The following is a 136,874-nucleotide window of genomic DNA, read 5'->3' on the forward strand; positions in this document are numbered from 1 at the left end:
AGCCTCGCGTTTTATATCGTTCTATCAGGGGTTCCGAGCAGGTTGATAATCCCGTCTTTGCTCAAATTAATTTCTGGGGTTGTAGCTGGTGAGTGAGTGAGTGCCCTGGCTCAGTTTGGCTGGAAGCTATGCCCACCTAACCCTAGATGCCTGTGTTTAGTCAATGGAGAGGGAAATCATACTCTGCATATGGCCAGAGGCACACTTCTGTCACTGCATCAGATCTCCCAGATTTAACCTGATTTTTAGGCAGGACAAACAGGAGGAATGGTGACGTGCAAGCCAAATCAACGTCCTCTTCTGACTCTTTGACCTTTCTTTACTAGCAAGAGGAATTTAAGACAATAAGCGGGGGGGGGGGGGTCATGCTGAATCACTTTTGCTCCGCTGGTGGATGGGACTTTCTTCACCACTTCCGTTGCTAAATATTGCTTCAGTATAGAATTTTCAAGTATGGCAAGTGAGTTCTGATCCTTGCTTGTTCATCTCTTCCCAACAGCCCTACAAGTTAAGTCCTTAATTTTCCCATTTTACAGATGTGTGAACAGAGAGGCTAAGAGAACATATCTTGCCCCAGAACATCCAGTAAGTTCATGAAAGGTCAATACACACATCCCCTCTAACTGCAGGTAGGTTTATTCCCAACAGAGGTGGACCTCCGCTGGCATGCCTCATGGGTCTCACAGAGCATCATGTGTGTCCTTTATTCCAAACACAGTCTTCAAATAAGAACCTAAGAGACGTGCTGGATCAGACCCAAGGCCTATCTAGTTTAGCATTCTGTTCCCGTAGTGGCCAATCAGATGCCTCAATGGGAAGCCCACAAGCATCAATGCCATAGCACCCTTCGGCTCATATTCCCCAGCAACTGGTATACAGTGGCATGCTGGCTCTTATGCTAGAGGTAACATACAGTCATCATGACTACTCCTGTCATCCATGAATTTGCCAAAATATTGTTCCTTGTATTTGGCATCTTTCTCTGGCAGCCCTAATTGGAGCAAAAGGTGTGATCTGCATAATTCAAAATAACTAAGGTTGCAGACAGGGTCATTTTCCTGTCCAAACAAAATTATGACCCTGGAGGTTTTTCTTCCCTTGTCCCTACCTATTTACTATCAGTACTTCCTCTCAACCTTGTCAGTCTAATTCAGAGGAAGTAAAATAATACCTTGGTTAGCGCCAACAAATGTTCACAGAGTCGTGTTGCAAGCTTTCACAGAACTCTTCTTCAGGCAGGCTTTAAAAAGGAATTAACAGATTCTTTTACACATCCTTTCCAAAGAGGGGTGCAGTGTAACTCAAAAGCTTGCACAACTTTTTGCGGTCCCTCACAAAGGTAGCATTTACTCCTCCATTGGAATTTACTTCTTTTTATCGACCTAATGTAGATTTAAATCACTGGGCCGTGGACTTTCTCTACATGGCCCCTAGCATTTAGTTAGTTAAGTAATATTCTGTGTCTTTATACTGAGAATGAGATCATGAGCCTGGTCACCGGGTTTAAATTTTTGTGCCCGCCTACACTGCCCAGATATGAGCGGGAATGGGATGGCGTTTCAGGACTATTTTACAGCGCAGAGAGCAGCACGCACAGTAGAGGCAGCAGCGATACGGCTGATTGCACCAGGGTTGCATCAGCTGTGGGTGTACCAGGACCGAGAAGGTAAACTCTCCGAGCTCAGTTGCCTGTCATTGGCTACAGAGCAGGAGAATGAGTCCCCACGATTGGCTGCAGGAACCACCCATCTAAAGCGAGACGGGCGATTCAGTCTCGCCTCCTACAGTTGCCTGCTTGGTTTCCAAATACATTGTAGTGACTCCTTTTGGCTTCAAAGTAGTCAAGCTTTTGTATTGCACAGGGCTCTTATAAGTAGTTGATACTGTTGGTGCTAGTCAGAATAAGACTGACAGACTAGATAAGAATTCATCCCATGCACTGGAGCCTGTGTGCTTCACCCAGTAAGGAAACTCTTCTGAGTAACAGCTGGGTTTTATATTTTTTAAAATGCGGGAATCCAACATTTCTCCTTTTCTTGTTCCCAGCAATCCTAGGAGCAGCTCCAAGTCCAACCTGTAACCATCACGTGGCCTCTGGACCCTAATTTGAATGTCTGCAGTCCACTCCTCCCCCGCTTCAATTTGGGACTCTGAACATGCAGACACTGTCTTTAATATCAAGTCAAGTTTCTCTCTCTCTGCTATTCTCCCCCACTACCATCTGCTTTTTGTAACTTCTTGACTGATGAAGAGATCTGGAGATCTCAAAAGTTTGCAATTTTGGGGGGTGAACTTTTAGTTGGCCTAATAAAGGTATTACACTGATACGGGTTTTGGAATTTCAAGGGAAAGTATTTATAGCTTACTGGGGGGGGGGGGTTACCCGTTTGTCATGTAGTGACAATGTTAGCACTGGCATTGCAATCCATTTGCAAAAGTCAGACCCACAAACCAGAAAGATAAAAGATCCATCATTGTTGACCTGATGCAACATTATTATTCTTTATTTCATGTCTATACCGTCCCATAGCCAAAGCTCTCTGAGCGGTTTACAACAGCTAGAATGCCGATTCTGTAGGTTGAATCTGCATGCCCTCCCCCACAAAAAACACCTTTGCAATTTGCACAATGAAGCTGGAAATTTAGTTTCTTGTGATTATTTTGTGGTGAGTTTGGATCAAGGTGTGCGTGTATACTTGATTTTTGGTGACAAAATTCAGATGTTGGCAGTGAAGTTGGCGCCTCCATCAAAGGAAAAAAATTCTGCCTTGAATTCTGAAATTTGGGAGATTTATTAACAATTGTGCCTCTTGAACCTTTTCTTCTGCTCCAGCCGATATCATCCACAACAGTTTTTCCCATGTATTATTTTATTAAATTAATCATTTCCTATTATCTCTGACAAGACCACAAGAAGAGTTTACATACGAGTTCTACTTCAAAGACATGGAAGAAGTGTAGAGAACTGTTGCCAAAGAACTTGTAATTATTACTGAGGAAATGAACAATAGACATTCTAGCTTATTCACCAGCCATTCTCATAACAAGTTAACTTACTATGCATTTTGAGATTATCCAGCCATTCTCATAACAAGTTAACTTACTATGCATTTTGAGATTATCCAGCCTTCCTCAAACTAGTGCCCTCCAGATATGCTGGACTAAAGCTCCTATCATTCCCAGCCAGTATAAGGCTGGTGAAGATGGGAGTTGTAGTCCAACACATCTGGCGGGCACCATCTAGTGGAAGGCTTCTTGAAAAGTTTCTCCATATTCTCCTTTTCTCTTTCGCCCTACTCAGACTAACCTTTCATCCCTTACTGACTCTGGTACCAACTGCCTTGCAATGCTCCTGTCCATCACGTTCTGTCATTCCAAAAGGCCAAGATGCTTACACCTCCCCTCCTTACTCTTCCGTCAGTATTTTGATTGTAATCGACTTGGGGCAGGGGCCCATCTTTTTGCTTATATTACTCCATAAAGCTTTATGTACATCAGTGACTGTGTGTATATTTGCCTGTATACACACAAAAGCTTCTGTACTGTTTGCATTTGGGTCATCACTAATTTAACCACTTCTGGAAGAGGTCCTAGGTTGTCCATCCCTAAGAAAAAGATGTCACTTATGCAAGAGAATAAATATCTTGATTCAAGATTCATTTGAGGATGAATCCTCTCACAGAAAAGCAGTTCTAGTGCTCTGGGGAGCCTTGAAAACTCTGCAAACCCTTGTTAGCTTTGTCTTACCCTGCAACAACTTGGATTTTTCAACCTGTGTTTTCACCAGTGACAAGCAGAAATCCATTGGGCTTGGGGCATGTGTTACTTTGTAAACACTCTTAGCACAAGGTAAGAAACACAAGACAGCTGCTTACAAACCATTGTTGGTTCATTTTATCCCATGCCGTTTTTACATTTGAATTAACAGAAATACAAACCCCGATGTAACAGTACCCTTGCAAAAAACAGATTGTGCTTCTCCGGTGTTTCTGAATTGTTTGCTCCATTGGCAACAACAAAGGGTCTGGCTGAGAGGCCTCCCCATGTTGCCTTGACCCCGGATCAGTTCTGTCTCGCTGTAGGGTGACCCTTGCCTCTCCAGCTGCATTCCTGGGGGGTCAATAGCCCAGATAGGGCAGAGGTTGCTGTATGTAGCCAACGCGGCGGGGACATGGCCTCTGCCCCTATATGTCTTTCCTCTGTCTACTTGCCAGCCATGAAGGCAGTGTGTGGAGTTCTCTAACCCTTCATGCTTCTCAGAATTAGTCAAGGTAGGGCTTGATTCCTGCATTGAGCAGGGGTTTGGACTCGATGGCCTTGTAGGCCCCTTCCAACCCTACTATTCTATTCTATGATGCTATATGTTGTGGCCCCCTCTCATCCTGACATTAGTTCTATTATTGTTATTATGTACATAGCACCATCAATGTGTATGGTGTATTACAGCGCAGAAACAAGAAAACAGACCCCTGCCCTGAAGAGCTTCCAATCTAAAAATTTGCCATGCAGGGCAACAGTAATGGGGGAAGAAAAGACAACAGCAAAGGTAAAATGGAGAAGTTTACATAATCAGGGCAGTGACATGAACTTGGGCTTAGTTTAGGTTGGGAGAAGGTAGATCTCCAGATGTTTTGGACTTCAACTTCCCAAAGCCCCTGCCAGCATGGCCAATCGTCAGGAATGCTGGGAGGTAAAGTCCAAAACATCTGGAGATCTGCTTTCTGCCCACCCCTGCCACAGAGAATGAAGACCTAGGAGCCAGTGTCAAAAGCATCTCAGAAAAGGTGGTTCTGCTGATTACCATAGTCAAGAGACTGGTCCCCAGGTGTGGTCCATCTCAGGCAGCAAAAAGTCTTGGACAAGATGCTCCCAACCGCCCCCCATTCTATGAAAAGGACTAGGAGTTGAATCAGTCTTCCTTTAGCACTGGCGATGGGGCAGCATCTGTATTGCATTTGGTTTCGGATGAATGGCGAGTCCAGTGTGAACGTACACAGAGCCATATGCCGTGCCTAGTGGAATATGCATACTAATTTGGTAGAGCAGTTGGCAACTATTACAAAGTTAGAGTTGGTTTTTAGAGCTGCACAGCGAAGGTCAGCACTTTTTGCTACTAACGAAGTTAGATAATGCATAGTACCTGTCTTGCACTGTCCGTGCTTTCTTTCTGATAAGAATGCTCCTTTCTCTGCTGTGAGAAACTGTCCTTCCTGCCAAGAAATTAAGGCCCTCCCTTTCTCCTCCTTGGTGAAGGAAGGGAGGTGTGTGTGTCTTGTGACAGTCCTTCACTGGAGGACTTGTATAGGACACAAACCCTATAAAATCCTGGGCAGATTGGCCTGCTACCTGTTCTCACCTGAGAGGGGAAGGCCACCACCTGCTGAGCACAACAGCCCCTGGGATGATGCTTGTTGTATCCAGGGAACCAATGCAACACCAGTTGCAGGGATTGTGATCTGCCAGTTGAGGCGCATATGTAAGCTCTGCTTTGCTTTTATTCTCTGCATCCATTTACCTTCAATAAGCTATATAATTCTTTCACACTAGCAGACTTGAGTCATATTGGCACCTTCGGATCTGTTTCGTGTGGGTCCTGGCTGGATCAGGCCCCAGGTTTAAGGCAATGTCCCTTGCCACATCTAAGGGCAGCAGGCTTGCTTAAGGGCAGGTCATGTGGCACACACATCTCCGTCCTCCAGCACATTACTGCCGCTCACTCACTGCTTGGCCTAGTGAACACTCCCTGCCTGCTCGAACAAAAGCTGCAATGCAGCAACAGTGATGCCAGTGGGCGTCACGCGAGCAGAGCAATGTTTGTTCATTACATTTATATTCTGACTTTTCCTCCAAGGGGCCCAAGGTGTTATACATGATCTTCCTCCTCTCCATTTTATCTTCACAACAACCCTGTGAGGTTGGTAGGCTGAGAGGTGGTGACTGGCCCGAAGTCACCCAGCGAGCTTCATGGCCAAGTGGGGACTAGAACCTGGGTCTCCCCAGTCCAACGCTCTTCCCGCTACACCACATTACATGTGCATGCGCTATACCTGCTGGAGTTCATGGCCTGGACTGGCGGACTCTACCTGCTGGCTCAGACAGGGGCCTTTCCCAACAGCATGGCATCTGTGACGCATTAGGAGAAGGCAACTAAATGAGAGAGAAAGGCAGCCCAGGCTAGCAACAAGTAAGTATCCCCACCTAGTTAAACTGTGGAATTCCCTGCCCCAAGGCACAGCGATGGCCACCAACTTGAATGCCTTTAAAGGGGGATTAGACAAATGCATGGAGGAGAAGGCTATCAATGGCTACTAGTCACAGTGGTGATATGCTACCTCCAGTATTGGAGGCAGTGTGCCTCTGTATACCAGTTGCTGGGGAGCGGGAGCAGCAGTGAGATGTATCAAAACAAAACATATTACTTCTCCTCTGCAAGCTTTGCAAGACCTCAGTGCATTTGCCACTAAACACAGTTTTGCTAATCCTGAGGTGCTTAGATGGGGCAGATAAAGTTTTTTCAGGCAGAAGAGGATAAAAGAGGCAGTCTCCTGTCAACATACATAGATTTGTATAGGGCTGACCCAAGACATTTTGCTGCCTGAGGCGAAGAACAAAATGACGCCTCCTCCCATTCCATGTACAAACGTCCTTCTTCAAGGCTGAAATCTTTCTTCAACACCAACAATTGGACAGCATCCTCTGCCACACCTGAAGGCAGCAGGCCAGCTTAGGGGGCATCGGGAAAGCCACATGGCACACAATTCTCTCCTGCAATGCCTTGCTGCTGCCTCCCAGCATCTGCCAGCTGAGGGAACCACCTCACTTTGCCTAATGGTAGGGCTGGCCCTGGATTTATATTTAGATGCAATTATGCTTTGTGAGGGATGAGGTTTATGCCCTGGAAACACCTTGCTTCAATGCTGCAACATATGCATGGTTTTAAAAGGGTAGCTTGGGCTGATCTGGGGGGGCAGGGGTGGACAAATATGTGGGTGGTCTTGCCTTTAGCAGGAGGTGGATGGCCTGTTTAATTTCTAAACAGAAACGCGCCTCCTAGGCTGACGGCTGTCTGCATGTCACACAAACATACTGACCTTGTAACATTTCTTAGACATGATTCTGGCTGTAATTGGGAGGGGAAAGCGCTCTGCATATGCACATAGGCAACCTTTTCCTATCACTAAAACAGGTTCTGGGGCCCAGCCTTGGCTGGAAGTAAGCTCTGTTGGCCTCTCTGCTGAGAGCCTTTTAAATCTTTTCCAGGTTACAGAAATTTATTTTCTTTTTTGCATGCTGAGCAAAATTCCCTATGGAGTACTATATAACTAAACATTCACTCCATCTTCATTGGAACCTTAATGTCTCCATGGTGACTGGGACTGACTCTCTTTCTCTCTGTCTCTGTCTCTCTGTCTGTGAGTTGTCATGGAGACTCCTGAAAAAACCTGAGGAACTGAAGTGTTCCAGCCAGGCCTTCCTTAAGGTGTAGGGCAGGACCGATGTAGCCATGACAGCAGCCCACTCAAACCCTGTGGGAAGGCAGTCACTGTCAGCTTTTCCACTGAGACTTTCAAGGAAAACATATTTGGGTTCATGTAAGGCAGCCAATATCACATCTGTGCTTAAACATTACACTCCAGCTGTCCCCATTTACCCAAGATGGTCTGTATCATCTGATACATGACCCCTAATCAATCACTGTCCCTATTTTGGCTTTTGAGGAAGGTACGCATACATGTGCATTAGAGCACGCTAACTTCTATTCCACTGCCAGAAATCACTGTCTAATCAGGCAGTAAATGTGGCTGCAGGTTTGTGGCTGATACCTTTTCTATAATGGAGGGGGTTGTGGTTATTCAGTGGCAAGGTATACACAATTTGCACATGATCAAAGGCACTCTCATATTTTCTCCCTCATGGCTTCATGGGTTTCAGGGAAAGCCCTGGCACCGAAGACAGAGCAAAGCCCTGCTATTCCTTGGCTCAAATGCCAAGTTTTAGGTTGCTTCTCCTTCAGAGCAGCACACAGATCCTTGTGGGGTAGAGGTGTATGGGCTGGAGCCCCCAGTAGTTCTTGCTCTGTGTACAAAGTCCCAAAGCCCCTTCAAAGTTACGTTTGCATGACACTGCAAATGTAAGCATCATGGCTGTCACCCAGTTAAAGAAATCTGACACCTTGGCATGTTTACTCAGAAGCATGGTCTACTCAGTTCAATGGGACTTACTCCCAGGTATGTGAATGCCTCTTCTTAGATGACACTTGCCACTTATCATTTTAATAAGAATGTATATTTAAAACAGTATTTTTTTTAAGTATATCTGCGCTTGATTATTTGGGGGCGCATTTTTAGCCGATCAGATAGTTTTTAATCCAGTCATCTAGCCAACTAATTACTTAAACATTGAAGACCTATTAGTATACTCTGAGTATACCTTCAGCTATTTTGGGGAGAAGACTACACTTTATCTTTGCTTACTGTAGTTTAACAAAAACCACTCAACATCCAATATTAAAACTAGTCAGGAGTAATTATGAAACATTTGGTATACTATCACCAACTACATGCATACAATGAGCTAAGCAATTTCTAGTTTGAAGTTGGGGAGAGACCTGGTTCTCATGTAATGACAACCCAGCATGTGGGTTGAGCATGGATTGTAGTTGAATCATGTGTTATTGTTACGTGCAAACCCTGCTCTATGGTTTAACTATGGGTTGTTAACCATGAACAACCCAGAGTCCACAACCCAACAATAAACCATGCATTCTTTTCCTGTTTTGTTTGTGGTTAACAACCTATAGTTAAACCAGAGTGCAGAGTTCATACGTAATGACAACCCACAGTTCAACAACAACCCACAATTCAGTGACAACTCATACTTAACCCATATGACCATACTGAAGTTTCTCTGTGGGTTGCCGTTATGTGCGAACCAGGCACAAGACATGCAACAGGTTCCTAGGTAGGGGTAGAAAAGAGCCTGGAGAGCCACTGCCAGTCAGTATGGAGGGCCAATACTATGCTAGATGGATAAACAGTCTCGTATAAGGTAGCTTCCTATGAATCTTGTCTCAGCCATGAATTTCCCAGAGGGCCTTAAGCAGCCCTCTGTTCTGTCAGAATCAGCCCCGCCCACTCTGCAACATGGGGATATGAATAGACCTATCTTGCAGAGCTGTAACTGGGATTATTGAGCTAATGTCTGCCAAGTGCTTTGGAACACCCAGCAACATGTAAATACATATTTATTATATTATTTAAGAGAAGTGGGCACAAAACAGATGTTAAAAGAAAACTAAATGCAAGTGATCCTGGTTCTCTCTGAGCACACCTGACTGACTTCAAAGGCGAAGTGCAGGCTGAAGGGGCAGGATTGCAGCTTGAGATCGATAGGCATGTGGTCAAGGAACACCTCATTACTTTGAATGTGTTCACATCTCCAGGGCCAGATGAACTGCATCCTAGAGTCATAAAGGAACTGGCAGAAGAACTCTCAGAACCGCTGTCTATTCTCTTTGAGAAATCATGGAGGACGGGGGAAGTGCCAGATGACTGGAGGAGGGCTAACGTTGTCCCTATCTTCAAAAAGGGTAAAAAGGAGGAACCTGGGAACTACAGACCAGTCAGTCTGACATCAATCCCTGGGAAAATTCTGGAGCAGATCATAAAGCAATCCATCTGGAAGCACCTTGACAACAATGCCGTGATTACTCGAAGCCAACATGGATTTGTCAAGAACAAGTCCTGCCAGACAAATCTGATCTCATTTTTTGATCAAGTAACCTCCCTTGTAGACCGTGGGAATGCTGTAGACATCATATACCTCGACTTCAGCAAAGCTTTCGACAAAGTGCCCCATGATATCCTGATGAGCAAACTAGCTCAAAGTGGGCTAGATGAAACAACGATCCGGTGGATCCACAGTTGGCTACAGAATCGGACTCAAACAGTGCTTATCAATGGGACCTTCTCAAACTGGGGAGAGGTAACGAGTGGGGTACCGCAGGGCTCAGTCATGGGCCCAGTGCTCTTCAACATTTTTATTAATGTCTTGGAGGAGGAGGTGCAGGGAATGCTGATCAAATTTGCAGATGACACAAAATTGGGAGGGATAGCTAATACTTTGGAAGATAGAAACAAAATTCAAAGTGATCTGGATAGACTGGAGTGCTGGGCAGAAAACAACAGAATGACATTTAATAGGGAGAAATGCCAAGTTCTGCACCTAGGAAAAAGAAACCAAATGCACAGTAACAAGATGGGGGATACGTGGCTCAACCACACTACAAGCGAGAAGGATCTTGGAATTGTTGTAGATCACAAGCTGAATAGGAGCCAACAATGTGATGTGGCTGCAAAAAAGGCAAATGCTATTTTGGGCTGCATTCATAGAAGCATCGCTTCCAAATCCTGGGAAGTACTAGTTCCTCTCTACTCAGCACTGGTTAGGCCTCATCTGGAGTACTATGTGCAGTTCTGGGCACCACACTTTAAGAAGGATGCAGACAAACTGGAGAGGGTTCAGAGGAGGGCAACCAAGATGATCAGGGGACTGGAAACAAAGCCCTATGAAGAGAGACTGAAAGAACTGGGCATGTTTAGCCTTGAGAAGAGAAGACTGAGGGGAGATATGATAGCACTCTTCAAGTACTTGAAAGGTTGTCACAGAGAAGAAGGCCAGGATCTCTTCTTGATCATCCCAGAGTGCAGGACACGGAATAATGGGCTCAAGTTACAGGAAGCCAGATTCCGGCTGAACATCAGGAAAAACTTCCTGACTGTAAGAGCAATACGACAATGGAACCAATTACCTGGGGAGGTGGTGGGCTCTCCCACACTGGAGGCCTTCAAGACGAGGCTGGACAGCCATTTGTCAGGGATGCTCTGACTTGGATTCCTGCATTGAGCAGGGGGTTGGACTCGATGGCCTTGTAGGCCCCTTCCAACCCTACTATTCTATGATTCTATGATTTTAAGCCCACACCAAACAGATCAATCATCATTGTGTCTTGCTTTATGACATTTTCCTGTAGTAGAGAGTACCAGAAGTTCTCTGTTCTTTCCCATTAAAAAAAAAGATATTCTAATAAATTTAATAAATAATAATAATAATAATAGCCAGATGTGCTATTTTAAAACTTCAGCTGCCACCCAAGCAATCCCAGCAATGTTGGACTACTTCTAGAGGGGTAGCTGTATTAGTCTATTGCAGCAAAAACAACAAAGACTAAAATCTAAGAAATTTATTCTGGCATACATTTTCATGGACTACACCCCACCCCATCAAATGCATGAAGTGTCATTGGGAGTTTCATTATATAGAGAGTACATAGAGTGGGGAGAGAAATGTAAATAGCAAAGTCAGAAGGAAAGGAAAGGAAGTACTGACCGTGACAATCTCATTATTCACAGTAGTTCTTTCTGTTAGCCTAGGTCCTCTTCTAGGGTTCACAACATCCCTCCCCTTGGATGTTTACTGTGTTATTGACACTGCTGAGGCAATGAACAGAACTCAGGAGCAATGTTTACTGTATCCTTTTGCTTTTCTTGGCATCTGAGCAGCTCCAGAGTTCTTCCAAGTAGTGTAAACAAGTGCAGGTGCATTAACCTCTCCCTGGAGCAACTAACACTGAAAATAGTAAATTTGTGTTTTCAGGTTACACCAGACAATTATTTTTGCCTAGGTTGGGTGGTAGTGATGATAATAATAATAAATAATTTTAAATGTGATGTTATATAGCAAGCAATATTATCCTGAAAGAATTGTGTGTTCTTCAAGCAAACAGCAGGAGGTATGAATATTCTTCCTTAGTTCTAGATACTGTTAGTGTGACCATGCATCCTACATTACACAGGACAGTCCTCTATTTGAAGGTGCCCTTTATTTGAAAGGCTGTCCAGATTAAAGAGAAAGAGCCATAAGCAACAAGAGTAGGGGTAGGTGGGTTTGAAGTTGCCCATCAACAGGACAGCAGGCTTAGCAGGCATACATGTTACCTGGTCACAGTCTTCCCTGCTGTGGGAAGATGTTTTGTATTTCTGTTTAAAGTATAGTCACTCTAAATTTGCATCTATACATATAGATTAACACGTGCACATTTTATGCAAATCACTGCTCTCTTTTTTGGTGATGTGTAAGTGGCCACTCAAGATATCTTGCTCCCTTATGTTCTTTTCCTTGTGGTACAGTAGAATCTGGATGGTGCAGGCAAGTCTGTCCCTATTTTCTGGTGCCTGGGCTTTGGCATGGAATCTCTGATCTGCAGTAAAATACTTTCTGAAGAATATGAGAACAGCTTTGCTAAGCCTGGCAAATTATGGGCCATTGAGCTACTCACCTTATCAGCAAGGCAAAAGAGTTATGGCTTCAAAGGGCCCACAGCAACCACATTTTAGTCACAGATCACATCGTTTGAAATATGTCTCCACATTGATTCGGAAACAGGTCACTAATCTAGTTAGCACTGTTATTCTACTCAGCCATTTCAATTTACATAACTAGAAATATGCATTATATTTCTTCAAAATACTCTTATTCTTTGCTGTCTCAAACAAGAGTTACCAGCTTCTTCTTTTTTAACCAGTTCCTCCTCCTCCTGTGTCCAGACAAGCGAAAAGCCACAATTATTTTGACAGATCAAGCCCTGTTTAAAGGCACACGAGCAGACCAGACTATTTTTCCTCCTGCTCAGTTGGCAATCCTACTTCAAATACATGTTTTTTAAAATGAAGGCAGGGCAGATCTAAATTAGTTCAGATGAAATTGTATCTTCACAGTAATATAGACAATTACCTTCTTTCATGAGTCCATTTTCTGGAGAACTCCACAAATACGAAGTCATTCATAAAACATCCATGTGGCAACCTTAATTTGCCTTTCTTTCCAAATTAACTCCCTAAAAATGTGTTTTAAAAAACCAAGTAGCACATCTTATTCACACATTTTAAGGCTAAAAGGTCTTCCTACTACTTCATCAGCCATGTTTGTAGGTAGCTTATGTGTTCATTCATTATGTGTTTGTTTGTGTTCATTTATTGGTCTTCAGCTGGTGGGTTGGGGACCCAGTTTCGTACAGTTTACGCTACAGATCCTAATGGGCAAAAAGACTTAAAGATAAAAGGTTGGATCTAAACTTAGTCATAAGAGTAAACCCATTGAAATCAATATTTAAGTTAAATATTTGGAGGTGGGGGCGTTATGGCCAACCTAATTCACACTGATTTCAGTGGGTCTACTCTTAAGTATGAATAAGTCTCAATATTTTCTGTTAACTTTATCAAAACAAACACATTCTATACAATGGGAAGTAAGAGTCTTAGGGTGCAATTCTACACTGCTTAGACCAAAGGAAGTCCTACAACTTCTAGCATTCCCTAGCCAGTCATGTAGGAAGGTGTACGACTTTTGATAGCTGGGGAAATCTGGGAGTTGTAAGACTTTTGCTGGCTGGAGAATGCTGGGAGTTGTGGTAGTTTTTCTGTCTAAACATTTGCGCCCTTAAATGAGAGGTTAGGCAAGTCCACCCATATATTGGTTAGAATAGTGGAGAGGGAATGAGACACACGATTGACTAGAGCAGCTGTAGTGCAAAAGCGTCCTTTTGCGTCGCTCCCCATCTCTACCCCCCACCCTTAATGCCGCTATTAATAGGCAGCAGGTAGATGGAGGGAGAAAGACGAGAACTTGCTCGTCACCTGGAGGCAGGCAGTGTGGGGGCGCGCACGAGGTGGGGGGGGGGAGGCTGGACCAAGCCGACCGGGGGAGGGGTGCAAGACGGTGCATGCGCAATTGAAGCGGAATAAGAGGCGCGAGGGTGCTAACAAATGGACCCGTCGGAAGTGCTGCCGGGTCTGCAGAGAGGAAGAGGAGGGGTGCCGGAATATTGGTGCGAGACTGCGCGCGCGAGGGAGGAGGAGCTGCAAAGCGGCGCCGGCGTGAAAGGGGCGGAGGAGGCGGGGGAAGCTTCAGGGTGAGTCACAGTAATGCCCTAAGGCAACGTAGGGGCAGGTTTCACCTCCCCCGCCCGTCCCTTCGCAGGGGTGCGGCACCTGAGGCAGGGCGCTCAGTAGGAAGGGGCTCTTCAGGCACCTGGCAATGACTCCCGCCCTATGGCGATAGCTGGTCCTTCCTTGAAAGGGGCAAGGGCAGGAACAAGCGACCTCTTCCCCCCCGCCCCTTTCCAGTGTTGAAATGCGGGGGGCGGGGCTCACTAGTTCGTGGACTTGCCCCAGGGAGGAAGGGGAAGTGCTCCGAATGTAGACTTGAATGGGTTGTACCTTCCATTTTATTTTAAGACATCATTTAGCAATATTGGCAGGGTCCACTGCTCTCCCTCTGCCCCTTTTTCTTATTCACTGTTGATTCAAACGTGCTATGCTGGCTGGGGGATGCTGGGAGTTATAGTCCAACACATTTGGAGAGCACCTGGTCAGGGGAGGCTGCTGTTAATGCTTTATGGAATATAAAAATACAAAAATCTCCACAGCAACCCATTCCGGCAGCATGCAGGCAGCATTGCCAATTAGTCCTCTGTTCCACCTCTTTATCTAAAGTGAAAAAGAGGGGAGAGTTGGGGAGGGGGAATAAAATATTAAAAATAAACAAACGTTCCAGATTGCCATACGCGGTACAGGAGAGTTTCTGTTCACTAAGAATACTTCTTTGTGTGCCTCAAAGTGACCCTTAATTATTTATTTAAAGCATTTGTACCCCACTCTTCTGCTAAAAAAGGCTCCCAGAGCAGCTTACAAAGATCGATAAAGAACACATTCTCTGCCCTCAGGCTTACAGTGTAAAAGATATGATACAAAAGGAAAAGGGAGGAGGAAAAAAGCAAGCTTAAATGTTATTTCAGCTCCTTCCAAAAGTTATTTAAAGTGTCCAGTTTGTAACATGTTATTCCTTCTGCATATCTTGCTGCCACTCATTTATCTTGGGGTTGGGTGGGGTTGATTTTCCATGCCATTAGGGTAGGATTTTGGCTGTCAGTAATTCTTGAAGGAGAAGCCACTGCATTTTCCCAGATTCCTAGAATTTTTCCTATGATAGCTCTGATGAAAACTGTCTATAGCAACCTTTCCCAACATGGTGCCCTCCAGATGTTTTGGACTACAATTCCCAGCATTCCTGATACTTGGCTGTGTGGACTGGGGTTGTTGGGAGTTGAACTCCAAAACATCTGGAGGGTCCCACATTGGGAAGGGCTGGTCTGAAGTATGGATTACATAGTGTATTTCATGGCAAACTTCCTGCCAGAAAGATGTTATTAAAAGACAGCTACACAGTGCATGTGTTCGTGTAATCTCCTGAGTTTGACTTATCTAGCAGTATTTATGAGTGTTTATTTCTATTCTTACAAAGTGTTGAGATGAGTAAACTTTCAGTATATTTTCTTGTTGGATTAGTTTGAATGGAAAGTCCAGAGTAACTGAAGAGATGGATCATATTTCTGCCTCTAGTTATTTTGAAATGATTATTGTGCCAGAATCCATATTCCATCTCACTCGCAGATAGTCTAAATGGAGAGCTTCATTTAGGTAAATATATAAAAATGTGTCAGAACTTTTTTCCCTGAGACTCGGAACAGAAGAAGAGCCATGCTGGATCAGACCAAGGGTCCATCTAGTCCAGCATTCTGTTCACACAGTGGCCAACCAGCTGCCTGTGGGAAACCTCAAGTAGGACACAAGTGCAGTAGGACATGAATGCAGTAGCACCCTTCCATTCGTCTCCCCCAGCAACTGGTGTACATAGACATACTGCCTCTGATACTGGAGATGGCATATAGCTATCATGACTAGTAGCCATTGATATCTTTATTCTCTATCAATTTTTCGAATCCCTTTTAAAGCCATCCAAATTGGTGGTAATCTTTCTACAGTAATTGACTGCAAAGGATTTTCATCCCGGTATTAGAGGTGATCCTTAAGTTTGAAATGATGTTGGTTCGTTCCATTACTTATGAGCCACCAACGATGGGGGGGGGGGGTGTATGCTACTCGCTGTACTTCCTGAATGGTTAGTGCCCCACTTTTGTTAAACCCCTTGAATTACAGCTGAAAGTCCTGACTTTGCTCCATCTGGGTGTGTTTCCTTTCAACTTCAATGTGGTGGTGTACAGAGGCCAACTGCCAAAACAGTTATCCTTGTTCCAATATTTCTGGCCGTGACTGTATATTGTGATTGCAAATTCCATAGTTTAGCTATACGGTCTGCAAAGAAGTACTTCCTTTTAGCTGCCTTGAATCTCCCACTATTGAGCTTCATGGGGTGACCCCAGGTTCTAGTATTAAGAGAGAGGGAAATGTCTCCCATCATTTTGGATAAGAGTAGTGGCACTACTATGATTATTAGTCCTTCGCAGCTTTGCCACCACCAGGTTATGTGATATTTTTGAGAATGGGGGAAATTTTAATTAGGTTCAGCTTCAAAACCTATTAGAAGTGTCAAAGCCATTGAACATGCAGAGGGAAAGCATGAGCAAAGGGCATTGTTTCCCCAAATCTTGACTTTGAGCACCAGCATATCTGAGATTTAGAACATGGTTTCCAGGCAAGCTTGGTTCCATATCACCTCTCTTGTTTAGATAGATGCTGCTGTGGTGGGAGGAAAAGAGGATCTGGAGAAGCACAAATGCAACCACAAGACATGTGTGATCATTCCCTTTTCCATAACCCAATAGCTAGTAGTTGTTGCTGGCAATAAGATCTCCCCCCACCCCCGATCCCTGCACCTGGTATATTTTTGCAAGCCCGGTGTATATACTTTGCTGGCATTACAGAGTATATTAGGAAATGAAAATGTATGGGGCAAGAGCAAAAAAAGTTATGTAGATCCAAGTTAGAGTATAATCTCTCTCAGCCATTCATTGTGGAGTTAGAACATGAACAAAATCTACATGGAAACCCCTTCTGGATAGGAAATATGTCATCTGTGTGTTGACCATCTCATGTGATGATTGTACAAGCTTGTCTTTTGCACTGCTAAGCCTGGAGGGCCTGCGTTTCTGTGCATGCAACAAAACAGACCTGTGTGTATTTGCCACATTTGGTAAACATGCACGTAGGTTGACTGCTCTTTATGCTGAAGTGCTTTCTGTTGTATTGTCTTCTATCACAATGCAGCACTACCCACATTCATCACTGATTGGCTCACAGCAGCCCCTGTTGGAACACTAATGATGTCACTTGTGGAACCCACTGACATGCAAGCTCATCATCAGCATGGAGGGAGGCAAGAGTTTCAGATCTCCCACAGGACAGGGCTGTGCTTGCCTGCAAATATAGCCAAGCTGGGAGGCATGCTATCTTTTTGAACTGGTGTTTTATAGTGACTTCAAGGGTGAGCTGTGACTTCAGATCTCACTAGAGCCACAAACTCTCTAGTAGTTTTTAGACCAGGCTCTATCTCTGCCTCAGCCTCTTCAGTATGGCCATAAAACATACTGACCTATTGAACAGTGTTGTAAGGATTACTGTAAAGTGCACTAAATAAATGATTTTTTTATTTATTTCTTGTAGATGGCCTTCCTTGCAAAAGTAGCAGTACCCGTTATGATGGACATCCCTTCTGCTAGTGGGCTGGACTTCTCGCCGAATCACATGCCTGAGAATGGCTCTGAGAGATCAGAGCTGCCAGTATCCCTGGAGGACTGGAGTGATGGTGAGAAGGAGCTGAACTGTAGCAGAAGCTGTCCAGGCCGCTCTAGCAAGGCCCCCTTTCTCTGTGTCCCTTCCCAAGGCAAGGATGTTGCTGCCGCCACCCCTGATACCGAGGAGAGGGAGGCAGAATTGCGTCTGTTTTGGCTTTCCCGCCACAAACCCCAGCAGTACAGGAAGTCAGGGCTTGTAGCTGAAGAACTGGAGAAGCCCAGGGACAGCACAGGAGAAGCTGGGCCTTCCTGTGGGAGGCCTCTACAACTGCAGGATGCACACAAGAAGAAGGGATTTATGGAGAATGGGCAGGAGGTGCGGGAAAAGTTGGACACTAAAACTCCCCGCTCGGATGACATTGTGCAGCTGATCGATGAGCACGGGGTGTATTCCTCAGCCAAGCTGGTGCCCACCACAGAAGTGGCACGCTCACCATGCCTGCAGCAGCATTTGGAATGCAGCAGTGGGGAAGGGGAGGAGTTTGAGATCCGGCAAGTGATCGTGGATGAGAAGCCATTCCAGTGTGCTGTCTGCACCAAGGCTTTCAAGCGGGCATGGGAGCTCTTCAGCCACGAGGTGGTGCACAATGAGGAACGCCCCTTCTGCTGCCAGCTGTGCCAGGTGAGGGGGTGAAAGCTGGCAGACAGCATGTGGAGGTTTGAAACCATAATCCTCCCCAAGCTATGAATAGTGGGGGATGGAGGCAGGCGGTGGGAGCTACGCACTTGAATGGAAACAAAACCAAAACCAAATTATTGCTTTCCGTGGTGAGCCTTTGGAATGAGTTTAAATCCAGCTATTTTGAGGCAGAAATTTCCACAGCTGGAAGAAACCAGATATAGTATTTCATGCTTCTGCGTTCATTGAGTCGAAAAAAAGCTTCTAGGGCAGGCAGCCTTTTGCAGAGTCCTTTTCTGTGGAAGGAGAGAGTGCTGTAAAATGTTTCTGTAGAAATATACATTGAGCATGAGGAAGCAGACAGGGCTAGTCTTCAAAGCAGCATCAGTGTTGTTGTTGTCGTTGTCCCTGGCAACTGCCACCCAGCATGCCCTTAGAGCTCCTCTCCTGCTCCACTACACCTTGTCAGCCAGGCAGTGTTGTTTCCATTTTGCAGGCTACATTCAGAACTGCTCAAATGTATCCTTCAGGCTCCACCTGGCAGGTGTGGCATGTCGAGTATCTATTACAGCAGGGATGAGGAACATGTGGCCCTCCAGACATTGTTAGACTGCAATTCCCATCAGCCCTAGCTCGCATAGCTAGTGGTGAGGGATGATGGGAGTTGCAGTCTGACAACATCTGCGCAGGCCACACATTCCACATCCCTGTACTACAGAAAAGGGAAAAATTTGGAGGGCATAAGAGAAAAAAATACATATTTATAAAAGATCCTACTTATAAAATGTACTTTTGAATCCTTCCCCACATGAACGCACACTCACGTGTACTTTCCATGGCTGTTCGTTTTGATTAGTAACTGATAGCCACCAGCCATCAGTGTTCCTTAAGGAAGGAAGGCTGTCCTGTTATTAAGCTCTGTGAAAACCCTGAGAGATGGGTGTGTCCTTTTTGAATGGCCATATCAGTTTGATCAAGAAAAAGAAGCCAGTGTAATTTGTGCAGAGGAGCAGGCACTGGCAATTGTTTTTCTCTGTCCCGCAGGTGATCCCTGCTGCTTGCTCAGTGTGTGTGTGTGTGTTGCTTTCTGTCCTGCTTCCCCCCCCTCCTACTTTAGGCCTCATTCAAACGCCATTCTGACTTCAAGAGCCATGCCCTCGTGCACACGGAAGAGCGGCCCCATCGCTGTGAGCTCTGTGGGAAGCGTTTCAAGCGGGCATCCAACCTAGCTGAGCATCGCCGCATCCACTCGGGGGAGCGGCCGCACCGCTGCGCTGCCTGCACCAAGCGCTTCAAGACGCCCTACGAGCTTCAGCGGCACATGCTGACACACTGTGCGGAGCGGCCCTTTGCCTGCGTGGCCTGCGGGAAGGGCTTTGCTGCTGCAGGGGCCCTCCTCCTGCACCAGCGGCAGCACTGCGACGACAAGCCCCATGTCTGTGGCGTCTGTGGCAAGCGCTTTGCCTACGGACACAGCCTGCGTGTCCATGAGCGGGTGCACACAGGGGACCGGCCGTTTTCCTGTTCCCTCTGTGGCAAGGCATTCAAGCAGTCTAATGCCTTGGCCTCGCATGAGCGGGTGCACACAGGGGAGCGGCCCTTTGCCTGCCCTACGTGCGGCAAGGCCTTCAAGCAGTCATCGTACCTGGCTATCCACGCACGCTCACATACCGGTGAGCGGCCCTATGCCTGCGGAGCATGCAGCAAGGCCTTTGCACGGCCCTCCCTCCTCCTGCAGCACCAGCGTGTCCACAGCACTGAGAGGCCCCATCGGTGCCAACACTGCGGCAAGCTGTTCAAGGACTTGGCCTACCTAGCAGTGCATGAGAAGGTGCACACAGGCGAGACCCCTTACAAATGCCCCCTCTGTCAGAAGGGCTTTGCACATCCCTCCAACCTGCTGCAGCACCAGAGAATCCACCAGGATGGATAGGAAAAGTGATCTGCCATCTGATTTGCATTACACACCCAGACTAACAAACATAATTGCGTGATTCACACATGTGCTCGCACCTGTATTGGCACCAGTGTGTGCACTTGGATGGATGGAGAGTTCCATTTGCATGCCCTTTGCACATTCTCTAAACCATGCATCAGCTTTGCTGGGCATGTATTGTACGCAAATGCACTATAGTTCATTCAACCCTCTCTCCTGCACTAGCCTGTGCCCTATAAAGAGTAGTTGGAACATAGGGGGTCCGAGTATTTCACACATCCTGTTCAGCACAGAATTCAGAAACCTTAAAATCTCTGCTGTTCTTGTTCTTTCTCTTGCAAGCAAGTTTCTAGTCCTTAAGACTACGGAGATAGGAGTCAAAACCATGCATGGTTGAAGTGCACAAATCAGAGCTTTGGGTCGAGCAGGAATTCCATTGGTCAAAGAGCTCTGTGTAGCCCTTTGGTCCTTTTCCTTCCTTAACAGTAACAGAAAAAAATATGTAAAATAAGCGTAAACATTGGCTTAATTTACCAAATACACTTCATTTATTTTCTTTAAAAGTACAGCCCTGATTTACATCCCATAGCATATTTTGCAGGTGCTTATAGATCTTTGAAAAAAGCAGTTTGAGGAAGATTTTTATGAAGGTATGGATAAATAACAAACTTCTTACACTGTTGGGCACGCGCACGTACACACACACGCACACACACACACAAAAACAGATCCTAATGCCTATTTTCTATTATACCATAGGGAGAATGTCATCTGTTTGCACAACAGGGCACTTTTTAGCGCTGCCATTGAAGAAGAGGGTGTTAACAGTGTTAAAGAAATAACCTTGACAAAGTGCCATCTATGTAGGCTGGAGTCCCAGAAGTTCAATTAAAAAGATCCTCTTTTGTTTTATTTTTTAGATTTTGTGGTTTTTCTAAAGTGAACATTTATTTGTAGGATACAAAATGTCTCACACCCTTAGCCACCCAGATTATGTGGGGCAAGATAGCCACTTTAAGAAGGAGGATGGCTTCAAGCCCTATGTTCATCACCCATAACCAGTGTATTCATTCCATTCACACGAATAAGATTCAAATAGTGATACTTTTAGGTAGTGATAATACCTACTTAGAATTTAACTAAGCACCTTTTAGGAGTTCAAAGCAGTTCACATACCAGCTGGCTCAATTCAGGCATAATGACAATCCATGATTTGCTGTTACTGGAACTTGTAACAGCAAGCCCCAAGCATTTGTGCTTTTCCTCCTCTTCCTTCATATGCAAGCATCTGGAAGGTGATTAGAAGTTTCTGCTTTTAGTTTACAGCAGATCATAGTTTAGGATCCTGGCAGGGCTTCCTCCAGGTTTTTTAGGGTCCTTGGGCAAGACAATTAGCCTCCTCCCTCCATGAGTCTACCTACTCACTGCTGTTATCACCAGTTTCTATTGCTCTTCCTTCTCACCATTGTTACCACTTACTCGCTTGATGGGCAGACAGCCCCTGAGCAAGCAGACAGTAGCATCTACTGCCCACCACCACCACTGCTACTGTTGGCTGGGCCAGAGTGAGAGGCAGGTGAACTAGCAGATTGCAGTGTTGAAGAAGAGAAACAAGTTCAAGGTGCTCTTAAGCGAGCCTTTGTTGGGATGTGAGCCCTCGGCAGGTGCCCAACCATGGCTACTTTTGACACCAACCCTGGCTGACTTGAGGACAATCCAGGGCTTACACAAATCATAGTTTGCCACGTTTAAATAACAGCAAATTATAAGTGGGAACTAATCTCCCCACACAAAAGGGAAGGGGAGGAGCAATAGCACAAGACTAAAGCTCACTCTCTGAGGTATGTCAGATATGGGGCCCAAGGTTTAAAGGATAATAGCTTTCCAAAGGCTACCTAGTGAGTTCATAGCAGAAGCCACATTTGGACTGGGGACCTCCCAGGTCATATTCTTAACCATTAGACTACACTTGCTGCATGTAACTACACGTGGAAAATTTCCAGTGGATTATGTGAGATTTTTCAGGGCATCCCCTTGGTGCTGTAGAAACTGCCACCATGCCTGGATTCTGGTGTTCTGGCCTGGTTAGCAGCCTGGGATAGCAATAAGCTTAATCTTATCTGCCACAAAGTTTTCATTTAATGCATGGAACAGCTGCCATCCTTGATCTTTGTTGCTGGTCATCATCTGAACCTGGTTGTTCATTATTTATAGGGTCATGTGGATTCAGCACCTCAAAGGTTCATTACATCTAACTTCAAGATTAGTACTATTCAAGCAGCCTAAAAACAAGAAAAATCAACCTGGCAATTTATATATGTTCCTGAAATGCCTTTTTTTGTTTACGGTAATGTTGGTAAAGTGGGACCTTGACTGAGAGATATCAGCAGGTCTGGTCTCCTTTCTATGGCATTCCTTATGACAAAGTTTATGTGCTCAGGTGTGGGGGGCTTTTCTGTTACAGGAATAGGTTTGACCAATGCCCAAAGGCCTGTTCTTGGATACACTCAAAATTACATGGTAGAAGGTACTCAGAACATTTGTTGTTATTATTTCCTTTTACCCACACACACGGCTTATATGACCTTTAAAGTGTTTGTCGATGTGGGCTAGTCATTCTTGTGGAAACAAAGCGGTCTGTGCCTTTGGCTTGCTTAGCTAGTACTTAACCCAGCCTTCCCCACCCTGATGGACTGCAACTCCCACCATCCCCAGCCAGCATTGTCGTCGATCACATCTGGAGGGGACTAGGTTTGGGAAGGCTGATTTAACCTCTGTAATTCACTGATGCTGTGTGTACAGGGCTTTTCCTCTAGGGGGCATGGGCGAGTAGGCTCCTGAATATCTTCCCTCAGAGGTGGGACTGGCTTTGCCTCTTCATGGCAATCAGATGACCATTGCCTAATACAAAGTTCACCCCAACAAAGGGGGGGGGTGGGGGGAATCCAGAGATAAAAGAGGATGCTTGTGCACAGAAGCAGAGGAAGCTGTATGTGTATATTTATGAATGTGGGGGGAGTAATATCACACCCTGGTATAGGCAGCTCTTATGGTTGAAATTTACCTCAGACTTTACCAAAGAGACAAAGAGGCTTTATTTATTAAATGCATTTTTGCCCTGATCTTGGACTGAAAAAGCTCCCAGAGCAGCTTACAAAAATCAGAAATAAGTCAGTTCCTGCCTGCAGGTGTAAAACACACACATGACAAATGGAAAAGGGACTGGGAGGGCATCCACAAACGGGGGAATTATTAAGTGGATATTTTTAATTACGTTAAATTATAGTTACAACATTATTATTATTGCTCCTATTCTAAAGATCACTCTTTCCTCTCACATTTACTCCTTATCTCTCTCTGAAGGAACATCACTCACTCCCCTCACTCTCCCTCAACTAAAATTAACATTTTTTAAACCGCCTAGATGACTACTGTCTCTCTAAAGAAGGTCCTCCCCCAACTTGGGATTTACAGAAGCACCCACAAAATGACTGGTTGGAACAGCCTTCCCCAACCTGATGCCCTCCAGAAGTGTTGAACCACAAGTCCTATCATCTCTAGCCAGTGTGGCCATTGGCTAGGGAAGGCTGTGTTACAGGGTGTGTCCCATAAAGGGCATCTTTCCCTCCCCATGATTAGGATCACATGTGATTGCTATTCAGGAATATTTTTTATCTTTTCCATTCACGCTATGGTCTGTCCTCATAAACAGCCAAATAGGCCTCTGTTAGTTATGCATTTCAAAGGCACAGATCCCTTTATTTACACACATCTACACACACACACAGCAACTGACCAAAGTTGATAAAATTGCTATAATTCTCACAAGGCATAAAAATAACAAATGATGCCACCTTAACACACATCAAAAGTGTCACAGAATAAATTCCACATCTTGTGGAAACAGACTGGTATTCCTCAATCTGGACTCTGAGCTTCCAACCATAACAGAAGTCCATTCAAATATATTAGGCATATGCAAAATGTAAATGTGAAGCAGTCATGTATAGCACATAGGCCATTACAAAGAGTATATGATGAAGTAACTTCAGAAAAGAGAATATGGTAAAATAGTATCAAAGAAACACATGCCCAAAATCATAAGTGACAAAATGAAAAAGAGGATCACAGAAACATCATAAAAAGATTGCCCATTCATTCCAAATACAATAAGTATAATGGAGTCCATCAAGGCCCTTCCTTAACTGTGTAACAAACAGTCCAATTTTATATAACACACAATATCTTTCCCCAGGGAAGCTGTTTCACTGACATTTCAAACCAGATTTTTCCTCATCAAGATTCTACTGCATACACAGCAGGCAAGCATGTCGCCCTTTAAGAGTTTGTTGGAAAAATGATTACGTCCTCAAGGGAAACCTCTTTATAACATGTAACAGCCTAATCTTGTTTGTCTCCTTAATGCACTTGGTAACTAACTCCCAAAGGGAAAGAGTTTCACAGCCAAGCTCAAAATATCTACTTTCTTAACATACATATTTGTTTGCAGGAGGGGAACCTACTATCAAGGCTGCCACTTGCGTAATGACAGTCAGATCCAGTTTGTGAATTAATTACTAAAGTGGTTATTTCATCGTAGATGAAGAAGGGTGGGATCCATATGATAAATATATTGAGAAAATAAGTAACTTTTTAACACTAACGGTTGTAATGAATTATTGCACTCACCACAGTTCCTCGAGTGGTGAAAAGTGCCACCGATAAGGCTAATGGGTTTAGTGTCCTTTGGATAAGATAGCCCATAGAGCAACCTTTCCCAGCTTGGTGCCCTTCAGATGTATTGGATACAACTACCATGGCCATGCTGGCTAAGGACGATGGGAGTTGTAGACTGACACATCTGGAGGGCAATAGGTTGGGAAGGCTGCCTTAGAGCAGGGGTGCAGAACCTTTTTCAGCCCAAGGGCCAATGCCATTTCAAAGAAGCTTTCGTGGGGCTGCGTTCCAGTGGTGGGTGGGACCAAAGGCAAAAGGGGTAGAGCCAAAACACTGGCACATTTTAGTTTAAAGCTCCTACTGCCAGTAACTAATCCTTAGGAGAGGCATTTCAGCCTTTTAGAATAGGGGAAATACTGCACAAAAGCCAGGCAGCCACCCAGCTAGCAGTGGTTGGAAGGGGCAGAGCCAGGGGAAGGGAGCGTGGCCATCTGGGAACACCAGAGGGTCAGACTGGGGGCCCAGAAGGGCCAGATTTGGCCCACGAGGCAGAGGTTCTGCACCCATTCCTTAGTGTCTTTGCAATATTGGCTTTATTTACAAATATACAAGCACAACATAAGTAGAAGCAAAGAGGCACTCCTACAAGGCTGAGGATTCCCTAAAGTGTAGGCTGGGCAGTCCGCAATGCTGCAGCTCCACTTCCAGCCAGAAACATTCAGCTCTCTTCTGTGTTTCTGTGTCCAGCAACGGCTCCAGTGACTTTGCAAAAATGGATGCAGTAAAACCAGGAGAAAGAAGTTTTGAACCAAAAGGGGTGGCTAAGGAAGGTCTATGGAGGGAATGTGAGGTGCTGGTGTTGCCAATAACAAAAGTTCTAGCCATAGAAGGGTGGGACAAAACAACACTCACAAGAACAAACCCTGCCCACAGATGAGGTTCACAACATCTGATATACATTATTCCCACCCACACACATTTTCTTTTAAAGCCAAGATCAGTAGGGCTGTATGGACTCTGCACAGGGTGTTCTGTTAATTATTTGCCTTTGGACTGCTGCTCTTGGTGAGGCACCTGTGGTGATGGTAAGACCCTCCATTTTGGTTCTCCAGGAGGAGAACCAGGTGTAAGGCTGAGCAGAGTGGGGTAGGGGGGAAGGGTAATCCATTCTCTTCCTGGTTATATGTCAGCACAATTTCCCACCTATCCCTGTGATTTCATTGCAGCCCTCTGTGACTTTCCCTGCTCCCTGCACATCCTGGAAGAGCTGCTTTTTCACAGGTGAGTGAGCAGGTGGTAGGGGGGAGGAATGTATGTGATGTGTACCTATGTGACATCAAGCTTACCTATCCTACAAAGATCACTCTGGTTACTAGCTACTGGTGGGCATAGGGTGGCTCACACATGGTCCCTGCATTGTTTACACTCTCACATGCTTCACTGCTCTCCTGCATTTTTCTCTCACAGCACATAGAATCAGCGGCTGTGTTTCCACCAGCGATTTACTCCAACCTGGCTGTGCAGTGAGGTCTCTGTGTTTCCATGATGTCATGGCCATTCAGCACCAGCCCCGCATTTTATCTCTGAAAAACCACTTCTTCTGAGACTGCTTCTAATCCGACTTTTCCAGCTTACCGCAGCTCCATTACTGACCTGTTTCCACAATTGCACTGGGTCTGGTATCATAGTCCCTCTCAATGACCACAGAAATAACAGAGAAGCCCCTCAACTGACAGGGCACATATCAAAGCCCAATTTCTTACATGCCATCTCAAGGCTTCTGTCCATTGACTTAGGATGTAACTCATTCACAGCTTCCATATAGAGATCCTGTGTATTAAAATGGGGGCTGGTTTCGCTCTCTCACAACAAACCCATTCATGTCTCCTCAAAAGTAACTCCCATTGTAGTGGATGAAGCTGAGATTCCCCATCAATTGAAATAGCACACATTAAAGCCCAATTCCTTAAATGCATTGAATTGCCTTAGGAAGAAAGTATCCTGCGGGTTACAATGGGGCTAGATTCTGACTTTGGGCCAATCTACATTGCACCCGCCATCACAATGAATTCAGCGTCTGGTCAGGTTAAATGCTCTCGCATTAAAACATGATTATTCACACTCACCCATTTTCCCCGTTGCAGTGCTTCATCGAATGCGCAAGCTCGGTTCACACTCGAGCGCTGTGCCGTTTTCCTGCTGTTTTCGTGCACGCGCTTGTCTGATCTCGGATGCTAAGCGGGGTCGGTCCCAGTCAGTAGTTGGATGGGCGACCGCCTGGGAATCAGGCTTCCTGCATTGAGCAGCGGGTTGTTGTATTCCTTCAAATGAGACTAAGTTTTACCCCCTCCTATCCCCCGCTCCGGATTTTTTTTTTTAATTAAGGCGTTGTCCTCGCAGAATCGGGGCTTCTCCGCAATGTTTTTTCCCTAATTGAGGCATGAGCTTCGAAGCTTCATAGATCATGCCTCAATTAGGGGGAAAAAACCATCGCAGAGAAGCCTCTACATACATATCTCTATATAGAGATCCTGTGCATTAAAATGAGGGCTGGTTTCGCTCTCTTTCCCACAACAAACCCATTACTGTCTTGTCAGAAGTAACTCCCACTGTGGTCAGTGAGGTCCTCTGGGTTAAAATGGGGGCTGGTTTCCTTCTTTGTGTTCTCCCCCCTTCCCAGCACAACCATGTGTGTGTCTATTCAGAAGTAACTCCCACTGTGCTCAATAAGGCTTGCTCCTGAAATGCAGGTGCATCTGGACTTTCAGGGGAAAGGAGAAACTGGCGGGGAGAGCCTCTCTTCACAGCAAAGCTGATTCCTTTTTTAAAATCCCATACTCCTCCATTAGCTTCTCCTTCCTTTGTCCTGGAAACACGTCCAAGGAGGAGGGAACACTGATGAGGTAATCAGACCCAACCTAGACTCCACTCAGACTCCACCCAGCCATCAAGAAACAGCACAGAACCCCAGGCTACAGCGATGATAAGCCTGGACTTCGAGCACTGTGGAAACTGGAAAAGGAGAAGATGCGACTGGGGAAACATAGAATCATAGAACAGTAGGGTTGGAAGGGGCCTACAAGGCCATCGAGTCCAACCCCCTGCTGAATGCAGGAATCCAAGTCAGAGCATCCCTGACAGATGGCTGTCCAGCCTCGTCTTGAAGGCCTCCAGTGTGGGAGAGCCCACCACCTCCCCAGGTAATATGTTCCATTGTCGTATTGCTCTAACAGTCAGGAAGTTTTTCCTGATGTTCAGATGGAATCTGCCTTCCTGTAACTTGAGCCCATTATTCCGTGTCCTGCACTCTGGGATGATCAAGAAGAGATCCTGGCCTTCTTCTCTGTGACAACCTTTCAAGTACTTGAAGAGTGCTATCATATCTCCCCTCAGTCTTCTCTTCTCAAGGCTAAACATGCCCAGTTCTTTCAGTCTCTCTTCATAGGGCTTTGTTTCCAGTCCCCTGATCATCTTGGTTGCCCTCCTCTGAACCCTCTCCAGTTTGTCTGCATCCTTCTTAAAATGTGGTGCCCAGAACTGGACACAGTACTCCAGATGAGGCCTTACCAGTGCTGAGTAGAGGGGAACTAGTACCTCCTGGGATTTGGAAGCTATGCTTCTATTAATGCAGCCCAAAATAGCATTTGCCTTTTTTGCAGCCACATCACAACAAAGTTGCAAACAAAGTGAAGCCGATAGTGTGGAAACATGCCCAGCATGATTCAGGGCCTACATGAGTAAACACCCATGATTCAGCCTTGCTTGACAATCTGTGTGCTAGATGCGTATAGGCCCTGGGTCATAGTGCAAGGTTGTACATGTGCAAACTGTTGCAGACTAAGTTTTGTCTGACCACACTTGAGACAGAATTCAACTGGAAGCTTTAAACAGAACCTTTACTTAATATTAACAGGCATCTTCTTAGGGATGTATGAACTCCCTCACTGTCCAGTCTGGGGTGTCTGCTGAGGGGCAATTCAGGCCACTTGAGGCCCCACTGAGTCCTCCAGAGTCCTGCCGCGTCCACCAGAGTTGGCAAGAGCGGCTGTCCAGCTTTCTAAAAAACACAATACACTAATGGCAGCTGCCATTAGCCTATCAGAAAATTACAGCCATAAATGGCGTATCTTATGCCATTTGCAGCCATAAAGCACTTTTACCTAAATTGCAGCTGTTTACGGCTGTATTTAGGTAAAAGTAAGTGCTTTACAGCCGCAAATGGTGTACAGTATGCCATTTACAGCTGCGAGAAGATAATGGCAGCCAGTGTGGTGTAGTGGCAAGAGTGTTGGACTAGGAGCTGGGAGATCCGGGTTCTAGTCCCCACTCAGCCATGGAAGCTCACTGGGTGACTTCGGGCCAATCACACACTCTCAGCCCAACCCACCTCACAGGGTTGTTGTTGTGAGGATAAAATGGAGAGGAGGAGGATAATGTAAGCCGCCTTGGGTTCCTTGCAAGAGGAAAAAAGGCGGGGTATAAGTGCAATCAATCAATCAATCACATTTTTTAGGAAGCTCTGTGTGGGCTTCTAAATGTCATAGAACCTGATGCTAAGCAACAAAGACCACACACAAGGAAAGTGCACAGGTGTGTTGTAGCGGTGCACACTATGTGTGCAAATTACAACCACAAACTGCTGTGCAGCTTTGCTCCCCCTGGAAAAATTCAAGTGGATGCCCATGCCTCCATATAGTGTGGGTTCAACAGCAAATGGCTGTTGCGTATTCTCACACAAACAATCCTAAAGAGGCAGAAAGCCATAGCCATAACAGCCATCTGGCTCACTCAGATATTCTAGGCCTCCTCCCTGACTTTCACCATTCATTTAAACAAAGCAAATAAGTCTCTATCCCTTTTACTTGTGGAGAGAAAAGGAAAGGGTAGGACAGTGTTGTTGTTACTGAAAATACTAAGATCTGCAAAAATATAGAAAGCCATACAATACCTGCCATAAAAATGCACATAGAGGGCGCAATCCCATCGGGATAGGCAGCCGCCTCTGAACTCAGAAGCGACCACCTATCCAATGCAGGGCAGGAGCAGCGTGGAGGGGATCTTCTCCTCTGTGCTTCAGCCGCCCTGCATTCACAGCTAGACAGCCGATTTCAGCTGTCTGGCCATGGGAAGTCAGAGCAGGGGGGCGGAGGCTGGAGGGGGAGGGGGTGGAGGTTGGTTCTCAGGTAACCAACCTCGGAGTGCGGGCTCCAAGGTTGGTTCCTGGGAACTGACCTATCCTGTGGCCGTCCAGCCGCTAACTAGGGGCCATAGGATTGCGCCCTAATAGTATTAATTAAAGTTATCAAGGCTGCAATTCCATACACGCTTACCTGTGAAATTCATTGAAAACAATGGAACTTACCTCTGAGTAGACTTGTATAGGATTGTACTCTTAAGATCACTAAACATTACAAAGAAGAAAAGAAACAAGAAATATTGACTAGTTCACTAAAGAGTAAACTTGCTCCTATCTTCCAGTGTAGTGGCCAATGAGTGCACTGGCATGGCTAACTGACCAGCAGCAGACCCTTATTTGTCAATTTAAAAAACAAAAAATAATTTTAGTAATATCTAATATGATCAAATAATTTTAATACAGCCCTCCTGTATTTATGTTCCATAATTATAGTTACTACCATCCACCATTTCACCATAGAACTCATTGTTCTAAGCTCCCACAGAGCCCTATCTGAACAATCCCTCACCCACAAGGATCAAGGGAGTGGAGCAGCTTCTACAAAAAAGGTGAGGTTTCACACACCTTTCCTGTGTGAAGAAGTATTTATTTCATTTCTATACCACCCAACAGCCAAAGCTCTCTCGGCGGTTCACAAAAATTAAAACCAAAACATGCAGGATAAAACAATATAAAATATAAAAGCATTAAAACCACAATATAACAATACCACCAGAATAAAACCTAGCAGCAATGCAGAGATTTAAAATACAGATTTAAAACACCAAAGCTAAAAGACTAGGAAGCTAAAATGCTAAAATACTGGGAGAATAAAAAGGTCCACCTGGCACTGGAAGGAGTACAACATAGGTGCCAGGCAAACCTCTCTAGGGAGCTCATTCCACAGCCGGGGTGCCACAGCAGAAAAGGCCCTCTTCCTGGTAGCCACCTGCCTCACTTCCTTTGGCAGGGGCTCACAGAGAAGGGCTGCTGAGGATGATCTTAGGGTCTGGGAAATAAGAGTCCTTATTTCCTTTTACCTGTCCGGAAGCTCCGACCAGTCAGCTTCTTGGGATGACTCTGGATTCTAGTATTATGAGAGAGGGAGAAAAATGTCTCCCTCCTCACTTTCTCCACTTCATGCATAATTTTGTACACCTCCATCATGTCCTCCCACCCTTACTTGCCTTTTTCCAGGCTAAACAATCCCAGCTGCTGTAACCTTCCCTCATAGGGGAGTTGCTCCAGCCCCTTGATCATTTTAATTTTAGTTCCTAGGCAGCTGTGGGCAGGATGAGGCAAAGACAGACAAGGAGTGAAGCAAGGACTGCTGCAGCTTAGTTTTGCAGGTCTCTTAGCTGCTCAACCCAGTGTGCAAGCCAGATCCAAAAGCTTTGATATTTGGCCCCAACTTACTGGCGGAAGGTTTGCAGTTCTCACCTTTGGCCAGAGGGCACCCTTCAGGTCACCAGTTCAAAACTGCTGTGGGCCTGAATCCTGACACTTGATCACACCCAGTTCCCTAAACTGGATCTGCCTTGAGTGTGGCTTCAAATATGATAAAAAATTCAGTGGTGCTGTGTCCCCATGCTGAGCCTGATTTTTGCTTTACAGATGGCAGTCCAGTATGTCCACTATAAAGGGATAAAGTTTCCCCCTGGATTTAGTTCCGCAGAAAGCCTTTGCTTCGCCGAGAATGAGTTTCAAGTGCGAGATGATGATATCTTCAACATCACATACCCAAAATCTGGTAGGAGAGGAAACCCTGCTAGGGATAGATAGGGTGGGGAACTGGATTTGCACTTTCCAAAACTGCTGCTTTCCAAACCAACCAGCATTCCACACTTGCATGGGGTGGAATTGTGGACTGAATAGCCCTGCTTATTACTTTCGGACATTCACAGTATTTACAACATTGCTGTTCTAGATAAAGTATTACAGTGCTGTCCTTCCTAGTGCGCTATAGATGTACCCCCACATACTGTTTCTCATGATCTGTGCCAGGGGTGGGGAACCTCAGGACTGGAGGCCAAATCTGGCCCTCCTGGGGTCCCAATTCGGCCCTCGAGGGGTTCTCTAAATGGTCATTTCCCTTTCCCCCCAACCGCTGATCGTTTGGTGGTTTCCTGACTTTTGTGTAGTTTTTCCCTACGTTCTAAAAGGTTGAAATGCCTCTCCTAAGGTTTAGTTACTGGACGTGACAGCTTTAAGCTACAATATGTTGGTATTTGTAGGATTCTTTGCTCCACTGTTTTGATCTTTGGCCCTGCTCCCTTTGCCTGTGGTCCCACCCACCACTGGAATTCGGCCCCCCAAGAGTTTCCCCAAAATGGAATTCATCCTTTGGGTGAAGGAGGTTCCCCAACCTCTGGTGCAAGTGTAATTTTCAAATAACCAACATGGAACGGAAAGTAATTTGTGGGAAGTCTTTGACTAAAGGTTCCTAATTTAAATTTGTAAGATTGTTTGATGTGTCTCACCTGCGCCCAACATTCCCTAGTTGCTAGCTTTTTTGGGGGGGAAATAAAGGATAAAAATAACTGAATTTGGCAAATGGATATTTAATATCATGGTCTTAATATTCTTCTGAAAGACTTAAGATTTTAAGAGTACAATCCTATGCATGTTTAGACAGAGAAAAGGCCTACAACTCCCAGCATTCCCCAGCCAAGAAAAGGCCTACAACTCCCAGCATTCCCCAGCCAGCATGGCTGGGGAATGCTGGGAGTTGTAGGCCTTTTCTCTGTCTAAACATGCATAGGACTGTGCCCTTAGTTTTGTAAAAGTATCCCTAAAAGCTGGATTTCAAGAATAAAATTTGGGAACATTCAACATTTAGAAGGTCAAATTTAAATGTTACTTGATTTTTAATTTTGAAAAATGGCTGCAATCTTATATCTACTTCCTTGGGGGAAAGCCGCATTGAACTCAATGGGATTTACATCTGACTTGACATGCATAAGATTGCACTCTTAGACCTGAGTATTTTTTCTTCATCTCCTTCCATCAAGGAACAGTGTGGATGACTGAGATTCTCAGCCTGATCGTCAGTGGTGGCAACCCAACCTGGAATCAGAGTGTCCTCAATTCCCTTCGTGCTCCCTGGTTCACCAGCCAGCTGGGCCTGGAGACAGCGCATGACCTTCCATCTCCACGTCTGCTCACCTGCCATCTTCCCATTCAGCTCTTTCCCAAAGCCTTCTTCAGCAGCAAAGCCAAGGTGGGTGGTGAGACCCTGAGCATGGAGATGCATGGGGTGTTGGCACAGGATGTGGGGGCACTATCATGGTGGTTGCTCATGTGCGAAGGGAAGGACCTCTAACCCCCTCTTTTAAAAGTGAGTATAATGCTTATTTTGGTCAAGGACTGTAGGAGAAAGACATCTTTTCCTGGTACTGCTTGTCTTGGCTGTGTCACACTTTCCCCTTTCACTAGCCCAGCCTTCCCCAACCTGGCACCCTCCAGATGTGTTGGACTACAACTCCCATTACGACTGATCATGCTGGCAGGGGCATGATAGGAGTTGTTGTCCAACACATCTGGAGGACAGAAGCTTGGGGAAAGCTGCAGTAGCCCATTTAGTCTGACACCTCCTATCTCTAGCCTTGCCCCTTCTTTACTGACAATCTGCCTCAATTATATTACGTCATTATGGTTATGATTTAAACTCTGGACCAGACTTTTATCAATCTGAGCCCCAGTACCTGTTTTAACTGCAAGGACTCACCCTGTCGACATGCGAAGTTCCAAACCTCACAAACTTGCCTTGCAAAAATGGGCAATTGAACTCAGGTTTGCAATGCAGTTACAGTTATGTTTATTGGCCAGGGTTCCCAACCTGTTTGGGTCGGTGGGCACATTTGGAATTTTAAGAGAGGGCTCTGGGTGCTCTCACAAAATGGCTGCCATAGTTGGCATGACCCATCATAGGACACTAATTTCCCAGAAGGCTAATTGCTGAGACCAAAAGAAAAGTAACTTGCCCACAAACTAAAGTACAAGGCAGAGGTGGGATCTGAGCTCCAAAACACCAAACCACAATTTTGAACCCAGATAAAGATGGTGCTGGAGGGCAGCCCTTTGCTTTGCCGCATGCCAGCCTCCTATTAATTTTGTGTGTTTTTTAAATCTTAAGAAATAAAATAAAAATCAGAAGAGGCAGGGAGCCTGGTGGGCACCAAGAGAGGTGTCCGTGGGCATGTTGGTGCCCATGGGCACCATATTGGAGACACCAGCATTGAAGGTAGTATTGCCATATCATCACTAAATTGTATGCTGGGTTTTTGTACCTGTCCATTATTTCTCACTTTTATCTCTTTGAGCACCAAACTCTCTTTTCATGTCAGGGATTCAGTCCCAGAACATGCAAGGTTCCAAATTTTACATGTCTCGTAGGATGTTTCTTCGTAGACGCTATTCGTTCCCTAAGAATGGTTTTTCTCCACTGACAATGCCTCCCACCACTTAACAACAATTTTGTTCTTCAGGTGATATACACATTGCGGGACCCCCGGGATGTGCTAGTTTCCTACTATCATTTCTCCAAAATGTCCCCCCCGTTTGAGGACCCCAAATCCTTCAACCACTTCCTGGAGAGTTTCCTGAATGGGGATGGTGAGTTGGAGGGTGCAAAAGGGGAAAGATGTTGGAACAGTTGGGTATCCTGGATGGAAATCCAACAGGCATCCCCAGCAGCTCATTGCCACAAGATGCAAGGATGGTCCAGTAGCTCGGGTGACAGCTACAGATGGAACTCCTTACAGAGAGATGCAGCCTGCGATTCTGCTGGCAACAAAAGGCAGTGACGGCTAGCTCCATCAGGCCCTGCCTGTGAATTGCCCAGAGGCATCTGGATGGACACTTTGGGGAGTCGGAGCACTGGACTAGATGGGTGTGTGGGCCGATTCTACCGAGACAGTTCTTAGGTTCTTGGTCGCTCAACCCAGGTCTGGGTTCTTCTCCCACGCCCTGTGCAAACAGAGGACAGGTTGCATTTGAAGCCTGGTTGTATACAGCAACTGGGGGACTGGAGGTGATAAGCGAAAACTGGGTGTTCAGCATTCCTTTGTCCAAAGCAAAGATTGGATTCCCCTCCTAACCAAACAGTAGCATGCAAATCGTGTTGCTGGGAGCAGAGAAGTACCAGGAGGGATTTAGCCCCAACAGTAGTTAATGAAAAGTCTGCGGTTTCAAAATCCTTCCACCTATCCTTATATGAGAGTTTTAGAAGAAGAGGAATTGGGATCCCCAGATAGGATAGCTGACCCTGACTGCTATTTAACAAATGTCGAATGCCCAGTGATTACAAACATCAGCAGGATGTGACCAACACCTGATGCAATTGAAATTTTTTTCAAAAAATTGTGAACCGCTCAGAGAGCTTCAGCTATTGGGCGGTATAGAAATGTAGTAAATGAACCCTTCGAGGGTTCCTGTATCTTTAAGAGTTGCGTAGAAGGAGAGTGTTGTCAGATGCAGCTTTTCCTAACATAACGCCACAGAGATGGGAGAAGGTGGACCTGGCAGATGCCTCCCTTGTTGCATCTCTTGAAGCAGTCCTCCTAAGGTATGGGCCTGATAACACAGTAGCCTCGTTCACAGATTCTCTCCAGAGGTAGAGTAAGGGTAGGTTCCTTGTATGGTACAACTCTGTATATACATAGGTACCTCTTTTCAGACTATCGGCTCTATGTATGGAGATCAGGGACGAGGCCAGCAAGGTGGGTGGCACTGGAAGCAGGCATGGTCCCAGTCCCTCCCTCCATACGTTTCTCAACTTGTAGAAATAACCAGTGGTATAGCAGAGGGGGAACAGAAGGGAGCACAACTCGGAAATGTTTTTTCAGAACAGGAGTGATGATGTCCTCTGTCAGAGCACCAGGATAACTGACAGACCCTCTTTGCTGTAGTGAGTGAATGAGGTGATGATGCTTTCAAGTTTTATTATTTTTTTGGCAGATCCACATCAAAGTCTGTGAATGAGGAAAATAAGCAAGAGGCTGGATACTTCATTCCTTATCTTTGATGGGGTTCCCAATTCTCACTAACAGTTAAATCAAGGGTGCAGAACCTCAGGTCCAGGGGCCAAATTTGGCCCTCTGGGGATTCCACCCTGGCCCTCTAGGGGTGTCCAGAAGGCCAGGCCCCTTTCCCCCAACCACCATTTTTTGGGTGGCTTCCTGGCTTTTCTGCGATCCCACCACCACCGCCTCCCTCTGCATTCTAAAAGGTTGAAATGCCTCTCCTAAGGTTTAGTTACTGGAAATAATAGCTTTAACCTAAATTTGCTGGAATTTTTTGTCTTTGGCCCCACCCACCACTGGTTTTGCTCCTCCAAAATGGAATTCGGGCTGAAAGAGGTTCTGCACCCCTGCTTTAAATGGTAACACCACTTTGCAGGATTATGTGCTTTTTAATTAAAAGCTAAATGTTGCATTTTAGCTGGATGAAGAGCCTTTGTTAACGCTCAATCTGTTTTGCATGTTGAACCAATATAGTCAGAAGTACCTCTGACTTGTACACCCAGGTAACTATGCATAGGATTGCAGTCATAAGAATGTAAGAAGAGCCCTGATGGATCAGACCAAGGGTCCATCTGGTACAGCATTCTGTGCACACAGTGGCCAACCAGCTGTTGATCAGGAACCCACAAGCAAGGCATGAGAGCAACAGCACCCTCCCACCCATGTTCCCCAGCAACTGGTGTACATAGGCTGACTGCCTCTGGTACTGGAGGTAGCACATAGCCATCAAGACTAGTAGCCATTGATAGCCTTTTCCTCCAGGAATTTGGGCAATCCCCTTTTAAAGCCATCCAAACGGGTGGCCATCGCTACATCCTGTGGTAGCGAGTTCCATAGTTTGATTATGTGCTGTGTGAAGGAATACTTCCTTTGATCTGTCCTCAGTCTCCCACCGATCAGCTTCATGGGATGACCTTGGGTTCTAGTATTTTGAGAGAGAGAGAAAAATGTCTCCCTACCCACATTCTCCACACCATGCAGAATTTTGTACACCTCTATCATGTCTCCCCTTACCCTCCTTTTTTCCAAGCTAAACAAGCCCAGCTGTTGTAACCTTCTCTTAATGCTCCAGCCCCTTGATCATTTTAGTTGCCCTTTTCTGCACTTTTTCCAGCTCTACGATATCTTTTTTTAGGTGTGGTGACCAGAACTGTACGCAGTATTCCAAGTGTGGTCACACCATAGATTTGTATAGGGGCAGTATGATATTGGCAGTTTTATTCTCAATTCCGTTTCTAATTATGCCTAACATCGAATTTGCCTTCATTGACCTGTCCACCACAACTCCAAGATCTCTTTCCTGATCTGTCACCACTACCTCTGATCCCATCAGGCTATACTTGAAGTTGGGATTTTTTGCCCCAACATGCATCACTTTACACTTGCTTACATTGAACCGCATTTGCCATTTAGATGCCCATTCTCCCAGTTTGGAGAGATCCTTTTGGACCTCTTCACAATCCCTTTTTGTTTTAACCACCCTAAATAATTTGGTGTCATTGGCAACCTTGGCCACTTCACTGCTCACTCCTAATTCCAGAGCATTTATGAACAGGTTGAAAAGCATTGGTCCTAATACAGACCCCTGTGGGAGCCCAACATTTACTTCACTGGGAGAATTTACCATGTATTCCCATAAATTTGTGAGGGTTTATTAGTGGGTGGGTGGGTTTTGGATGTCTGTGTTTTATTATGGAATTTTTAACCAGAGTGTTAGCTCCTTTGGGTAACAATAATAGAAAAGCAGAATATCTCCCTTGGGACCATGACTATGGATTCTCCTTGGGGGTGTAGCAATTGGGGTTGTCGATGTCAGGGTGGAAACTGAGCCCATAGAGCCCCAGAGCAGTTCTGATTCTGAGGAAGAATAGAGGAGCCACCTCATCTCTCACAAGCACAGCAGCTAGCAGAGATTCCTCCTGCCAGCATTCCTGAGAGAGATAGTGACCTTGCCAGTGAGAGAGTGCTGGAGGGGGGCTTGCTGGATGCTCGGCGCAGATGCAGGGAGCGGCGACAGATGGAGGGCGCCGAATGGAGGCGCTCCGCTCGTTTGGCGCTAAAACAACGGTCGCGTCCCGAGGTCCCAAGGGTAAGAGGGAGGATCTCTCCATAGCCCATAAGTTCAGAGTCTTCCCGCAGTTCTCCTTCAAACGGGGACCAACTGCCTTACCTGGAGCTTAGGCTATTCTGCTATCCCCGTGCAGTTCCTTGCTTAGTCGCTAGTGATTAGTATCTGTAAGAGTCATACAGTAATAAAGGAATAAAGCCTTGGAAGGAATCCTCGTCATCTGTGTCCTGAGTTGGCTATTGGAGGCGACTGTAAGAGGCAGCTAGGGTGCTCCTGACAGTCATGATGACCTCCTGCACATCAACATTTATCACTATACCACTGGAGAAAACTTGTAAAAGGGGTTTATGTGCAAAGTAATTCCATAGGTCTAGTATGAGGCTGACATCCCTGTCTGGATCCCTTTTTGCAGTGTGTTTTGGATCCTGGTTTGACCATGTCATGGGCTGGATGAAGCTGAAAGGCAAAAGCAACATCTTCTTCATCAGCTATGAACAGCTGAAGCAGGTGACAGCACGGGGACAGTTTCCATGTTTTTCTTTCTATGTGGGTGTGGAGCATAGGAGCAGAACCCCTTTCAGCCAAGGGCCAAATTCCATTTTGGGGAATCTCCTGGGGGCTGCGTTCTTGTGTTGGGTGGTGCAAAAGTGGGCACTGCCAGTAACTAAGCTTTTCAGCCTATTAGAATGGGTGAAAAACTGCACCAAAGCCAGGAAGCTACCAGTATATCAGTGGTTGGAAGAAAGGGGGTGAGGCCTTCAGAGGAACCCCAGAGGGCTGGATTGGAAGCCCAGGAGGGCTGGATTTGGCCCCTGGGCCTCCAGTTCTGCACCCTTGGTGTAGAGTATCCTCCCCATTAGAAATGGTAGGAAGGAAAATGCAAATCTATTCAACAGACTGGCATGATTAACTAGACATATTTTACTAAAGTGAAAAATAGAATTCTAAAAAGTCTGCTAGATGATTAGGGAATAGAGCATTTACCCAGGGTAACATAGGAAGCTGCCGTATACTGAATTGGACCCTTGGTCCATCTAGTTCTATATTGTCTAGAATGCTGACTGGCAGTAGCTTTCTGGGGTTTCAGACAGGACTCTTTCTCTGCCCAAGCTGGAGGTGCCAGGCACCTTTTGCATGCAAAGCATATGCGTTCCACCACTCAGCTCTTATCCTCCCAATTTTAATCCCATTCCTCTTACAAGATGTCTTCCTTTTCCATTGTTACCTATTCTGGAACTGCCTTTTTGGCATAATTTAAGGGGTTTATTTGAAGAGTTACCTCCTGCAAACGTCCCCACATTTTGGTACACTGGAGCTTGAAGCCTCTCTCTTTAAAATATATAGAACATGATGGATATAAGGTGAAGCCTCCAGAAGCTGACTCTTTTGCCCCAGTTATGTGAAAAGCAAGATCCTGGGGCATGACAACAGAATGATTTGGGGTTAACTTGGGAATCAGTGCTCTGGCTATATGCAGGTTAAATAGGGCTGCGTGTGTTCTGAGCTGAATTTAGTACTGAGTGCAGAATTCATCATCCTGAAAATCTCAGTTTTCATTTTTAAATCTTCCTCAAGCTTCTAGCCCTTAAGGCTGAGGACAGGCTTCAAAGAATGTAGATCTCATATTTCTGCTATTTTGATGCTGGTCCCTGCTGTTCTGTATCTCCACAGGACCTGTGGCGCAGCGTAGAACGTCTTTGCCATTTCATAGGGAAGGAGCTGGATGAGGCAGCCATCACCTCAGTAGAGGAAAACGCCTCCTTTGAAGCCATGCAGAAGAACAGAATGTGCAACTCGACAATGCTTCCCAAGGAGTTTATGGACCAAGAGAAGGGGACCTTCCTGAGGAAAGGTGAGGAAAACCTAGAGGCTGTGTTCTGGTGGGGTTCCTATAGCTTTGGAGAGGATGAAGAAGGGACTTATCAAGTCACAGTGCCAACATGGGGCAAGAGTTCTGGTGTGGCACCTAGTGAAGGTGCAAAATATATAAGATATTGCACCAGTGGAAGAACTCACAGCAGTGCATTTGCCACCAGCAGTGCAACTGTTTTGTAAGGCCTTGCACAATCAGATGCGGGTGGAGAGAGGACAGGGGTGGGACACTGCAACGCAGCAGAATCCTCTCCATGTTAGCAAGACCAAGGATGCACCACCAGAAAACATTTGTATTCATGAGTGCCAAGGCCAGTAGCCCAAACTGTCTACCAGAGGCTGGTCAGCTGTAACAGTAGAGGGCCAGGTTGCCAATGTAGAGGAGGAGAGGAATGTAATATTTTCCTGAAAAGCCTAAGGCAAGCCACAAAGAGGCAGGCAGACAGTGACAAAACAAAATTGGAAAGATCAGTAACTTCAGAAGATCTCAGCTGGCTGCTGGGCAGGGCACAAGGCAAGGTGGGGAGTCTGAATAAATCTGACCTGCCAGCTCAGTAAGAAACCTGGATTTGAAGTCTCATGGCCTTCCCCCTTGTTTTGACCTCTGACTTCCTGACTCTGCCTGTGAATTGGTCAGTTTCCCCTTCATTAAACTATTTTCAGTGGCAACTAAAAGGTACCCTTTCATCTAGGAATGCTGGTTTCACAAAACATATTTTCTTTGGCTTGCAGAGGAGCTGACATGCAAAGCGCTTTGCGCCAATATAGCAAGCTCAGCTCCTGCGTAGCTTAATTTTAATTAAAAAATGGGTACTGCATTTAACATACAGAGTAAAAGAATCTACTTATTTATTATTTATTAAATTTCTTAATTACCCATCTGTCCGGTCACCCGGCCACTCTGGGTGATGTACAACAGTGCAAACAGTCTAAAATAAACATTAAAACATATTTCTAAAAATACCCTAACCCACCCCAAATGCCTGCCTGAACAACCATGTTTTCTACGCATGGCGGAAGCTCATTAAAGAGGGGGCATGGCGGAGTTCCCTAGGGAGGGAGTTCCACAGAGTGGGGGCCACCACAGAGAAGGCCCTCTCCCTCGTCCTCACCAACCTAACTGTCCTGGCTGATGGGACAGAGAGAAGGCCATCTGAGGCCAATCTTGTTGAGCGGCCTGTCTGGTGTTGCTGGAGGCACTCCTTGAGATAGGCTAGGCTGGAACCATATAGGGTTTTAATGGTCAAAACCAAGACCTTGAATTTGGCCCGGAAAACAACTGGTAGCCAGTGCAACTCCTTCAGCACTGGAGTGATGTGATCACGCCAGCGGCTGCCTTTAATCTTGCAAACACAAACAACTCAGTTTTGGAGGCGCATACTGGGAGGTCTCCAAAGACCTTATCTTTAGGCTTCTGCAGACTGAGATTGCTCTCAGTTACATAAACTGGATTGTTTTGCTTTTGTCCCCATTTTCTAGGCATCTGTGGAGACTGGAAGACTCACTTCACTGTGGCACAGTCTGAGTACTTCGAGAGGGTTTACCAGGAGAAGATGCAGGGCCTAAAAGGAATCTTCCCTTGGGAGCAAACTGGACTGGAGAGCAACTCAGGGCTCCTTCACAATGAGCTTTTATCCTGCGATTGAGATTGCTCCTTCAGGGAAGTTTGTGAGCTCTTTCACAGACGTTTGTGAGCTCTTTACATGATGCCTTAATCATTCAAAGCACTAAATGCCCTTTGTTCCATTTTTAAATAGATCGCAGATAATGAGCTATCAAATTACCTACCCGTTGGGTTCAACTTGTTTCCTCCATGAAAAGAGTAAAAGTGGCAAGAAGAGGAGCGAGATTAACGAAAGCTAATGGAAGATTCAGATACGGGGAGAAGGAGGAGGAAAGGGGTGGGGGGAAAGGAAGCACGTGAAAAAGGGAGTCATTGTAATCCTGCATTTAAAATGGAAGCAGAAAGCCCCATTTTAAATGCAGGATTTTAGGCTGGTGTAGAGATGCCCTCAGAAAGAGACCTTTAATTTCTGAACTAAAAGATGCTGGATTTCATTATGTCCAGTGACCAGTCAGAAAGCCCTTTTCCCTAATCCTAAAGTTGTGGAGGATTATGGCTGTGGTCAAAGAAGAGAGGAAAGGCCATTTGCATGCGCTCAGAGGCCCACGTGTTTCAGGGTGTTGAATGCAAAGGCACCTTATGCTGCAAGGCACATGGGGGCATATGACACATCAGGTGAAGGCCTATGCTGCAGCAACCTTGCTGAAGCTATGCAGGCCTGGGTCTGGTCAGTGCCTGGCCAGGGGCCCACCTGGGAACCCTATATAGGCTACCTTGAATTCCATGGGGGGCGGGGGCAGAATATCAGGTACGTTTCTTTTTTAAAAGACATGTTATTAAAGCAAGCAGTGAATAGCAAGTGAAAATACAAATGCGGTACACATCCAGAATGCAGTGTAAACAAGATTAACTAGTCTTCTCAGAGGGCAAAAAGAAAAAGAAAGTATAGTGTGTCTTTTTTAAAAATCATGATAAACAGTTATTGCTACAGGTGGTAGTAACGGTGATTGTATCAGTGGCTCAAGAGTTTGATGTTCAGGTATCTGTTATTTTAGTATGTTAGTGGGAAAGGGCTTCTTCCATATCTCATGAAATTAACCTGAGGGAAGGACGGACATAAAAGGCATAGGCCTGAAGGGGGAGGGAGATGGCTGCGAATTGGAACAAGTGAAAAGGGGAAGCTCTGCAAAAACTGCACACAAGGCCTAGGAAGAGGAGGGGCTGCATGCCATTGGCAGGAAATGAGAGGATAAGCAACTTTGGAAAGTGGGGGGCCAGGGGAGCTGACGGGGATGATGGAATGTTGGTTTGAGCTAATTAGTCGCCTTCCCTAGCTAGAATGTATTTTAATAAAAATAGACAGATTAATCTTATTTGTTCTTCTGGCTGCAAATCTGGAAACTGATCAAAGCAGAGTCATTTGACTTTTTCCCCAGTTGCCAGCTCTTTAGGTATAAAAATCCCCATCCCACCCTATCCTCCTTCTTTCCTTTCAGGCTTAGCTCGGCTGGAACCAAAAAGCCTGGAAAGTTTTGGGTTTGTGTGTGTGTTTTTTAAAAACTATCCCCCCCTGGAATCTGTTAAACAGAGACTGAAAGGAAAACTTTGAAAAAAAAAACTAGCCCCTCCCCTCCTTTGGCATATGGAACACGGCTGCTGATACAATGCAGGTCTGTGTGTGTGTTTGTGTGTGGCCCAGCTCTTAATTTCTAGAAACTGGGGAAGAAAACCCACGTGGAACTCATAGCCTTGCCTCCTTATCTAACATCCCCAAAATATTAAGGTTGGTTGTGGTTATCCATTGGAGAGGAAAGGGTACATTGTACTCGCAAACTGGGTGGTTGAAAATGTTAAAAACTGGTGCAGAAGAATGAACACACACACACATATACAGAGAGATTGAGAGAGAGAGAGAGAGAGAGAGAGAGAGCGCGAGTGGTGTAGTGGTTAGAAAGGAGTCCCCAACCTTTTTAAGTCAGTGGGCACATTTGGAGTTTGGAGTCATGGACACACTCACAAAATGGCTATCACGGTGAGCATAGCCAGGCCACAAACTCTCGTTCTCCAGAAGGCAAGCTGGTGAGACTAAAAGAAAATTGACCAAGAACTGAAATACAAGGCAAAGATAGGGTCTGAGCTCCAAAACACAAAACCACTATTTTCAACTAAAACAGAGATGGCTTTAGCAACACTTCATTTTGCAGCACGCCAGCCTCCCAGTTAAAATAATATTTTTTTTAAATATTAAGAAATAAAATAAAATCAGGAGGAGCCTAGTGGGTGCCAAGAGATGTGTCCATAGGCACATTTGTGCCCATGGGCACCACAGTGGAGATCCCAGGGTTAATGTGTTGGACTAGGGCTGGGGAGACAGGAGTTCTAGTCCCCACTCAACCATGAAGTGTGAAACGATGAAACTCTCAGAGCCATTCGCTGACTCTCAGCCTAACCTGCCTCACAGCGTTGTTGAGTGGATGAAATGGAGAGGAGGAGGTTCGTGTACACTGCCTTGGGCTCCTTGGAAGAAAGGCAGGACATAAATATAACAAATAAATATACACATGCATGCATACATATACACACTTTCAAGGTATGTTAATAGGTGAATGTGTCCACATGAATCCTTATCCACATGAGCAGAAAATTAGCTATTTGCCATGATAGCTAAGTGGAGCCTCCATCTTCAGAGGCAGTATACTTCTGTCGGACAACTAAGGACAAACAAGTGAGGACCATCACCTTCATGCTATGCCTATGAGCTTCCTGGAGACATCTGGTGGCTGGCAACTGTTAGAAACAGAATGCTGAGCTATGTAGACCCTTGGTCTGATCCAACAGGGCTCTTCTGATGTTTTGGTGATTGCTAATTTTGAATACGGAACCAGAGAATGGTCGTTTTTCTGAATTTATTAATGTGGGGCACTACAAGGATACAATCTTGCACTTGTAGGTTTCCTTCAAAGCTATTCTGCTTATGTGGTTTCTGAATCATAGTCTAAGGACAGTGTTTCATTTCTACATAGGAGAGATGCTAGGGCTAAACTCTGCCTGGAAATCATACTTGGGAAGTCCTGATCTCAAATCCCTAAAACGTGGGAATCGTTGTGGCTATTCACAATAGCACGTTGCGCATGTTCAGAGGTCCTGTTCCTCTATTGCACTCCGCTTGGACCCTGACATTTAAAAAAGTTCCAGGGCCTAGCACTGTAGGGTGGGGCAGATGGAAAATAGGGGTTTGATAGCACATGATGGGGCTTTTTAATTGTATTGTTTTATCAGGCCCTGGTATTTTGTTGTTGCTTTTGGCCCTTTTAAATTGTTTTAAATCTCGTCAAGTTTTAGTCCTTGTTAAGATGCCACGACTCTTTTTCTGGAAAAGGTGTCTAATAAATTTAGTTAATTAAATAATAATAACAACAACAATACAGGGCTCCTGCACCTTAGAGGAGACAGAATGTCAACAAGTGTAGTTTTCATGGCAAACTACACCTGCTGAAACTCCCTCTTCTAGGCAGCCATTAAAGGTGCAAGAGCCCTGTCCTCTTTCTCGTCTGCATAGGGCTACCCTACTTAACATCTGGCTTAAATTAACCCATACAAGCAGTGCTTGAATTATGGGGGGGAAAGCTAGGAAGGCTCTTAATGAAATCCACACGCCCCACTCAGATCTCCTCCCAGTTTTAGACAAATCATGCCATCCAGTCTTCTAAAAACAGAAGCGGAAAAAAAAGGTCAGCCGGCCCCCCTCCCTGTAATTCGAGCATTACCTAGAAGCTCCGGGGGGCTGCAGTTCCCAAACTCGGCTCACCCAGAGAGGGCAGGATTTATTTAAACCACGACCCGCCATTGTAATGGGAGTCACCAAAGCCTTGGCTTAGAAGAGAGTCGCTGGGCTCAAAGCTGCCAGAGAGTGCAAGACCCTTGCCCCCCAGCGACGGACGCGTGTGGGATGTTGTTTACTCTGGGCCAGAAAAATAAGCATTCTGCACAAGCTCAGCGGCACCTTCGGCTCTCGACCACGAGACTGAGCGCTACGGCTGGCAAGCAGCTTCTTGGGCTGAGCAACTTTGAGCTGCGGCTCCAAACCGAGCCGTGCTCCTGCCCGAGGGACTGGTGGCTCGCCTCTCAAGGGCACGAGCAGGCGGAGACGACGGTCGAGGCTGGTCCCCGTCCCGTCCCCTCCCACTCGGCGCTGCCGCAGTCGCGTCTCCACGTGCCCTTGGCCGGGCTCCGGCGGGGACTGCAGCTGCAGGCAGCCGCGGCGTCGGGGGCCGGGATTTCTGCCAGGGGGCGGCTCCAGGCTGGGCTAGCCGGTCGAGGCGGGGGGCGCCGCCGCGCGGAGTCTGGAGGCGGCAGCGATAGAAGCGGCAGCCAGAGCAGAGGAGCAGGCGAGCCAGTCCCGTCTGCGCGCCCGCCTGTCTGCGCCATGGTGAGCCAGTGTGCGCTTGAGAGGGGCTGTAGCGCGGTGTCCTGGGGCTTGCTGAAGGGGAGGCGGGGTAGGACCCGGGGTGGGGAGGCGAGGACGGGAGAGGGATTCTTCCTCCTCTCGCTCTCCTCCCCCGCCCCGATCTCCTTGAAGGATAGGCGCAAGGAGTGGGCAGGAGCTACAGGGCATCGGATGGGGCATGGCAGTGTTGGGGGAGGGTGTAGAAGAGATCAGCGTTGGGCGCTGCTGTGGGAAGGAAGCCCACCGCCCTAGGGTGCCAGGCTTGCGGGGTGGGGAGAGACTTATTGTCATGAGCGCAACTGAGATAGGAGGAATCCTAACCGTGTTTACTCGCAAGTAAGTGCCGCTGATGAATTATAAGCCATCCATGAACAGGGATGACTTATAATTAATTTTGCTTTTGAATCAAGAGTAGTCAGAGAGATGGATTCGCCCCCTCCCTTTTGAATGCATGGTGCGTATATGAATGAAGTGGTGGTTCCAGGCTGTGATTTGTGATGGGGAGGGGGGCTGGTGATTACTGCGGATTAATGAACACACACTGCAAAAGTGTGATTTTGAGCATGTGGCATGAGTCGCTCTTCACAAGTGATGCTTAAACAGGGGTTTCCTTTTGTGATTCCTGCATCTTTAATTATTTTGATTTAAAATTCTGTCTCTCCTTAACAGCATTCCTAAGTGCTTTTCGACTAAAAGGCATCCATTAAGGAAAAAATACTCTTAAATCTTGCAGGGGAGGGCTAGGAGCAGTCTGTCTGGCTACTGAAAAGCTGGATCTTAAGGAGTGAGCTGATCTCATCTCTGTGTCTCAGCCAGGCAATTCTTCCAGCTAGGCTCGGGTTTGGTTGCCCTAGCAGAAGAAGGTGGTGGCAAGTGATCTTTTCCTGTGATCTGTGGGGAGGTGGGAAATGGGGAGCACACCTCAGTATTGTATAGTATAGTTGTGGATTCCTCATCTGAAGTAACCACTGGAAGATTAATCTGGAAGCAAGATCAGTGCTCTGTTTAAAAAAACAACTTTGATGTACACCAGAAAAGAAGTGTGAGGGTCAAACTACACATTACATGCAAATGCATGTAACCAAACTCCAACAGCTCGTTCTCCTCATGAAAGTGTAAACTTTTTTTAGACATTTATATGCTTCCCTATAACCTAATTCTCAGGGTGGTGACCAAGGATATGGAGCAGAGAAGCAATGGGGGGGGGGGTGTTTTTCCCTGCTTGCCACTTTCCCACTGCAAATCCCCCCACCCCTACCAGCTGCTTTTCTTTCCTTCCCCCTGCCCCTCCAAGTCAAGTTCCAGACATGGGTTTGCGTGAGTGAAATGCATTTGGAACCCTTTCCAGCCAAAACAGCAAAGAGTCTTGTGGCACGTTAAGGACTAACACATTTATTCTGGTGTAAGCTTCCTGGATTATTTTGTGGATTATTTGAAGCCCTGCGGCGGTGGGGAGGAAAGTGGCTTGGGGAGAGGGAATTGCAGCTTGAGAATGGTTGGCGGGGAAAGGATCAAACAACCCCTTCCTCTGGTACCCCACCAGTCCAGTTTGCCCCCTTCCGAAACAGCTTAGCTTCAGGAGCAGCAGCAGTTGAGTTTTGTTTCACGAGTTTGTGTGTAGTTTAGCCCTCGTGGGCCTATCAGCAATTTTTGCCCATTCAAACAGACAGCAGAGGGCCTTTCCTCTTAGCCCCCATAGTGGCTGTGTCTTATGTGGCTACCATTAGGGTGGCCCATTATGAATCACCTTTTTCCTGAAAATTCATGGGTTTCCACTTCTATTATCCTCACACTCTAGCCTTCTGAAATGTAGGCCTGCAAACAAGGCTGTCTGGACAATGCATTCGAGTGCATCTCTTTAAAACCCACCCTTGTGTGAGGTTAGGATGGCCACTTACCCGTCACCCAAACAAAAGGGACAAAAGAGGACACATGGTTGCATAAAATGTGCATATGCTAATTTATCTGTATAGATGCAAATTTATTATTTATTATTATTATTATTATTATTTAAATAGAAATACAGTACATCTCACCATGTAGCATGGAAGACTGTGACCAGGTGACCTGTGTGCCTTGCTCAGTCTGCTGTCCTGCCACTGTTTATGGGCGACTTCAAGGCCTAGCTTTTCCTTCTGGTGGTTCTTTATCTTGAAGCTGAGACTAGACTGGACAGCCTTTCAACTAGAGGATTCCTTCAAAACAGAGAACGGTCCTCTGGGAGCCCTCTGTAAAGGAGGACGCATGCTCACCCTACATTTCTGGCACTGCTCATGGAGGTAGCTGCAGTACTGCAGGTCCCCCTGGCAACAGGCACTCGGTTTCTGTGCTTAATGTCAAAAACGAAAGCTTAATCCCGCCTGGACGTCTGGACTGGAAGCCCCCTCTTTATCAGGTGGGACCGTAGCTCATAGTAGAGCGCATGCTTTGTGTGCAGAAGGTCCCAGGTTCAATCCATGGCATCTTCAAATCAAAAGGACCAGATAGCTGATGAGAACCTGGAAAGCCCCTGCCGTTGGAGGAGACTGCAATGGACTAAATGTCCAATCTGGTATAAAACAGTTTCCTCTGCTTCTACCCCATAATTCCAAATATGTGAACTGATTGTGAAGACTTATCTGAGAGGGAAAGGAATGACACTTATTAAGCAGGGCGATTCATGGGTAATTTTCCAGCTTTTTCCCTCTCCATGGAAACCATTCCTAGGGTACACAAACATTTGCAAAAACGTAGTTGTGGCAACCGGCCAATGATGCACAGATACCCCAGCAGCAATATCTGAATTTGAGGTGACATTTTCTAAAGCTGGGTTGAGCCAGAAGGGTGAGCCCATATGATCAAAAACAAGTTATTCCCCCCCGCCCAAGTGGAAATCAAGTGTTTTTTAATAGAAAATGTCAGATCCTGATGCATTTCAAGTTAAGGCACTCTTCGTTGGGGGATATCTTTTAAAATAGAATGAACTGAAATTGTAAAATTGACAAAATCCTAAAACATATGTATTTATAAAATAATTAGATAAAATCATATAAACACACCCCAGATATACTAATAATGGTAATAGCAGGAGTAGTGGTAAAGTAATAGTTCTTATGTTAATATTTGGCTGGGAAGAATGGACACACTCTTACATGCTCTAGAAGTGAGGGCAACAATGATAAGTAATTAAGTGTACAATCCTATGCATGTTTAGACAGAGAAAAGGCCTACAAGTACCAGCATTCCCCAGACAAGCTGGCTGGGGAATGCTGGGAGTTGTAGGCCTTTTCTCTGTCTAAACATGCATAGGATTGCACCCTAAGGGCACAATACTATGCCAGTTTAGACAGAAAAAAAGCCCCACAACTCCTAGCATTCCTTAGCCCGCCAGGGGAGTTGTAAGGCTTTTTTCTGTCTAAACCTGCATAGGATTGCACCCTAATTTAAACATTTTTTTCATTCTCTATTTAAAACAGCAACCTAGCCAATATTTACCAGAAGGAGGAAAGTTCTTTTTAACAATCAGGCTAGGAAGCAGTAGGAGGCAAATCTGTGAAGTCTGATTTACCTAACCTGAAGTGCTAAAGAACACAGCAGGTAACTTCTCCTTAGCCATTTTCTGACACTTCCTAAAGCTTACCTGATCACATAACATTGTTGTTGAATTATATATCTACGACCACCTACCACTGGTTTGCACAGCATACTGCTGAGTATCTGGTGCTGGTGGGGGCAAGAGCTGGCTGCTTTTGGAAATATAGTGTGGGACTAGCTGGAGGTGTGGTCTGATCCAAACAAGGCAAATCTTATGTAAGGCTGCTGCCCTTGTCCACTTATAGGAGGGAGGGAGAGGAATCGCATGAGAAATGGAGGCTGTTCACTGCACATTGAGCAGTGAACTCTCAAGTAATCCTTGAAGGTTTGCAATGAACTGCCTCCACTGAAAATGCTGCTGTGTTTTGAGGTAGCATGAGAAGACCGCCAGACAGCTCTGCCGCTGGCGTTTGACGTGTGATGGCTGTTTCCCAAATGCCAAGTAATCACATAATGTGTGTCGTCACCAAGCAATGATGATGCATGTGTGAACTCACCCAATGATGGGGCTTAATCTGAACTGTGTTTTACCACGGAGCAGGCCACTATGAGATGCAGCATAGTGACTCATTGAGCGGGAGGTTGGACTCGATGGTCTTGTAGGCCCCTTCCAACCCTACTGTTCTGTGATTCTGTGACTCAGAGATGCAATTGTGATCTAGGATGTCCCCGGTTCAAATCTTGAACTCGCTAAGTTAGTCTTCCTAACCTGGTGACCTCCAGATGTTTTGGACTTTCATTTCCATCAACGCCAAGTAGCATAGACAATAGTTAGGAGTGGTGAGAGTTGTAGTCCAAAACATCTGGAGGACACCAGGTTGAGGAAGGCCACATGATCTTAAGCAAACTGCTCCCTCTCGCTCTCTTGGCCTCAACCACTCCTCTGTAATATGGGGATAATTTATAAGGTTGCTGTAAGGATTCTTGAGGTAATATGTGTGTGAGAGAGTGGGGTGGGAGTGAAGGCTCTTAAATCCTCTAAAAACAATACGTAAATGCTAAATATGACCAAGATATTTTGAGACGTGTCTTTCTCTTATTACTGACTAACCACAAACAGGTTTCAACATATTAATTACATATATTGAATACATTTTTAACTCAGTCTTCCTCCAAGGAGCTCAGGATAGCATACATGCTCCCCCTGCTCCCATTTTCTTCTCATAACAACCCTGTGGGTTAGGTTAAGCTGAGAGATGGTGACGACCCAGAGTCACCCAGTAAACTTCATAGCTGAGGGGGGATTTGAACCCTGGTTGAGTGAGGTGGCTGCCTCAGACAGAAGATGCTACGGGGAGTGTGGCAGAGATGTTGGAGGATGCTGCCACATGGCCAGCCGTGCACCCCCTAAATCAGTCTCCTGCCTTCAGGAGCAGTGGAGGACACTGTCCCATCACCAGTGTTGTACTAAGATTCAACTGCCAGTCCAATTAACTTCTGCATGTGGAATAAGGGAGGGTGCCATCTTTGCCTCAGGCAGCCAAATGCCTTGGGCCAGCCCTGCTCTAACCACTATGCCATTAGGCATCAGGGCTTCTAGTTTAAAAGCTCTAGCTTCAAATCAGTCTTCAGCGCTTGTGCTGCCTCCTTGTTCAGGGTATATGTGTGGAGCAGCTCGCCCGATTTCGTCTGATCTCGGAAGCTAAGCAGGGTCAGCCTTGGTTAGTACTTGGATGGGAGACCACCAGGGAATCAGGCTTCCTGCACTGACCAGGGGGTTGGACTCATTGGTTTTGTAGGCCCCTTCCAATCCTATGATTCTGTGATTCTATTATTCTATTCTGATTTGTTGTGTTAATGTTGATGATAATTAAACTGTGTGTGGGCACATGCACTCCTGTGTATGTAGCAGTTAGTCCAGATTAATCAATCCAAAATAACATAATGACCTGGTTTGCACAATTAAGCAACCCATGTTAATAAATTGTGGGTTGTTCAGGAGTAAGCAAGCATGCTGGCTTCCAACCACTCGCCTGTTTCTGGTGTGCTTAACAACCCAAGGACACTCCATCCCTGGGTTGTTCTTTGTGACGTCTGAACCCGGAACTCTAGGTTGTTGAGGAGGAAACAGCCCAGAGTTGTAATCCATGGTTTGTTCTTCAGTATAACTCTGGGTTGTTTCTCCCTCAGGAACCCAGAGTTCTGGTTTGGACATCACGGAGAACAACCCAGTGACGAAACATCCCTGGGTTGTTTAGCGCACCAGAAACATGTGAGCTGTCAGGAGCTGTGGGTAAACTGTGGGTTGCTTAATCATGCAAACCAGGTCAATAAGTCAATTGCTTTGGACTGAGCACAGAAGGTGGGAACAATCCAGGAATGTTTTCACAGCTACATTTTTTCAGGCCATTTGTACTTTCTAGTTGTGCAGAACTCTTTCCCAAAAGATATGCAGGCAGGATTCTGTGTCGTTCAACAGCTGGCTACCCTACCCAACTAGCACCTTCAGTCTAATGAAAAGGGTCTCATGTAGACCATTTAGCATTAAAATAGTTCACATGAGAGAATTCACCCCCCTCCAGTCTCTGCCTGCTATGAATATGGCTTAAAAGTGAGGCCTGCAACAAAATGTTGCAGTGTGGAAGTGCTCTTGTTCAGGGCGCCAGCCAGCCAGCCAGCTATGCCCTTTTCTAGGATACTCCAAACTGTTCCCCCTCCCCCATGTTTTCCATCCCCCACCCTCCCCAGCTGTCAGTCAGCTGCCCACTGAGCATGCTCAGTCCGTCTTGAGCTGGTTTTGGGGTCCTCCTCTTAGTTTTGTTCTAAAGATTTTTGTATTCTTCAAACTTTGGGCTTCCCCCAAGTCTGCTGATCCTTCCCTCTTGTGCTTGGATGGTGCCATTTTAGTTATATTTATTTATTATTTATTTGTAACATTTATATACCGCTGACTATCATAAAATCTCTCAGTGGTTCACAATATTCTTAGCAGTTCACAGTGTACATGAGGATCCACGCTTGGAGAATGAGTTTCCTTATTAGTGTATACAGTGGAGATGTGGAGGCTCCAATTCTGTGTGTGTGTGTTGTGTGTTTGTGTGTGAGAGAGAGAGAATATACCACTGGCAATATTACTGGAAGAGGACGGCTGTCTGTGTTTCTGCTAACCACTGTTCTCATTGGAACTGTTTGCCTTGCACGCCCTCCAGGACGTTCAGCCAAGAAGGGGCCCCCCGCTCCTTCCTGCCTCCTGCCAGTGTCTGGGTGGGAAAGGGGGGTTGCTTCTTCCTGTCGGGGATATAAAACGTTCTCTCAAGCTTGGCTGGCTCCGAGTCTCTACTTTCCTGCCCCTGTGCCAGAAAGTGGCAGAAACGATGGGGGCGGGAGGCATGTTGGGAATGTGAGACATACATACCTTCCACCATTTTCCAAAATAGCATGTGGCTTAAAACTCAAGTTATGGTTTGGTGAGGGTTAGTCCCAGAAAAGCCACCGGGTTGCCCAGTTCAGGCCTTGCTATGGGAACAGGGCAGGCCAGGGTTTCTGAGAGGGGTCATAGCGTGTAGTGGTAGAGTGCCTGCCAGTTCAGTTGTCCTGTCAGCCTTCCTCACCGAAGTGCCCACCAAATGTGGCAGACTACACTACCCATCATCCCTAGCTAGCATGTCCAACAGCTGGGTTGGCTGAGAATCTCTGGAGTTGTAGTCTGACACATCTGGAAGGCACCAGGTTGGGAAAGGGTGCTTGAGTAGCAGGGTTGAGAAAGATCTCTGCTGGACAGCCACCACTAGTCAAGAGTAGAGAGTTTTCTGGATATCTGGACCCTTGGCCTGATTGCATGTAAAGCAAGCTTTTAATTTTAGGGATGCCTCTGTGTCATGTGCAAAAGGCCTCTCCATCACCATGTTGTAACCTTAACCGGCCTCTATTTACCTGGGATCAAGAAGAAGGATATCCAGGCTGAACTTTAGGCCAGCACCTCTTTTGAGAAAGACTAATAATAAGGTACTTATTAATTATCCAGTTTCTCAAACACAGGGCAGACTGAGACATTTTCCATCCTGAGACAGAGCAGCAAATGGCACCTCCCTCCTTTCTCCCAAGTCAAGGTGCATAGTGCCCAAGGCAGGACATGTTGTTTTGACACCTGAGGCAAAAAAAATCCACAAGCGCTTCTCCCTATCCATGGCAGTAAAAATACAACAGTAATCAGTTAAATAACTAACAAGTTACTGCCTTTTCATGACACCGAAAATCAGCTGCTGAAGCTGCCTCACTCTGCCTCATGGTAGGGCTGGCCCTGCTGTGAGCAATTAACTCTTCATTGTGAGGTTTTTGTAAACCCATCTGGAAGCTGAAGGTTGTTACATAAATCAATGAAATAAATACATAAATAAATAAAAAAGCCAGTAGTACAAGTAAGTTAATTCTGAGGGGTAAAGATTTTGTTGAAAGGTTCAGTTCAAACAAATTCTACCACTTCCAAAATACATGGACACTTTTCAGTACCCCTAAATCTGTATATTTTTCAGGGTGTGCCCTGCAATATCCAGCTCCAACCTGATCTTATGGTTTTTAGCATTTGCAAAAACAAAGCAAAATCAAATCAGGAGACATTATTCGATCTGCATTCTGGCACGAAGGCAAGAAATGTTCTCCCCTGCCCCCTCAGTAGCCAAAAAGGAATTTTTGAAATTGTGTTCCAGTATTAGGTTCCGATCCGGTGCACGCTAGTAACTGGTGAGCGCAGTATGAAAAGAGCTATAGGGACTCTTCATTAGGTACAATTGGAAGATTTGGCATAATGGCTGCCTGTCGCTGTTGGCCCCCTTCCCTTACAGTCTCTCTCCCCCCACCCCCATTTCCTTTGCTGGGTGGAGCTGCGGAAGGAATGAGCTCACAGCTGCTAATGTATTCCAGATGGAGTCTCCGCTGCTCTGTTCTCAAGCCTTGGCGCTTTCCCAAACTCTTTCTTTCTTGCTGCCCCCTCGTGCCCCCTGTTCTTTTAGATGCTGCCGATCTCTGGGCGCCGAGCCCCTTGCTGCCCTGTCCCGTTTGGCGCACCGCTAGGGGGCAGCGGTCTGCCTCTAGGCACAAAGCGTGAGGCAGCAACGCGTAACACTTGTTGCTGCCCTGTAACCATAACAGCCGGACTCTTCCGTTAGTTTGCTGACTGAGCAAGGCAAAATTAAAAACAAAATAAAACAAAATGGATAAGGTCGAGTCGAAGGGGCCCTGGCATCGGCGCAGCGTCACAAGTGGTGTGTCGCACGGGAGCAACAAAACAAGGACGCTGCACCTGCACAGAAACAAGACGGTGCGACCGCACCAACTGGTTGGAACTGGGGTCGGTGGTGATTACTCTGAAGTGCGTAATGGTGCTGGAACTGGTGTAGATCGCGTGGGTGCCCAAGGGCCCTGTGGGTTGGGGAAGGGTGGAATGGGCCAGAGAGGCGATCTTGGATGCTAATCGTTTAACGCCCGCCCAACTCCCCATCCTCACATACACTCTCTCTTTGATGTGTTTGCAGGAACCTGAGCCGGTGGAGGAATGCGTCCAGAGCACGCTGGCTGCCTTGTACCCCCCCTTTGAAGCCACTGCCCCCACCCTGCTGAGCCAGGTCTTTGAGGTGCTGGAGCGGACGTACCAGCACGACGCCCTGCGCTACACCCTCGACTTCCTTGTTCCCGCCAAACACATCCTGGCTCGCATCCAGAGTGAAGCCTGTGTGAGCTTCTGCCTCGGTTTGGCTCTCTGTTCCTTTGGAGTACCCCTGAGTGGGGAAATCTAGCTCGGTAACCTGGGGCAGCGTAGAAGCCGTCTGTGCTGATCCTGGAATCCCCCCCAGACCTCTGTCTGGGGCTTGCGTTGACCGAAACAGGAGGGAGGGAGCCTGCGGCCCTCCAGCTGTTGTTGGGTTGCAACTCCCATTGGCCACAGTCAGTATAGCCAATAGTCAGGGATGATGGAAGTTGTAGTCCAACAACATCTGGAGGGCCACAGGTTCCCAAACCCTGAACTAAAGTTTAGCTTTTCCATAGCGTTAGAGCTCAGTTCTAAAATGTGATTGAATCTTAACTCCATTATCCCCCCCCACGTGTCGGGGTAGGGGGAGGTTTGGGGATGTCAGTATTTTGGGGGTTGAGAGTACTTTGAAATTTTAATCCATAAACTGGGCTTTCTCTCTTTCAGCTGAGTGCATTCCACAATTGCGCCCCATGCAAGGGCAGAACGTGGTGCAGAATTTGGCATTCTAAGAATTTCCGCTTTTGTGTAGAAATTAAAGTAGGTTTCTAGCCCTTAAGATCGTGGAGATATTCTTAAAAGTTGAATGACTGGTGAAATGCCAGAGAAGGGAGCTGAGCAGGATTTCTCAAAGTCAGGGAGTGGCTCCTTGCCCCTCTATGTGGTTGGTAGAAGCAGAATGAACTACTGAAATTACGCAAATATATGCAAATTTGCATTGTTTACAGTTTACACAGACCACAGAATTCAGTGTTTCTTGATGGACAATTTTGGATTACTACTTTTTTGGGAGGAACCCTACATATAATCCTCTCCCTTTCTCTCTTTCCCTCCTCTTCAGGCCCAGTACAGTGGCTTTGTGTTCTGCCACGAGGGTTGGCCACTGTGCCTGCGTGAGAAGGTTCTGGTGCAGCTGGGCTCGCTGCCCTGGCAACGTCTCTGCCCTGGCGACTTCTACCTGCAAGTGGTGCCTCACCGGGAGTGCGCCCCGCGCCTGGTCCTAAAGTGCCTGTCACCAGAGGGCCGTGGCATTCAGGAGCTCCCAGTCTCCCCTGACTCCTACCCCTTCCTCTTCACCGTGGAGTGGCTGAATGGCATCAACAAGGAGCGCCGGGCAGGACGCCTGGAGCGCTGCCTGCTGGCGGCCAGCGAGAAGGTACTGAGCCTGCCCTGGCCTGAGCTGGTGTACCCCCAGTTTGTGCACAAAGACGGCTTCATTGTGGGGCAGCGCTGCCCAGCGGATTTGGCTCCGGAGGTGCTGGGGGCACGGAGTCCCGGGGACGGGCGCCATTCCGGCGGGGAGAACCGGGAGTCCGAGGGGGAATACGTCCACCTCTTGGAGGTCAGCCCCACCCTGCACCAGCCTCCCCGGCTCTCCCAGCCTTGTGGTCCCCAGATCCAGACAATGCCTGCCCGCAAGGGGCATAGCAAGAGCCGGAGCCGACGCCACCGGGCCTGGCTGCACCACAAGTCCGGGTGCGGGGAAAACTTTGCTTTGCGCCAGGCCTGCAAAACTGAGGAGGCGGAGAGGTCTAGCCAAGAGAGTGGCCCCTGCGGGGACAGGGTGGATCAGCCCGGAGGAAACGCTAGCCCGGCATTGGGCAAAGCGTTGGAAGCTTCTCAGATAGAGGGGAGCGTGAGTCCTGGGCAGCTGGAGCACAGTCAGGGACCCTCTGGAACGAAGGCACGGCCAGCCATCTTTGGTGGCGGTGATGCTGCTGCTGCCGCTGAACACCCAGAACTAGGGAAAGCAGAGCTCCCAGGAACCCTTCACCAAGATCCCGTTTGTTCCAGCAATGACAACCAGTCTCCAGCTTCTGCCATGCCAAAACGTGCTGCCAAGGGAAACCGCAGGAAAAAGAAGGGAGCCGGGAGGGGGGCCGGCGGCCGAATTAGACAGGGGGGCGATTTAGCAAGCAAAGAAGCAGGGGCTTCTGCCGATATAAAAGAGGTCGGGAAGGAAGGCGTCTGCTTTGGTGCAGGAGAGCAAGACTCGGGGAATGGAGAAGCCAGCGCTGGTACCAAAGAGCAAGCTGTCGGCACCGAAGAATGCTGTGTTGGCATCACAGATTGTAACGGCACCTGGGAGGGAAGCGTTGCCACATGGGACCAGAGCCTGGGCACTGCGGAGGAGGGTGTTGTCGGCACCAATGAGTTGGCTGTTGGCACTGGGGAGTGTAGCGTTGGCACCGGGGAACCAGAGAGCAGTGTAGAAGAACATTGCATTGGCGTAGGAGACAGCCGTGTTGACACTGGAGAAAGGAGCGTCGGGAGGGAAGGCCCAAGCCTTTGCCCTGAAGAGCTGGCCGCCACAGTTGAGACTGGCGAAACGAGAGTTGACACAGAGGCGAAGAGCGGTAGCACCGCAGAACAACAAGGGGTGGATAGTTCTGAAGGGTGTTGCATGAGAGAACAGGGCCTCGCTATTGGCACCGAAGAACCAACGTTGACTAAGTTGCCACAGAAGAGTGAGCCAAGTCTCGATGGGAGAGAAGCAGCCCTAAGTGTAGCCGCTGACCAGGAGGCAGAGGAAACTCAGAATTCGCCTCTCCCCGCTGTGGCTCGTCTCGGGCAGTCCGTAGATTGGGAGCTTCTGCAGTTGGGTGTCTTTGCTCTAACAGGTAAGTTGATAAGGAAGCACTTCTGGGCTGGGAGAATCTTCTTGATGGGGCTTGAAGCTGGCTTGTTCTATCCTTCTCGCAGCTTTTAGAGAGAATGTGCAGAGAACGCCATCCTCTGATGCTTTTGTATTCACGACAGTGTGGCAATGCAGGGTCAGGATTATGTCCATGGTATACATAGGGGCAATTGGGGCTTGTTTGTTTTGCAAAGGCACATCCATCCTCACTGCAAATGTAAAGTGAGAGCCAGTGTGGTGTAGTGGTGAGAGCGTTGGACTGGCAGCTGAGAGAGCCGGGTTGTATTCCCCACTCGGCCACGGAAGCTCACTGGGTGCCTGGGCCGGTCACAGACTCTCGGCCCAACCTGCATCACAGGGTTGTTGTTGTGAGGATAAAATGGAGATTTTATCTAACCACCACTGCCCCTCCATCCCCATCTGCCGTATGAGGAATGTAATATTGCCCTACCTTTCAGGGCTCTTGTAAAGATTGCTGTGGGTATGTGATGTACTTCAAACACTTGAAAGCCCTATCTAAATGCTGAGTATGATTATTATATGATTATATGGATTGTGAGTATCCAGTAGGTACCTATTGGATGATGCCTGTGTGACTCTCTCCTTTGAATGGCATAGATCCCTCCTGCCTCTCTACCTTTGCTATTTGGGGCTGCGGTGGCTTAGTGGTTAAGATGCTGAACTGCAGACTGGAAGGTCGGCAGGTCAGCAGTTCGAGACCCGAGTGCTGCGAAACGGAGTGAGCTCCCGTCTTCAGTCCCAGCTTCTGCCAACCTAGCAGTTCGAAAGCAAGAAATTGCAAGTAGATAAATAGGTACCGCCTCGGCGGGAAAGGTAACAGCGTTCCGTGCACCTCGGTGTTCAGTCATGCCGGCCATGTGACCACGGAAGCGTCTTCGGACAGCGCTGGCTCTTCGGCTTAGAAACGGGGATGAGCACCGCACCCTAGAGCCTTTGCTATTTAGAGAACTCTAAATGGCCAGTCACTGGCTTCCCTTTCACTGATTTACTTTATTTTTCTTTTGAATCTTTTGTACTCCAAGTTGTTGATGCTGGTGGACATTTTTGCACCAGTATGCTTGTTCTTTCTGTGTCTCCAAGGCAAGGCTGCCTCTGCCACTCGCTGCCCCTCCACCTCCATCCCACAGGGGTAGGGATACGGCACCACAGGAACTAGATGAGACTAGCACTAAGAACCATCAATGAACAGAGTAGAATTGGTTTAGAAGTGCCTGTAACTTAGAGGTGGCCCCACCACGAGGCAAGGTGAGGATGGGGCCATCTTGGGAGGTAGTTTTTTGACCTCCGTGAATCATGGTGGAGTGGGAGACAGGTCTGAGCCACTGGGCACAATATACCAGGACATTCTCCTTATTAAAATCAGTGGAAGCTGCCAGAGAGCACAGCACGCAACTCCTGTTCATGTCCACGGAACAATCCCTATGGATTGTGCCTTGTGTTAATTAGAGTGGTAGGGGAGGGTGTCGTTTGAATTTTCCACCTTGGGCACCCATATGACTCAGGTCAATCATAGCTTAACCAACAGCAAGGCAGGAATTCTATGCACATGACTTGGCAGAAAGTCCTATTGAATACAGTAGGACTTCAAAGTAAATATGTGATGTGTGGATTGCAATCAAGGCCCGTAGTACATGCACAGGCCATCTTGCTGTTGCAAGCTGCAAACCCGATTACATCCCAAAATCGGAGTCTGGGTAACTAACATCTCTGCAGAACAAGGCTGCTTAGGCAAGCTGACTGTCCTTTAACTGGCATTTTTGCCGTCTTACTAAAACATCACGAGGTCGTGCAAAACAAGCCCCCTCGCTCGCTACATCACAACAGTTTGCAAAAACCGCTCCCTCACCCAAAGCCACAAGATACAACCCAGAATAACACCAGAGCCTGATCACATTACCAAAGGCCCGTGGCTTGCAAAATGGGAGGCAGACCTCCCCGAGGGGGCAGTTGCTAAAGGGAAGCATAAGCAAAGGCAGAAAAAGAGAGGAAAGTTAAAACAGGGGGCATGGAGGGGAAAACTTGAAAAGGCAGCAGCCAGGCAGGACTAAGGGAAGATTTGCTTCCAAAAAGGCAATTCATGGCACCCTTCTGGATCCCTTAAGAACCTTACCCCAAAGGTGTGTGGTAGAGCAACAGCAGCCAGATTGATACCCCTGGAAAGTTTGCAAGCAGGGGGTAACAGAGAGCAATGCCAGCATCTGGCCATGAGAGATATAATGCCCCTGCACATGGAGGATCCATTTAGCCGTTGTGGTTAATAGACATTATCTTCTGTGCATTTGTCTTATCCTTTCCCTCCTCCCACCACCCCTAGCTATTTGGGCCATTGAGACAAGAGCAGCCCTATTGGCTATGGGCCAACGATCCAGTGAAGCCACCATTGGCTAACCCAGAATTCTGTTTTCAACAGTAGCCAGTGGGATGCATTTGGGAGCTCACAAGCAGGGCAGACGAGGCCAAAACCCTTCCTGTTGTCAGTCCATGGTAGGGTGGCCACTTACACATCGCCGCCCAAAGAAGAAACACATCACTGAAAAAGAGCATTTGTTTTAAGTTTGCACTTGCTAATTGATGTGTATAGAAGCACAGGTAGAAATAATTGCTGTAATTTTAACAGTTGTGCAATGCATCTCACCACAGTGGGGAAGTATATGCCCCGGTGCCCTGTGTGTGTGCTCAGTCTGCTGTCTAGCTGCTAGCTCTTGATGGGCAACTTCAAGGCTCCCTTCACGCTCTCCGTTCTTATGGTTCTTTATCCTGAAACTGGACTTGCATTGGACAGCCCATCAAAGAGGGGATGCCTTCAGATAGAAGACTGTGCTCTGTTAAGTGGGACACATGGCCACCCTAGTCCCCAGCTTCTGGTATCCAGAGGTTCATTGCCACTGAACTATGGGGATTACATTTAGCTATTGTAACTAGTGACCGTGGATCGACCCATTTTCCCTGTGTTTATTTAATCCATTTTAAGAGCCATCTTGGCCAGGGGGAAGTGCTGTTTCCTTTCCATTGGAGCTGGAGACACTTGGGGTTGGATCCAAAGGTTTGCTTCCTGTGACAGAAGGAGTCTTTCTCTGACGGAAGGACCTCTTCTGTCAGTGGAAGACTCTTTCCGTTGGAGGAAGGAAAGAGGATTGGACCCAGCCCTTGGGTTCCTCACATCAGCTTAGCAGTGACGTGGCATTCCCTGAGCAATACAATGGTAGTTTGGAAAGACCTTTAGAGAGAATCTACCTCAGCCTTCCCCAACCTGGTGCCTTCCAGATGTGTTGGACTGCAACTCCCATCATCTCCAGCCAGCGAGGTTGGGGAAGGCTGAACTGAAGGCACACATAGATGGGAATTTCAGCACAAGATACAGTCACAAGAAAAATGGAAGAAATTCTGCGGGAGTGTGGCTGTGTCACCATGTGAAGGTGTGTTTATAGCAGGGGTAGGGAATCTTTTTTCTGTCATGGCCTGTTTTCCCTTGGGGTTAGTCGGTCAGGGGTGGGTGGGGCCAGAGCCCAAAGTGGGTGGGGGCAGAGCCCAAAGTGGGTGGGGCCCTCCCTCCTCTCTCCCTCTGCCTGCCACTCCCTTCTCTCTCTCCCTCTTCCTCCCTGTACAGTGGATTGTCAGGGAAGGGACAAATCACTCTTGCCAGAAGCCTGACCTTGAAGAGCGCTTTTGAATTTAGGCCAATGGCCACATTTAGCCCTGGGGCCACAGGTTGCTCCCCCTGCCCCCTGTTTTATAAGAAAACGCAGCTAACAGATAACCTGTTTGCTGAAATTTTCCTGAAGGGGAAAAATGGGGAGGGTCTTATAAACAGCTTTAATTTGTCAATCATGATGTAACTTCTATATTTGCCAACCAATTACAAGTGACAAAAACCGGGCATAAATATTGTTTTGGAGAGGTCTTTCAGGGTCTGCGTAACTGGAGACATCTCCCTGCTTCCCCCAAAGACAACCATGCCTAATATGGCTTGGATCCTAAGATATATTAACTTACAGTGCAATCCTATACATGTCTACTCAGAAGTAAGTCCTATTGCATTCAATTAGACTTATTCCCAGGTGTGTACAGGACTGCATCCTTGGGGAAGTTCACTGAAGGTACGTTTCCTGTATCCCCTGCCCCCAGCCCTTTGTGACCCATCTGAAACCTTGCTGGAGGGTCAGGGGAGTCCCCCTGAAAAATGTGGGGTGGGATGTGAGGAGGCTGTAGGGGAAGGGTTTTCCTTCTGTCAACTTTTAAGTTAATTTATCTTAGGGACCATTCCAGATTTGGAGGGATTTTTCCCTCCCGTAGCAGCCCCTTACACCCTATCCTACACTGGTGTTCAGGAGGAACCCTCCAGCAAAGTTTTTGGGAGTTCACGGATGGCTGGGGAGATGGGGCACTTTCCTTCTGTGAATTTCCTTAATTTATCTCAGGATCCAAACTTATGTGTTATATATTTGCTGCTACGGAATGAGTGAATAATTGATAGGAATTTGTAGGAAATGGAATGTTTGGATCAGTGGGAAATTACAGCTTTTTTCCAACCCAGAATGGTAACATAATACTGGAAAGATGGAACAGTGAGTCTTTTATAAAGTTTGAGCTCAGGGGTTCTTCCTGTAAAAAAAAACCTCTCTCTCTCTCTCTCTCTCTCTCTCTCTCTCTCTCTATATATATATATATGTATAAAGAAAAAAATAAAGCCTTTGTTTTGGTTGGACAGATGGCTTTCAGTCATACGTCAGTGGCCTGTGTTAAAATCTGCCCTCCACTTTCCTCTGATCAAATCCTGTATTATCTCTGTTCCAGAACAAAACTACCTATATCTTTTTCTTCCTTGGAGTAGTTGCTTCTGGACCCTTTCACACAGTTATGTGGCAGCAAATGCATTCACACAAACAAGTAGCTGTGTGGGCCTGTTCCATGTGGCAAGTCCTTTATATGTAGCCCTCACTGTGCTGCCTCTCTTGGTGGCGTGCACTGACCTGGTGAAATGGTGCATTCACAAGGCAAAACAGTTAGTGCAGAATTAAGAAAAATTCTAGAGTGGCACACAGCCTGAATTTCTGGTACTAAACTAAAAGCCACCATTGGTTACTGAAAGGGCTGGATGTGCTGATCTCGTCTGATCTCGGAAGCGAAGTAGGGTCAACCCTGTTTAGTACTTGGATGGGCAATAGGGGCATGGTTCTACCTCTGCACCTCTTTGTTGCAAGTTCTGTATGTCTGCCACTGGCAATTCAAGTGGCAGCTGAGTTCAATGGGATTCCAGAAGTATCAGTCAGGACTAATTGGGATTGGACCCGTAAGCTGATAAACAGACTCTATGAGGTTTTGAGGGGCCAAAGTGCTTGCTTGCGTCACTTGCACCCGAGAGCTCTCCCGGGCCCAGGGTGAATGGATGTAGAGCTATTCCTCATGTTTTCCTTGTGTTTCACCCCCAACAGGAGGAATGGACAGGGCAGGACGCTCCTTGCTGACTGTGGTGCCACAGCCTCTTCAGGATGAGCTGCCTCCCGGACAAGAAGTTCTGGTCAATACCTTGAGATACCTGCACTCACTTCTCAGGTAAGCCGGCATTAGGCAGAATGAGGCAGCTGCCTCAGGCAGCCAACGCTGGAAGTGTCTGCGACAACCCCCTGCCCCCCCCCCCCGTTCCTCCTGAGTCCTGGTGGTGGCAGTTATTTCATGTCGCTCATCTCTTCACCATCTCTCGACACATCACAGACTATTCACTGCGCAAGCAGGCAGAGAGGTAGCCAGCCCAAACAGCACACTCCAGCAGGCATCATGAGCGCATATGCGTTACTCCACTCCCGCTGCATTACAGCATTGTTTGAGCAGGCAGTTGCTAGGTTGAGTGATGAGCGAACGGCAGCAAGGGGTTGGAGGGTAGAGCTGTGTAACTGCAGCAAGGGGTTGGAGGGTAGAGCTGTGTGTGCCATATATATATATATATGTGTGTGTGTGTGTGTGTGTGTGTGTGTATGTGTGTGTGTGTGTATATATATATATATATATATATATGCATGCTGGTTGCAACTCTCAGGTACGTCCTGTCCCCAGTGTCAGAGACAGATTCAGCTACCAGCCTAGTTGGCTTCTGTATGTGGAGTGGAAGCTGCCATCTTGGGCTTCACCTCAGGTAGCAAAATATCTTGTGCTGGCCCTGTAAAATTCTGCCTCAAGAAGCTCCCAGGGTGATCCAGCAGGAAATTCACTATGTCAGCCTATCTGAGTTAACGGCTGTGTATACATATGTAAATCACCTTCTAATGAGGCTGATTGTCAAGACTTTCTTCCAAAGAACCCTGAAGTAATTGACTGAGGCAGGTAAGAAATTCAGGAAATTCTCCTCATAAAAGCACAAGTCTAATGGCTACAGGAAGCCATTAACAGCCAAATTGGTTTAAAACTGGTTTAAGTTTGTAATGTATGATTCTTTTACACAGGACACTAAAAGTGCCATTAAGTCGCTGTTTGTAGCGTGAAGGCTTTTCATGAGCTAGTGTAGCATAATGGTTAATAGAATGAGCTGAGCTGAAAAAGACCCGATTCATATCTTGCCTCAGCCATGAATTCATTTTGTGGCTTTAAAGAAGTCATTCTCACAGCCCCTCCCCCAAATTTGCAATATTGGGTTGATAATACTGTCCTATCTTACAGGGTTACTGTAAAGTTTATTGAGATGGTGTATGTGGAGCTCTTTGAACACTTACAAAAATCACCATATATGTACTATTATATTAATTATTATTACTCTTTTTAGAATTCAGTGCCCAGTTACTGTCAATTCTCCACTTCTTAATTTGGAATTGCTAATAACAAATTGCATTCTCCTGCACTGGATGTGCACTAAACCGGTGCATCAGAGCCCTGAAAGAGGGGGGGAAAAGACCAGCATGCAGACACAGCTTCAGCGTCTCCATCAGCAGAATGGGTCCATTTGGGCCCTAATACAGGATTATTGTGCGGATAATATAAAGAAATTATCCTATAGCCCTTAGTGGGGCTTACCAGGGAAATATACTGGCCAACTGGGTGACCAGCCACATGGGCGATTAATAAATTTAATAAATAAAAAATAAATAAACTTTCATACACTCTCCCCGATGCCCCTGAGATGGCTAGATAGCATCACCGATGCAATGAATATGAACTTGAGCACACTCCAGGAGAGAGCGGAGGACAGGAAGGCCTGGCATGCTATGGTCCATGGGGTCACGAAGAGTCGGACACGACTTAACGACTGAACAACAACAAATTAAACTCTGCTGAGGCAGGCTGACCTGATGGTGAGGACAGCAGGCCCATTTCCCCCTTGTCTCTTCACAAATGTTTCAGGCAAGAACTGAAGGCACTTGGGCTAACTGTGCTGTTGGACCTGAGCCAGGTGGACGACTGGGCCCTCCAGGCCCCTGTGCTGCTGCCGGCCTTAAGGACATTCCAGGTATCATCCTGGCTCAAGTGAGCTCTCTTTCCACTCCCTAAAGTTTCCTGCTCCTGCTCCTCAGTAGGCAGACTGTAGCTTTCTTCACAGGGAGCTTTTATCCTGCTATTGACATTGCTCCTTCAGGGAAGTTTGCGGGCTCTTTACATGAGGCCTTGTCCCTCCAGGGCATCTCTTGCAGTAAATGCCCTTTGTTCCATTTTTAAATAGATCGCAGATAATGAGCTATCAAATTACCCAGTTGTGTTCTGCTTGAGTTCCCTCCATGAAAGGAGGAAAAGCAGCAAGAATAGGAGCTAGATCAATGAAAGATAATGGAAGACTCAGATACAGGGAGAAGGAGGGGGAAGCGGGGGGGAAGGAAGCGGGTGAAAAAGGGAGTCTGGTGAAAAAGGGAGTCATTGTGATCCTGCATTTAAAACGAAGCAGAAAGCCAGTTTTAAATGCAGGATTCTAGGCTGGTGTAGATGTGCCCTGTGGGTCTCGTTTATGGCCTCCTTATAGTAGTGTTTATGAAGAAGTGTATTTTTATAATAAGAACAACAACCCCCAAACCACAGTTAGTTGTTGTTGCTGCAATAAATAAAATTTAGTTGAAATATAAAAATACAAATAAAGAGAGAGAGTAAGCACATTGTCACCACATCCCATATTCAGGAGGTTTGGGATGTATAATGATCTCTAAATATTATTTTGTTGTTGTTGTTAATATTGTTATCGTTACAATTTCCAGGGGGGCAGCCACGTTAGTCTGTTGCAGCAAAACCAATGAAGAGTCTTGTGATGCCTTAAAGACTTGCACATTTATCCTGGCATTAGCTTCCATGGACACTGTCTACTTCATTAGGTTGTTATTGTTAACAACAACATAATTAAAAGTGTCCCTTAAATTCTTCTATACAGGCCATCAAAATGGTACTAGGTTTCATTAAAAAAAAAAAATCTCACCATTTTCAGAAGCTTCGGCTGATCTCCAGAGGTTGGCAATTCCCTCATAACAGAGCCATTACTGTGCACCCCTTTCCATGACCTTTTGCTGCCTCCCAGGGAGCCCTGTGATGGCTATGCCTTCAAGACACCTTATCCCTCTTCCCTGACCCCCAACTTTGTGTCTCCCTGCCTGTGTTTCATTACTTGCTCCTTCTGCCCTCTCTGCACCCCCCTTCAAATCAGCCACCCTGATGCAACAGCCTTTATCCCTTAGGAGGGTTCTTCACCCCCTATTAGTCAGCTGCTGGTGATCTTACCGCCTGATGACCGTTTTGTGCCCCATGAAGAGGAGTTGGTCTTGGAACCTGCTGTGGTAAGTCCTCTCTTGGGCGGCACTGGAGGCCATTTGTTAGGAGACCAGGGCGGGAGGGCAGAGATAAATGGGTTGTGGTATGGTTATAGGGAGAGAAAGGCTATAATGAGTTTTTTAAAAGATTGTGTGTCATAGGAACAAAGGAAGCTGCCTTCAAGCATTGTTCCATCTAGCCCAGTATTGTTAGCACTGACTGGCATTGGGATTTCTCCAGGGTTTCAGGCAGGAGTCTTTCCTCGCCCTGCCTGGAGATGCCAAGGATTGAACTTGGGACCTTCTCCATGCAAAGCAGATGCTCTACCATTGAGCTATGCCCCCTCTCCCCAGGACTGGGGCCCAGCTAACTATAGAAAAATTCTAAGCAGGTCACACACATTGACCTCATCCCCACCATGTCCCATAAGGCTCACCATTTATTTACCCCAAGCATTCCATCCAGCAGAGATACCTTAAGCAATATTGTCCCCTTCTGATAATGAAGAAAATAACCACACAGTGTACCTCTCTCTATAGTTGAGTGATGTACTCCCAATGCTCTTTCTGCTAACGCACTTCCTGCTTGAACCACAAAGAAACTTGTCACTTAGTCACAATGTGTGACTATGGTGGCTAATAACTGAGAGAGATTGTGTTATAATGTTAAACTAAAACTTGGTAGACTTGGGTTCAAATCCCCAGTCAGCCATGAAGCTCACAGACCAGTCACTATCTCTCAGCCTAACCTACTGAACCTCCGTTCAGTTCATTTTTATTATGCAGTCACAGACCCGTTTAATGTTAAACTAAACTTGGTAGACTTGGGTTCAAATCCCCAGTCAGCCATGAAGCTCACAGACCAGTCACTATCTCTCAGCCTAACCTACTGAACCTCCGTTCAGTTCATTTTTATTATGCAGTCACAGACCCGTTAAAACCTACATCAAAGGGTGGTTGTGAGGATAGAATGACTTGGGGGAAGAACTATAAACACAGCCGCAAGCTCCTTGGAGGAAGGCGGTGGGGGATTTAAATGAAGTAAATAATTCCAAAAGAGGTGCAAAAGAGGCTTTACACAGGTTGCTGCATAGCGAAATCAAAAAGACACAACATAATTTCTCCTTAGCCAAATGAACATTCTGTTGTGCATATCTGCCCCTCCAAGAAACTGAGGGCCAAAACAGACATTATTTTAAAGATATTACTGTGTTTTGTTTTGACCCGAGAGTACGTGCAAGGCCCCCCGATATGGATTGGGACCCTAGTGTGTGGGGGTAAGGGGGCTTTAACCGCCCCCCTTGCCATGAGCCCGATCCAGATCAGAGGCTCTGCGCCTGCAATTTCTAATGCAAAATAGCAATCCATTTGCTTTCTTGCTTTTAAAGTAATTCCTGTTTTGGCCATGAGTGTATGTGTGTGTGAGAAAGAATTAAGAAAACCGAGGAATCCCTTCTAATGCCATTTTGGGCCTAGCCTCGAGCTAGGGTTCTTGGCTGGGATATGTGTGGGGGAAGTGAGTAGTGAAGCAATTGGGGCTGGGCATTGTTTCAGGGAGGTGGGTATGCCTTGCAACTGACAGGGTCTCCTTGACCTGCAGGAGGTGTGGCTTCTCCCTTTTTCGGAACTGCCGCATTATATAGCCCTAGACCAGCTGACTCCAGCACTAGGTGGGACCCTGTGCTACTTGCCATCCAAATGGGTTGGGGAACACCAGGTAAGAGAAACAAGCATGAAATGTACCTCATGTTGCCCCAGAGGGTCACCCAAGGGACCAATCCAGCCTCTCTCCAACCCTGCACAGAACGCCCTGCCTTTTTCTCCCGGCTGTATGTAGTTAACGTATTTGCCCACCACCTTTCCCCTACAGCAGGGGTGGGCAACACATGGTCCATGGGCCACATGCAGCCCCCGCCACTCCCCAGTGTGGCCATCGCAGCCCCCGCTGCTGCTACATGGCTGAAATTCGCAGCCGCAAAAAAAATAGCCAATTTGCCACCAGAACCTGTAGCAAACTGCTACGGAACGCTGCAACAGCCACATTTTTGCAAAATTTTGTGTTCTGTACAGTGTTCTGTAGCAGTTTGCTGCTGAAAATCAGTGGCAAAAGGGTGTCTTTTTTGTTCGCTGGCACCCCATGGAATTCCATGGAATGGTGGTAGCAGGAGCACAGCCGGGGGGGCAGAATAGCTGGCCTCCTTAGGGTGCCGACCACTGCCATACAGACTTCCAGCTTATCCCTAATACTTGCAAGAACTCCCCACTTGCATCTGGATCTCGTGCTAACTTGGGTATGAGCACACATGCCACTGTAATTACAAATACTCCATTAACAGGTCAGTGTGAACATAAGGCAGTTCTAGGTGACTTTCACGTACATTCTAGCTCTGCACTTTCTGATGTGATGCTCCTCTCTCTCTCTCTCTCTCTCTCTCTCTCTCTCTCTCTCTGAACAGGCTCTTGAACAACTGCAGGCACTCTGCCATAGTGTCCTACAAGCTGTGTGTGAGGTCAGTGCCCACCTCAAGGCAGTGGGAACAGCATCAGGTCAGGAGGTAAACCCACTTGACATTTCTCCAGTGGTTATGTGAGTGGGCTATCTAACTCTGCAGTAGGATCTCCTCCACCCCCCGCCAGCACCTGCTACAACTCTGCACCATCAGTCATCCAGAGAGAAAAATCTTCAGCCCCACTGCTGCCTCTCGTTCATTCCCCTGTTGAGAGAGTGAATCCGAATCGAATAGTGAAAGTGAGGATTAGAGGCCCTAGATAATTCGGGACTCTGGGCCTGTATCTATTTTCTGCATGGGATAACTGTATAAAGCAGGATTGTTCTCCTCTTCTGTTTATAACGACAGAAGAATTAAATAGCTAGAGAGCTTTTGGGGGGAGGGCAAAGATCATAGGTCAGTTTAGCAAAAGGTTGAACTGCTGGTTGGTAACAGAAATGTGGACACAAGAACATCATGCTGGATCAGACCAAGGGTCCATCTAGTCCAGCATTCTGTTCCCACAGTGGCCAACCAGATGCCTGTGGGAAACCCACAAGTAGGACAGGAGTACAACACCATCCTCCTGGTCGTGTTCCCCAGCAACTGGTGTACATAGGCATACCACGTCTGATACTGGATGTTGTATGGAAAGTTGTTTCTTTTGCTAACCGAGCAGCTGCACATAAAAAATATTAAGTGGAGCAAGTAATTAAGTGTTTTTATGATGCATGATGCTATGATTTATAGACTTGTGCATTTATATGATTCTTTTTATGGTTTCATGGTTGCTATTAGTTATTATGGCCTTAACAAGGAAGTGGGGCTTCATTGCTCTATCTAGTCCTTTGACCTTCCCTGTGACTAGCAGAAAGACTAAGTTATACAAAAGAGGTGAATGTGTGCAAATTTGAATGACAATAAACATAACAGTATGGTCTTTGCAGAATTTAGCTCTTTTGTTGTTGCAGAATTGGGTTACTGTGGATCTGATGGCTTGTTTTTTGGTTTTGGTTTTTAAAGCACAGGATGTACACAGCTCCAATTAACTCGTTCAAGTGTGTTCAGGATTTGTGGTGTTGCTGAGCTTTTTTGTGCAATTATTGATTGTCAGGTCAATGTTGTTATGAAGCATTTACTATGTAGCCATACATCTCTTAGCTATTATTGGGGGCAGACTTCCTATTTTGCTAGCTCCATCCTTCTCCCCTTTGCCCTGCCGTAATCGCTGACATCTCATCGCTGCAGGAACTGTCAGCACAGATCACTTTGCACCAAGAGGCTATGCAAAAACTGCTCTCGGAACCACGCCTCCTGGAGCTACAGCGCCATGGCGGGTCTTTGCTGGCGCGGCTGCCTCCCCTGGGGCCCTGCAGGTGAGGATTGGGGCTGGATGACACCATAGCAGTAGTGCAAGTTCTCTTTGTCCCCACTATTTACTTAATTCTTTGGCATTTTAGAGGAACTTCCTCCAGAGCTGCTGTTTCTCAGCGAAGTTACATAAAACAAGACCACCACCTGATGATTTTTTTTTAAATCACACAGTACACTTCAGTGTTGTTCAATTAAGCCTCCTGCACATTGAATTAATCCTCCAGTGTGATCAGCTAATGTATCGGGAGGTGATGCTTCGTGACTGCTTAGGGGGCCATAAGGAAGCTTAGCAACTTGTCGATCCAGTGGAAAGGATTTCCGTTGGCTATGTGGGGTATAGCCGCTGTGGTAAAAGGGAAGTTATGAATTACAGTTTTATCCCACATTTTCACAAACGTGGAAGCAATTTGGAGCAGAAAAACATGTTAACAGTTAAGCACTCCCTTCTCATTGCTTCTTTTCTCCTTCCACTCCCCCACTACTTGCTTTACTTAAAATGGCAGCCTCACAAAGTAACTTTTCTTAACAACAACAAAAAAGAGTCCATTTGGGGCATTGTTGGGTGCATTTGCATGTAACCTGCAGATTGTCCCTAAGACACAAGGGTGGAGGTGGGGAGGCAGCAACCTTCTCGTCAAACTTGTTCAAGTAAAACGCCTTGGGAGTAGCCCTGGTGCATGGGTTGGCAGCCTTTGAATTGTCAGGGTCATTACCTCCCCCCCGCCCCGCCCCGCCCCTGCTTCCCAGAGAGAATGTCCTGTGCATAAAGAATTCCAGATAGAAGCTTATCCAAACTTTTCTTAAAACACCCCCAAGCAAGAATATTCCTTTTGCACATGTTGACATTTTGCCTTGAAGAACATTCCATTATATCATGGGAAGGGAACCTCCAGCTCGTGGGCCTCATCCGGCCCACAGAGCCTCCTTGGATTCCTCCAGGGCTCTAAGCCCCACCTCCTGGAGGAGTCCACCCTCTCCCTCCCAGGGATGTGGGTGGCGGGAGACTCAGACAGCTGCTCTTCCCATTCCCTCTGAGTTTGTTCCCTCTGAGTTTGTTCGTGTGGCACAAGCTGCTCTGTGGCAACAAGCAACTGCTTGCGGCAACTGCGGCATGAAGCAAGGGAGATGGCCAGCACTGGGAAGATTGGCTGCTTTTCCCAGCACCGACAGAGTCTCTTCCTCCATGCTGAAAGAGGCATGGAATTCATGCTTCTCTCAGCATGGAGAAAGGAAAAATTGGAGGGGGGGGGATGATGCCAGTGAGTGTGGCTTCACCCACTGACATCATCCGGTCCAGGGAGGACAATTTCTCCCTCCCCCCCCAAAAACAGGTTTCTTTTCTTATATGATGGAAAATGGCGGCGGGGGGGTGTCTTTGTCTCCTGGAGAGGCCCATAAATTAATTACGACCAAGTAGGCCCTCACTGGCGTTATCCTGGCCCATCTGAGCTCATTCCCTCCTCACTTTGCACAGGGAGGAGCTACCCCCGAGTGACCCGGTGTTTTTCTTCTTGCAGTACGGAGGCCGTAGTGGCCACCAGGCTCTACCAAGAGGTGGATGAGGCCCTGCACGGGCTTGTCCAGCTCAGCAACCGGCGCCTGGAGGTGTTGCAGCAGGAGCAGGAAAACACACAGGTAATCCCTAAGGCGTCTTGCTGTGTTTCCATGGGGAAGCTGGGGCCCTGGAGCCCCTGGCAGAGCTGGCACTGGTGAACCCGTAGTTAAGTTTCCCTACTTGTAATTTTTTAAAAATGGGCAGAGGAAGCACTTCGGGCAGGCCCACTGTGGGAGCTGAAATCTAAAAATGAAGCCAGGGGAAACCAGGCAGATATTTTGTGTGGAATGTCAGGGAGAGGTGCCAGGCCCCCAAAACGATTCTTACTGGTAACATGCCTATAAAGATTGGAGGCTCATGGTTTCCTAAAGTCTTGACTCTGCTGGGACTGCTGAAAGGGATGAGTGGGGCTGTACAGGCTGTTGTTTCAGAAGGCCTAGTTTTCCTCAGGCTGGAGATAATGGCCAGTGGAGGCTGGAGGCTCCGATATCAGTGGGCCGGTGAATCCGCTCCGGGTCAGAACTCTAAGGGAGCTATAGCTCCCTTAGAGTTCTGACTGAAACCCAGAGCAGATTCACCACCCTACTGACATCGGAGCCACCAGCCTCGGCTGGAAGTGGCATTGGGAAGGGTGCAATGGTAGGAGCTGTAGCTCTGAGGAGGCAGGAGCTGGCAGGCTGTGGCAAAAGCATTGCAGGGGGAGGAGGAGGAGGAGAGTAGGGGTACATATCTAATGAAATACCTCAGTGGCGTGCATGTATGTGGAGATGTCGTGATGGGGGTATCTGCACCTGTTGAATGTCCCCCCTCGGAAGCTAAAGGAGTTGGCAATCCCAAAAGATTACAGTGGAATGGGTTCAGTGGCTACAAAAACAGTGGGATCCTCCAGGGATTCTCTCTCTCTCTCTCTCCCTCCCTCCCTCCCTCCCTCCCTCCCATATAGGTTCAGCAGCAGACAACTGCTGGCGACAGCATGGAAGAGAAGAGGCCAGCTGAGGGGCTGGCTGAGGGGGCATCCCTGGAGAGGACACTATTACAGAGCCCCATGTCCCAAGGGAAGATGCAGGCTGCGCCAGAAGCTGGCTCTGCCCCACGGCCTCGGGCGTGCAGCATCAGCGCCTCCTCCTCGGCCAAGCACGGCTGGGGGCTGGGGGCCCGCTTTGGCTCCTCTTGCAGCCTGACCTCTCTCTTCCAGGCCCACCCCAGCCCCAAGGCCTCCCCTTGCTGTTCCCCCACTCAGCGCAATGCCCTGGACAGCGGCAAGAAGAAGCAGGCCCCTCCCGCCAGCCCCAAGACCCCCCTGTCTCCCGCCTCCCCCCTGGCACTGCGGGCCTTGAGCGACCCAGGCCGCCCCAGCGTACACATCCGCGGCCTGGAGGTGAGCAGCCGTGAGCTGGCAGATCGGAGCTGTTCTCCCCGTGAGCACGTGTTGCTGGGTCATAGTGGGACCCACGTGGCTGAAACACCTTGGGGGGCCACGCCCCGCACGGAAAGAAGGCGCTGCCTTGGGTGAGTTGGGGAGGAGGACACAGGAGGCAGGAGGGAGAGGGGGTTCCATCCTATGCTCTGTTGTTACTCAGGGGTATGGTTGCAGGGGGGAGGCTGAGACGACAGGAGTCTGAACACTTCCCTCTTCGAAGAACCTAGCTGTACAGCCAGGGCCAGCCCAAGATATTTCCAGTGCTTGTTGAAGAACATCTAAATGGCACTGCTCCTTCCTGCTCGTTAACCTGGGGTGCGGGCCACCAGGGCATTTTCCTACGCAAGCCTTGTTAATACGCATGGGGGCTGTGCAAGAACCATACTGTGTTCATTCCCACGGAGCTTGTGCAGGAGGAGACAGTGCTGGTGTGCTGAGCCTCATGGGTCAGATATGCCTGTCCCTCACTCTGACACCCTCACCTTCTCTCTGTGGTATCCAAAATCTGCCCCTAGCTTATCTGCTAACTAGTCCTCCAACCTCTCCCAACCTGGTGCCCTCCAGATGTAGTCCAATGCATTTGGAAGGTGCCAGGTTGGGGAAGGCTTGGAGTACTGTACCGCCAGGTGCATTGGACCCTCCCTTCTTTACCTTGCAGGGTGCACCCACCCACTCCAGATCATCCAGGCAGGGCTGAGTGGCTTGCAATGTGATCTCTCATCTTCCCCCCCCCCCCGCTTTCTCCCCAGGGTCCAGCAACAGCTTCTGGCTGAGCTGCTGGAATGCGAGCGGGAGTACGTGGGTGCCCTTGCCCAGCCCCTCTCTCTGTCCCAGGAGCCCGGGGCACAGCCCTGGCCAGCTGAGCTGAGATGCCTGGGCAGCGCTCTCCGGGCCACACGGGACCAGCTGCTGGCCTTCCACACCAGCTGCTTCCTCAGCGAGTTGGAGGGATGCATGAGCCACCCGTCACGCTCTGGGGGCTGCTTCCTGCGCCACGTGAGTGCTACCCCCACACACACACAACTAATATCACGGTCCCTTCCACCTCGCTGCATGCTGGTGCTCATTTCCCATACCAGGCATTTCCTGGACCACCCCTTCTCCTTTTTTCTCACGTCCACTGACATAGCCTCCTTCACTGCAAGGTTCCATTTGTGACTGTGGCTTAGCCCTCCAAGTCTCTGGCCGACTCTCTGAAATATGTAAAGTGATAAGGGGAAAGAGAGCACCTCCGAACATGTGTAGAGTTCCTTTTTGCCAACCGCTGATTCACTGTAGCCATATCAGCACATCTAGCAATGGTCAGTAAGGCTTTTCAGGGAAGAGAGCAAGGCTCCCCCACAGACCTTACACCCGGCACCTGTCCTTTTAGAAATAAGTGCTGCTTAAGTCCTCTCTGATTCTCTCTCAGCTTGTACGTGCAACCCTTTGGTTGCTTGCTCCACTCAGAGGTGGCTGCTGGAATTTCCTTCAAAGTATGTTGTTCTGATCCTACCTTTCCAGGGGGACGACGGGTAGTAAGTTGCCTGGAAAAGGTAAATGTCCCCAATTTTCAGCGTATCAGCAGCACAGATGACAATCGTCCCAAGGTAAAATAGATTCAGTGCGTACCCCCACTGCACACAGAGGTTTCCACCCTCTGTGGGTGGTTCCAGACAGGGCTTTTGTGGTGCCGTTGCCCTGCCTCATCACAGAATTTTACAGGAGGTCCAGACACGTCTTCTATTTGTAGCCCTGCCACGCTTTCCCACCACTTCTTCCATCTTTGTCTCCTACCAGCCAGAAAAGGCAGAAGAGCTGCACAGTGCTTTTTGGTTGTTAAAGCTAGGAGCCCTCCATCTGGAAGCACCTACATTATGGCCAGCTCTTGAAATAAAAATGTCTGATTCCAGGGTGGGGGTGGAGCCCAGAGTGCATCTGGGGGCAAACCCTAGCAGTTTAAGGGTGCAATCCTATGCATGTTTAGACAGAAAAAACGTCCTACAACTCCCAGCATTCCCCAGCCAGCCATGGTGGCTGGGGAATGCTGAGAGTTGTGGGATGTTTTTTCTGTCTAAACATGGATAAGATTGCACCATTAGCCATATAACTTCACTACCTAAGCTGCACAGTTAAATAAATAGAGAGAGAGAGAAAGAGAGAAAGGCATGGGGATCATTTTTAAAAAGCAAAAATACAAACCCGGCTGATTTTCTTTCTGGTTGGTTGGCAGGTGTGCCTTTGTGCAAAAATCTCCCTTTTGCAGCCAGAGCCCTGCTCTGCAATAGCAGGGGTGCAGAAATTCAGGCCAGGGGCCAAATCCTCCATTGGAAGTGTTGCCATTTTTAATGCCCTGCTCCTGTGCCTTTAATAGCCTGGCACACAGAAATGTAGCAGGTGAAGCTTTTCCTGGCATAGAAATAAAGCGATGGGTAATGGCTTAATTAAAGCATGTCAGACTACTGTTAAAAGGCACAGCAGCAGGGCCAGGCCGAGGTGGGGAGGGGAGAGGTGGCAATTCTGTCCTTGGTGTTTGCTTCCAGGGCATACTTTTCCATTTGTAAAAAAAAAATGGGGCAGAATGGGGAAGGAGAAGGAATAATTCTTCACACATGCTGTAAGAGTTTGCTTTATTCCATTGCAGCAGACAGTTGTCCTGGCTCCTGCTAGGTTGTGGATGAGTGAGGGGACCTCTTTTTCTTTCCTACCTGTAGGGAGAGAAGCTTCAGCTTTACGCCACCTATGTCAAAGACCACCACAAGTTCCAAGCTGCCCTAGCTTGGCTTCGAACCGCCAGCAAGGTACGAGCTGCAGCTCCAGGGAATGCAGAGGTGGAGCTTAACTTTGACCTTTAGGTGGGCAAGACTGACCACATGCTGGATGTTAAAGGAACTACTTTGCCTCATCATGGATTCTTTTCACCCACTGAATTGGGTTTGAACTGGAATGCTCACACTGGAGCAGAGGAGCACAGAAAGAAGCAGCCCCAAGACACAAGTCTTTAACCATGAGTCTGATGAGCCAGCTGTTACTAAGGCCAGGGTGTGCAACATGCGAGGGCCACATGCGATATGGGCTCAGGGGCCACAAGCACACGCATACGTGTGCACACACAGAGAATCACACAAATGTGCATGTGTGCACACACCTCCCCCCCCCACACACACAGCAATTCTCATACAGCTTTCTCTCCACCCACTCCCCCAGAGATCCTCTTACAGATTGCTCTTTCTTTGCTGCTAGCAGTGGCGGGGAAAGAGTGATCTATAGGAGGATCTCTGGCTGGGGGATTCGGTGGTGGTGGGGACTGGGCATCCTGTGGGGACTGCAGTAAAGGCCTTGGGGAGGTGCCAATTGTGCACCCCTGCTCTAAGGAGCTTGGCCTCTGTGTGTTGTGTCTTTTGGAATCTGTGGGGATCCTCCTCCTCACTTGCGGGAGACAGGGTTCCTTGGTTTCCTGCCAGGTGGGTGGAGCAGGGACAAAAGACAGAGTGCCCGGCCTCTTGAGTTTCCCTCCCAGCTCTACAAACTCAACTCTCTTCCCACAGAAGGGCCCGGTGGAGCTGCGCGAGGATGGGCAAGTGGCCCGCACTTTGCGCGTGCCCCTGGAGCAGCTGGAGCGGTACCGGCGCTTCCTCAGTGAGCTGCTGCATGAATGTGAGCTTGAACGGGGGCCTGACCGCCAAGCCCTGCAGGAGGCCCAGCAACTGCTGGAGGCCCAGGAGCAACGAGGCCGGGACCTGCTGGCCGCAGAGCAGATCCGGGGCTGCGAGGTGAGCGCATGGGCGCTCTCGGCATGCGGCACTGCATGCCCCCCTGCTGCTTAGCTATGTGCGGGCCACTTCCTCCCTTGAATTCTGCCCCGCACCCAACCAAGTTATCCTGTTCTCTGGTGCTTGTCGGACTGTGGGCCTATTGCCAGATTTTGCTCTGGCTTCACTGTGAGATCTTTGTTCAGAGTTCTGGGTACACTTGAGTGGGAGCAAATTGGGGCGAGTGGACGCTTCTGCTGCTTCCGTTGGAGCTGGCGGGGAGGGCATCATCAGCCTCACGACTCTGATCAAGCTGCTGTCGTCCCTGCAGGTGAAACTGTCGGAACAGGGGCCGCTCCTACACCGTGGCGAGCTCACCTTGGTGTGCGGGCGCCGCAAGTGCCAGCGGCACATCTTCCTCTTTGAGCAGCTGCTGCTCTTCACCAAGTGCAAGGGAGCTGAGGGTGGCTACGTCTGCAAACAGGCCTTGCAGGTGGGCAGTGGGACCATCATGGGGGTAGCTCCGTTTCCTGGAGTTGGGGGCTGTACTGTTGGAGGGGCTCCTGCAGCTCAGAGTGAATGGAATTATTAGCCAGCATGGAATTGCTAGGGTTGTTACCTGTCGGGTAGAATACACACATTTTTCAGATTTGCGTATGACACAAAGCTGGGAGGAGTTGCATGCACAATGGTGGCTGGGAGTACAATGGAAGAAGATGGTGATGTATCGGAGCATTGGGCTGTAAGGAAACATCGCATTCGGCAAAGATAGATGTGTGCAGCATTATACACTGGGAAGAAAAATACAAAGTGTGTGTGTGTGGTGGTAGGACTGGCTAGGTCGCTAATAGCTAACCTGACACATGGGGCTAAAATTATAACCCCAGGTGGGAACAGAGGATGGAATTTTATATGGGTGCACATTTTTGTATTTGGGACCTCTTCTGGTTCTCCTGTTGCCCTTTGCAGTAGGAATGGTCTCTCTTCTACTCTGCCCACTTCTCAGTGTTGCGCATGGACTTTCTACTTTCTGTTGTAAGTGGCCCAAATGGAATTTCTATCCAAACCTGTTCTCTTTTCTGCACAGACAGCTTCCATGGGGCTGACGGAGAGTGTGGGGCCTAGCGGGCTACGCTTTGAGCTGTGGTTTGGACGAGGATCAGCCCGGCAGGCTTTCACACTGCAGGCACCCTCTGCTGAGGTCAAGCATCAATGGACAAACGTTATAGCCCAACTGCTGTGGAGACAGGGTACGAGGATGTCTTAAGAGATGGTGGTTGCGGATGCCCCATATGGCGAGGCTGATCTCAGGGATGTGTTTGTGCAAACAGTTCCTTCATTTTAAGAAACCCTGAAGGCACTTTGCCATTCTCATTGAGAGAGAATGTGTAAGGAAGGAGCCAGGAGCATAAACTCCTCCCCAGTGAGAAATGGTTGTTTTGTTTTGAAAGTGTGGATCCTACCTTTCAGCTAGAGTGATCAGCATGGTTTATAATTTTTTAAAACCAATTAAAAGTACAATAACATGGAGTCAATAGGTAAGCTTAAAGAACAAAAATCCATCAAAACAGCACAAAATAAAACAGATCAGCAAGAGTTAAAAGTCTGGGAAAATAAAAAATGTCCTTGCCTGGCACTGAAATGATTTCAGAGTGGGTACCAGGTGAGCCTCCCTGGCAGGAGAGCATGCCAGAGTCAGAGTGCCACCACTGAAAATACCCTTTGCCTAATCACCACCAACACCTGCACCTTGGCTAGCGGGGGAACCCATAGAAGAGCTTCTGATGAAGATCTCACTGTACGGGTAGGCATACGTGGAGACAGGCAGTCTCTCAGGTACTCCTTACTCCTGAACAAAATAGTACCACAGTATGGCCTGTTCCCCCATCTTGAGGTGCTTCTGTCGGCCACTGAGAGGAAGGTCTGTTTCCTCTATAGAAGGGAAAGAAGAGGAGAATTCTGGGATATTGTTGCATAACATCTCTGATGAGCACGATCCTTCTTTGTGGGGAAAATATGGAGAATGTGCTCCTGTGTTTAAAGCAGGAGTGGGGAACCTCTTCCAGGCCAAGGGCCATATTCAGTTTCAGAGAAGCACTCAGGGGCTGCATTCCAGGGGCAGTTGGGGCCAAAGGAAAAAGGGGTTGGGGCCAAAACCACAAAATACCAGCATATTTTAGCTTAACGCTCTTACTGCCAGTAACAAAGCGTTAGGGGAGACATTTCAACCTTTTAGAACAGAAAAAAATGCACAAAAGCAGGGAAAATAGCAAACAATTGGTGGTGGGAAAGGGGTGGGGCCAGGAGAAGGGGCGTGGCCTCATGGGAAACCCAGGAGGGCCGGATTTGTCCTGCAGACCTGAGGTTCCCCACTCCGGTTTTAAAGTGTGCATGGATGGTACAGAAGCAGGGCCCTCTAAATAATCTCTGCTATACTGCCTGCTGCTGTCCATGTCAGCATGACATGAAGAAAAGCAGGAAAGAGGGTTGTGTAGAATGACATTTCTGCTTAGCAAGGTGGGAGAATTCTGCTGGGGGGATACTGATAGGCCAGGGAGGAGCTTTGAAAGAAGAACGCCTTGGATGTTCCTCTCTTTCTCTCCCCAACTCTCTTCAGCTGCCCATCCGGCTGTCTCGATGAGCATCTCCTCCTGCCCTCCCCAGCGCTTGGCCCCTCTTGGCCTTGGCCCCGGGCCCCCTCCTGGGCTGTCGTTGCCTGGCCACTTTGAGGAAGAGGAATGGGACCTGGATGTGAAGCCCATCCCAAGGGGTGCGTTCACTGCTGCCCTCTCCATCTTCTCAGGGAGTTGCCGCTTACCATTTGCGCTCACCCACAGCATCTTTTCTGTTCCCATTAGCTGAGACCTCTGAGTTCGACGGAGCCTCCCCAAGCCACCAAGAACCACTTAGGCAGGGAAGAGGATCCTTGCCCGGCAGCAGCTCTGCTTTGGGGCACCACCAGTCGGTGAGTGTGCTCTGTGCTAAATGGCTCTCTGGCGAGGGTGTGTGAGCCTGTTTATATAGCCATTAGAATCGCATGGCCAACCTTTTCCTTGACTCTACCATTTTAGGCTGCAGGTGCAGAGGGGGAAGTTCCTTGTTTGAATGCTCGTCCATTGAAAGAAACAAACCATCCGTCAAAAAAACGCAAGCATATCAAGGAGATGGGTTCAGCCCAGATATCTCCCTGTTATATGCTAGTTCCCTATAAAAGTGAGGTTCTCCTCCCCATACCCACGGGGCACTCTGCCCCCATCAAGACACCTCTAGCCTGAAGTGTTACAGTGCAGGGAAGACGTCACCACTTGATTCTGCTTAATATATACATTGGCACAAAGATTCGTGAAATGCCTTTTCTGCAAGGGTGCCCCTAGGCCTCTCATACCTACATAGCCCTCCCCTGTTAAACCTGTCCCTGCCACATAGCTATGAAAGGGGCCAGGGGCACACCCTTCTGGGTTAGGGGCTGGTAGCCCAGTGACCATGTGTTTGCCTGAACAGAACTCTCTGTGTGTGTGCGCGTGTACATGTGTGCAAAATGGTATGATTCTCCTGTCCCACCCTTCCCCTCCAGGGTTCACCATGCCATCCCTGATGGCTTCTATATGTTTTCTTTATTTGCCAGAGCTCTGGCGTTGCCGGCGAACCAGTGACCCCACTCTGAGGCCATGGCGGCCAGGTACAGCGCCCACGCCAAACTTCTCTGCCTTTGTGCAACCCCCCCCACCCTGCCCCTTTACCTGCTTCCTGCTGTCCCCCTTTCCCCTGAAGCGCAGCGCATAGCATTACCACATGTCTTTCTCTCCATCTCTTATTTCCAGGGATGCTTCCTTGTCCAAGGAGTTCGCTTCATCCCTGTTAAATGTGTGATCCTGTGTCTAGGAGCTTTTTTTATCTGTGTGTTTCACCATCCTGCAACTACTCTCTGTCTTGTGTGCCACTCCCACTGGCCACCCACTTGTCTTTACATTATTGCTGCTGTTCAGAATTCACCACGTGCCTACAGAGCTGGTGTGAAGTCATGGCTAACGGTGTGACCTGGGAAGTCAGTGATGCAAATTTCACCTTGGGCATGAACATAGGGTGACCTTAGTCAAGCCCCTGTTTCTCAGCCTCATCCTTCCATCTGCAATATGGGACAACTAATATTGACTTACCTTGCAGGGTTGTGTTAAGAATCATGGAGACAATCTAGGCCTGGAGTGGGGAACCTCAGGCCCAGGGGCCAAATATGGCCTTTCTGGGGTACCAATATGACCCTTCAGGGTTCCTCAGATGGCTATACCCCCTTTCCCTCAGCCCCTTTCCCCCAGCCACCAATTGTTGCATGGTTTCTTGCCTTTTGAGCCATTTCCCCCCATTCTAAAAGTCTGAAATGCCTCTCCCAAGGCTTAGTGCCAGTAAGAGCTTTAAGATACAATAAGTTAGTATTTTTGACCTCACCCCTTTTGCCTTTGGGCCTGCCACTTTCACCTTCAGCCCCACCCATCACTGGAATGCAGCCCGAAGAATGTCTCAAAACTGAATTCAGCTCATGGGCTGAAAGAGGTTCCCCACCCCTAATCTAGGGGAAATGCTTTGAATACTAAAAAAAATGCTACAAACTTCTAAGTTTTATTATTTCAGGATGGTAGGAGCTGTATTCTGTTCCTGTCAGAGGGATTAAAATTCACATTACATTTCACAAGGCCAGAATGGGTTGCCAGGGATTCTGGTGTAAAATATAAACATGAGGGCTAGAAGCTTGATGGTGATGGGTAGCCAGCAAACCTATTTAAGCGCCATGGTGTCTTTCTCTGTATCTGGATGCTCATCTGTCCGTTTCTTTTGCAGCGTTGGGTGTGGAGCCTACATCGGAAGCTCTTCTCCCCAGGCAGTCATGGAAGGCAGGACTCAATCCCCAGGGACTCTGGGAACAGAACAGTCTGAGCCCCACAGAACCTTGGAGGGGGGATGGAAGCATGAATGGGCACTTGTGTCCAGCAGTACTGTGGCCTGCTCCGCTAAGTTGGCTGATGGTTCTCCCATGCACCCCACTCTGCTGCCACTCCATAGGAACATCCAGACTTGGCCTACCCTAGGATGGCTCTGTCCTGCCTGATAGTACCCATCCAGTGCCTTTTCCACCATTTTCTTGGGCTGCAAAATTACTGGAGATTCTTGGGCAAGCTGATGCTGTTGGTGGTGAGAAGGGTTGTTATTCCAGGCAAAGAAGGCCAAACCAAGGAGCTCCGTATTGGCCCAACTGAGGTGTGGACCAGGAGGAGGGAATTCTGCAGTCAGTCCTGCTCCACTGATGATCAAATAGGGGTGATGACCAAAGTGTCTCAAAGTGCGCCTTTGCTTGGTGCCCCGTCTCTGATCACAGCTGCATTCTCTAGACCAATTGTTATTTTGCTTAGTCTGATGGGAGATGAAAGGAAGAATCTGGGCTGCAGTTGCTAGGCAACTACAGGATGCACTTCCTCAACCACATCCAGGTTAACTCAAGAGGAAAAGAAGGAGGAGAAAGGTGCGTCTGCTTTTGCATGATGGGGGAGGTAATTACTATAGGATGTAAAACCACCCTCATCTAAAGAAGGCACTCAGAAGTAGCCCCTCCAGCTGAATCGGAAGCTCTGTACAGCTATATGAGAGTAAAGGATTGATACGGTAGTATGGAAGGTGCTGCAGAAGTTCACAGGATTCAGCTGTCCTGGGACTGTACCACTTTAGAATGCAGATGGGTTGGGACACATGTTTGGATGCTTCCCCACATAGGGGGGAAAACCCACCTTCCAACTCATAGAAAATTAGCGTGTCAAGGAGAATGGTTTTAGCTTAGCTGTCTCATTGACGTGTGCTAATTTTTTATGTGCAGGGAATTTTGACAAGCAAGAGTATTTGGTCAAGTGACACCTCCCCTGCCCCCCAAATCCACACACATGCAGTCTGAGGGCATAGAGCTGGAGAAGGACTGTACCACAATTCTGCTGAATATGGAGGGTTTTTTTTTCTCCTCTGCTTGGATCTTTCTCTTTGTTTTTGAGATGATAAAACTCCACACGCAGTATTGATATCACATTGCTGTCATCAGGGGGAAGCATTTGTACAAAAGCAATTCCCATGCGAAAAAGTTTGTGAGTGAAAAAACTAAAGAGGCCCCGGGGAGTGTTTGTTTCCCCCTGTAGCATATGGCTTGGCTTATTTGTTGAAGCTCACAAACACCTTTCTGCAGCGAATGTGCTTGTCTTTTTCACTGTGGTGTATTGTGAGCTGGATTGTGGGAATAGATCTATGAGAGCTAACAAATGTTGCTATATTTGGGATTTGCTGATGGATTTTGTGGTCTTTTTGTCCACTCTGGCTCTTCTATTGGATACAAAGGACGTACTTCTTTATGATTCAGTAACTTGAGTTGCTCAGCTAATCTTGTCTCCTTTGACAGATCTTCTCTAAGATTTGGACCTGGGCCCTCTCATATGAGAGTAGCACAACCACCTGCCCACATGAAAAGTAGACAGTAAAATCACTGGGTTGGATCTATACGAAGATATTTGCGCTTAGTTCCCATTTAAATCAGTGCGTCTTAAGTAATAACTAGTCTTTCAGTTATTTCAAAGGGAATGAACTATGGATGCATCCAATTGTGAGTGGACTCTGCTGTTTTAAAAACACACACACAAGAAGGGGATTTTGAAAGATGCAAGAAGATGTAATGATGGAAGACTCTTTTGTAATGTCAGAGCGGTGCACAAAGTAGGCGAAGTTCCTGAGACTGGTTATCATTTAAGCAGACATGATTTGTGAGCATTTTCACACATGACACTGGAAGGGTAAACTGTGCAGCCTATTACCTCTTCCTCCACTATTTTGAAGTACTGGGCTGCCAGTCCTCATCAGCTCCCACGGATTTTAACAGTTTGTGTGTGTGTGCGTGCGCGCGCATACACACCTTTCCATTAAAGACCTGTGAGCTCACCACCACCACCCTTGCTTTTGGGGGGAGGATTAAAATTAATTCCTCTATTTATAACCACTTTTTGATGGGACTGATGCTAGTCTATGTTTTGCGCTAAACCACTGGAGGAAAATTACAACATAGAAAAGCAGTTCCAAATTGGCAAACTTGACACAAATTAAGCTTAGTTCTCACAAAGGTGCAGGTGTGATTGTAAGCTGTGTCTGAGCTGTACCATTTGCAGACCAGCTAGACATGATGGAATTTCTGTGCATTTAAGTCCCTATCATGTGTATTGACAGCAAAAGGGGCAGACAGGTAAGAAGTGAAGAACCCTCCCCCCTCCTCTGGTTCATCTCCCTGCACGTTCTCTCCCTGGGCACTTCTTAAAGGGATGAACCAGAATGACTGTAATTTGCATGGTTAGCGACTGTGTTTGGGTTTAAAAAACAAAACAAAAACCAGGTATGTCCCCCCCCTTTTCATCAGAACAAAAGTCTGTCAGAAGGTTTAACCAGTCTCCATGTTCCTGATTAAAATTACCTCCCTGCTCTGCAAATTAGGAAAAAAGCTCCAACTGGTGGCAATGGAAGCTTTTTTCCTAAGACTAATTGCAGTGTGCGCGCACAGGGAGAACTTTTATCAGGACTGCAGCTGGGGAAGGAAGGGTTCCACCTCCCCTCCCATGTAATGTGGTCCTGATGAAAATTCCCCCACCGCAAGCCTAGTATTACACTTTTTAAAACTCAAGACATGGTTGCTAACTAACTACACTATTAAGTGTAACATCTAGTTTGGCTCTCAAATGAGCTCCAATAATGAAAGTTACTGTGGCTTGTGAAAAGCTCTTGGGGAGAGGGTTCAACATTCCATTCCCATGCACTCCTGTTGCAATTAAATCCTACCCTCATGTAATTGAGGCAGTTCTGTGTATTAGAAAGGAAAAAAATCCTACAACTCACTGCATTCCCTTTTCTGTCTAAACATGCATAGGATTGCACCTTAAGTTCAGGGAGCCCCCTCCTGAAGCAAACAATCCAGACACAAATTAACCACCCCATCTGCTGTTTGTGAGATCTAGCCCTGATTGATTCAGCTTCAACATTCAGAGGATTTTGGTAGAAAACTGAGTTTTCACAAGAGCAACAAACAATAAGTTCCAAACCTGTATTTTACAGCACCTGCAACTGTTCACCTATATTGGCTTCAAATTACTACAATTTATTTTAGTGTTATATACCAGGGAAAAGGTGAGGAAGGATATACAGTAAGAGTTCTGGAGCTTGAATTGAGGTTGATCTCAGGAGAGCCAGAAGCCCCAGTACAGTAGGATATGGGACTATTGCAGTCTTCCCATCAAATAGGGTTCTCCAAAGAGGGGCTGTAGATGCATTGCAGGCTGGGGAGAGAGAGTGCTATAAAAATGTTGGGTGAGAGAAGTCTGAATGGTAAAATGTCATTTTATTGAAATGTGCGGTGTCTTAAAATCTGCAAGCTGCGCAGATTGATTGTTCAGGCCCAGGTGTTCACAGGAAAACAAATATAATGGAAACATGCTAATTTTAACCCATTTGAGGAGTGGTTTTTAGCTAGTGCTGCCCATGAACCTAAGCGATCATAAGGTACTAAGCAAACACCTTGGGTCTCTGTAAATTAATGGTTACCTTTGTCAAACATGTAATCATGTCAAAATAATCAGTCAGGTTTGTCTAACAAGACCTTATTTTATATAAAAAGCATGCTGAACTGGATTAGTCATTTCTGTTCTTCAGCTGTAGAGGTTACTGTATTTTGTGCTCTCCCATCACTACCTTATCAGTTTGAAGTGGAATATAATTAGTGAGGTCATGGGTTCTGGTAGGTTGCTTTGTATCTGGCTTTTAATATTGGGTCAACATTTTACTCCCAGCTTTCTAGATTTTTCCTTGACTTGGTGGGGGCTGTTATGGAGAAACGGCCGTCTTCAACCAATCCTTTTTATAAGCATTGGTTGTTTGTTTCAAGGCTGCAGTTATGTTGGACATAATTCCCACTGAAATAAATGGAACTTACTTCTGAGGAAGCATGGTTAGGGTTAGGTTGTTAATGTATTTACATCTATGTGTGTTCAGTGAGCCTACTGACCCCTCCCTTCCCCCCCAAACCAGGGAACTTGCGATCACACTGGCATTTACCCTTTTGCCTGACCTCGCTAGAGCCTCCCCCCCACACACACACACACAATCTGGGGGGAGAGGAGCGACATAGCGCCAGGCTAACGTGTCCCCTTCCCGTCTGCTTTCCTGTCCTATAGGCTTGTGTGTTCCCTTTCCCACTCTCAAGAGGCCTAAGCAGGAGGTGGATAAAAAGCTGACCTGTAGTTGCTAGGCAACCAGAATGTTCCTATTCCTACCCCTTTTCCTGAACTGACCTGAGTGGCTGAACAGCAACTGTGAGAGGCCCTTCCAGCAGGCCTTGTGCCTGGGACCAATGTTCCCGGCCCGGCTTTCAGCAACGTGGCCTGGTAGAGCAGGCACAGCCTGACTCTTGCTCAACAGTAACATATGATCCCCTGCCATCATGCGGAGAGAACGGCAGGGTAGCGCTTTGCCCTGCTGCCATAATCCAAGGGAGCAAATAATGGCAGGGGGCAGCCCCCCGCTTTGTCACAGCAGTACAGAAAATGGTTCACAGTGCCAGGATCTGAACTGCACCGCAGACCAGGCTTCCAGACAGCGCCTTCCTCCACCATGAAACTGCTATGTAGACAGGGCTAGGTTCTGCCAAACTGGTCATGCCAATAATCCTGTGCTTCCCCCCCTCCCCTCTTATCATGGCACAGCAGAACAGACAAAGCCAGCCTGTGCCTAGCTATGCCAAGCTACTGTTCTACTGCCCTCCCTCTTTCCCCTGCCAATGACACTCTCATCATCCAAAAAAGCAGACTGCACCAGGCTGATTCTTTCCCTCCCACCCACCAGCGTACAGCAGAGCAGACAATGCTTGTCTGTGCCAAGATGGTGCCCTGCTTCTCCCGTGCTCTGCCCCCTCCCGGCTCAACAGAGCAGGCTGAGGCAGGCCAGAGCAGCCTCCCCAAACCAGCGGCCCTTAACCACGAGAGCCCTGCTTGCTTGGCCCTGCCGGGGTGGCGAATTCTTAGCTATGTATGTCCCGTTTCTTCTCGGCCCTATCAAATGCCATCCACAGAGCAAGCTGTGCCCCTCCGCGTGACCCCCCACTAGGGCGCACAGACAATGACTTCGTTGTGCCAGGGCAGTGCCACCCATCCTCGTGGCATATTCTTTTTTAGGGGGCCTGCGGGAGAAGGTTGTATCCTACCGGTCTTTTCCGCCTGCCCCCCACCCCGATCCAGTGCCCCCTCCTTCCTACTGATTGCCACCCGCCATGGCAAAGCAGATCGAACTGTCCTTGGTCGTGCCAGGGTAGTGTGGCCCACCCCGTGGCATTGTCGGGGGGCGTGTGTGTGTTTTTTCTTTTGCCATCCACGGCCTGAACGAGCAGGTGGTGCCAGACTAGCGCGTCTCTCCTCTCTTCTTTTCCTTTCTCCCCCACATCCAGTGCCCCCCTCCCTCGGGGCAGGGCTGCCCCCTCCGCGCCCGGCCGAGCGAGAGCGCACAATGGAGCCGGGCAATCCCTCGCCGCGCAAGGCTCAGAAATGCAAATCGCCGCCGCTGCCTGCGGCTCCGTACAATGGAAGGGAGGGAGGAAGGGAGCGAGAGAGAGAGAGGGAGGGAGGAAGGAAGGGAGAGAGAGAGAGAGAGAGAGAGAGAGGGAAGGCGAGGAGGAGAGGAGAGGGGGGAGCCCCATTGGCGGGGAGGCTGCTCGCCCCGGCCCAGCCCCGACGACGCGGCGGGTCCCCGGAGCGCCCCCTCCTCCGCGCCGCCTCGCCGTGCGCCTTGGTGAGTAGCTGCGCTGCGCCGCGTCGTCCGCCCGCCCACCGTGCGCCCCCCTCCCCAGAAAACCCGCCCGACCACTCGTCTCTTCTCTCCCCCCCGCTCCCCGGCACCCAGAGCAGGTGCATGGCAGGAGGGGGAGCACGGCCGAGGCCTCGATCTTCGGCGGGGGGTGCGGGGGAGAGGCATCCGGCCGTGGGACTGCACCGGGCCAAGCTCCGGGCGCGCACCGCCTTGGCGCACGGAAATCGCCCGGCCTCGGCCTCAGGCTTCGTTATCCCCGAATGACCCGGACGATTTCCTCCATCTCTTTCTACATCCCTCTTCCCCTACCACTCCTAAGCGCGCGGCCCCCCCCGGCCACGTGACCGTGACTGAGATGGGGGGGCAGACGTCTCAAGTTATAGTCTGTGTGGTGGGGGGGGGCAGAATCTGTTTCACGGAAATCGGAGTGGAGAAATGGGATGCGGGGGGGGGTTGCTGAGGCTATTTGGGGTGAAGGCGCTTTTGGGAGGAATGGGGGGGTGATATAGCAGGTGGCTTAGAGCCATGCGGACGGCGGGGGGGGGCGGGGGAGAGGTGGTGCTCCAGGGTTGGTGCTGCTGAGATGAGGGAGGCCCAAGGGCCACGTTCTCACTCCATTAATCCCCCCCACGCAAACATACACTTTGTAAGAGGCTGTTTCCCCCTGCGCCCCATTCCTACATTTTTATACCCTTTCATTGCCACTGAATGGAAGGGAATGGGGCGGGGGGGGGAGCCTCAGGTCTAATGACCCATCAATACTAACTTGCGATGTAAAACTAAGTTGGGGTGGGGAGGGGGCCAAAGGGAGGGATCAGTAGCCCTTAGTTGCTGGAACAGCCCCTTTTACTCATCCTTCCTTTCCCTCCCCACCGGAATGTGCACTGGAGCATTTGCTGAGGCAGCTGCTCCTTTTGTTCGGGGTGTGTGGGGTGGGAAGCGGGGGGGTCAGCTCTGTGTCTTGCTGGGACAGTCACTCTCTTGTCTCTCTCGCAGGCCAAGGCAGAGCTTGTGGTGTGAGTGAGGGGACTGTTGCGCTCCCATTGATATGTCCCCCTCCCCCCTACTCCATCATGCCTGGAAGTTGGCGGGAGTTGGCTTGAGGCCTGGCGGCCACCCTCCCTATTCCTGGCGGTGGGACAGGGACCCTTGAGAAACTGCCTACTTTATCCTTAGGGTGCTTTCCCCTACGAAGCAGCCATCTTGTTTGTTTCCAAGCAAGACTGAATGGGCACCCCTGTAAACACCACCCGTTGGGTGCAATTGCATTGCATTAAAATGTAACACTCCCTCTCCATAAACAAGCAAGACAGGACAAACTGCTTTACTAGCATGGAGTAGGCCCAAAAGACTTCATGTGGTGGGTTTATTTTTTTTAAAGATTAGTCATTTGGGTACTTCCATAGGCCTAGCATGGCATGGTGCCAAAATGAATCAGCTATCTTCTATGCAGGCCTGTGAATACCACCACCCTCACACTGCTGCAAGAGAACAAGGCCTGCTGCTTGATTTGGGCAATACCCGGTATAGAGCAAGCCCGCCTTCACTTTGTGCTAGGCCACCATTTTAGGCAGCAGGATGTTCCATCAGGATAGCATCAGGTGTGGCCTTCCTGAATCAGGACTTGAGCATTCAAGGCATAGTCCTGGAATCTATGAACTAATAATAAAGAAGAGTGCCTCAGATGATGTGCAGAGTGCTTCTCTTTCACCTCTAACCACAATCAGGTGCCCTTCTTCCCCCACCCACCCCCAACACACACAGATCTTGAGGTACTGGCGCAGAGCTTCCAGGTCAGAGACTTCCAAGCAGGCTTTAGCCCTGACCTCTCCCTTATTAAAAAAAGTAAGCTTTGAGCAGGAGCCCCTTCTTTTGGAGAGGATAATGTTTCCACAGAAACTTTTTTTTCCATCAACATGGTAAGCTTTCACATTTTTCAAGTTGGCAAGCTTTCAAGTTGCACAGAACTGTGCTTCAGGCAACAATAAAAATAAGTTTACAGTAATGTCTTTTTTCCTGCCTAAGGAATGTTTCTATGTCTCTTAGCAGGCTGCTGTGTTATTCAGTCTATCTGAACCACCTTAAGGCTTGTTCATACAAGTTTATGATGTTATCCTTAGGTTGTTATCCTGAAATAATAGCTTTTGACTACCCAAGTGAAGAATTCCAGGGAATTTCTGCCAGACGTCCTTGCTTACTGTCTTAGCTCATTCAAAGTATGCTGTATTTCTCTGCAAGATTCTGAATTCCACCCAGCAGCATTGAGAACCTTGTTTTAGTTTACATGATCACTTAGCTCAGGATGAGAGAAATTGAGGGACGTGTCAAGAAGAGACCCTGGTCTTGCCATGGGTTGTCAAATCTCTTCCAACTCCTTTAACCTCTGATTCACTCCTTCAGCGTGTAACGGATCAAAGATGTTGTTGAGTTCAAGAGTTGCCATCCCAGAATACATATGAGGACGCTTCTATACCACAGACATAAACTGGTTTAATAGTCATGCTACCTCTCAAGGGAACCCTGAGAACTGTATTTCTGCAAGAAGGGCTGGGGCTCTCTATAAATGTTTAGGATTCTTGTTAAACTACAATTCCCATGATTCTTTGGGCTGGGGGAAAGCCATAACTGCTAAACCACTGTAAAACAGATACGAATTTGTATGAATATGGCTTTAGGATACTATCCTCCCTGTAGAGCTTCCTTTGGGATGAAATAGCTATCTGTGTTACAGAGGATGTATAAACAGAGAACGATATATCTATCTATCTATCTATCTGCACACTTCACATCAGGTGCCTTATATTTGGTTTTATATAAACTACCTAGTCTTTGTAGGGACTCTAGAAAATAATAATAAAATAATAGCTTCAGGATTAAGGAAGAAGTGCTATTCCATGGTAAGTGATATCTTAAGTGTACAATCTTATGATAGGCCTTCTGTCAAAATGCAGTGGTTAAATGTTATGCCATCTGTCTTTCATTCTGAATTATTTCACAGCAGATGTGTAGGTAAAACTGTTTCTGGACTGTACCACTCAATTCTCTTGGTTTAGGGGTTGGGTTGGCGCAACTGAATGTTCTTCCATTAAAAAAAAAGTCTTGCACATAGAATATTAGGTATAGGGTTGAAAAACTTTAGCCTAACCTTCCTGATATGCTGGCTTTGTGTATACAGGAAGTTTTGGGTGTTGGTGGGTTTTTTTTTCGTGGGGAAGCACTCAACCATGCACACAGGAAGTCAGTTCCGTGAAAGGTATTGTCTTACCAGTGTGAATATCAATTCCAGACAGACAATTCTCATAGTTTCAGTTCTTTCTTCTGTGAGGTCTGTTGCCCTCCGGGAGGGGGAGTAGGTCACATGATAACAGTATGAATTCACAGCTCTGATTCATACACGCCCAAACCTACAGTCAATGTCAGCTAAGGTTTCTGCCCTCTCTTCTCTTTGCCAAAGCCAAATGCTTTGGATGCAGAGGAGACTGCAGGCCTTGTACCACCACCCTTCCTCTGATATTCCCTTTGCGAGGTTCCACACACCAGTCAAACTAAAGCTGTTTTATTTTCTGACAAAAAGTAAAAAATTCCATATAGTGGATTTCCTTAGAATGTTAGATTTTAACAGTCATGTACTTTAGATGCCCCTTTCAACGCACAATAACCGACCTACTCTATTCATAAATCAGTGGCAAAAGAGTGGGTTTTCATTTTTATGGGTGAAGTGACAATTCTGTAGTAAGTGTGAGAACAGAACTGAGAAGGTGGTAGTTATTTTAGATTAATGCAGAATCCAAGCTTGTGGTTCTGTGGGTGTTTTGTTGCCTAATACTGGGAGTATGATAGCCAGCTGGGATCTCTTAGCTGTCCCTAGTTGTTTTGAGGTCCTTGAGGCCTCCAGTGTTTTACACAATGCGCTGTGGAGTGATGGAAGCTAATGCAGAGGTGGCAAACCTTAGAAGGGGGCCGGGGGGGGGGGGCACTGTGCCAATATAAATGGGCTGATGGGCCAGACCAAAGAACACAAGAATGCATGTTGGCTCACAGGCATGCAAATAGACTCTGTTACTTATTACACACACACACACACACACACAGATATCCTATCTTGCATTCCCAGAGAAAGTGGAATTGGATGAGTTGTCTTGGTTTGCATGATGATCATACAAACATCATGCACCACATCAAACATATGTGCCATCGCAGGCTGCTGCTCTTCTTAGGAAATAAGGTTACCTTGCAAGCAAGTTGCTGTATAACAAAAGCCCCAAGTCCTTTGCATAACACTGTTTTGGTCTGCTACCAGCCCCAGTCTCTTTACATATAGTCAGCCTAGTCTTGAAACCCAGCTCTAATACCATATTTAAACCCAAAGGGTATTTCTAGCTGTAAGGCTGTAGTGCAGGGGTGCAGAACTGCATGCCCAAGGCCAAATCCGACCCTCTGAGGTTCCACAGAAGGACATGCCCCTTCCCCCCAACCAGTGATTGGTCGTTTCCTTGCTTTTGTGCAGATTTTTCCCTATTCTAAAAGGCTGAATTTCCTGTCCTAAGTTAGTTTACTGGCAGTAAGAGCTTTAGGGCGCAATCCTATGGCCGCTAGACAGCCATAGGATTGTTCGGTTTGGGGGAACTGACCTCAGAGCATGGGCTCTGAGGTCGGTTCCCAGAAAACCACCTCCCTGCTGCCTCTCTCCCCATTCTCTCTCCCCGCTGCCTTCCCCGCTGCCTCATAGGTGGCGCCGATCATCCCCGGGCTCCATGCTTGGAAGGGCAGCACGGAACAGGGCAAAAGACAGCGTTCCCGGGGGCAGGGAGTGTGGAAATGCCAGTATGATGCTCCCTATGTGTTGTCTGCCCCCACCCCGCTTCGAAGTCCCCTGGCTAGACAGCCGAAATCAGCCATCTAGCTGCAAATGCAGGGCAGCCAGAGCACAGAGGAGAAGATCCTCCATGCTCTGGACTCAGTGGTCTTATAGGCCCCTTCCAACCCTACTATTCTATGATCCCCACCGCACTCCGCCCACCCTGCATTGGATAGATGGTCACTTCCGAGTTTGGAGGCAGCCACCAATCCCCATAGGATTGCTCCCTTAAGCTACAATATGCTGGGATTTTTGACCCCACCCCTTTGCCTTTGGCCTTGCCCACCACTGGAATGCGACCCCAAAGAGCTTCTCTGAAATGGAATCTGTCCCTCTTTTAATTTCAATTACTACATTTCTATACTGCCCCATGGCCAAAGCCATGCGGTTTACAAAGATTAAACACCTTAAAAATAAAATACTGTACATAATATAAAAAACCATTTACATGCAAACAGAAAACACACACACACACATTAAACAATTTTAACAATCAACAATAACTCCCAGGACCCAATTAAAAACATTATATGCCACCAAACGCCTGAGGTTAGAGGAAGGTTTTAATCTGGTACTGAAAAGATAATGGTGTTGGCACCAGGAGGGCCTTGCTGGGGAGGTCTTTCCATATTGGGGCTGAAAGAGGTTCTACACCCCTGCTATAATGGATTTATATAGTTTTTAACCATTGTGGGTTCCCCAAAAGGATTCTAGGAATGGTAGTTCGATGAGGGTGCTAAGAATTTGTGGCTAAAGATCCCTAGCCCACCTCACAAAGCTCCAGTCCCCTGGAAAGACAGAATGAGAGACTCCTTGTGGTATAGAGGTCACAGTGTTAGACTAGATTGCAGAAACCTAGATTAAAATGCCGACTCACCTGTAAAACTCACTGGGTGACCTTGGGCGAGTTATGATTTCTAAGTCTTAACATGGCTTGTTGTGTGCATTAAAACAGGAGGAGATTCACGTATGCCCTCCCCAGTTTCTTTGAGAAAGGATGGAATAAAGTTGTAATTAAACAATACAAGTATTGCTAAATCCATTTACATCTGTGACGTAAATGCACTTTTACCTTGCAATCTTATGCATGTCTATGGAGGAGTAAGCTCCACTGAGTTCAATGAGGCTTACTTCCAGGAAAATGTGTATAGGACTGCAACTTAAGGGATGTTTAGACAGAAAAAAAGCCCAACAACTACCGGCTGGGGAATGCTGGTTGCTGTAGGACTTTATTCTCTCTAAATATGCATGGGATTGCACCTTAATTTCTTGATCTAGCTCCAATTCCCTCTTTGGGGTTTTACAGCTGGATATGGGTTGTGGGATCTGCAGGAACAGGGTATGCTTGAAGGCTAAGGAAGGGATCCATCCACAGGGAGAGAATGAGTGGGAGGAAGAGCCAAAAGCTCAGCCTGTTGAACAGATTGTGATATTTACAGTGATGCAGATCAGCCTGCCCCAACCTGGTGCCCGCCAGATGTTTTGGACTTCAGCTCCCAGAATTCCTGGCCATTAGCCATTCTGACTGGGGCTGAGGGGAGTTGAAGTCCAAAACATCTGGAGGGTAGCAGGTTTGGGAAGACTGATGCAGATCGCTTTGCTTACTGAATGCATACCAAGCTAGGTAACATATTTCAAATACTTGGGCACCAAAGCCAGTGTTTCCAAGATCTTGCCAGTTGTAAGAACATAAGGACCAGACTGGATCAGACCAAAGGCCTATCTAGTCCAGCACTCTATTCCCACAGTGGCCAGCCAGATGTGCCTGTGGGAAGCCCACAGCAGGACAAGAGCACCCTCCAGCTAGCAACCAGTATTCAGAGGCATACTGGCTCTGATAATGGAGGTAATACATAGCCATCATGATTAGTAGCCATTGATGGCCTTATCTTCCTTCGCCTCCCAGCAGCAGGGGAACCCATATGTACCTTGGTACCAGTATATAGTAACTCCCAAGGAGGAAAGTATAAGAATGAAAGAGAGGAGGACATTTCCATTTGTCACACCCACAGCTTTGAAAGACGGGTGGTGGCTAGATGCAAAAGGGGACGGCGGACCTACACCTTTAGTAGTTATGCAGAAGAGGGAATTTTAGCAGGTGCGTAACAAGCGACTCCGGAAATTCCCTCTTCTACATAACTGAAAGCTGCAGGTCCTCTGTCCTCTTATGCATCTGCCCCCCCCCCACATACACCCCCATGAACTGTCTCACCTCCCACCACTACCCCTGCCACCTCTCACCATAGAAAGACAAGGCCAGGGCCAAGCCTAAGGCCTGAGGAAGGCCCAGCAAGACCAGGCACCTAGAGCCTGGTGCTGACCCCTAGAGCCTGGTCTAGCGCTGCTGCTCGTTGCATCATTGCCTGTTCCACAAGGGAGCAATGGCGAGATGAAGGAGAAGGAGCAGCAGCCTCTGCTCGCTTTGCCCCTCTCTCTCTTGGTGGCTCTACAGATGGGGCCCAGAGGAAGAGGGCAAGTCAAGGGGCAGTGGTGAAGAAGAGGTGGACCCACACACGGGGTGGGGGTGGGGATTCCCCAAGGGCATCTTGCCCAAGGACCTGGAGCCGGCACTGCACAAAGGCCACAAAGAGAGAAAGCTAAAATTCCACACCCCTGCCCAGAGGTTCCTAATGTTATTTGTGAGGAGATCCTCCAGCAGAATTTGTCTTCTTCATTTTCTTCCACTTCTTATTTTCAGGGGGGCGGGGGGGAGACGGCGTACTTGTTTATTTGCTTCAGGAAGTGAAGAGGTTTCAAGGAATCTAGATTTTTTTAAAAAAACCCAATTTGTACGGGTTGGGTTCTGTGTGAATAGAATTGTAGAAGATGACAGCCTCGCCTGAGGCAGAGTGGGGATGAGGTTTGAGTGAACATGTCAATCAGGCCACACCTGCTTGTGGTGTTATCTTAGCATACAGTTCCCTGGCATTTGTCTTCTACATCATCAGTGCTTTACACTTGCGGTGGGAACACTAGCAAGACGCATATGTACAGTTTTGCACATCTTACTAATAATAGGCCTATCAGCAGTCAAGGACAAATAAAGGTGTTAAAAACTTACAGCTAATGACAACCCCAGCATTGTGTTAGTTTCCCTTTCTCTGCCAGCAAACCCCCCTTACCCCCAGGAACCCTCCTTTTTTTTAGCTGCCACCTTTCCTCAGCTTTTCCTCTCAGGGCCCTACCTCTCCTGCTCCTCCCTCCATTAGATCCATGCTTGCCAGCCCACTGTTTTCCCTTCATTCAGCCACCCAGTCCCCCTTTCCCCTACATCTTGCCAACAGCTTCCAGCCCTTCTTCCCCTTAGCTCTGTGCAAAATGTTCCTTATAGCCAGATATTCATTTCCCTCACAGAAATTGCAGTGTTTGCCAGCATTCTGTTGCTGACACTCATGCCCTCAGAAGTTAGAAAGTTTGTGAAAGTTTCTTGGTGTCATGGTAGGTCATCTAACGGCTGTGGGAGAAGGAAGGGTGTTGCAGACCGCAGCTGGTTTTATTTTTACATATATATATATATATACATGATTCCAGTTTATCTCTGTCAATCAAGAGCAGCAGTATCTGGAAAGGGTGCTGTCTTATTGGCTTCTGTGGAAGCGTAGGTCTTTTGTTACTCAGAGCTGTGGGTGGATGTTCTGCTGAACTCTGCAAAATAATGGGATGTTTTACACGCAAGCACTTGTACTGGGAGATTCTTCAAAGTATTGGAGATGTTTGGTAACATGGGAGTTGTTAACACACAGTTTGCCACATCTGTATCCCATCCTTACTCCAGCAAGCTCCAAGCTGCGTTTAAGCCTCACAACAACCTTTTGAGGTAGGCTGTGTTAATGGTGGCTTATGCCCTATGTTAGGAGTGTGCAGAAAGTAGATCTCCAGATGTTTTGGACTTCAACTCCCAGCATTCCTGACTGTTGGTCATGCTGGCAGGGGCTTCTGGGAGTTGAAGTCAAAACGTATGTAGGCCTATCTTCTGCCCATGCCTGCCTTAGGTCATCCCTTGAACTTCACAACCCCCAAGCTGGGGTTTGAATGTAGATTTTCCACTTCCTAGCAGGGAACCTGGCAACTGCACTATACCCAATGCCAACCTGTTCTCACAAATTTCCCTTTGGGAAATTCAGTGGTATCCTTTTTGCTGGATCTGACCGACAGCCATATGTGAGACTGGGAAAGAAATTTTGCCCAGGTCAAGGGGGTTTGAGATCCTAGTGGATGTCTTCCTTTTCCCTGAATTCGTGTTAGTCTTTGTAGGAACTCCATAGCAGTGAGAGAGGATGCAGTGAAGGCTTCTCCCACACCATTCCTGTCACCCACCCTCTCCTCCTGTCTGCTGTGAGGTACAACATTGAGTCTTCCTTGCTATGGAAGGTGGGAAAGAAGGGTGGGACACAAGGCCGGGAATCGGGGAGCAGCGGGGTAGAAGAAGCTGTGGCTGCTGCACTCTCTTTTTGCTTCAGAGCCCCCAGATCAAAATCTATGGGCTGCAACTGTGCTACATTTTATTTGGCTTGACTTTCTTCCTTGAGCCGTCTCACTGCCGGATCAGTCCTGCTTTAGCAACCCCAGGAATGTTGGCTCAAGACCCACCATGGGTAACATTCTTGCCAGGTTCTATAGGTCGCCTATTCCATGGAGGTAGAATAAGGACTACTGTGTTATGTCAGGTCAGGATTTGCAGTAAATTCTTCTCAGATCTCTCTCCTCACACTCTGGGGAACGCCAGGGCTTAATATCTAGGAAAAATATACGCAAGAACTCAGATCCACCTAGAAACAGAACTTTCTGCACTTAGTGAAACTCTCGTCCTGATTTGTAGGGGTTCCCTCTACGCCAGGGATATTGAACTTCTTTCAGCCCAGGGGCCAGATTCACTTTTGGAGAAGCTCTTGGGGGCCACATTCCAGGGGTGAGTGGGGCTGATGACAAAAGGGGCAGGGCCAAGAAATACCAACATACTTAATTTTTTAAAATGTTTTTATTACATTTCTATACTGCCCCATAGCCGAAGCTCTCTGGGTGGTTTACAAAAGTTAAAACGTTAAAATACAATATACAGAGTTTAAAAGCCATTTACATAAAAGCATAAGGACAATGTATACAAACAACACAGAACTAAAAACAATTTCGTACTAAAAACCATTTTTAAAAATCCAACAATAAAACAACACAGCTTACAAGCAATATAAGCATCAGCAAAAGGAACAAGAATTCTAAAAAGGGAAAGCCTGTCAGAATAATAGAGTCTTTAATGCCTGCTTAAAAACCTTCAACGAGGTCAGCAGGCGCATTTCAACCAGCAGGTCATTCCACAGTTGAGGGGTGGCAAAGGAAAAGGTCCTCTTGCACGTGGCTGCCAATCTCACATGAGGCAGCCACAGCAGATAGCCCTCAGAGGACCTTAGGTGGTGGACTGGGACGTAAGGGAGAAGGCACTCCCTAAGATACCTTGGACCTAGACCATGTACGGTTTTTAGCTTAAAGCTGTTACTGCCAGTAACTAAGGGGAGGCATTTCAATCTTTTAGAATGGGGAAAAACTGTACAAAAGCCAGGAGACCACCAGATAGTAAAGGGAAAAGGTCAGGGCCTGGGGGAGGGCCATCTGGGGAACTGAATTTGGTGGGCCGGATTTGGCCTACAGGCTTAGGGTTCAACACCCCTGCTCTAAATATTCAGTGATGAGGAAAATGCAGCATGAACCTGTTCAGAGGCCCTTTGTTCCGTTCTTTGTATGCTTCAGAGTTTAAGCCCCAGCAGTGGAAACATGCCAAGGTTGAGCCCTGGCAGTGGTGCAGATTAAGGCCTGATGAAGCTTTTGTGAATGAAATCTCATGGATTTGTCAGATATTGTGAATGGTGAAATGGCAACTGTTCCCAGAACGCCCGAACTTTTCTTTCATCTTCCTCTCCCTCCCACTTTCCTGCAGCCCATGCTCCCGCCTACCTACCTGTCAGGTGTGACATGTCAAGTTACATCCCACTGGCTGCCCTTTCACCAATCAACAACTGAAGCATGTGATCAGGAGCACCATGGAGGTGAGTGGCTGAAGACCATGGTTGAGTATGACTGGATAGGGGAGGGATGTAAATGCCCCTGCCCCTGACTCTCCTTTGCACATGTTAGCCATATGTCCTATGGGTGAGCTATCCCATGTCCACCTTGCATGATCTTGGAAAGGATCCATTATTCCATCCCTCTCTCCACCCCCACCCCCACCGCAAAGATCTTGTACAGGTTTTCTGAGCTAATTCAAGGCCTGGAAAAATGATCCACCTCTCAGCCTCTTAATTTTCCTCCTTTCTCCACTGAATGTAATGGAGCAACTTGACTCTGTTACTTGCTTGCACGGTGGTGGGGTGGGTGGGTGGTGTATTTATTTATTATTTTTATGATTATATCCTGCCTTTAAAAAATCTTCAACGGCGACAGACAATAGAATCCAAAATACATGAGTAAAACAAACAGCCAATGATTTGTCAGGATCCTTCCCACAGGGCAGTTGGTGTCAGTTGGCCAGGTTCGGGGGGTCAACTGGAATAAGAGCAGGGAGTTTAGAGGCTGTAGGAGCAAAAAACGAGGTTGAGGAATCTAATTTTCCACAGAGGACCCGACTGAATGTAACAGACCTTCATTGCTTCATTAGATTCAGTGCGAAAAAATATGCTGGCAATTCTCCTCTGGCTCAGATTTTACTTCAAGCCCGGAGAAAACTTCCGGGGCTTGTAAAGCACCTCGCTTTTGAGGTGGGCTTTTACAAGCCCACAACATTATTTTTCCGAGCTTAGCTCAGGAGATCACCTGTATCTCTTAATTCCAACCATGGGTTCGATACCCCTTCGGTCTCTGGCATCCACAGCCAAGTCCCACCATCCTTTCCCCTCAGGATGTCACCACAAAGATACAGCCCTTTTCTGTGCTGACAAGCAAGCCTATAGATTACCCTTCCCTAACTCAATGTCCTCCAGATGTTTTGGACCATGGCATTCTGACCATTGGCCATGAAAGCTGAGGCGGATGGGAGCTGAAGTCCAAAACCTCTGGAGGGCACCAGGTTGTGGAAGGCTGCTATAGATGATTGGTTGGAGCACATTTGGACACCCACTGCTGTATTCATCCATTTCTCCTAACTATCAAGCAGAGCTCCGGCTTCCCAGTCATACGTAGGGATGTTTATTTGGCTGTCTTATCAGCTGCTAGGTTGCAAACACTGTGGGAAAAGAGCTGGTCTGGTCTTCTGCTGTTGCTGCTTCGGGAAAGGAAGCTCTGTTCTCCCCATGAGGAGAGAAGGTTTTTGTTCGCGTGTCGGCCACTGGTTTGCTGACTGCTCTGTGGAAAGTCAACAGGCCTGGCTCTCAGCTGCAGGAAGCTGAACTCATTCTCCCTTGCCTCCAGTAGCGAGCTCTTGCACTATAGTGGAGCATGAATGGTGTGGAAAAGCGCTTCGGGTGGGTGGGGGGAATGTATTCCAGACCGAGGCCCCAGCTTTCTTTTTTCCCTTCTTGTTCCTGCAGGGCACAGATTACCAGTTGCCTTCTGCCAACCCAGCCAGTGCAGCCCTCCCTTCCCCTTCCTCCTCCTCCTCCTGCGATGGAGCTGACACCCTGGCTTTCAATGGGGAGCTGGACCTGCAGCGCTACTCCAACGGGCCGGGGGGCCCAGGGGGCGAGGCCCGCCCGTACCCTTGCCCCATCTGTGGCAAGCGTTTCCGCTTCAACAGCATCCTGGCCCTGCACACACGCATCCACACCAGCTCCTACCCTCTCACGTGCCCCTACTGTGGCCATCGGGCAGGCCAGCGGGCCAGCCTGCGCCTCCACCTGCGTGCGCACTGCCCTGAGGCCCGGGCCCGCCTCAGCCACCAGAGCCGCCTGCTGCTGGAACTGGAGGAGCGGGCACTTCTGCGGGGGCAGGAGGAGGAGGAGGAGAAGGAGGAAGAGGAGGAGGAAGAGGAGCCCATTGCTCCTGTTCCGCCCCCGCCCCTGCCCACCTTCCGCTGCCCTTTTTGCAAGGGCAAGTTCCGCACCGCGGGCGAACGGGAGCGCCACCTCCGCATCCTCCATCAGCCGTACAAGTGTGGGCAGTGCTCCTTCGCGGCCGCCCAGGAAACAGAGCTGCAGTGGCACAACCAGCAGGCTCACAGCCGTCCTGCCGCGAGGCCGGCCCCCCCCCCTGCCCCCGCCGCCAAGGCCCCTCCCGCCCCCGCCGCCTCCACGCCGACCGAGTTCCGCTGCCAGGTGTGCGGGCAAGCCTTCACCCAGTCCTGGTTCCTCAAGGGCCACATGCGGAAGCACAAGGACTCCTTCGACCACAAGTGCCAGGTGTGCGGGCGTGGCTTCAAGGAGCCTTGGTTCCTCAAAAACCACATGAAGGTCCACCTCAGCAAGCTGGGCCTCCAGAGCGAGCAGCGAGGGCCGGGGCCGGGCCGGTCAGCACAAAGCTTGCTCGTGGGTTGCGAAGCCCTCTACCCCTCGCTCCTCTCCCCGCGGCCCACGGACAAGGCTGGTGCAGGCAATTTCTTGGGCTATGGCGACGCCAGCTGCGCCGAGCGGCTGCAGGCCACAGCACGGGCGGTGGAGAGCGGCCAGCAGTGGAGGGAGCGCCCTTACGCGGGGGGGTCCAAGCTGGTGAGAGAGGACGCGGGAGGGGCCCATCGCTGCCCGGACTGCGCCCGGACCTTCGGCACATTCCAGCAGATGGCCTTGCACCGGCAAAGCCACCCGCCCCGCGAGCGAGAGTGGAGCAAGGGACAGGCACTGGGCTCTCACCTTCTCACAGGACACTGGCTCCCTGCCAATGTGAGAGCCTCCGCCGCAGCCAACGCCAGCCCAGCAGTGCTGACCCAGGAGGAAAAGGGCAAGTATGGACAGGCCGAGCCCAAAGCACCGCTGGGGAATTCTGCTCTGGGAGTGTGTTTTTGCAGCTGACGGTCTCCCCGAACGAGAAGCAGAGGGGGCGAGACCTTCATCTAGACCGTTTCATGTTTTAAATGCGAGAAACCAGTTTGTGAGTCACACAGAACTTCTTCCTCAAGCAAAAAAACAAACAAAAAAGAAAGGAAGAAGATGCTGCATAATTAGGCAGGCTTTAACCTAAAATATCACGTGTTCTTTGCTTTATAAAAAGGTGTGTGTGATTTCGGGGGGGGGGCAGGGCGGAAGTGGGGGAAGCATCCAGTTGACAATTATTAATAAAGATCAGGAATAAACAGGTGTATTTTGATCTGTAAGCCAAAACCAGGCACTGGATGTGTAGCTTGTAAAAAGGATTAATAAAGTATAAGTTTAAAAGAAAGGTTTTGGCAGTGGCCTGTGTGGTGGCACCTTGCTGCCACCATTGGGTAGCATCCAAAGAAGGAGCAGGGTAGGGCCGATGTGCTTACTGTCTCCCACAAGTGTGTCTTTGCCGCAGGGGTGGGAAGCCATAACCCTATGATAGTCTTCATCAATCTGGTGCCCTCCAGATGCATTGGACAACCACTGCCAGCATCCCCTGCCAACTGTGCTGGCTGGGGGATGCTAGGAGTTACAGTCCAACAGATTTGGAGGGGAGCAGCTTGCAGACAGCTGCCCTAAGACCTCTAACAGGCTCGACAGCTGGCAGATTACGTCACTGGTCCCTGCCAACACAACACAGTGTGGTTTTGCCTACACAGTGTGCCAATCAGGCCTCCCTCCTCCTTAGTGGTGGCAGCTGGGTATCACAGCAGACACTGCTGCCCAGGTTGCCACTGAATTGTTTTAAAACATTTTAGTACATATCAGCCTAAGAATGCAATTTTTATTCTCCAGCCCCATGTACTAGGTCAGAAATAAGATTCGCTACCCAATCTGCCCACATATACTAGGATAGCTATTGGTGACTTAACAGGGAAAAAAAGAAAACAGATCAGCCTGTTTAAAGATGCCGTGCCTAGTCTCCTAGAAGTGTCAGGCAACCTGGTGTGATTTCTTTACAAGTTTGATCTCAATCTGAGGAAGAATTCTGTGTGACCCAGATGCTCACTCTCAGCATTTAAAACACAAATTGGGGTACTTGAAACTTCTCCATTGCTCTGTGATTTTACATGTTTGTGTGGTGTCTTACCTGTTTCCAAGTTAGAACATGTTTGGGGACACTGGTGTCATAAGGGTCTTTTGTTCTTTGCATACACCCACCCCAAATTCTGCACGGAGACAATTAAAACTCTGTGTCTCAGGGGGCGCGGGGTGGGGGGAAACAGGTTACATTTATGAATACTATGTTAGGCAGTTCTGTAATATTGCTCCTAATCACAAATCTGCACCACAAATATTTATCAGTTTTATATGGGTTCACTTTCTAGCTTCCCCAGAAAACCTGGGGAGTTGTGTTTTGGTGAGGGTATTTTGAAATTTTCTGAGACCTGAAAACTCCCTCACAAAACTACAGTTCCTTGGGATTCCTGATTAAAGAGAATGACTGTTAAGCCAGTTGAAGTCTATGGTGTAGGAATGAGTAATCCTCAAGTCTGGCATATAGTTTAACTCTTAAAAAAGGAGGGGGGAAGCTTTTGCATCACTTCCATGAGGTGATTTTATAGCGTCATAATTTTTGCATTGTGGATGTGTTGTTTAAATGTGCCCTCAAGTGGTGAGAACTGGAATTTACCACACTGGTTAGAATAACTGGAAATTTGGGCTTTGAGATTATTCTATTTAGTGTGTAAATTCCATTTCTTTCCACCTGAGGGCACATTTAAAAACATGTTCATGTGAAAATTTATGGTCTCATTCTGTACTCTGTATGTGTATATTTATATTTATATATATTTCATCTTCCCCAGAAGGCCAGCATAAATCAATACTAAAGCAGTTGACAGGGGCCTCAATACTGGCAAGTACTCAACATTTCTGCTGCTGCCCCCTTCAGCTACATTGCCTCCCATAAAAGTTATTTCCTCTGTCCTCTGGCTACAGAGGAAAACCATAGGTCAGCCTTCCTCAACCTGGTTTCCTCCAGATATGTTGAGCTGCAACTCCCATTATCCCCAGCCAGCATGGCCAATGGTTGTAGTGGCTAGGGATAATGTGAGTTGCCCTCCAACACATCTGGAGAGCATCAGGTTAGGGAAGGGTGACATAGGTTATCACAGAACCTATTACAGGAAAGAAGATGGAAGGATGCATGCTGAGGTTGGCTAGCAACTGCGCTCTCCACTGCTCCCTCCTCCATCCCAGTAATAGTCATAACATTTGCCTAATAAGTTCAACTATGACATGAAGGGAAAAGACCCCAAAGAACATGGGTTGTATCTTGTGGGAAGTGTTTATGACCACCACCACCCCACCCTGTATGGAGAGAGCCCTTTTCATAGGCTAATCCCCCTCCCCATTCACCCATCATCATCATTATTATTATTCCTGCTTTTTAATCAAAAGATACACAAAGTGGCTTACAAAAATTATTAAAAATACACAATAAAAATAAAGTACAGAACACACAACAATCATAAAGCTACAATAAAAGCAGACAGTTTTTAAAAATCAGCAGCCACGTTAAAAGCAGAGCAGAGCAATTGGGAGACTAAAGACAAATACTAAACACATGCTGAAATAAAAAGGTCTTCAGTAACTGCCTGAAGACTAAAAGAAAAGGGGCCCTGTGGATCTCCATGGGAGTGCTATTCCACACTTGTGGTGCCACCACTGAAAAGGCTCTGAGATCTCAAGTGCCTGTCTGGCTAATCTTAGGTAAGGGCAGAGTTTCTCTCATCTTCCACCAAGCTGATGTTTGTGAGAAGGGAGGGCCTGTTAACAAAAGGAGACACAATACTTGCCAGATTCTGCATAAAGCAGGGGTGGAAAGAAACAGGTTCTGCAGTTAGATGTCCAGATGATTTGCAATAGATTGGCAAGGGTGTTTACTTCCCAATTGTTTTATCAATAGCAACAACATAAAGGTTTTCCACCCCCTTGATTGATTCATTGATTGCATATTGTATGTATATGCCGCTCCTCAGCCAAAAAGGTTGCCAGAGCAGCTTACATATCATCAATTAAACAAGACAGACCCTGCCCGCAGGCTTACAATCTAAAAATACAGGACACAGAAGGAAAAAGGAATGGGAAGAGGGGGAAAATTAGGATGTTGAGACAAAGAAAGCTCAGAAGAAAACTAGGACTGGGATTTTCTGTGAAAGGATTGTGAGTTCAGTTTTGATACAGAAATTCAGTTTTTGAAACAAATTTGTTTCTGGGCTGAGTATGTGCTCAGAGGTACCTTTTTTCCTAATTTTAAGGATGCTTCCAGGTGAGGCTTTTATGCTGCAACTGTCATGCTTTATTCACTGGATTTACTGGCGGTCTGGGCAACCTCATCTTCCATTTGTAACCTTCCTGTGCTTTTCTACTGCTGCTTCCTTTTTTCTTACCAGGAAAAAAGCCTTTAAGAAGGAAAACACAGAATATGTTCATAATGCCTTTTGATAATTAGCGCTAGGAGCCCTCCATCTGGAAGCACCCTAAGGATGCATGGTGTGGAGAATGTGGATAGGGAGACATTTTTCTCCCTCTCTTAAAATACTAGAACCTGGGGTCATCCCAGGAAGCTGATTGGTGGCAGATTCAGGACAGATAAAAGGAAGCACTTCTTCACACGGCACATAGTCAAACTATGGAAATCGCTACCACAAGGTGTAGTGATGGCCACCAGTTTGAATGGCTTTAAAAGAGGGTTAGACAAATTACTGGAGGATAAGGCTATCAGTGGCTACTGGCCCTGATGGCTATATGCTTCCTTCAGTATCAGGGGCAGTATGCCTAGGTACCCCAGTTGCTGGGGAATATGGGCGGGAGGGTGCTGTTGCACTCATGCCCTGCCTGCGGGTTTCCCGTGGGCCACTGGGTGTACAGAATGCTGGACTAGATGGGCCCTTGGTCTGATCCAGCATGGCTCTTCTTATGTTCTTAAGTGTACATCTGTCACACTGTGCCCTCCGCTCCAAGCCACTATTTTGCATCTGGCTCTGGTAATGGACCTCGGGGTTCTAGAAAAAGAAAAGTAGATCTTGCAGTTCTGAAGTCTGCCCACCTCTAATACAGAGAGTCCCTCGACAACACTTACATAAAAAAGGAGTTTTTTTCTAGAACCAGCTTCTTTCACTATAGTGCTGCAGTGGTGGGCACCCAAATTCTCTCTTTTGTGTCAGGTAACAGAAATCTTGTCCCCTTTTGAATTTCTTGTGCCTGAGGCCAGTGCTGTCCAGATGGTTTTAATTTCAGATGGGGGGTGGGAAATAGTAGTTCTTCCACTCAAGCTGTGCTGGGGCATTACTTTGCTTTAAAAAAGTATTATATTCAATAAGAACGTTCACAAACCATATAACAATAAAGAAAAACAGAGAGACAAAAAAGATGACAATGCAATCAAATGTTAGTATAATGAGCATAATATATCCCCCCAGATTCAAACCAACCCCAGATGACGCTACCATAACCATTATCTGTTGCTGTAAATTATCCTTCCTATATTTCTGTCTCCAGAAACTGACAAAGCACTGCCATTTTCCTATAACTTCACTGCACAGCATTTTCCTTTTCTAAATGTGTATGAACAATAGTCGTGATTTTACTTACAAGCACTGCATATAACCTTTTCTGAAGCCATTCTTCTATTACTGGTCCTTTTTATTTTTATTTTTTTCCCATTTCAAAGCAGTCATCATTTCTACAGCTGTTTAGGTTGGGGGTATATTTTTTAACACAGGTGACAAATTGGTACAAATCCAAAGCCAACTATGTAATTATCACAGCTCCTAAAGGAGATTGTCTGCACTGGGGTGGGGAAATGGGACACCTGCGGTATTCTTGGTTGTGTGCCCCAGACAGATCTATCTGACTCTAGCTTTCTAAAACAGGACAGAGTGCCAAGAGAAAACAATATGGAAACCAAACAGGGAGGAACAAAAAATCTTCGTCACTACACACTAAAAATCTCCCTCCTCCCTGTGCCTTTCCCAGATATGCAGGGGCAGTCACGCCTGGATGGATCCCGACGGGGCACTGGGAAAGATTGTCCATTCTGCGGGAAGTCCTTCAGGTCCTCCCACCATCTCAAGGTTCACCTCCGCGTCCACACAGGTAAGGGCTGGAAGCAGTGACAGTGGGCAGGGGTTGCTTAAATGGATGGAAGTGGATACTAAGGGTCATTTGACCAAGTTGGCTAACACCGGCCAGATTCCCCCCGCCACACCCAAAGTTCTGTACCATTGATACAGCTCATGCAACTGCTTAAGACCACTTCCTGCCCCAATTTATACTCTGCTGTGCTGAAATTAATATCCTATGGTGGCATACCATCCAGACCAGTGCCCAACGTGGGAAACCCAAAGAGCACCCTTCCATTACTTAACGTGGAGCATGCATACCTACAGTCATCATCAGGGGCCAGCACTGTTGGGTACCTGCCAAGGCCTGCACCCCTGCAGGGGGCCCACCGCCGACTCCCAGAAGCTCCTGGCCCTGCTCCTCCTCGCTGTCGCTGCCTGTTCACTTGCCCTCTCTGCACATGCAAGCAGCGACGAGAGTGAGGAGATGGAGCAGCGTCCTCTAGTTACCTCCAGGGTGCTGTGCAGATTGGGCCCAGAAAGAGATGGCAAGCAGTAGTGACAGTGGCAGGGAGATGGGCCAGCTCAGGACATCTTGCCCATGGGCCCTTTAAAACCTGGAGCTGGCACTCCTCTTGCATAAACGCTACTGAAATGTATAGGGCTATCCTACTTTCGTTCATTTTAGCAGAGCTTCTACAGGTGAACTTCCTGGTGGATTGTGCTCATGCTGGATCTAGATCTGTTTTGCTGTCCTTATTGGCATCCAGAATTGGGCACTTGAGGCAGCCGCCTCACCTTGTCTCATCGCAGGGTCCTCTCTGAGCCCGTCTGAGTGATTTTAGGCCAGTCATTCATTCTCCTCCTAGCCTACCTCATGGGATTGTTGTGAGGCTGAGATGAGATCATCTCTGTATATGCTGCCCAGAGCTCCTGGTTAGGTAGAATGTCTATGAGATAAATAATAATTATTAATAATAGTAATAATAAACAATAAACAATCTGTCCTTTAAGGTCACAAGGGCAGGCCTTACTGAGAGTCCCATCAAACGAGGCTGAGGTGCATCTAGATGGGACTTGGGACAGGGCCTTTTCTGTAGTTGGCCCAGCCCTTTGGAACTGGTTATCTACTAAGTTGCCTTACGAAGACATAACGGACTTTCTGAAAACCACTGCAAAACGTTTTCATTCTGACAGATCCGAGTTCTGCTTATTGTTATTTTTATTTTAAAACATTTTGTTCACAGCATATCAAAATTAATTTCTTACTGTTAACTAATACACTTTAAATCCATTTTACAGTCCCTTACCGTTATAGTTTTGGTTATTCTATTCAGAATAGTTATCCTGGTTTTATTCTGGTTGTATTGTTATACTGTGGTTTTAATGTTTTATATATTGTTTTATTGTGTCCTTTTTGGTTGTAATTTTCGTGAACTGCCCAGAGAGCTTCAGCTATGGGACGGTATAGAAATGAAATAAATAAATAAAATAAATTAATTAATAACACCTATTAAAATCATGCCGTGCAAAATGAATTCATAGTAATTCATGAATGGGCTAGCAAAATGTTATAGACAAATAACTTTTATGGACTTATTTGCAAGGATGCTTTATACTTTGTCTCCTGGTTCCCTGCAAGGCAGAGCTCTGGTGGGCCATCTTAGAGAGGGAATTCCAAGTTGTGATGCCTCAGCCAAAAGACCTTGCTCTGTCTGCTCATTGGTTTAACCTCTTGACAGATAGAACTTGGAGCAGGGCCTTGCTCATTGGGTCTTAAACACTGGGTGAATCTTAAGATTCTAATCCGAAAGTCGTAATATAGATTGCACATTTTGTTCACACACACAGCAATTCCGCACGGTTGCTTTTATGCCTGTTCTATGGATTGCGGGAACTGAGGGAGAATGATTCCAAGTCACTTGGTGAGCCTGAGGCAGAGATGGAATTTGAACTAAGGTCTGCCAGATCCAAATATGGCTCTCTAGTCATATTCTTAGGCCAACGGGGAAAAGACGCCCAAAGGGAAAAACGCAATGCCAGGGAGTTGCCTTGCCAATTTGTGTCTCCCATTTCTTCCTGCAGGCGAGCGCCCATACAAGTGCCCTCACTGTGACTACGCTGGCACCCAGTCTGGGTCTCTCAAGTACCACCTGCAGCGCCATCACCGGGAGCAGAAGAGCGCTGCGGCTGCTGCTGCGGCCGCAGCTGCAGGAACGCTGGAACGGTGCCACATGCCCCTTGCTCCTACTGCAGTCCCTGCCTTTCCCCCTACACAGCTCACCAAGAGCCATGGGCCCTTCCTCCCTTCGGGGGGCTTGGGCGCAGCTCGGTCCCGTCCATCCCGCCGCAAGCCTCTGCTTAACGGGAAGGCTGACTTCCAGCCCTTGGACCTGTCGCTGCGCCCAGCCCTGGCAGGAGGAGGAGCCCTTCACCGCTGCCAGTTCTGCCCCTTCGCGACCTCCGCTCCTGAGCTTATGGAATTACACCTTCAGGTCCACCACAGCCGGAAAGCCCGTACCCGCCGCTGCTCTCACACGGCCCCTAAACCCCGGGTGGTGGTGGAGGATGAGATGTCTGAACCCCAGAGCCCCCAGCTGAAAGGACCCGAGTCTCTGTGCCCAAAGGGGGAGACCACCAAACCTCACAACCTCTGGCATTCGGAAGACCAGGGAGAACCTCCCAGGCCCGAGTTGCCTCGAGGGAAACGGACCTCCGATGGAGCAATAGTGGCCCGGCTCTCTCCTGGAGCTGCACCAGCTCAGCAAGGCTGGGAGGGCCTGTCGCAAGACTCTAAGGAGCCAAGACCTGAGGAGAAGTTGCCTGGCCCCATGGTCCAAAAGGGGCCGCACCAGGAGGCATCTAAGACGGGCCAAGGCCTCCTGGAATTGCAGTTGGAGCCAGTGCAGGCCTGAGTGTGTCTACTCTGCATACATAAATCAGTTTCGAACCTGTTGTCACAACAACTTCCAGCCAAGGGACCCTGGGAACTGTAGCTCTATTCCATGAAAGTCGTACTCTCCAATAAAGAATTCTCAACACCTACAAAACTACAATTCCCAGCGTTCATCGGCAGGGGCCTTGGAGAGCCCATAGCTTAGTGGTAGAGCACATGCTTTGCATGCCTTAAGGTCCCAGGTTCAGTCCTTTTTATCTCTAGCTAAAAGAGGTAGCAGGGCTCAGAAAGTCCTCTGCTTGTGACTTTGAATGGACGCTGCCAGTTAAAGCAGACAATATGGGGCTAGGTAGACCAGAGGTCTGGCTTAAATAAAAAGGCAGCTTCATAAGACCGTTAAACCAGTTTCAGACCTGTTTACATTCGTAGTATAGATGTGCAGAGACCGGGAGAGGGAGCTAGTAAGATGCCACCCCACAAATGACAGGGTCATGCACCCATCTGTGAGAGGTGTTGGCATAGAAGATAGTAGGGTTGTCAACCTTTTTGAAACAGGTGTCTGTGTTTAACAGCAGCAAGACGAACAGAAATTCAAGAAGTGCAGATGTTCTCTGTCATGCAGCTGGTAACAGCACAGAAGCCCCACCACAAAAAGGCAGCGGGAGGATGTGCCAACCCTGGGAGGCAGAAGAAAGAAATTGTGATATGGCTGGGATATGGAACTGGTTAAGGGGCAGTGATGCTGTAGCAGTCTTTTTTTTAAAAATCAAACAGGGTTTGGGGGTGAGGTGGTTGTGGTACATTGGATTCCAACCCCTTGTTCTTTCCTCAGTTCTGGGCTTGATGCTGCTTCCTTTTGGTGCCACTGTCTGAGGAATTGGACCCTCACAGGACCTCATTGTTGGCACAGATGTAGGGTTGATAGGTCCCATAAGGGACAAAGCTCCTGTTGTATACCTTGAAAGGTTTTGTAAAAGGGGAACATCTCTGCAGGTGCAGTGTTTCCCTCCATATTGCTACGATGATGGGAGAAGCTGAGCCTGTCACAATTCTCCCTTCTCTACTTATTAATAACACAGGAGCCCTGTTCCTATTAGGCCCATTTACCCTGTCAAGAGCCACAGAGTCAGGGCAGGCCACAAGAACCACTCTTGGCCTGAGGGAACTTCCAAGTACCTGTGATGGGGCTTTGTCTCTATAGCAACCGGGTGCCACGGTCTCTCGTGTGCGTAGCAAGTGACCCAGTGCCAGTATCTTATCTCCGTAGTGACCCAGCAACAGAGCTTTGTTTCTATAGTGACCTGGCACATCAGGGAGCTTGACAACTTCTAGAGTTTTCTATTTTTTTATTGTTTTCTTGTAGAAAATTTGAAACTGGAAATAAAAATTAAAATTAGAAATGACAATGCTCTAATGCTTCTGTGAGTGTGCGCCTTGAGCAATGCCCTCTAAGCACCCCTGATCAACAGATCAGAGCTAGTCCTACCATGAGGCAGGATGAGGTGGCCACCTCAAGCAGCAGTTCCTTGAAAGCAATGGGTGGCAGAAAGGTTTCAGAGGACAAAGCTATGGATTCCATGTGACCTGTTGTTTCCCTACTAACCTAGCCTGGTGCCCCCAGGTGTGGTGGAGGATGCTGGTCCCGCCACCAATGTTGAAGTAAAATTCAGCTGCAAGTCTGATCAGCTGTTGTACATGGAATGGGAGGGGGCAGCATTGTCCAACTCAGGCAACAAAATGTCTTGGGCCAGCCCTGCAACAGATTGCCCTCCAGTATGTTTGTATCGGGTTCTTAAAGCTTCTTGATTGCAAAATGACCCGCAGAGAGCAAAGATTGGTACAAATGAGCTGAAAATCACCAATTGCCAGGTCTCAATGGGGACAGATTAAGCACAAAGCATTTCTGGGCAACAATTTCTCTGCTATTTTAGCACACACACTCTTCCACATGGGTTGCTGTTCCTTTTATTCCTCACCCTGGCTGTCTACACAATGCACTTCTGTGCTGTTCCATTACCTTTACCCAAAGTACAGAGACCGCTGCAGTTTTAATGGCTCTTGAAAGGATATAAATGATAAAAATGCTTTAATGGCTGCTGCATGGACTTTGTAGTGCAGAGAAAAAAAATTTTTTAAGTCTATATAAACTGAGCACTTTGCAAGATGTGCGAGAGAAAGAGATGGAGGGCAGTAATTCTCAGGGGTCAACACCCTATCTTTAAATCCGGCCTCGCCCTAAAGCTTCCCAGGTCTCAGCATGTTCTCAAAACTGCAGGTGTCAGAGAGCTTCTAATCCTGGAAGCCAGGTGGTTTCTTTCTGGCAGTGGAGGGAAGAAGTGCAAAGTGGTTCTGTCTGCATTTGGCAGATTGTCAGTTGCCTTTTATTCTGTCATCCACTAATGACTAAATAGGATTTTTTCAAGTTTCCCAAATTTGTGCAAATTTGCACTTGCAAAAATGTGCAGACCCCCCAAATGCGAAATCCGCCCCCCTCAAATGCTCATTTCCATGCTTGAGTCTATGGGGAAAATGCACATTTTCAGTGGGTGTTTTTTAATTTTACATGCTTTTCTACGACTAAATTTGTGTAAGATTCCAGAAAGTAAAAAAAACCCTGGTCTGAAAGTCCACGGAATCCATGCAACTCATGAAAAACCAGACTGTTGTGGAATTCACGGGTCAGATTCATAGAAAATCAAACTCATTTTATTCCGTTGTGGATTTCTCCGATATCCCTAGCTCTGTGTGGTGTGATAAAACCCAACCACTGACAAACTAGAGGAGGAATGTGAGTTTCCATTGTAATATTTATTTACATATTAGTACTCATTTCATTTTCGAACTGTGGTGCTGGAGAAGACTCTTACGAGTCCCCTGGACTGCAAGGAGGTCAAATCAGTCCATCCTAAAGGAAATCAACCCTGACTGCTCATTGGAAGGACAGATACTGAAGCTGAAGCTCAAATATTTTGGCCACCTAATGCAAAGAGAAAACTCCCTGGAAAAGACCCTGATGCTGGGAAAGATCGAAGGCAAAAGGAGAAGGGGACGGCAGAGGATTAGATGGCTAGATAGCATCACCGATGCAATGAATATGAACTTGAGCACACTCCAGGAGAGAGCGGAGGATAGGAAAGCCTGGTGTGCTATGGTCCATGGGGTCACGAAGAGTTGGGCACGACTTAACCACTGAACAACAACAACTCATTTCATTTATTTAAAAAATCGTTAGCTGCCTTTCCATCTGCTCAAAACAGTGCATAAAGAAGTAAAACAAAAGCCTGCAAAGAAAACAGAATAAACAATGCTGAGCAAACAAATTCCCCAGCTGAGGTGAAGGCCAAATTGAAGAGGTGGCTTTTGCACTGTCTCTGGAAGGCCAATGGAGAGGGGGAATAAAGAACCTCAGGGGGCAAATCATTCTGCAGCCTCAGCCAACTGATGTAATGACTGGTTTCATGTTTCCCATGCTCAGATCTCTGTCCTAGAGCTGATAATCAAAAACTCACCTTTTTATTCTAGAATTATGCAGCCCAATCCTATGCCTGCTTAATTCAGACATAAAGCACACTATGTTCAATGGGGCAAACTCCTAGAATTTGCATACACAGGATTACAGCCTTAATCTAGAACAAGTACACATATACCCATAAGCATTATTGAGATAGTGCTTTTTTATTGCCTTCTTACTACCCTGGTTGGGAGCAGAGCACTGTAATTGAAATATGTCAAGGACTAATTAATCTTTACTAAACTTTCTGCTTCAGAACATCTAAGGACTGTCCTCTAATTTCTAAAATGAAATTAGCCAGGGTTTGAAGTCGCCTGAAGAGTAATGATGATACACTGAACTTACATGGCCAGATGCTTATCAGTTTAGAAGCAAAACAGGGCCACCCAACATGGTAGTAGTTTCTGCATCCTCAGGATATTCCCCAGATGTACAAAAGTATATTAGCTTGTAAATTAAAATATATTTTTAAAAAACCAAAATGGCCTGACAAAGATCTGTGCTAAGTGCTTTCCAGGACATACAAAATGTCTAGGGCAACTGAGTCACAGAATGCTGGAGGTGTTGGGTAACAAAGGGAAATGTGGGGATTGACCTGTTCAATTTTAATTTTATCACCTTATAAAATGGGGGGGGGGGTTGGAGGATGCATGCCATGAGGTTAAAAAAAGAAAAAATATCTCCTGCCCTTGTTCTGGAAAGTTTCCTCACTTTCCAGAAATGTCCTCCCCCTGCTCCCGGCTACATAGCACAGCAGGAGAAGGTCTCAGGGAGGTTGAAAAAAGGTGTCCCCCCATTAAATCTCTTCCCCCACCCTCAGCCAACCCCACACGGCACTACAACGCTTAGACTGACTGGAGCCTTGAACACCTCTTTATCATTTATATAATGCTTTTTGGTGTTGAAATCACTACATGATCCTAAGTAACGCTAGTATTTGTATCCACATTTTGCGAAATGAAATGTACCTGAAAGATCTGACCTGGAAACTCTTCTTAATCCCAGAAGTGTAAGCAGGGGTTGTGTTTATTTCAATAGCAATGGGACTGCACTCTGCAAGGGCTTAGAGGCCATGTCTTTTATTATGCAAAGGATGAGCTCTGACTGGCATTCAAAATGAGCCCCGTGGCCAAGGTCTGATTAAAAATGAAGCCCTGTTGGTGAACAGTCTCAGACCTGCACACTAGCAAGTCACTGAGGCAGCAGTCCTATATACCCACTTACCTAAGAGTAAGCCCTTTTGGATTCAATGGGACTTACTTTTGAGTAGACATGTATAGAACTGCATTGTGAGGGAATCACATTATTATGTATGTTGAAAGCTTTCACACTTTAATTCCCCTTCTGTTGGCACAGCAAATGGAGGCCACGAGGAGCAATAAACTCTTATTTAAGGTCCTGCCCTCAGTGGCTGTGGTAAATAATTTTATTTATTTATTTATTTATTGCATTTATACCCCGCCTTTCTCCCTCTCTCAAGGAACTCAAGGCGGCTTACATTATCCTCCTCTGACTCTACTTTCAGGTATTATCTGAATAATTATCATTATCTACTTTCAGAAATAACTGCTCTGACTCTACTTTCAGATATTCCCCACATGAGAAAGGCGAGGGACAAGTGGAGTGTCTTTGGCCGATGCTTCCTGGAGCCAGCTGGGCCCTAACCTCAGGGGTCCACCAGCTCCTGGAAGCGCTGGTTCAGTGGGAAGCGACTGAGCACTAAGTCTTTCTTCTGCTCCTCTCCCTTTTGAGGGGATGGAGCTTTGGGAAGGGGAAGGGGCTTCTGGGAGGACAGGCCAGATAGGCCAGCCTGGCAGGCCACGTTGATCTGCGGGCCAGAAATGCCCCATCCCTGTTTTAAAACTTGTGAAAATTGTCACCATTCTTTCCCGCTCAAAGCCTGCCAACTATGTACAGTTTCCAGAGGGTACCCCTGTTAGTTTCTTGCAGCAAAACAAACCAAGAGTCTTGTGGCAGCTTAAAGACTACCACATTTATTCTGTCATAAGCATTTGTGGACTACAGCCCACATTATCAAATGGCATGGAGTATTATGGAGCGTTACAGGTTTTTGATACAGTACATACAGTTGGGATAGGGGGAAAGAGAATTGTAGACAGTGAGGTCAGAAGGAAATTCAATGCAGAAAGTACTGATAGTGACAATCACATTATTAACAGTGACCATATACAGCGCAACTGTTGCTGATAGCTAGATCAGCCAATAGTGTGATAAAAATCCATATTCTGATTCAAGCCTCTGGTGATAGAATTAAATTTGTTGATGTTTGAGAATTACAGGGCGTGACAAGATTGTTTACAATCTTGGACGATGGTCCTGACACACCCAACCTTGACTGCACACCTGCCTACACCTGTGTGGGAAAACATCATGTACAAACCATCAGATTGCAGATACAGCTGATAGTCCATAATCATGCAGGCATTTTCTGTTGAGGTCACAGGAATCACTAGCAATACTTACACACAGTATTGTTAAAGTGCTTTATAGAGTTCAGTGTTTCCCATATATTACCTCAGTAATAATTTATGTAACAACCTACTAAGGTAGCCTACTATAATTTATGACATCATATATTTACCCTACCCTTCCTCCAGGGAGCTCAGGGTGTTGTAGCCTCCCCCCCCCCTTTATCCTCACAACAACCCTGTGAAGTAGATTAGGCTGAGATACAATGGGCCTCTTCGCCTGATCACGGAGGAGGAAATATTTCACAGCAGCTTATTTTCCCTGCCGGCCGTGCTAGTCATCGCTGGGGGGTATGCATAATTACCTTCGCCCGTGCAGCTTGCAAACCCAGTGAGGGTGGCATATTGCCATGGTTAACAAGCCACCTCAGAATCCTGCAACAGCCCCGGCATCAAGCCACCCTCGCTGGGTTCGCACAACACAGCAAGCCGCACCAGCGAGGGTAATTATGCAAATTATTTCCCCTGGCATGCGTAATATTTCCCAGTAAGCTCTGTGGCTTCCTATACTGTGACATGAAATGCACCTGAAAGACTTTTAGTGTGGACTGTGGTTACTCAGGTGTGGCAGTGCACTCCATCTTTATTTATTATTACATGTTTTAAAGATGCGCCCTGGCATTATTGCCCTATCACTGTATTACCAATGAGAGGCCGAAAGAATAAGCGTATTGCCTAACACCATCTAACACCTGAGGTAAAATGTGAATCGGGGACTCCCTGGCTATTGTTAGCCATTACATTACTTTATTTTGCTACCAGCTATGTCTGTGATCTGCCCGTTCATGTGTTATAGAATCACAGAATCATAGAATAATGTTGGAAGGGGCCTACAAGGCCATCGAATCCAACCCCCTGCTCAATGCAGGAATCCAAGTCACAGCATCCCTGACAAATGGCTGTCCAGCTTCGTCTTGAATGCCCCCAGCATGGGAGAGCCCACTACCTCCCTAGGTAATTGGGTCCATTGTCGTATTGCTCTAACCATCAGGACGTTTTTCCTGATGTTCAGCTGGAATCTGGCTTCCTGTAACTTGAGTCCATTCTTCCGTGTCCTGCACTCTGGCATGATCGAGAAGAGATCCTGGTCTTCCCTTCTGTGACAACCTTTCAAGTACTTGAAGAGCGCTATCATATCTCCTCTCAATCTTCTCTTCTCAAGGCTAAACATGCCCAGTTCTTTCAGTCTCTCTTCATAGGGCTTTGTTTCCAGTCCCCTGATCATCTTGGTCGCCCTCCTCTGAACCCTCTCCAGTTTGTCTGCATCCTTCTTTAAGTGTGGTGCTCAGAACTGCACACCGTACTCCAGATGAGGCCTAACCAGTGCTGAGTAGAGGGGAACTAGTACTTCCCGGGATTTGGAAGCTATGCTTCCATTAATGCAGCCCAAAATAGCACTTGCCTTTTTTGCAGCTGCATCATATTGTTGGATCATATTCAGCTTGTTATCTACAACCATTCCAAGATCCTTCTCGCTTGTAGTGTTGTTGAGCCACATATCCCCCATCTTGTAATTGTGCATTTGGTTTCTTTTTCCTAGGTTCAGAACTTGGCATTTATCCCTATTAAATTTCATTCTGTTGTTTTCTGCCCAGTGCTCCAGTCTATCAAGATCACTTTGAATTTTGTTTCTGTCTTCCAAAGTATTAGCTATCCCACCCAATTTTGTGTCATCTGCACATTTGATCAGCATTCCCTGCACTTCCTCCTCCAAGTCATTAATAAAAATGTTGAAGAGCACTGGGCCCAGGACTGAGCCCTGCGGTACCCCACTCGTTACCTCTCCCCAGTTTGAGAAGGTCCCATTGATAAGCACTGTTTGAGTCCGATTCTGTAGCCAACTGTGGATCCACCGGATCGTTGTTTCATCTAGCCCACTTTGAGCTAGTTTGCCCATCAGGAGATCATGGGGCACTTTGTTGAAAGCTTTGCTGAAGTCAAGGTATATTATGTCTACAGCATTCCCACAGTCTACAAGGGAGGTTACTTGATCAAAAAATGAGATCAGATTCGTCTGGCAGGATTTGTTCTTGACAAATCCATGTTGGCTTCGAGTAATCACTGCTTTGTTTTCAAGGTGCTTACAGATGGATTGCTATCATCTGCTCCAGAATTTTCCCAGGGATTGATGTCAGTCTGACTGTTCTGTAGTCCCAGGGTCCTCCTTTTTACCCTCTTTGAAGATCAGGACAACATTAGCCCTCCTCCAGTCATCTGGCACTTCCCCCATCTTCCATAATTTCTCAAAGAGAATAGACAGCGGTTCTGAGAGTTCTTCTGCCAGTTCCTTTATTACTCTTGGGTGCAGTTCATCTGGCCCTGGAGATGTGAACACATTCAAAGTAATGAGGTGTTCCTTGACCACATGCCTATCGATCTCAAGCTGCAATCCTGCCCCTTCAGCCTGTACATCACCTTTGCCAGCGGGGTCATAGACTCTACTGAGCTAAAGTAGGAATTGAGCACTTCTGCCTTTTCGTTGTCATCTGTTATCATTTTGCCATCCTTATTTAATAGCTGAACCACCATTTCTTTCCTCAGTCTTTTACTATGCACGTAGCTGAAGAAAGCCTTTTTGTTGCTTTTAGCATCCCTTGCTAACCTCAGCTCATTCTCAGCTTTAGCCTTCCTGACGCCATCCCTGCAATTCTGTGCTACCTGCCTGTACTCTTTCTCTGTTGCTTGGCCTTCTTTCCACTTCCTTTATGTGTCCTTTTTTGTTTTCAGGTCATCTCTAAGCTTTTTGTGAAGCCACATTGGCTTCTTTTGCTGTCTTCCACCTTTTCTTCTTGTTGGAATTGTTTGTAATTGTGCCTTGCGAATTTCCTTTTTTAAAAGCTCCCACCCATTTTGGACTCCTTTTCTCGTTACAGCCACTTGCCATGGGACCTTACTTTTCATTGTTCTGAGTTTATTAAAATCAGCTTTCCTCAAATCCAGGGTACGCTTTTGCTTCCCTTAGAACCAAGAACTCAAGTATAACATGGTCACTTTCCCCCAGAGTTCCTGTAACTGCTACTTTATCCACTAAGTCATCTCTGTTGGTTAAGATCAAGTCAAGGATAGCCAATCCTCTACTTTCTGTAGGAGGAAGTTATTCACCACACAAGTCAGGAATTTCCTGGAGGGGCCATGTTTTGCAGAATTTCTCTCCCAACAAATGTCGGGGAAATTGAAGTCCCCCATTACTACTACATCATGCTTCCTTGAAACATTGGCTATTTGCTTTTCAAAAGGTTCATCCTCGTCTTCTCCTTGATTGGGTGGCACGTAGTAGACTCTGGCCACCAGGTTCCTTTTATTCTTTGCTCCATTTATTTTGATCCAGATGCTCTCGATGGGGCTACCAAGCTCATCCTCCTGTATTTCTGTGCAGAGATATGTATTTTTCACATACAGTGCAACCCCACTTCCCTTTCTGTTCCTCCTGTTCTTTTTGAACAAGTTATATCCTTCAATTGCTGTATTCCAGTGTCATCCCACCAAGTCTCAGTTATACCTATCAAGTCATAATTTCCCTCTTGTATTAAGAGTTCAAGTTCGTTCTGTTTGTTTCCCATACTCTGGGCATAAGTATATAGACATCGAAGATGATGTGCTTTATAGTCTGGCTTTCTTCCTACATGTGTCTGAAGACTATTATTGGGTGCTATTAGAGCTGTTCTCTCTGTTGTGGTGCATGAGCCTTCGTCCACTGATGAAGTTCTTCATGCTGTGGCCAAACACATTCTTCCCAGCCTTTGTGAGGTGCAACCCATCCCTTGCCAAGAGCCCATCTTCCAGGAAGTATAGCCCATGGTCCCAGAATCCAAATCTCTCGTGCCGGCACCACCTTCGTAGCCGGAGTATTCATCCGGAGTATTTTTCTTTCCCTTTCTATCCCTCTTCTAACTACTGGAAGGATGGATGAGAAAACTATCTGGGCCCCAAAGTTCTTGAGTTTTCTTCCCAAAGCTTCAAAGTCTGACGTGATTTCTTCGTAGCTCCACTTGGCGGGATCATTTGTTCCCACATGGATGAGAAGAAAGGGATACCTGTCAGTGGGCTTTATGAGTGCAGGCAACCTTTCAGTCATGTCTGTAATCCGTCCTCCGGGGAGACAACATACCTGGCGAGTCCACGGGTCTTCGCGACATACTTGGGTCTCGATCCCACGCAGCAAGGAGTCTCCCACTATTACTACTCTTCTCTTCTTCTTGTTGTAGGCCTGGGTGTCATCACCTCTGCTTGACTGACCATCAGCCTCTTGCTCACTCTCATCTAGGTTCCCCTGTAATTCTTCCTCTGCAGGCTTCATCCGCAAGCACCTGGAATCGGTTCCACAACTCCACTGCCTCCACTGCTTCTTCTCCTCACTGTCACCCTTTTCCAAGGAGTATCCTCTAATGCATTTTTCTTCACCTCAGCATTTCCCACTTCTGCCTCAGCTTGCTGTTGCTCTTCAAGCTTCTGGTCTTCACTTTGCTGCTGTAGTTCCACCATTCTGTCCAAGAACTCTTCATGTTCTCTTATTCCCCGGAGGGTCGACAGCCGCCGCTCCAGTCCTCTTACTTTGTCTTCCAGCAGCGTGATCAACTTGCACTTGTTGCAGGTGTAGGCAATGTTGTTCTCAGGCAAGAAAACAAACATTGCACACACCTTGCAGGTCACCACCACTGGAGAGTCTTGTCCTTCCATAGCCTCTTTTCCCTTTTTGTGTCTAGCTTTCTGATTGTTCTAGACTAGCCTGTGCCTGCTCCTCTAGTCACTAGAGGTTAAAAGCAGAGTCCCACTGGTGTGGAAGTGTGTGTTACAAGAAAAAAACAATTTTTAAAAAAACGTTTCTCTGTGTGAATGCATTCCTAAAGAGAAGATGGTCCTGTTCTATGTAAACCAGTTCTATCCACCCCACCCCACCCATCTCCACAGAGTTTGTGAATTCCATTAATCAGAGATAACAAACCTTGCTATTGTTTTCAGTCCAGTCCTTTGTGAGCTAATCCTGCTTTGAATTCAGGACTACAGCCTCAAGGATAACCCCTCCTGGTTTACACATGCCCTTCAGTCTGGGCATGGGGGGGTGAGGTACTGATCCCAGCAGTCAAGTGTGTGTGTAGGCAGGTGAGGAGAATTACTTAAATCTTTATTGGCCCCCAGAGCTGACAAGGACTGCTAACTCAATCGAAGTCTCAATCATACCAAATAAGAAAAACAGGGCAAAACAAAAGCTTTTATTGAGAGCAACTGGTGTTTAAAATGCAGCAACTTTCAATTAATGCAGACCATATATTTGGAGTAAGAAAGAAAGAAAGAGTCATATAGCCACTAATTTTGTTGTTGTTCAGTCGTTAAGTTGTGTCCGACTCTTTGTGACTCCATGGTCCATAGCACGCCAGGCCTTCCTGTCCTCCGCTCTCTCCTGGAGTGTGCTCAAGTTCATATTCATTGCATCGGTGATGCTATCTAGCCATCTCATCCTCTGCCATCCCCTTCTCCTTTTGCCTTCAATCTTTCCCAGCATCAGGGTCTTTTCCAGTGACTTTTCTCTTCGCATTAGGTGGCCAAAATATTTGAGCTTCAGCTTCAGTATCTGTCCTTCCAATGAGCACTCAGGGTTAACTTCCTTTAGGATGGACTGATTTGACCTCCTTGCAGACAAGAGGACTCGTAAGAGTCTTCTCCAGCACCACAGTTCGAAAGCATCAATTCTTTGGCGCTCAGCCTTCCTTATAGTCTAGCTCTCACAGCCATACATTACTACTGGGAAAACCATAGCTTTAATTATACGAACCTTTGTCGGCAAGGTGATGTTTCTGCTCCTTACTATGCTGTCTAGGTGTACCATAGCTTTCGTCCCAAGGAGCAAGCGTCTTTTAATTTCATGGCTCCAGTCACCATCTGCGGTGATCTTGGAGCCCAAGAAAGTAACATCTGTCACTGCTTCCATTTCTTCCCCTTCTATATGCCAGAAAGTGATGGGGCAGGATGCCATGATCTTAGTTTTTTTAATGTTGAGTTTCAAACCAGCTTTTGCACTCTCCACTTTCACCCTCAGCAAGAGGCTCTTTAGATCCTCTTCGCTTTCTGCCAGTAGGGTGGTATCATCTGCATATCTGAGGTTGTTGATAATTCTCCCGGCAATCTTCATTCCGACCTGTGATTCATCCAACCCGGCGTTTCTCATGATGTACTCTGCATATAAATTAAATAAGCAGGGCGACAATATACAGCCTTGTCGTACTCCTTTCCCAATTTTGAACCACTCGGTTGTTTCATGTCTGGTTCTTACTGTTGCTTCTTGACCCTCATACAGGTTTCTCAGGAGACAGGTAAGGTGGTCTGGTACTCCCATCTCTTTAAGAATTTGCCAGAGTTTGTTGTGATCCACACAATCAAAGGCTTTAGCGTAGTCAATGAAGCAGAAGTAGACGTTTTTCTGGAATTCTCTTGCTTTCTCCATGATCCAGCGAATGTTGGCGATTTGATCTTTAGTTCCTCTGCCTCTTCGAAACCCAGCTTGTACTTCTGGTAGTTCTCGGTTCACATGCTGCTGAAGCCTAGCTTGTAGGATTTTGAGCATCACCTTGCTGGCATGTGAAATGAGCACAATTGTATGGTAGTGTGAACACTCTTTGGCATTGCCCTTCTTTGGAATTGGAATGTAAACTGACCTTTTCCAGTCTTGTGGCCACTGTTGAGTGTTCCAGATTTGTTGGCATATTGAGTGCAGCACTTTAACAGCATCATCTTTTAGGATTTTAAATAGCTCAGCTGGAATATTGTCATCTCTGCTAGCTTTGTTGTTACTAATGCTTCCTAAGGCCCAATTGACTTCACTCTCTAGGATGTCTGGCTCAAGTTCAGCGACCGCGCTATCATGGCTATCAGGGACATTAAGATCTTTCCTGTATAGTTCTTCTGTGTATTCTTCCCACCTCTTCTTAATCTCATCTGCTTCTCTTAGGTCCCTGCCTTCTTTGTCCTTTATCATGCCCGTCTTTGCACAAAACATTCCCTTGAGATCTCTGATTTTCTTGAAAAGATCTCTAGTCTTTCCCATTCTATTGTTTTCCTCCATTTCTTTGCATTGTTCATTTAAGGCCCCTTTTAAGACTCTCTGAAGCAGAAGGGGTGAATGCTCATTTAAAGCCTCCCCTTCCTCTGCTCTGCACCCTGTGTCAATGGCAGTTTTTCCTCTGCTGCAATGTGCTGTTTGCCAATGTTGATGTGGCTCCCTCCATGTCTGAGGACCAGGGCAATGCCCCCGCCCCCCTCAAAAAGGATCTGGCCAAGATGGAAAGTTCCTGGTTCAAATTTCACCTCAGCCTTGAACTCACCTGATGATCTTAGGTTGGTCACCATCTCTCAGCCTTACTTTCACATCTTTAAATGGGGGAATAATAATATTGGCCCTCTTTACAGAGTTGTTGACAGGAATATAGAGATGGCATATTAGAAGCACTTTGAAAAATAAGAAAGTGCCCCAGAAGTGCTAAGTATTAATATTAGAAAAAAGGGAAAAAAATAAGACTGTAGGTATGCACTGGTCTATCACTAGAACTACAGCTTGATGTACTCTTAACAATCTGATGTTAAATTACTACCTGAAGACCACTGGTAAGTTACTGCTGGAAGTTTTGTGAGATTTTCTGGAGGTTTCTCTGGGATGCTTAAAAAGGGCAGTGCAAACAGTTCAGGAGTAAGAGGGCAAAACTTCTGTCATCCTGGACAGAAATAACTAGGCTGAGCAGCCATCTTCAGCCTCATTAGGTGCAAATGTCCTTTCCAAAACAGCTTCCTCAATACTCACTTTGTCAATGCAAAAGGGCTACGGGACAGCCACTGCTGCTTTTCTTTCTCAGCCTGAGGAAGTCAAAATGGCAAGGACTAGGAATCAGTTTACTCTCTCCACTAGTGTGCCAGACCGAACAGTACATAAGTGAAATATTGAATACCGTAAGTAGGTGAAGTTAAGGCAGGCATAAGCTACTGCTGTTTGAGCAGGGAGATGCAAATACAGCCCAAGAAGTTCTGGAGAGCCATTTGGCACCTGGATAGAAGAAAGCCATCTCCTCCCTTTTGTGAGCAGCAAAATGCCCTTTTCTAAGCCTTTTGCATTCCTGATGGAAGACCACTTTCCATAACAATAACAGGATAGCCAGGTTACATGGAAAGGCCCCTGGCCATCTCTTTGGACCCAAGTGCGTGGCTTCCTTCCAACAACCTCCAGTCACCAAACCCAGAGTGAAGATTGGGAGGTGGGGGTGGAAACCGAATGGCTCCTGCTCCTTCCATTTCGAGGTGGGGGTTGGTTACTGGTAAAGGAAGTAAGATACAGCAGCCTCTGATAGGCTGGTTTAGGATAAGCACAAGAGAACTCGAACAGCAGCCAGCTCCACCAATGGCATCCCCCCAGGTGTACACAGGGTGAAAAGAGATGGCATGCAAGAGGTGGGGTCGGGAGGAAGGGGCTGCCCTGCAGCTTCCTCTTGGTTCCCAGTTGAATTCAGGACACACCACATGGCAAGATGCAGAAGTCTGGACCTTGCACGTTGGGGGAATAGATCCCTTCTCAAGGTAGGGACGGAGAGATGGCCGTTCTTGGCTGGGATCTGATTTGTGGCAGTTTATATCTTGGATTTTGTTTTGGGGAGGGGAGGGAGAGACCTACAGTGGGCTTTTTCTTTCTATCTTTCTATCTTTCATTCTCTGCTTTTGTGCTGCACAAATGAACAGGACTTCTGATATTTATTTAAGAACATAGGAGTTAGTTGACAGGTATTCCTCCTTGGCAGAGTACTGGACTAGATGCCCTTGTGGTCTCTTCCTTGATTCTTGGGCTGCTCATTATATCATGAGGCTGGCACATGTCTAGAGCCACACATCCAAGATGACTACACATCACCTCTCGAGCCACTTTAAATACTTTTAGACTTCGTCACCTTGACTAAAAGTATAACAGTGTTCAAGTCTGTATTGGCGTACTGCATGTGTGGCGCTGCAGTAGATTACACACATACCAGACTCATGGCATAATAGAGAAAACACCAGGGTATGTTTACTGGTACCATGATAATCTGCTTTAGTGATTATGAATTTTGGACTAAGAGAACAGAGTCAGCATATCTTGCACCTTAACACCATTTAGGTACCGAACTTGCTTTTAGGGTAGTTTAAGAATGGCATAAAGGTGGATTTCCCTTTATGTTTTCAGTGCATGATCAAGGGCAAAGTAGAGATGATCATGGTTACAAATACATACCCAAATACTGGAATAATTAAAATGGAGCAAGACGGTGTGAACTTATTGAAGTGCCACCTTTTGCCTTGGCTTTTTTTCTGAGGGGGTTAATATCTATTTTGGTGGTCACACCAAAGCATCACTAGCATTGAAAGAAAAAGCAGGGTTTGATCTTGTTTGCTTGTGTTGAAGTTTTCTGAACCGTTCAGATTTCAGCTGTAATGAGTTTTCACTGTGGAGACAAGGCCTGCTCTTGAATACATTCAAGGCTTAATTTGCAAAAATGCTTGGTATTTTAAGAGCATTTGTTTGGATCATTTTCTTTTTATATCTCATGACTATAACAATGTTATCACCTCAGTACCACTCACGTACTTACTCTCTTTTGAAGGAAGGATTTTTTTTATTTTTTTTTTGCCCTTAGCATAGATCATAGGATCATAGGGCTGGAAGGGGCCTACACGACCATTGAGTCCAACCCCCTGCTCAATGCAGGAAGCCTGATTCCCAGGCGGTCACCCATCCAAGCATTAACCAGGGCTGACCCTGCTTAGCTTTCAAGATCAGGCGAGATTGGGCACATAAATATCTGATGGCCCATATGCCCATTTAATTGTTTCTCATTATAGCCATTCCTGTAGATCAGCCTTCCCAAACCTGGTGTCCTCCAGATGTGTTAGACTGAATCTCCCATAATTCTCAGAATGCATGCTGACTGGGAATTATGGGAGATGTAGTCCAGTACATCTGGAGAGCACCAGGTTGAGGAAGGTTGTTGTAGTCCTAGTGAAGCTAGCTATAGGTGCTCATGAGTTATAGTCACATGTGACATGAAAGTGGGAGGAGGCTTTGAGGTGGGGTTATCTTCCTCTCTCCCCAACCTCCCTAAATTGTGCACATTTATCTGTGGAAAGTGTTTACTAGATGATGACGAACATTCAGTGAATATTTCAAGATTCACAGTGCTTCACATAATTGTTTCAGTAACACAACAACCCTTTAAGTTCGGCTAATTGCACTGAGATATTGTATTCTGTTTCTGAGATAAACATTTTTTATTATCTTTTGCAAAGTTCACTTACTTTGGCTTCCTTTGGAGAAAGGGATTGGACATGGATTAAAACAGATAACTACTTATTTCAAGGTCAGTAACTCTGTTTATACAGTCTGCTGTCCCCTGACCAAATAGAACTTTGCTGTTTCATAGTACAGGAGTTGTGGTGTGGGTGGGTTTGAGGAGAGATGGTTTTATAGGGGGTGATGCATAACAGTTGCTGAATTGAGCCCAGCAAATAAGTGCTAAAACAAAGAAGCTGTCTCTTTTATCAGATCAGCCTCGTGTTATTTTAAAGAATGTGCAAGCTTTTACATGTCACAGAACACTTCATCAGGAAGTCTGCAAATGCTTAACCAATCCAATACTTATTTCTGGTTTTTATATCACAAAACATCATGCTATAAACAGCAAAGGATTAATTTGTCCAAATGAAGCCCAGGATAAACATTAAGCAGAACAGATAAATTGCACAAGATTGCTTATCAAATAAGCTGCTTTAACATAAGAATTGTCAAGGAATAAATACATAAATAAATAGGAAGCTCGTTTATGTGAAGGCAGCTTTAGCTAGTAATTAAATAGAATTAAAATTAAAATATTTAAGTAGACCTTTCCTTCTAGCATATAGGGCAGGATAGAAATGTTTTAAATAAATAAATAGCAAGAAGTGGTAACTTTAGGCTAGAATCCTCTAACAACTTACCTTGGAGTAAGTTGCATTGAACACAATGCGACCTACCTTTGAGTAGACATGATTAAAATAGAAGCAACCTTACACTTTAACTACTTTTTAATTTACTGATTACATTTAAATATTTGCATATTTCTAACATCTATTAGAAGAGGGACCTATCCTAAGGTTTGGGTAATATGCAAATAAAATTAAATTTAATCCAAATAAAAGGCAGATTACTCAAAAAACTTTAACTGTTTGACAGCCCACATTTTTAAATCCTTTGGTCCTTTATCTTCTCATTTCCACATTCTGTGTAGTGTTTGGAAAAGGGTTTGTGCTGTCATGTGAGTTTATTTATGTAAAATATTTTTATCCTGCCTTTCAGTTTTAAAAAAAATTCCAAGGTGACTGACAGGTTTGAAATAATAAATTCAAATAGTACAAAACATACAAACAATATTAAAACAGCAGAATGGATAATGTAATAAAGTCAGCAGCTAAAATAACAGAATGACAATATTAGCAGTTAACTGCACAATCCTGTGCATGTTTACTTGGAAGTAAACCCCACTGTGTTCAGCGGGGCTTACATGCCAAGTTAAGTGTGTATAGGATTTCAAGTGTCTATTATTACAAGCATCTTTACTGGGTTCCAGTTTTCCTAGGGTTGGGCATTTGATCCGTCGAAACAGATGTGGTCAATTGACTAATCAAAGATAGTCAAATAATTGTCAAGTATTTTTAAAGCATTAACTTTATTATAACAAAAAATTAACCATCAACAGGCATGATATTGATGCTAACACACACATTAGGTAACTATTATCATGCAGTCCAGGATTAGCCTATAGTTACAATTACATATATATATGGGGAAGAGTTTCACCTGGCATTGATAAATAACATCGAAACAGAGCAAAGGAGCAACAGCTTTTAAAAACGTCAGATCACATGGTGGAGACACTGCTTGGTTTCTACAGCAAGCACGATGGAGTTAGGGGGCGGGAGTCCATTTTGCCACTGAGGAGCGCTTGTGTTGCTGTTTAGAAATGGCTGCAAGGTGGACAGTAGGAGGAACTTTTCCTATGCTGCTAGTTGTGCCCTCGGCTACTACTGCAGGGCTAGTGGGGAGAGTTGCCTTGACTTCTCTCCTTATTCACAAACAAAAACATAACTGCATTTTAAAAGGGTAAGCCGGCATTCTTGACTTCATGGAATATTTGAGCATGGGCAAATAACAGGCATTCAGTGGACTGACCAATTGACCGGTGTGGCAGGTGGCAGCGCTGAATTATCCCCTGGCTTAATGTCCCCTGAAATCTCTCCAGCAGACCAGAACATCCTTTGGGGCCTTCGGAGGACTCGGAACGTAGTCTGTCTCTTAAACCGTTGACCTGCGTGCGGCTCGGTCTGGGAAGAAAATGGCTGCTCTCAAACCAACATCAGGTGAAGAGATGCCGTATGCTGTCAGGCGATTGTCAGCTGAAGAGGCCAAGACAGAGAAATGTGAGTTTGCTACGGAGACAGACGGGATGAAGTTGAAAATAGACACTTGAAATGGGGCTTGATCGTGACAGCAGCAGTCCTGGATTGAGGGAAATGGGATCTTTGGATGTAAATCTGGTAGGCCTATATTTTATTGCTCTCAGGGCTTGTAGGCCATGAGCAGGCCCAGCGGCCTTTTATAGCATCACTGTCTACTATATAATAGCATGTGCGTGTATAATAACAGTGGTCTGCACAACTTAGTGTCTGGAGCCTGGCACAGATCTTGGATTCCTAGCAATCCCAGTGTTCATGTTTTTGTGTTTTGTTTTATTAAAATGAAGCAAGAGTCTTGTCCTCATGACTAGATTGGAAGATGAGCAAAGCTAATTTTCTGAAACAGTAGCTTCCAGGGCTCAGGCCTACCTGAAAATCACGCCTCTTGCCTTGAAAGCCATGCTGTCTTGTGCTAGACATTTAGGGGCTGGCTGTAATTACTCAGTTGTAAGGGGAACGGCATCCTGTATGTGCTCAATAGCATTCTTCTCTTGATTACTACATAACATGTGCTACAAGCCCTGGCATTAGATGTTGGTTTCATACCTATGCACACAGTGGAAGTGCAATGCTCACAACAGTGGAAGAACCCAGATCTGGTTATTGGGAGGGCCACCACTTTGAGCTCCTTTCCAAGGCACCCCATAATAAAACAAATAGTTTCTCTCTCCTATGCAGATTGGCCAGAACTCCACCTTGATGCAGCTTCCTGGATAGAAGATCAAGTGGGGGACCTGGAGCGTCAGCACTGTGACGCTGAAGCTTCTCCTGGTGAGTCAATGGGAGGTGTACTTTAAAAAATAACGCACCCACACAGACAGACTAGGAGTTAACCTTGCTTCTCAGCCGTGCTGTCTGACCTGGCATTTGTTCCCTTAATTCTAGATTAGTGATGGAAAGGAAGTACACTCTGTACATGCTCAGGGAGCCACTTCTTTAATATTATTTGTCCCTCTTCAGTGTTAAGACCCAATACTCCAAAATGTTTTCAAAGCAATGTACATGCTTAGAGAAAGGTTGTACTATAGCCTTCCTGGAACTGTACCACTTCAGAGTGCAGGTGGGGAGAATCATATTGTTGAATTCTTCACAGCAGAAAAAGAATAATAACGCATGCAGAAAAGTATCAGAGGGAAGACCAGGCTAGAATCCTTCTCCCTGACATATCCTAAACAGGGTATTTTTGGAGGAGCATTCGAACAAGTGTTCTAAACCGGTACAGTTCCCAAGAGGATTTTTCCATCTGCTTATCTGACTGTAAATCAGCTTTTAGATTAAGCTTTACTGCTGTTTGCTGTCCATGGTTCTTCATCTCTGGTTCAGGCAGAAATTACATTCATGTCTTTTCTGTCATCTCCTGAACAGATGCTGAGACAGGCAAAGGTGTCAAGCTTGCTTATAGGAGACCACCCGTAAGATCTAAGGGGCTGGAAAAACATACAAACCTGATCCAAAAGTGCCCCAATTAAAGCATCAAATTACAACTATGTGTTGCTGGGACAGGGTGGGGGGTGGGGCATGCAGATTGATCCCCAGGCTTATCACAAATGCCCCCAGACAATGATTTACATTTGGTGTTTTTCATCTTGGCAGGGGGCAGAGATTTGGAAGAAACATACCAGCCAGCAAATGTTAAGAAAGTGGATTCAGAGAGTCCAGCAAAGGGAGTAGCAGTTTCAGAGTTCCAGCACAGGTCAAATGAAGCCAAGACAAGTCCCCAGGGGCCCCAGCAGACCAAGAAAAAAAACATAAGTGATGGGGAAGCATTCAGCGAAAGCACAAAGCTAATGACAGAGCAGAACAACCATACCAAGGGTCTGCACATCTGTGACCAATGTGATAAGGACTTCCAGTGGGCCTCTCACCTTGCCCGACATCAGCATTCACACCCTGGGCGTAAAGCAGCTAGATGGAGTCATAGATGGGGCCATCACCGATCAGAGGTAGCCAGCCCAAGTCCATCATCGCCTCTGCAGGGGGAGAATCTACTTTCAAGCTCTTGTGACACGAGTGGTCAAAAGCCAATGATGAAGACAGACCAGAACAACCTTACCAAGTATCAGCGCATCTGTGATCAGTGTGGGAAGACCTTCTGGTGGCCCTCTCACCTTGCCCGACATCATCAGCATGTACACTCTGGGAGTAAAGCAGCTAGACAGGGCCAAAAGCAAGTGAATGTGGACACCCCAAGTCCATCGGTGCCTGTCCCAGACCCTCTGCAGACGGAGAATACGTTCCACCAAAAATCGACGCTTGTGACGGACCAGAGCACCCAGACCCAGAATCTGCATATCTGCATCCATTGTGGAAAGGAGTTTCGGTGGCCCTCTGACCTTTCCCGACATCATCTTGTTCACTCAAGGAGGAAAGCAGCTAGTCAGGACCAGAGACCAGAGTCTTACAGCCCATGTCCACTTGTGCCTGTCCCTGTGGCCCTGGAGGCAGAGAATATGTTCGTAGGCTCTTGTGAAACATTCCACCAAAGATCACCACTCAAGACAGACCAGAGCACCCAGACCAAGGATCTGCACCACTGTGATCCATGTGGGAAAGACTTCCAGTGGCCTTCTGAACTTGCCCAACATCAACTTGTATACTCTCGGGGGGAAGTGGCGAGTCAGGTTGTATTCCATTTGGAAGAATACAGCTCAGGTCCCTTGGTGCCCACCCCTCTGCAAGCAAGGAGAACGTCTGAAAATTCTTGCAAAGCATCATATCAGAACTCAACGCTAATGACAGACCAGAGCACCCATACCAAGAAGCTGCATCACTGCGTTCCATGTGGGAGGGACTTCCGGTGGCCCTCTGCACTTGCCCGACATCATCGATACGTACACTCTAGGGAGAAAGCAGCTAGACAGAGCCAGTGCCAATCAGGAGCATACAACCCACTGGTGCCTCTCACCGTGCCATTGAAGGTGAAGGATACATCTGCAGACTCTTGTGAAACTCTCCGCCAAGAGTCTATGCCAATGACAGACCACAGCACTTGTACAAAGAATCTGCACGTCTGTGACCAATGCGGTAAGGACTTCCAATGGCCCTCTGAGCTTGCCCAACATCAGCTTGTGCACTGTGGCAGAGGACAAGCTAGAGGGGGTCAATGCCAGTCAAAGGTAGGTGGCCCAGATTCTTTGATACCTAGTCCTACACTCGTGCAAGTGGACAGTTCCAAGCATTCAGCCAAACGCTCTCAGTTTGTGACAGAGCAGCATAGCCGATTCAAGAAGTCCTACCACACCTGTGGTCAGTGCAGGAAAAGCTTCCAGTACCCTTCCGACCTTGCTCGGCATAAACGCACTCACTTCAGGGAAAAGTTAAGGAGAGGCCAGTGTAGCCGAATCAAGACGTCTTACATCTGTGCTCAGTGCGGGAAAAGCTTCCAATATCCTTCTAACCTTGCCCGGCATGAAAGCACTCACTTTAGGAGGAAAAATCTTACCAGAGCACCCGTACCGAGCGGCCCAACAACAAATCAGACCGCCCAGATCAAAAAGTCTTACCTCTGTGACCAGTGTGGACAAGGCTTCCAGGGGCTGTCTGACTTCACTCGACATGTGTACACCCACTCCGGACAGCGACCCTATGGCTGTGCCCTTTGCAGGTGCCGCTTCAGACGCTATGTGCAGCTGAGGAAGCACCAAAAGCTGCATGAGAAGAGTGGCGAAGAAGAGGAAGGAGGCCCGAGGCAGCAGCGTGTATGTGGGGAAGACATCTCCACGGAGAACACCCCCACAGACCAGCCTCAACGCCTTCTTCCCCCGGATTCTGGGGAGTACTGCAAATGTTTGGCCAGCGTGAAAGCCTGCGAGTGTGGGCTGTGCCACACCAGAGCAAAAGACAGCTCTGAACTGCTTCCTTTAAATGGGATTTGGAAAATCGGAATCAGTGACCACGCCCAGATCCTGCCCCCAGTGCAGACCTGCGAGTGTGGATTCTGTGGGACCGCTGACAGCAGCTTTGATGCGCGGCCCCTGGAACCGTCTCCCCTCGAGGTTGACATCACGGCCAGTGCGGAGTTGACATCCGCGTGGCGTTCCTGTGAGACCGTCACGAACAAGCCCACCAGCCCAAGCGCAGCCCACAAGAGTGTTGCCTACATGTTGAAGGGGGAGGCCTTCCCCGCAAGCACCACCACCACCTGGGTCAGGCATCCACCTGCCATGACTAGCCAGAGCCCCAAAGGGTCCCCTTCCCTGAGCAGTCCTGCTTGGTTCATGGAGCGAGCTTTCCCATTGGTTCGGGGAGGCAAACGTCACGCTTGCCCCATGTGCCCAAAGCGGTTCAGCTTGACTTCGTACCTGACGAAGCACCTGCGCATCCACCAGGGAGGGAAGCCCTACAGCTGCGCCACCTGCAAGAAGCGCTTTGCCCAGCCTTCCTATCTGACCAAGCACCAGAGGCTGCACACGACGAAGCTGGAGTACGAGTGCACAAACTGCGGCAGCCTTTTCACTCAGCTTTCGTACCTGCGCAAGCACATACGCACACACAGAAGGTAGAAACGGACTCCTTTTCGGGACGCAGAGGCAGGGCCAGCCCTTCTGTTCAGTAGGGTGAAGCAGTCTGCCTGGGCAAGAGGTTAGGCGATATTGCTAAGGGGCAGCAAATTGTTAATTATTTCAATTTAATATTACATTTCTACCACCATGATGGGCATGGTGGATTTTGGATTTTCTGTCTTGGGTAGCGAAATGTCTTTGGTTGCTTCTGTGCAGAATGTAACCCTCTTCCTTTTCAACTGGCTCATGAATAGCTGAGTGTCTGAATGCCCACCTTTTCTGAGCTGACTGGCTGGGCTGAGGGCCAGTAGAAGGTCTCATTATTTTGCATGGCTTTGATGCTTTCCCAAAGGAGTATGGCTAGGGCTTGCATATACCCAGACCTTCTATGTCCTTTCTTCTGCCTGTCATTGAACTGGAGGTGAGATAGAGCGAGGGCAAGCAAGAAGACTAGGTTCGATCCAGATGTCGTCATCTTGAGAGTAGACCCATTGAAATCAATGAGACGTAAGTTGGTCATGATTTGTCCCACCAATTTCAGTGGGTCTTCTCTAAGAATGACCAAGTCTGGATCCAATCCAATGAAATCTGTGGCATTTGGTTAATTAACTTTAAATAAATTGCAGATAGCAAAACCTCAATGAAGATGTCTTTGTGAGGATGCAGTGTGAGATAACTTGACAGTGTAATGACTTACTACTAACCATTAGAAGGAAATGTGAACTTGAATACTTTTTTTCTCATCCCATCTGGAATGGAAAATGTTCTCTATTACACTGATATGCCAGCGCCTAGATTTCTTTTAATTGATAAAACAAAACAATTCAAAGACCATCAGTGCAATCCTATATATGTTTAAACAGAAACATGGCTGGCTGAGGAATGCTTGGAGTTGCAGGACATTTTTCCTGTCTAAACATACATAGGATTGCGCCCCTACTGATATAGATTTTAACAGGCCCTTCCAGGGTTCCAAATCTTGGAGATTTTGTCATTGGCCATACTGAATGATTGGGCAGTTACACACTTAAATAGTAATGTGTAGTTTACCTTTCTTAGTTGCACCTTTGAATTGATTCAAGTCTGCAGCCCTAATGGAAAGCTATTTGATTAATGGGACACATTGTAGAGGTATTTCCAAAATGTATAGGAATGGCATTTCCAGTGTGTGGGGAATGGGAATACTGCAGTGCTGATCCATACTTCCCTGGGTGACGCCTCACTGTTCAGCTGGTGGAGCATCATGGTAGAGCATCACCTCAGCCACAAATTCAGAGGTGCAAGTTAGGTAGTTTTGGAGTCTGGACATCATGGTCTTATGGAGCGGGGAGCCTGGTCTTTAAAGGATAATATCTGTTAATGACACAATCCTGTGCACGTTTAGACAGAAAAAGTCCTACAACTCCCATGCTGGCTGGGGAATGCTGGGAGTTTTCTGCTGAAATGCGCATAGGATTGTGCTGTAAATGTGGTAAAGCTCTGGTGCCTGTGAGGGCCCTCCTGGTCATTCTGCTGAGTGGGACACTGGACCTCTGCCCCAAAGTCCTGCCCCTATGGCACCACAGCCCCGATGGCACAAATCATCCCAAATCAGGCAGAGCACACGTGCTCTGTAAAACTAGCCGTCATGTCAGTCCCAGTGCACCTCCTGCCATTCTGTTTGTTTCGGTGTTCTGGGTGTGACCCCCATGGTAATTTCAAGTGTCTCTTAATTGGCACGTCAGATTCAGGCCTGCTTTCCTGATGCGTCCAGGGTGGATCTTTAGACATGAAAGGGGCTGGTTAGACACCCACATCCCTTCATCCTGCTTCACTTCATTTGTTAAGCGTTAAGTGCTCTTGCCTCCCCCCTTCATCTGGCTATTGTTTCTCCATTCAGAGCCACACCAATATATGGGGGAAAATGGCAAGAACTCTCCCGTTGTTTGCTGATAATGCAGGCACACAACAACTGTACCTTTTGAGCCACAGACACTTCTCTGTTACGCTGGTTTCGACAGTTTCAAAGAGCTGCCTCCCTCCTTCCCATGTAGCCTGGTTCCCAAGGCTATTTCCTTTCTTTCTTGATATAGCTTCAAAAAATGGAGTCAGCTATGACATCATAGGCAAGCCACAAGATCATAATCACCACTTTAAAATATATACTTAGACCTTCTGGTTCTGCCAGTATGGAGCAGCCCTTTCCCGCCTAGGCAATACATCAAGTTAAGATACAATCTCTTGACTGTGCAAATCCAGGTAAACTCAGACACTGGTTTTGGTTAGAGGGAAAGGACACATCTTTCTGGTTTCCAAATTTGTGGATTGTCTTTTGAATGGAGTTGGGTATTAAGTCTGGATTTATCAGAGGCCTAAAGAGGCACTTCCAATGTGGTCAAGATTCACTTTCGTATTTTGAATTTTGAAGGCAGGGCAGGCCCATCACAAGAAATGTGGTGAGTGGGCTTAATGATACTTGAGGCAGTGTTTGTAGAAATCCCTGCAGAACAGCCAGAACCTAAATACATGTTGCTTAATATGTTTACAGTTATTGCATTGTATTACATATTAATAAATTTTGATTTTTGAAAATGCAGTGCCTGGTTCTTCTTAGCTTTCACCGTATCATCGCCACTCTTTGGCCAGTACGATAGAAAGTGGGAGAGGTCCTCAGTGAGCAACTGGGTCAAAACCTGCCTGCAAGCTTTTCCTTGTATCTCCACAAGCCAAAGCCCCCCCTCTTTAATTAAGGCAGAAAATTCAGAGAAAGGGTCTGAAATATCCCTGAGGGGGCCAGGCTCCCTGATAGTGGTCCAGATGCAGGATGTTTTCCTTGGTTGACTCTATCAGAAGTACACTTTGTTAATCCTGTAGCTGAGCTGAAACAAAATTTTAAAATCTGTCTGAATTTTGCAAATCTGAAGCTTTGTATTCAGGTATTTCCCAAGTTTGACTTTGTAAACCTGACTTTGAGGCACACATTGACAAACTTATCTTAAGTCTTGCTGGAAAAGCTGAAGTCATTAATGATAAGCATTAACTTGTAAAATTCACAGGATTCAGAATCTTGGTAACCTCATTGTACGTGTATGTGTGTATGTATATGTATCAGGTGAAGAACCTCAGGCCTGGGGTCAAATTTGGCCCTCTGGGGTTCCCCAGAAGGCCATGCCCCTTTCCCCCAACGAGGGCCAGCATCAAGGAGTAGACATGGTTGGGCACCTGCTGAGGGTGCACACCCCAATATGGGCCCACTGACAAGATCCTGCCCCCCTAGAGTTGCTTGTCCTCTTCACCACTGTAACCTGATTGTTCACTTGCCTCTTGCTCTGACCCAGACAATGGTGGTAGTGAGGAGGAGGAGGAGCAGTAGATGCCACTGCTTACTTGTTTACTGGCTCTCTGCCTGTCAAGCAAACAAGTGGTAGCAATGAAGAGAAAAAGGAGGAGCAATTGCAGCTAGTGACAATGGTGGTGAGAAAGGTGAATCGCTGAGGAAGGGGCCTGTACAGGGTGTCTTGCCCAAGGGCCTCCAAAATCCTGGAGCTGGCACTGCTCCCAAACACCAATCATTTGGTGGTTTCCTGGATTTTGTGCAGATTTCCCTATTTAGAAAGGTTGAAAATGCCTCTCTTAAAACATAGTTACTGGCAGCGAGAGCTTTAAGCTAAAATATGCTGGTATTTTTGGCCCCACTGCTTTTGCCTTCAGCCCTGACCAGCTCTGGAATTTGGCCCCCCCAAGAACTTTTCTGAAACAGAATTCGGCCTTCTGGCTGAAAAAGGCTCAACACCCCTGAAATAGACACACATGTACACGCGCGTGCGCGCGCACACACACACACACGTTTCTGGCCCTTGAGACTCCAATCACACACACATGAGCCCTTTGTAAGTCACGTTGTATAGGACTGCACTGTTTTATTGTGTGTGGTCAATTACTAGTGAAACTTCAGGAGCCAGAGATAAGAGTTGAGCAGGAACTCCAGTCAT

The 136,874-nt window shown here is 47.1% G+C and overlaps 5 protein-coding genes across 6 annotated transcripts; all 5 read left to right on the top strand.

The window, feature by feature from the left end:
- The first annotated feature begins 13,784 nt into the window (after positions 1–13,784).
- LOC146341694 (uncharacterized) lies at positions 13,785–22,740 on the top strand. The gene is made up of 3 exons (XM_084805175.1): positions 13,785–13,969; positions 17,520–18,272; positions 19,387–22,740. The coding sequence occupies exons 2-3, from the start codon at positions 17,520–17,522 to the stop codon at positions 20,200–20,202; spliced, it is 1,569 nt and encodes a 522-aa protein (XP_084661301.1). The 5' UTR covers positions 13,785–13,969; the 3' UTR covers positions 20,203–22,740.
- A 7,820-nt stretch (positions 22,741–30,560) lies between these two features.
- SULT2A1 (sulfotransferase family 2A member 1) lies at positions 30,561–42,950 on the top strand. Of its 2 annotated transcripts, XM_084805176.1 has the most exons (7): positions 30,561–30,627; positions 31,673–31,808; positions 33,070–33,278; positions 34,546–34,672; positions 38,562–38,656; positions 39,821–40,001; positions 41,501–42,950. In XM_084805176.1, the coding sequence occupies exons 2-7, from the start codon at positions 31,673–31,675 to the stop codon at positions 41,665–41,667; spliced, it is 915 nt and encodes a 304-aa protein (XP_084661302.1). In that variant the 5' UTR covers positions 30,561–30,627; the 3' UTR covers positions 41,668–42,950. The 2 variants fall into 2 exon arrangements, with proteins under 2 accessions (XP_084661302.1, XP_084661303.1); XM_084805177.1 differs by lacking the exon at positions 30,561–30,627 and having other exon boundaries at positions 31,625–31,808.
- Positions 42,951–45,534: 2,584 nt separating this feature from the next.
- On the top strand, positions 45,535–83,854 carry ARHGEF40 (Rho guanine nucleotide exchange factor 40). Its single transcript, XM_084807615.1, has 20 exons — positions 45,535–46,014; positions 55,077–55,274; positions 56,133–57,912; positions 63,383–63,503; positions 65,280–65,385; positions 66,590–66,688; positions 68,262–68,378; positions 69,118–69,216; positions 70,399–70,526; positions 72,042–72,159; positions 73,023–73,588; positions 74,249–74,495; positions 76,193–76,279; positions 77,027–77,251; positions 77,562–77,723; positions 78,318–78,480; positions 79,848–80,000; positions 80,089–80,195; positions 80,856–80,909; positions 82,064–83,854. The coding sequence occupies exons 1-19, from the start codon at positions 45,535–45,537 to the stop codon at positions 80,892–80,894; spliced, it is 4,995 nt and encodes a 1,664-aa protein (XP_084663741.1). The 3' UTR covers positions 80,895–80,909; positions 82,064–83,854.
- Positions 83,855–87,669: 3,815 nt separating this feature from the next.
- ZNF219 (zinc finger protein 219) lies at positions 87,670–111,310 on the top strand. The gene is made up of 5 exons (XM_084805179.1): positions 87,670–88,069; positions 98,875–98,983; positions 100,460–101,801; positions 106,925–107,044; positions 109,096–111,310. Exons 2-5 carry the CDS (start codon positions 98,978–98,980, stop codon positions 109,923–109,925), a joined length of 2,298 nt encoding a protein of 765 aa, XP_084661305.1. The 5' UTR covers positions 87,670–88,069; positions 98,875–98,977; the 3' UTR covers positions 109,926–111,310.
- Positions 111,311–127,816: 16,506 nt separating this feature from the next.
- On the top strand, positions 127,817–135,464 carry LOC146341698 (uncharacterized). The gene is made up of 4 exons (XM_084808399.1): positions 127,817–128,048; positions 128,188–128,365; positions 129,080–129,172; positions 129,995–135,464. The coding sequence occupies exons 2-4, from the start codon at positions 128,281–128,283 to the stop codon at positions 132,901–132,903; spliced, it is 3,087 nt and encodes a 1,028-aa protein (XP_084664525.1). The 5' UTR covers positions 127,817–128,048; positions 128,188–128,280; the 3' UTR covers positions 132,904–135,464.
- The last annotated feature ends 1,410 nt before the right edge of the window (positions 135,465–136,874 follow it).

Source organism: Heloderma suspectum, chromosome 6 (assembly GCF_057233095.1).
Source record: "Heloderma suspectum isolate Gila_16-S chromosome 6, 16-S_ref, whole genome shotgun sequence".
Classification (NCBI taxonomy): domain Eukaryota; kingdom Metazoa; phylum Chordata; class Lepidosauria; order Squamata; family Helodermatidae; genus Heloderma; species Heloderma suspectum.

Coding starts and splice junctions, on each gene's coding strand:
- ARHGEF40 (XM_084807615.1), top strand. CDS start 45,535: ATGTTGTTTACTCTGGGCCAGAAAAATAAGCATTCTGCACAAGCTCAG. Junction 68,379..69,117: donor AATGGGTTGGGGAACACCAG/GTAAGAGAAACA, acceptor CTCTCTGAACAG/GCTCTTGAACAACTGCAGGC. Junction 69,217..70,398: donor GAACAGCATCAGGTCAGGAG/GTAAACCCACTT, acceptor TCATCGCTGCAG/GAACTGTCAGCACAGATCAC.
- LOC146341694 (XM_084805175.1), top strand. CDS start 17,520: ATGGCCTTCCTTGCAAAAGTAGCAGTACCCGTTATGATGGACATCCCT. Junction 18,273..19,386: donor TCTGCTGCCAGCTGTGCCAG/GTGAGGGGGTGA, acceptor CTCCTACTTTAG/GCCTCATTCAAACGCCATTC.
- LOC146341698 (XM_084808399.1), top strand. CDS start 128,281: ATGGCTGCTCTCAAACCAACATCAGGTGAAGAGATGCCGTATGCTGTC. Junction 128,366..129,079: donor AGAGGCCAAGACAGAGAAAT/GTGAGTTTGCTA, acceptor TCTCCTATGCAG/ATTGGCCAGAACTCCACCTT. Junction 129,173..129,994: donor TGACGCTGAAGCTTCTCCTG/GTGAGTCAATGG, acceptor TCATCTTGGCAG/GGGGCAGAGATTTGGAAGAA.
- ZNF219 (XM_084805179.1), top strand. Junction 101,802..106,924: donor GCTGACCCAGGAGGAAAAGG/GCAAGTATGGAC, acceptor TGCCTTTCCCAG/ATATGCAGGGGCAGTCACGC. Junction 107,045..109,095: donor TCACCTCCGCGTCCACACAG/GTAAGGGCTGGA, acceptor TTCTTCCTGCAG/GCGAGCGCCCATACAAGTGC.
- SULT2A1 (XM_084805177.1), top strand. CDS start 31,646: ATGCTGAGCCTGATTTTTGCTTTACAGATGGCAGTCCAGTATGTCCAC. Junction 34,673..38,561: donor GAGTTTCCTGAATGGGGATG/GTGAGTTGGAGG, acceptor CCCTTTTTGCAG/TGTGTTTTGGATCCTGGTTT. Junction 38,657..39,820: donor GCTATGAACAGCTGAAGCAG/GTGACAGCACGG, acceptor GTATCTCCACAG/GACCTGTGGCGCAGCGTAGA.